This window comes from Lepidochelys olivacea, assembly GCF_965140295.1.
Source record: "Lepidochelys olivacea isolate rLepOli2 genome assembly, chromosome: 9".
NCBI lineage: Eukaryota > Metazoa > Chordata > Testudines > Cheloniidae > Lepidochelys > Lepidochelys olivacea.
The window spans coordinates 59849137-59991602 of NC_140419.1; the positions used below are offsets into that span (position 1 = coordinate 59849137).

The 142466-nt window shown below is 54.9% G+C and overlaps 1 protein-coding gene across 2 annotated transcripts; it reads right to left on the reverse strand.

Moving 5' to 3' along the window:
- Nucleotides 1–47933: 47933 nt before the first annotated feature.
- TSC22D3 (TSC22 domain family member 3) lies at nucleotides 47934–98069 on the reverse strand. Of its 2 annotated transcripts, none has more exons than XM_084638617.1 (3): nucleotides 97297–98069; nucleotides 50122–50173; nucleotides 47934–49224 (listed from the first exon to the last, which is right to left on the reverse strand). In XM_084638617.1, the coding sequence occupies exons 1-3, from the start codon at nucleotides 97608–97610 to the stop codon at nucleotides 48979–48981; spliced, it is 612 nt and encodes a 203-aa protein (XP_084494743.1). In that variant the 5' UTR covers nucleotides 97611–98069; the 3' UTR covers nucleotides 47934–48978. The 2 variants fall into 2 exon arrangements, with proteins under 2 accessions (XP_084494743.1, XP_084494744.1); XM_084638618.1 differs by lacking the exon at nucleotides 97297–98069 and adding an exon at nucleotides 50303–50760.
- Nucleotides 98070–142466: the final 44397 nt, after the last annotated feature.

The window sequence follows — 142466 nt, forward strand, 5'->3', positions numbered from 1 at the left end:
GAGGGATGGCCTGGGGCAGCTTCTCCACCTCTCTCTGATGCTGCTGAACCTTTCCTCCTCTGAGAAAAGAGTGAATCCTGCCTTGGGCTGGCCATATTCTGCTGAGGCTGGGCAGCATGATACAGCCACGGGCATTACAGTCCTGCCAGCCTCAGCCAGGGAGTGGCGCTCAGTCACTGCCAGCTGGGCCAGTGCCTGCCACCATAGCTCTGAGTGTGCAGCGCGCTGGGGTGCTGAGCCCAGGGCCACCTCTGAGTGTCGGTCGCTTGTTGGCGCATTTCCACTAAGGACTCAGCAAACGCCAAACTGCCTGTAAAACGTTCCATGCTCAGGGGACTGCGCTGTTGGCACAGAGTGAAAATAAGCCAGTGGGGTGGAAACAATATGTGTCCTTTACTCCGCTGTCCCTTGCTGGTTTGAGCCATCCCTGGCAGAGATGAGGTGTAACTCACTGCCAGCGAACCCCTTCTCCCCCAGCAACCCACATCCATTCCATCACAGTCAGATCAGCAGCAGAATGAGAAACACCGCCTTGGAGAAGCTCTCATGCTAATCAGCCATTGGGAGTAATCACCATCATTCGTCAACTCCCAGAAGAGACCTGATTATCTCTCAGACTGATAATTCCCTAATAATCTGTCCATCAGCACCAGCATCTGCCAGTCAACACTTTTTGGATATTTTCGTTGGGTGAAAAAAAAGGAATTTCTCTGGCTATAAAGCCAAATCCTACATTGACATTAACATCGCTTCCCTCTTCCTTAAAAAGTTACAGGCTGCAGAACAACAGAGCTGGAGGGATCAAGGCTGCAGAGAACTGAGCGGAGCTTGGCAGTCTTGGCAGTCCCAGGAGTGCTGTGCAGCCAGGCTGCTCCCATGGCATTGTTCAGCAGGGAGTGGAGGGACAGGGCCGGCGCATTCAGAGAAGGGCACCTAGAAAATGCTGTCCATGCCCTTTCAGCAGTATTTTTCCTCTACCAGACCCTGGGTTTTTCCAGTCCATCCCCTGGAAACACCCCATCAGTCCAGAGCCCTGTCCACTATGTACAGCAGGATGCAATCGACAGGCTCTTTGGGGATGTCTGGCTGCAGGCATGGCATCCTGGGAAACTCAGTCATGCCTGGAGGCCCCAGAAAGCATCAGTGCAGTCCAGCACATGAATGGCCCTGTCCAGTGTCACCAGGCAAATATCACATGATGTGTTTCGTGCAAAAAGAGATCCTTGGGGCTGTGAGACCCCTGGGGCTACGGTGTATCTCATTAGTCGGGGGTGCACCCTGTATCAGTTACACTGCTGCCAGCCTGCAAAGGGGGCAGCCTCTCTCCTGGGGTCATAGAGGTTAAGGCCAGAAGAACCGCTCTGGAACAGGCTTCCAAGGGAGGCTGTGGGATCCCCATCACTGGATGTTTTTAAGAGCAGGTTGGGCAAACACTGCCTGGGCTGGTCTAGGTTCACTTTGTCCTTCCCCAGTGCTGGGGCCTGGACTCAAAGACCTCTCAAGGTCCCTTCCAGCCCTACTATGGTTCTATGATCTAGTCATATCTCCTGGACATCACAGGTCACCAGTATCACCCAGCACCTGCACACTAAACCCAGCAGCCACAGTTAACCCTCTCAGCCCTCAGCACAGGGATGACATGGGATCAGGCAGTAATGAATAGAAAGGGGGTTGTTTACTGAAGCTGCTGGACACAGAGACCCTGTGGCTCCTGCTAGCTCGAGCTCCCAGCCTGTGCTAGTCACCACCCAGGACAGCTGAAGTGTTGGGTCAAACAGCCGCAGAAGAGACAGCTGCTCACAGTGCCAGAGAACCACAGCAAACATCCAACCCCTGTGTCAGAGCACTGACAATGCTGCTCTCTCAGCGTGGAGTAGCCAGGCTGTGCAGTCCCGGAGCAGCGAGCTCTGGGGAGCAGGGTCACTCTGTGTTTGCCCAGCATTCCCGGGGGCGGAAAGGGGGGCCTGGCAGCCTCTCTCAGAACTTTACCCAGCCAAATCCCCTCCATTTGCACCCAGAGGGTGGTAGGGGGAAGCTGATGTCAGAGGGGCTTTGATATGCCAGTTTGCTCTGCAGCCACATCTCCTGGGCACAGCAGTCTGGCACCAGCGGGCTGCCTGCCTAGTGTGTTCAAAGGCACCTCCGGCTCAGATCACAGCATGGCGGCAGCTTGTTTTTGTCTTACAGGGCGGGATAGTCCCTCGGTACTCCAGGCCCTGCTGCAATCTGTTCTGAGCAGGCAATCCTCAGCCAGCCAGAGCAGCAGGATAGCCAGCAGGGCTCCCCCGGGGGCATCGGGCCATGGGGTTACATAAGAAGGCAGGTGCTGCCCTGTGTGGGGGGAGCAGGGAGTCCTGAAGTGCCGCTCTCCTTCCAGCACAGAGCATGAGAACAACAAGGCGATGAGCTGGGCAGTCCTGCATCGCTGGAGCCGTCCAAGAAATTGGTTTAATTGGGAGCCTCCTAGGGAGGAAACGGCTGCTGGCTGGAAGGAGCTCTCAGCTGCCAGACTTTATAAATGTGTGCAGAAGGATGAGAGTGAGGCCCTGGCACACAGCGATCCAGGGGAAGGCCCTGCTCTCAGCTCCCGTCCCTGGGTAGACCAGGGCAGCCTCCAGCACGGACTGGGATGGCTTCACACACAGGGATCCCACCCCAGAGGCAGCCTGGGGCAGATACAGGGTGCGGGGCTCTGAGTCCACCCCAGCCTAGTGCTCCTAACTGTGGGGGTGGAGGAGCAGCACTGCAGGAGCTGTGCCAGCTCTGAGGAGGGCAGCAGCAGCCAGGTCTCTGGGGGGCCAGCAGCCCAGCCCCCTGTGCTGTGGGAGTGCGGGAGGAATCCATGGCTGGCATGGGGCGGGTGGTTCTGGCTCTGGGCACAGGGGGGACTGTCACCTGTAGCGATGCAGGTGCAGGGACCCGTTTCCTAGTGACGAAGGATGCCGGGGGAGCACCACAAACGCTTCCCACTGCGCCAGCTTCTGGCACCGAGCGGTGCCCGTGTGAAACCGCCACCAGTCAGGATCGGAGCTGCTCAATGGCGGGGATAGGAGGAAGGATGGATGTGAATGTTTGGCCACCTCTCAGCTCCATCACTGAGCTGCTCCCAGGGCTTGGGGGAGTCCCTGGAGAATTTCCAGAGCACGGCACTGCCTGCAGGGGTGTCACGGCAAGGATAAAATGGGGGACTTGGGTGACTGAGCCCATAGGCGCAGGTATAATAGGCCAGGGAAGGCTCAGCCTTCCCTAGCACAGCTGCTGCCACGGGATGCTGGGTTGCATGTTTTTACTTAGTATTGTGCGCTGGGTAGGTTCCGGGGAGCTGGGGAGGCAGTATGTGCTATTCAGCTTCCAGGGTTCATAAGTAACCTCCCTGGACTCAGGAAAGCTGAGTAGCCGATATCATCTCCTCAGCCACTGGGGAAGCTGCACAGCGCGTGCAAAAAGCTCAGTGTTCTTCTGTGGAGCAGCTGGCGGTCTCAGGAGGGGAGGTGCGCTGCATTTCTCATTCTCCGGACAGGGCTGCTTGGGCCAGCTCAGGGTTTCTCCGGCCGCGAGCAGTGGGGGCTCAGGGCTCTGGCTGTGGTGGGGGCGGTGCCCCGTGCAGAAGGGGCAGGGCCAGGGGCTAGCCCCTCTGAAGTGAGGGTCCACCCGCCACCCATGACTGGGCCTCTCCCCACCCCAAAGGCTCCAGTGCAGCTGGGCTCTGGAAACCCTGTGAACACGTGGCCTGAACACGCCTCTGAACTGTTTTGATTATCCTGTCCCCCTGCAAAAAGGTCCCAGTTCTCAGGCCCCAGACAGGGTGTGCTGGGCACAGCCAGTGCTCCCCACGTACTCCGAGTCCAGACTCTCTGTGACAAGCAAGCCTCAGATCCACACTCATGAGCATTTGCCCAGCAACCAGACCATCCTCCGATCCCAGAGCAGAAACACATCATGTGGCCCATGGGCCCATCACAGCTGCTCACGGTTCGGCCTTGTGTGCCCTCCCAAGCAGTGCCGGGACGGCTAACATGGTACAGATGCCTAGAGTGGCATCAGTCACAGTGATTTCAAGGCACCTTATCCTGGGACAGCTGTCTCCACACAGGAAGGGGAATAAGTGGTACCAGAATACAGCACCCTGACCCCAGCATCCCTGCATCCATGCTAGGGCTCGCATGGTACAATTAAATCAGTAAATACCACCCCCTTGCTGACAGACCAGTGCAAACTCTGCAGTCACTTGACTTCCAGCAGCCAACAGTCTCAAAGCCAGCGCGTTGGCCCCTGGGTGTGTAGTCCATGCAAGGGGCTCCCAGCCTGCAGTGTGCAAACCCAGAGAGAGCTGGGATCTGGGAAGTCGTTCCGGGTGTGTTATGTTGTACTTGCCCATCCTGTTCATTGCAGCTTATCCACTCTGGCTCCATCTGCCCTGGGGGCTGGACTCAGAGCATGTCCCCAGCGTCCCTTGCCATTTGCCTTAGTGAAACAGCTGGTGACGTTAAAGCCCCAACCTCCGAGCACAGGTGCATTGGCACAAGGGCTCCACGGTCCAGAGGTCTTGGCCGCTGGAGAGAGAACAAACAAGAGCTGGCAAAGGGCCACCCAAACTTCCCCCTCTGCTGTACTGATATATCTATCCCATCCCACCGTCCACATGCCACCCCCCCAGGGCTGGCAGGCAACTCACTGGGAGTTTTCCCATGGCACTGATTGACCCGCACAGCCAGGGGCAGAAACTGCGTCACACCCAAGCTAATATTTGATATAGAACATTCCTTTGGGATGTTGTTAGTGACCGGGGGCAAGGGCAGGTCCCTCCCCATCACGAGGTGGCGTGCCCCACTCTACAACCAGTGTCAGTCCTGGGCACCCACTTCCCGCTATTCCCCACTGGGCTGCTGGAGGTGTTGCTTTCAGACCAGACAGAAAGCAGCCCCACCCCCTAAGCCCCACCCCTGGGATCCCGGGTAGCTTTTCACAAGCAAATTCCATGGTGGCTAGCAATATTCAGACTCCCCGGGTTCCGCTGGAGAAATGACTCCTTGTAAAATTTATTGGGCCAAATCCACCCTGGAGGTAACTCCAGGATTATGGAGCGGCAGGAGCCTCTGCACAGTGAAGGTTGAACCCCCATGGCTCCGAAAGGAGCCAGATCCCCTGAGCCATCACACCCCAAAGCTCAGCCCAAGGTGGAATTTTTCTGGGAAGTTTGGAAAAAAATCAAAAAGTGGCGCCTGAAAGTTACAGGGTTGAAACACTTCTCCAGGTGGGGCTGGCTGTTTGGAAAGGTCATTGGTGTCCATAGCGCTTGCTAGTCCTTGGCCAGTCCTCTCCAGACGAGTTTTGTCTTGTGCAGAGGGGATTGTGTGGGAATGGAGATCAATGGAGAAATTAAGGCTCTTTCCTATCAAGAGTTTGGGGTGGGGGTGGGGGGCTATCCTCTATAAGATAAGCAGGTAGAGGGTGTCTCTCTCTCGGCCCAGTGAGGAAACGACATCAGCATGGCACTGTTCATGCTCCCTCTGCCCTGGCATGAGTGGCTCCTCATGTGAGGGGAAGGAAGGAAGAATTGGGCCTGTTACGTCGCTGCCCGTAAGGTTTTCCGTGTGGGCAAAAGCTTCCCCCTCTCCATTCCCCTCCTTTGATGTCCCACCCATGTCAGCTCCCAGCCACACCCCTGCGGTGGACCTGCTCAGGTCCGTAGAAGGGGAGGCCTGCTCCCATGGCTTCATAAGCTCTGGGAAGGCCATTTCCCATACATGCCACGCCTGTTTACACCCTCTAACAGCCGGGAAATCCTCAAAGAAAAACTGTGTGAAGAACGAACTAAGGCTGCAAGTTGTCAATGGAATCCAGCCAGCCACCAACCCCTCCCCTGCCCCCAAAATGACACCATCTTTAGCTGGGCATTGAACCATGCACATCTGAAAACAAAGATGTAAAGGAGTGATCAATCCATCACCTCCTCTGACTCCCGGCACTGTCCAATCTTAACTCTGACCCCTCACATTTGCAAACATATATATATAGATCAAAGCAACCAATGGTGGGTCATGAAAGCCCATCTCCAAGCTGTGATGGGGTGGAGCAGGTTAAATTAGGTCAATTAACCTCAGCTGCTGCACCTGGAGGAGAGTCAGGGTGCTACGCATCCCAGTGGAAGATGAGGTTCAGATGGGAAGGATCAGTGGGGCTGCGGTACGGAGAAGTAGGCTGCAGTCCCTCCCTGGGAGAAGAGAGGGGTGTTGGGACACCAGAGTCTGCCAAGAAGTCACAGAAGGGAAGTGGTCTACAGTTACTCCCCGGAGGAGAGAATTTGAGTTGGTGAACCTGGGGGCTGAACCAGCAGACGGATAAGGGGAGTAGGAAGAAGTCCAGGGAATTAGTCACAGGGTCTGGGAGCACGTGTAACACCAACAGACCCCGGTTGTCGGCAGACGGTATCGAACCTGGGATCTCTGGAGCTTAGTGCATGAGCTAAAGGTCAGCTCACTGTTAGCTAAGGCTGTAGAGCAGATTCATTTAACTTTCTCTCTAAGTGGTCTCGGTGCCATTAGATGGGACAGAACACCACACCCAGGGCGTGTGTGGGTTACACAAGCAGATTGTCACTGCTCGACATAAGGTTCCTGGGCAGGAACCTGGAGTAGTGGGCAGGCCCGGTTCCCTACCAGCTGCTGGGCAAGTGGCACAGGACCTGGCCTGGGAGCAGAAGGCTGTCTGGAGCAGCATGTGGACAGTGGATCCAGTTAGACTTGGATACCCTGGGACGGGACAACTCATTAGTGACCTGGCTGGAGCGCTGAGTCGCAAAGAGAGAGCACCATGAGTCACGGATAGCAAGTAGGGACATGGTGTGAGAAACTGTCCAGAGTGGGGAGTCGGACCTGAATGGAACTAATCCCTAGATGTGGTCACAAGGAGGCGCCCCGTTGATGACTGCACCCCATTACACCGGTCAATGGCTCCCTTTCCAATAGCACTACAACAGGTTACCGCAAGACTCACTACAAAACAACCACGGGTTTGTTGCTACACAATATTGTTAAAAGAAAATTTATTTGAGCATGAGCTTTCGTGAGCTACAGCTCACTTCATCGGATGCTCATGCTCAAATAAATTGGTTAGTCTCTAAGGTGCCACAAGTACTCCTTTTCTTTTTGCGAATACAGACTAACACGGCTGTTACTCTGAAACCTGACAATATTGTTAATAGACTTCAAAATACACGTGTGGCAGGTGTACACACACATACCCAAATCTACCCCTCAGTACATACCATAGAATCCATCACAACAAACAGATCCACCTTTCCAATGGTAGTCCTGAAACTGTTCTGCTCCACTGAGACATTACACTGTGAGAAAAGGTGTAGTGCTTGACCTGTCCCAGGGAGCAGGTTCCTTACCAAATCTTTGCTCCACGTTTCATAAACAAGCTGTCACGGAGTCCCGGGGCGATGCTCTGGAACTGCTCCCTACGAAGCCAGTCAGGACTCTGGGGAAGTCTCCTCTCTGTGAGCAGACTGTCTTCAGGGCAAAAAGCTCACACAGCTTCCACCTTCCTGGGTCTGACCTCGGAGCATTCAGCATCCTCTGCCCCTCCGTGCGCTTCCCACAGCGAGTCCGCTCAGGCGGGGTCCTGGGGAAGCCAGAGGGTCCTGCTCCCCAACTTCGCAGTCAGACGTGACTCTTAGCGAGACAGTAAAACAGAGGTTTATTAGATGACAGGAACATGGTCTAAAACAGAGCTTGTAGGTGCAGAGAACTGGACCCCTCAGCCGGGTCCATTATGGGGGGCAGTGAGCCAGAGAACCGGGTCTGCACTTCACTCCATGTCCCAGCCAGCCCAAAGTGACTCACTCTCCACCCCCTCCTCTTCTGGGCTTTGTCCCTTTTGCGGGCCAGGAGGTCACCTGATTCCTTTGTTCTCCAACCCTTTAGCTCTCACCTTGCAAGGGGGAAGGGCCCAGGCCATCAGTTGCCAGGAGACAGAGTGTCAGTCATTTATGTACACTGGCTCTTTGCTCTGCTACAATTACACTCCCTTATCCCACCACCTACAGACTTAAGAAATCCATAGGGGAAACTGATGCACTCCTACAGTCTTCAGAGGAAACATTAAGAACAGTCCCACTTCGTCACACAAGCTATGACAGCAACAGAGCGCATCTCCATTCAGAACAGAGCAGGGGTTCTGGTGGTGGTGAGGGATTCTACAGAACAGGCTGGATTCCTTAGTGCTTGGTTCCCAGAGTGCAGACGGGATGTTAACCCTCCAGTAGCAGAGTTTAAGGGGTTTAAATTAGAACGTCATGGGGAGTGGATCATCCCACAGCTGCTAGTGCTGGGTTCTCACACCGCCCTCTGCAGCACATGCTGGAGGTCTTGCTGGAGACAGAATCCGGGGCTGGATGGCCTCATGTCTGATCCAGTCTGGCAGTGCCTCTCTCCTTATGTTGCCAGTCACTGGCTCGGGGCGGGGGGGGCGCATTTTCATCTCTGGGCATTATCTGGCCTCATAACACACTTTCCGTCCTAACCTTTCTGGGCCCTGGTTTGTTGGAGCTGTCTTGCACTGCTGTGGACTGTCTCCTGTTAAACGCCCGCTGTGTCCACCTGAGGAGGGGCTGCCCCTGTTGAGGAGCAAGGTGAGGGATAGCTTTGGGTGGCCAGGCTTGGTTCCGACTGTTCTGACCGCTCATGCTGCAGCACTGTTGCGTTCCTCCCACTCGGGATTCCCAGCTGCTCCCCTCTCAGCTCCCAGGCTGGGCAGGGGGTTGGCAAACTACACCCGCCTGTGACTTGCCTTGAGCTGCTGGCCCATGACACTAATCACACCTGTTTCCAGTCATGTGACACTGTCCATACAGACCTGCTGCTAAAGGCCCTGCCGCAGCCAGTGTGGCAGGTGTGGGGGTGATACCCGTCCCACCCTCTCAGGAGCCTGCTGTGAGCTGCCTGGGCCATGCAGCCGGCTCAGTAGCAGCGCTGGCTTTCTGGCTGTGGCCATCCTCTCACCAAGGGCGGCTGGCTTTCAGAGCCCAGCGGAGTGAGCTCCAGAATCTGTGCAACTCCCAGGAGAACAGGAGAGGCCGGGACACCAGAGAGCTTGACTGCGGGCTGTAATATTACCAGGCACGGTGGGTGCCCTGGGAGGCTGGCTCCTTTACCAGGAACCAGCCTTGTTCACCTGCGACTAACAGGCTGCCTCCCAGTGAGGGTGTCCCTGGCTGTTCTCTAGTAGCTGGGAACGGAGAGGAGCTGGAGGCAGCCTGGGGAGCCAAGGGTGTTCAGGTGCTCATGGGAGAGGGAAGGCTCAGGGGATCGATCCTGGAGCCAGCTGTTGTGTCCAAGGCCAGGATTCCGGGGAAGAGCCCAGAGTGGGCTAGGGGGATAAGCCAGGAGAGTGCACCCTGAGTGCAGATATTTTGAGTTAGCTCCAGGGTGGGTGGCTACCATCTGCTTGGCTCCTTCGTCTGGGGCCGTTGAGTCCTATGAGGGGCCGTGGGGCAGCCTGGGGCGCTCCACTCTGCAGAATGAGGAGGCTGGGCTGGCAGATGAGGACAGGGAAGGGAGACTATGACACTGGACTCTAAGGCAGGGGCAGAGGGGTTGGAAGCCTGCATATTAATACATGAGCCTGCAGGAAGGATGGGTTGGCCTGCACAGCCACTGGTGAGGTGGTCTGAGGGACTTCCGAGGGGGTGAGCTGAGGTCAGCTGCCAGCGGGGCGTGTTTCTGGCACTAGGCAGTGCCCCAGGCAGGCAGGCACCATGCTAGGGGCAGAGGGACAGGCAGTTCCTGGGATGTCTCCAAGTCCCATCCTAGACCGTGTCTGGTACGTGATCACATGGTTCTAGGCAACTGTCAGTTGGGAAAATCCCAGAATGGAGCAGTGTGGGAGGGGTTCCAGATAACAGGGCATCTGCAGAGCTAGATCTGGGGAGCCCAGGACTGGGATAGCAGGGGCTGCGGGTCAGGATTAAGGAGTGTCAGCAGAATTGGTGGAGGTGACAAATGGCCAAACTGTGCCTGACCCACCCCTGCCTGGCACCTGGCACAATCATTTCCATTGGGCCCAGCAATGCAGGAAGTTCTCATCCTGGGTTGTGACGTTTTACTGCCACTGTGCCCAGGTGTAGATGACAACCCAGGGTGCTGGCCAGGCTCAGCCGGGCTCTGAGCCCTTCCCTTGACAAGCGCTGACCCCGCTTGCACACAGCCAGGTGGCTGTGCTGAGTTTGTGTGCGGTAACAGCCCCGACTGACTGCTTACCTTTTGGGTAGCACGGCAGTGGCCCTGTGCCCTCAGGCCAGAGCTGGCCAGCCAGCACGCACATGGTGAGTTGCACACCATGCTCTCTGCCTTGCTTGTGGCCAGGCCTCCACTGTCTGCAGTGCATGCTGGGAAACCATGGCCCCATGCCGGTGGGTTTCTCCGGCTTGCACTGAGCAATCCCCAGTTGTTCTGTGGCCCTGGGTTTCGCTCGAAGCCAGAGCTGCTGGGATGTCATATCCCCGTTTGCACAGCCCGTTTGTAATTGCTAAAGTCCAGTAGATGGATCTCCTCCTGCCCTAGACATAGCCCGTGCCACTCAGGACAGGTGCGCCAGGCAGGGCAGCTTAGGGAGCCTGTACTATGCCCTAGAGCCCCAACCAGGGGTATTCTATCTGCTACCCAAAATTCATAAACCTGGAAATCCTGGACACCCCATCATCTCAGGCATTGGCACCCTGACACCAGGATTGTCTGGCTATGTAGACTCCCTCCTCAGGCCCTACACTACCAGCACTCCCAGCTATCTTCGAGACACCACTGACTTCCTGAGGAAACCACAATCCTTTGGTGATCTTCCTGAAAACACCATCCTAGCCATTATGGATGTAGAAGCCCTCTACATCAACACTCCACACAAAGATGGATTACAAGCCGTCAGGAACGCTATCCCCAATAATGTCACGGCAAACCTGGTGGCTGAACTTTGTGACTTTGTCCTCACCCATAACTATTTCACATTTGGGGACAATGTATACCTTCAAGTCAGCAACACCGCTTTGGGTACCCACATGGCCCCAGAGTATGCCAACATTTTTATGGCTGACTTAGAACAACGGTTCCTCAGCTCCTGTCCCCTAACACCCTTACTCTACTTGCGCTATATTGATGACATCTTCATCATCTGGACCCATGGGAAGGAGGCCCTTGAGGAATTCCACCAGGATTTCAACAATTTCCATCCCACCATCAACCTCAGCCTGGACCAGTCCCACAAGAAATCCACTTCCTAGACACTACAGTGCTAATATGTGATGGTCACATAAACACCACCCTATACCGGAAATGTACTGACCGCTATACTTACCTACATTGCCTCCAGCTTCCATCCAGACCACACTACATGATCCATTGTCTACAGCCAAGTTCTACGATACAACCACATTTGCTCCAATCTCTCAGACAGAGACAAACACCTACAGGATCTCTATCAAGTGTTCTTAAAACTACAATACCCACCTGGTGAAGTGAAGAAACAGATTGACAGAGCCAGAAGGATACCCAGAAGTTACCTACTATAAGACAGGCCCAACAAAGAAAGTAACAGAACGCCACTAGCCACCACCTACAGCCCCCAACTAAAACCTCTCCAGCGCATCATCAAGGATCTACAACCTAAACTGAAGGACGATCCCTCACTCTCACAGACTCTGGGAGACAGGCCAGTCCTCTCACAGACAGCCCCCAACCTGAAGCAAATACTCACCAGCACCTACACACCACACAACAAAAACACTAACCAGGAACCAAACCCTGCAACAAACCCCGGTGCCAACTCTGTCCACATATCTATGCATGGGACACCATCTTAGGACTTAACCACATCAGCCAGACCATCAGGGGCTCATTCACCTGCACATCTACCAATGTAATATATGCCATCATGTGCCAGCAATGCCCCTCTGCCATGTGCATTGGCCAAACAGGACAGTGTCTATGCAAAAGAATAAACGAACAAAAATCTGACATCAGGAATTATAACATTCAAAAACCAGTAGGAGAACACTTCAATCTCCCTGGTCACTCAATAACAGACTTAAAAGTGGCCATTCTTTAACAAAAAAACCTTCAAAAGCAGACTCCAACGAGAAACTGCAGAACTGGAATTAATTTGCAAACTGGACACCATCAAATTAGGCCTGAATAAAGACTGGGAGTGGATGGGTCATTACAAAAACTAATTCCCCCCTGCTGTTACTCACACCGTCTTGTCAACTGTTTGAAATGGGCCATATTCATTACCACTACAAAAGTGATTTTTCCTCCCTTGGTATTCTACTGTTAATTGAATTGTGTCGTTAGCACCGACCCACCACTTGGTATGGCAACTCCCCTCTTTTCATGTACTGTGTATATACCTGCTCCTGTATTTTCCACTCCATGCATCTGATGAAGTGGGTTTTAGCCCACGAAAGCTTATGCCCAAATAAATTTGTTAGTCTCTAAGGTGCCACAAGGACTCCTCGTTGTTTTTGCTGATACAGGCTAACACGGATATCACTCTGAAACCTGAGCTGCCTGTGTTGTCTCTGCCCTGGGGTGAGTGGAGACCTCCAGTCCCCAGAGCTGTCAGGCCAGGCCCGACTGCCCCGAATTGTCAGACCCTGAGATCCTTCCCTACACTCCCAGGTGTCTCCACTCCCACCAGGGCTCTGGGCACGCAGCTGGCTCGCCCAGCAGAAGGACTCAGAGCAAGTCCAAAGGTCCCAGCCCTTTGCTGTGGGAGGCCAGATAACGAAGGTAAATAACCAGAGCTGGCAAAGCTCAAGCCGCCGTTCCCCTCTGCCCCCCGTGTTCCCTCTCTGTGCTGCTGGTCACCCGCAATTGGCAACCGGCCGGGGACTGATGCATTACATCCCCTCTGCTGGGGAGAGCTAACAGGACTGAGTAACCCCTGTCCCCACAGCCTGATGAGCCAGGCCCCAGGGCCGTACCTGAAATATGCCAAAGCAGCTAAAAGCCACAGCACCGGTGGGAAAACACTGACGTCCCAGCTAGTTCCATGAACACCACCCCCTCCTCGGCTGCCCAGTCACACTAGAGACAGCACTCGGAGCCCTGCCTCATGGGGAGAGGCTGTTCTGAGTCTAACTAGACCTGGGCAGGAGGGATAAAGTGAGGCACAGGGGGGATGGGACTCGTCCAAGTGTGGCCAGCAGGCAGCGGCACGGCTGGGCCTAGAGCCGGTGTGTCCTAAGGTCCACCACAGCCCCTAGCAGCTGGGCCAGGCTGCCCCTCTCAGTGGTAGCTGCCCCATTGCTGGGTCCTTTATAACGAGGCTGCGCAAAGCTTTCAGGACACTGCCCCCACCACTGAGGACAGTGGGAAGCTCAGATCCTGCTGCTGGCAGGTGGGGCACTCAGGACTAGACTGGAGGGACACGGCTCCATGAGGCTGCCGAGCTCTCGCCCAGCCCTAATCACTGTGATCTAGACAAGGCAAGTCACCCACCTGACTCCGCGGAACAGTCTCTCCCAGCCTCCTTAGGAGCAATGCCAGCCAATTCAGCTTTCTGGGCTCCCGGACAAGGATAAAGGTCGTCTTCCAGTCTGGGTTGCTGCTCGTTCCAGAGTCAGCCTGCAAGCATCTCCCATTCCCAGCCCAGGGACTCCCCGGAGGCCTCTCCCTGCATCCTGAAGCATCCCCTGCCAACAAAACGGAGCCCAGCACCTCGGGGCGCTGCGGCGTGTGGAGAGTGCTTGCCTGCTCACTGACATAGGTTACTGGGACCCTCCGTTCCCCACACCCACATCGAGCACTGCTCTGGTTTGCCCTGTCCCCAGCTCCCAGAGGGACGCCCTCCTTTCACCAGCATGGCCCCTGGGAAATGACTGAGGCTGTGGACAAACAAGGGGAGAGGCGTATCCGCAGGAGATGGGCTTTCCCGAGTGGCCAGATCCTGGGCCTGGAGTGCCCCGCTAAAGGCAGAACCCATCTCTCTGGCGTGGCTCTCCCCACTGCCCTCAAACACATACCGATAGCGCCACCACCTCCGCACAGCCCTGGAGGGGGCGGGGATCGAGCAAGGTGTGTGCTTGTTGTGGAAGCCACTCAGACACCATGTGCTGGGCAGCTTCATCAGAACCTGGGCAGACAGAGCAGGCTGGGAGTGTCTCCCTGGTGCATGGGTTTCACTCCTTGTATGGCAGTAGGTCTACACTGAAATGTGGCCCTGAGCTTCACCCAACCCTTGCCACACCTACATAAACAAACAGCCGGCAGGAATGCAGATAATGCACTAGCTAGGCACCTTGACAGTCTTCCCAGGCCCATTACACAGAGCCAGATTAGCCCCATCATGAGACTGTGTTGCCTGATCTCACAGTGAGGCAAGGAGTGCACCAACTTGGCATGGGGATTTGGTGGAAGCTCTCCAAGGTCTGCTGAGTGTGTCTACCTCTAGATGGTTCAGTCCATCACTATAAGCTGCAAAGGATAATGGGATCATTAAATACTAGAGATGAATAACAGTATGGGGAAATTAGCATGGGAAACCCTCGTAGACTTAGTTGGGGATTGGTCCTGCTTTGAGCAAGGGGTTGGACTAGATGACCTCCTGAGGTCCCTTCCAAACCTGATATTCTATGATTCTATGATTCTATGCTGTCTCCCCAGTGCTATGCCCATGTGTAGGTCCTACCGCTAACATGCCTAACTCCTTCCAAGTCATGATGCAGTCAGAGCTTTCTTGGGGGCTGGTCTGACACTGTGGAACGAACTCCCCCAGGAGCTACTGGCCATCACACGCCTCCCCAACTTCCACACACAGTGCAAAGTGTGTCTTTGCCGTGCCTCCTTGTAACGATGCTGGTCCTGGCGGGACCCAACTGAGAGTGCCAATTCAGGACAAATTGCTTCAAGCAGGGCAGTTACAGCCCAAGGCTGGGGTTTTTCCGTCTCTAAGGCAAACCCAACCAGCCAAACAGAGCAGACTTTGGTCTCACCCCACTGGCTAACCACAAGTCACACAAGCAATTCCCTTAGACACTCCAGTTTCCCAGTATCTCCACCAGTGCCACTTGTTATGGGGATAAATGGTTATGAAAACCAATACCTCAGTAAAAGAAAAAAGGTTCTCTCAATCCCAAAGGACCAGGCCCCAGACCCAGGTCAATATACAAATCAGATCTTATCCACAAATCACGCTGTTGCCAATCCTTTAGAATCTAAAATCTAAAGGTTTATTCATAAAAGGAAAAAGATATAGATGAGAGCTAGGATTGGTTAAATGGAATCAATGACATACAGTAATGGCAAAGTTCTTGGTTCAGGCTTGCAGCAGTGATGGAATAAACTGCAGGTTCAAATCAAGTCTCTGGAGTACATCCACAGCTGGGATGGGTCATTCAGTCCTTGGTTCAAAGCTTCAGTGTAGTGTTAGGTGAGAAAAGTTAAATAGGAGGCAGTTATGCCAACCAAACCAAAGTCAGGCTAAGAGAGGCTGCTGGGAAAGTCTCTGAAAGTAGAATGGAGGAATATTTGTTTAAGTTACAGAGAGTGAGAAAAAAAGAGAGGCCTGCATTTTTGTACCAGATTTGCTGGGAACAGTTTGTTGAGATAGGAGGCACTGTTTTCCACTCCCTGCTCTTGTGTTATGTCTGTTTTAACTCCTCATCTCCTGGTTGACACCCATACCGATAAGAAAGTTAGTGAAGCGCTACGATTTGCTAAAAGTTATCTACAATAAGGGGTGTAGATGTGCATGCATATAGAGAAAGAGGATTTTAACTAATATGGGGGGGGCTGCTTTATGAATAAATCTGTGACGCGACGGGACTGTCTATAAAAACCTATGAGTTTTACTTAGAGGCTGCTGGTTCTCTTTGGAGACGGGCTGCTCTCTATTGTTGTGTGCACTCTTCAGTAAAGAGCTTTGTGTTCGGACCTTGCTGGTGTTGCCTGTCTCTCTCCGGTCAGACAACGAACCGTGCCGTCTGGGGTTCGAGTCCTCGACAGTAGCAAAGTCCCTCCAGAGGTATGAAGCAGGACTGAAGACAAGATGGAGGAGCTGCAGCAGCTTTTTATAGTCTCTTGCCATGTGGTCTTTCTTTCTTTGTTCCAAAGACAAGCTGTCCAGCACATGGCCTGGAAAAACCTCAGAGTTCTCTCCATAGGAAGGTCCCTGCATACCTTGCTGAGTCGCAAGGCGTGTCTGCCTTCTCTCAGTGGGTCAGTTGTATAGCTGATCGTCTTTAATGGGCCATCAAGCAGGCTAGGCAGAGCTGACACTAACTTATCTGGGGTGTCACCCAGAAGCATAGCATACGTTTGAAATACAGACAGTATAGAGCCAATATTCATAACTTCAGCTACAAAAATGATACATATCGACAGCATAATCATAATCAGCAAACCATAACCTTGTCTTAGACACCTCATTTGACCCCCTTTATATAAGATTTGGTGCCACTACAGGACCTTGGTTGCAACGATGATCTATACGGTCCCAGATTATGTCAATAACGTCACAGTCCTCTAACATAGACACGGGAATATACAGGCTACAGAAAGCCCAAACAAAGCACTTCTCCTCCGGGGAGAGGCTAAGAGAACAAGTACATGGTCAATGATGGTCACAACAAGGTGCTCAGCTGCAGCAGGAATCAGCGCTGTACAAAAACCTCCGCAGAACAAACTCTCCCTCAGATGATGCCGTGGCTGCTGTGCTGGAGGGGTGAGTCTTCAGAGCAGGGGTCTCTAGTGCAATTGAAATGCTGATAATAAATAGTACTGACAAAAAACAAGAGCAAACGTGTGCCACCCCATGTGGGAAACACCTCCTCCAGGCCAGGGGAATTTTCCAATCCCCAGGTGAAATTCGACAGGCATTTCCATCCAAAATTCAAACAGGCACTAGGCAGCTGCCCAAAGGGGCCATTTCCCAGGAACCTGTGTACAGCAGCATCCAATAGAAGGTTCTTCTTAATGTCAAGGCTGTAATGCGCAGGCCAAATTCCTCCCTGGCATAATCATGCCAGTGCCCCTTGCAGCTTGAGTTGTATGTTGGGTTTCCATAGTTTGCAGAATCATCTTCATTTATTGCCCTTCAGCTGTGAAGAAAATGTCAAATCCTGGAAGGTACATGGTGGGGGAGTTGTAATATACCTTCCTCATGGCTCAGGCTTCTCACAAAGTCATAAAGAATCCCTAAGGCCAGCTGGAGCTGCTCCAGGGGCCAAGGCTGTTGTGTTTGCATAAGGGGAAGTTTCCTTCTGATTTGTCTTGAATCTTGATTGCGGATTAGGTAACATGTTCTCTGTTAATTATTGACTGCTTCTCGGGAAGGCTGCAGCTCATGTTTGGTATTGCAGCAATGGGGCGTGAATTCTGGGAACTGAGCTTGGGAAATTGTTATGGCGTTTGGAGGAGCCGGTTGTGATGTCAACCCATCACTCCAAAGAAGAGGGGAGGCCAGGGCTGTGAGCCCCAGAACATTCATAAGGCAAAAGCCGGGGATGGAGGGTCTTGGGAGTGAAGCACTGGACTGGCTCTGGGTCCGTTGCCCAGCTTGGGAGGCTGTTAGAACAGCTCTAACATGTGCCCATGCTGCAGAACAGCTGGGACTTTGTAGCTCCCCTACCACAGGGCATGTGTGACTCCCCTGAGGGCTCATGGGAGTGGAGAGACAGAGATGTGAACAATTCCTGGGGCAACCTGCCACATCATCCAGGCAGCCAGCTCCCAGCAGTTCAGCACAGGAACACAGGAGCTGCTAGTCTGGATCAGACCCAAGCTCCATCCAGTCCAGTCCCCCGTCTCTGCCAGAGCCCAGCACCAAATGCTTCAGAGGAAGGTATAAGAACCCTGCTTTAGCAAGTGTGGGTCATCTGCCCCTCCCTTCCCCCGATCTCACCCAGGTTTCTAATAGTCTGAGACTGGATTAAACCCTGAAGCACAAGGGTCATTCTCCCCTTCTGACATTTTTGTTGTCATCAATGTGGGTATTTCTGGGTGTTCTTGTCCATAGAAATGCCAATCCTCTTTTGAATCTTGTACGTTTTTGATCTCAGCAATATCCTGTGGCAGTGAGTTCCACAGTTTAATTACACAGTGTGGAAATGTATTTCCTCTGATCAGCTGTGTATTTCCCCCCTTGTAATTTAATTGAATGCCTCCTTGTTCTAGTGTTGGGAGCTGGGGAGAACAGATGCTTCCCACCTCCCTTCTCTAGCCCAGTCATTATTTATATACTTTTATCATGTCTCCTCTTATCCATCTCCTCTCTAAGGTAACAACCACAGTCTGTTCAATCTCTCATCATAGGAGAGTTTTTCCAGGCCCTTGATCATCACCCTTCTCTGATCCCCATCCAGTTCTGCACTATCCTGCTTAAGATTGGGTGACCCGTCCCTGCACCACTGACTCATATAAAGCATTATAATATTTCCTGTATTATTCTCCACCCCATTCCTCATGCATCCTAACGTCTTGGTTGCCTTTGTAGCTGCAGCTGGGTATAGAGCAGAGGCCTCCACTGAGCTGTTTACAGTGATGCCTGGCCAGATCCCTTTCTTGAGTCCATACAGTTAATTTAGAACCCTGATGGGCAAGCAGTTTATTTTTTCCCCTCCAATGTGCATTACTTTGCATTTGTCAACATTGAACTTCATCTGCCAGCATGTTGCCCATTCCCCAGGCACGTCTGGATCACTCTGAAGTTCTTCACGGCCCTCTCCAGTGCTGAGTAACCTAAATCACTTTGTGTCATCTGCAGATTTTGCTGCTTCACGTCTCCCCACCTTTCCAGTTCATTAATAAATACATAAAACACGCAGGAGCTCCTTTGGAACCTTGAGGCAAACCATTTAATCCTGCTCTCTGCTTTCTGTCTTCTAGCCAGGTTTTGATTTATGACAATACTTTGCCTCTCACCCCATGACAACTTAGCTTCTTTAGTAGCCTTTTGTGCCAGACCTTGAGCCTAAATAAACTACACCTCCCGGGCCTCTTTTATCCACACTTTACTGACACATTCAAAAGATTCTAGGAGATGAGTGAGACAGTTTTCCTTTGCAGAAAGCCTAGGAGATCATTATCTTCCAGGTGCTTTATTATTGTTTTTAATGGTTGATTTAACCATTTTTCCAGGTACAGATATAAGGTTTACAGATTACCCCTAGAACCTTTTTAAAGCATTAGCTACCCTTCAATCCTCCTGGAAGAGTGACAGTTTTTAGTGATGGCATATTATTGCTAGCAGCTCAGCTGTTCCATCCATAAGCTCCTTTACAACCTTTGGGTGTAGCCCCTGTGGACCTGGTGGTGATTTGTGCTTTTTAAATAATCAGTTTGCTCCAGCATCTCTTCTTCTGCCACCTCAGCTCAGAGAGAACCTCTTACCAGGAAAAAGCAGATCCAGGGTACGGATCTTTCCAACAGTGATGTCTTTGCATCAGTCTTCCCAACAGTGAAGACTGACGCAAAGAAATCATTTATCATCCCAGAAATATCCATATCCTTAGCTGGGCCCTTTGGTGAGTCTGCTCATCCCACAGACTCAGCAATTCTTTCCCAGGCTTCCTGCTTCCAAAACATGGAAAGAATCTCTTCTTCGTTTTTACACCTGTAGCTATTTGCTCTTCAGACTCTATTTGGCCCTTTTGAGTTCCATTTTACATATCATCCCCTGTTGTGTATGGCTATTTGTTGGCTTCACCGGGGTCAGATATCCATTTATGGAAAGGTTTCTCTTTGGTTTCCAAAGCCTCTGCCATCCACCACTTAGCCAGAATGGTTCCCTCCCTTTCCTCCTGGTTCCTTTTTGTTCGGCAGTACGCGTGTCTTCAGGGACTCAAGTGTTTCTCTTAGAACCCTGCAAAGATTTTACTTCCTCTGCTTTTAACACCAGGGCCTTTTTGACCCAGCTTTGACCCAAGCTGGACATGCACAAGTCTATGGGTCCAGATCTAATCCATCCAAGGGTGCTGAAGGAGTTGGCTGATGTGATTGCAGAGCCATTGGCCATTATCTTTGAAAATTTGTGGTGATCAGGGGATGTCCTGGACGACTGGAAAAAGGCAAATATGGTGCCCATATTTTAAAAAGGGAAGAAAGAGAACCTAGGAAACTACAGACCAATCAGCCTCACTTCAGTCCCCGGCAAAATCATGGAGTAGGTCCTCAAGGAGTCCATTTTGAAGCACTTGGAGGACAGGAAGGTGATCGGGAACAGTCAACATGGATTCACCAGGGGCAAGTCACGCCTGACCAACCTGATTGCCTTCTATGATGAAATAGCTGGCTCTGTGGATATGGGGAAAGTGGCGGATGTGATATATCTTGACATTAGCAAAGCTTTTGATATGATCTCCCACAGTATTCTTGCCAGCAAGTTAAAGAAGTATGGATTGGATGAATGTACTATAAGGTGGACAGAAAGCTGGCTAGATTGTCGGGCTCAATGGTTAGTGATCAATGGCTTGATGTCTAACTGGTAGTCCGTATCAAGCAGAGTGCCCCAGGGATCGGTCCTGGGGCTGGTTTGTTTCACCATCTTTATTAATGATCTGGATGATGGAATTAATTGCACCCTCAGCAAGTTCACAGATGACACTAAACTGGGGGGAGTGTTTGATACACGGGAGGGTAGGGGTAGGGTCCAGAATAACCTAAACAAATTGGAGGATTGGGCCAAAAGAAATCTGATGAGGTTCAACAAGGACAAGTGCAGAGTCCTGCACTTAGGACAGAAGAATCCCATGCACTGCTACAAGCTGGGGACTAACTGGCTAAGCAGCAGTTCTGCAGAAAAGGACATGGGGATTACAGTGGACGAGAAGCTGGATATGAGTCAGCAGTGTGCTCTTGTTGCCAAGAAATCCAACGGCATATTGGGCTGTATTAGTAGGAGCATTGCCAGCAGATTGAGGGAAGTGATTATTCCCCTCTATTCGGCATTGGTGAGGCCACACCTGGAGTATTGTGTTCAGTTTTGGTCCCCCCACTACAGAAGGGATGTGGACTAATTGGAGAGAGTCCAGCGGAGGGCAATGAAAATGATTAGGGGGCTGGGGCACATGACTTACGAGGAGAGACCTAGGGAACTGGGGTTATTTAGTCTGCAGAAGAGAAGAGTGAGGGGGGATTTGATAGCAGCCTTCAACTACCTGAAGGGGGGTTCCAAAGAGGATGGAGTTCGGCTGTTCTCATGGTGGCAGATGACAGAACAAGGAGCAATAGTCTCAAGTTGCAGTGGGAGAGGTCTAGGTTGGATATTAAGAAACACTATTTCACTATGAGGGTGGTGAACCACTGGAATGGATTACCTAGAGAGGTGGTGGAATCTCCATTCTTAGAGGTTTTTAAGGCCTGGCTTGACAAAGCCTTGGCTGGGATGATTTAGTTGGTGTTGGTCCTGCTTTGAGCAGGGGGTTGGACTAGATGACCTCCTGAGGTCTCTTCCAACCCTAATCTTCTATGATTCTATCTCCTCGTCGCATTGACATCTCCCTTCCTAAAGTTCATTGTCACCATGGCCCATGTCCTCAAAGGGGTTAGGCACCATGGGAGTTGGGTGTCTGAATACCAATGGAGTTAGGCACTGAAATACCTTTGAGTTAGCTCCTGTATGTTACTTAAGACTGAGTCCCAAGGTGCCTCTCCTCTGGGCTGTTTGAGAGTGAGTGGTCCCCAGAAGCACTCACAGACCAGATCGAGAATGTGCATCTTTCACAATTGTCTCATTGGATCAGTTTATACGTAGGGAGTTGAAGTCCCCCAACTTTACTAACCTGAATCAGTTAACCCTTGCAGCCCCATCCCCCACCACAAGGGAGGTGTTATTGGCCTGAACCTAGAGGGGTCATGCCTGGGCACAACACCCCCATTTGTTACGCAGAATTGTCTAGTGTGGGTTTTCAGAGGGGCGGGGGAGGGGAGAGGGGGCGAAGGGGAGACGACAAGGGCATGATTTCCTGAGTCCTGTACCACGCAGAGCCCCCTGACAGTGCTTAGAGGTGTCCCAGAACAGGGGATGTGGCATGACTTCAATATCCATGTGTCCTTGTCACAACATGTGTGTGGAACTTGGTGCTTGAAGGGAAGTACTGACTAGTGGCTACAGCAGGGGGCTGGGAGTCCGGACTCCTGGGTTCTATTCCTGGCTCTGGGAGGGAGCGTGGGTTAGTGGTTAGAGCAGGGGGCTGGGCTCCAGGACTCCTGGATGCTACTCCCAGCTATGCTATTGAACTGTGACCTTGCCCCCCCCCCTTCCACCACGTACAAATGGGGGACAGCAGCACCTCCCAGCAAGCTGTGTGTAGAACTCATTAAAAAATGTCCAAGAGCAGAGTTTTCCAGTGGAAAATTCTAATGCAACAAAACTAAATCAGTTGGCAGGAATGTAGCCATTTAGTTAAGTCCCCAGTGGGAAGCTGGGGAACCAAAACCTTCCCAGGAGGCTACAGCAAATATTTTATTTTGCAAAAACTTCTGAGATTTCATCTTTTCATCCTGATTCAGGAAGAAACCGGATTCCCAAATCTCAGAACTTCCACCAGGCCGGCAACCCCCTCTCCTGCCCCGCTTGCACGGTACGGTTCCGTTCCACCCCAGCTCCCGCCCCACTCGCAGGGCGAGGCTCCGTTCCACCCCAGCTCCTGCCCCACTCGCAGGGCGAGGCTCCGGTCCACCCCAGCTCCTGCCCCACTCGCAGGGCGAGGCTCAGTTCCACCCCAGCTCCTGCCCCACTCGCAGGGCGAGGCTCCGGTCCACCCCAGCTCCTGCCCCACTCGCAGGGCGAGGCTCAGTTCCACCCCAGCTCCTGCCCCACTCGCAGGGCGAGGCTCCGGTCCACCCCAGCTCCTGCCCCACTCGCAGGGCGAGGCTCAGTTCCACCCCAGCTCCTGCCCCACTCGCACGGCGAGGTTCCGTTCCACCCCAGCTCCTGCCCCACTCACAGGGCGAGGCTCCGGTCCACCCCAGCTCCTGCCCCACTCGCAGGGCGAGGCTCAGTTCCACCCCAGCTCCTGCCCCACTCGCAGAGCGAGGCTCCGGTCCACCCCAGCTCCTGCCCCACTCGCAGGGCGAGGCTCCGGTCCACCCCAGCTCCTGCCCCACTCGCAGGGCGAGGCTCAGTTCCACCCGACCTCCTGCCCCACTCGCAGGGTGAGGCTCAGTTCCACCCCAGCTCCTGCCCCACTCGCAGGGCGAGGCTCCGTTCCACCCCAGCTCCTGCCCTACTCGCAGGGCGAGGCTCAGTTCCACCCGACCTCCTGCCCCACTCGCAGGGTGAGGCTCAGTTCCACCCCAGCTCCTGCCCCACTCGCACGGCGAGGCTCCGTTCCACCCCAGCTCCTGCCCCACTCGCAGGGTGAGGCTCAGTTCCACCCCAGCTCCTGCCCCACTCGCACGGCGAGGCTCCGTTCCACCCCAGCTCCTGCCCCACTCGCAGGGCGAGGCTCCGGTCCACCCCAGCTCCTGCCCACTTGGACGGTGCAGCTCAGTTCCAGCCCAGCTCCTGCCCCACTTGCACAGCGAGGCTCAGTTCCACCCCAGCTTCTGCCCCACTCGCATGGCGAGGCTCCGTTCCACCCCAGCTCTTGCCCCACTCGCACAGTGAGGCTGTTCCACCCCAGCTCCTGCCCCACTCAGACGGTGCAGCTCAGTTCCACCCCAGCTCCTGCCCTGCTCACATGATGTGGCTCAATTCGACCTCCTCTACTGCCCTACTTGCACGGCGTGGCTCAGTTCGACTCCCTCTTGCCCTACTCACATGGCGTGGCTCAGATCCTTAATGTCCTGGAGGGGAAGAGGCTCTGGAGGTGCAATGTGAAGAGTGTTACTAAACGGTGATGCTGAAGAAGCAGCTGCTCTGGGGTGGGACCACGCAGGGCTCAGCCGAGTTCTCCTCTCCACCTGGAGAGCACAGCACATGCTGGGATGCTGGGCAAGGTCAGGACTCACTGGCAGATCTGACATGGGCCCTGCCAGAGGCTGGTACTGCATGGGAGCTGCCTCGGGCCGGCAGCAGGGAACACAGATGAATCACGGTGGTTTTTGAAAGGGACTGGGCTGGCTGCAGATAGCTTGTACCTGGGCCATTTCTAAGAGCAGCCGCCCTGCCAGGGCGTGGAGTTCTGAACTGGAACAAATGACTCTGCACAGAGCTGCAAACCCTGCTCCGGGCTGCAAAGAAACAGGGGCCATCCCTGGAGTCTGGACAGCATAGATGGAGATGGACCCCTGAGAATCCCATCTACTCCTCACCATGCCCCACTCAGCATGGGTCACTACAGGGTAACCTGAGGCAGTGCCCCAGACAGGCCCCATCAGCCGCCCCTGTTCTGTCTCCTGGGTGTCACTCCTGCAATCCCAGCGATCCCTGCCTGGGCGCTGTTGTTCCCAGCAGGGCTGAGTGATTGGGGTCCCCCCACGCTGGGAGCGCTGTCCCTCCAGCGAGGCTCAGGCTGCAGGGGCAACAGGGCTCTCACCTGGCACCAAGGAGCCACTCCCGGCCCTGCTCTGTACAGCTCTGCTCTCACACCGGCTTCCTGTCTGCCGGCAGGGAACAGCGCGAACTTCCTGCTCCCTCCAAACCTCGGCCTGGGGCCAGCTGCCAGAGCCAGGGGGAACACACAGCACACAGTACTCAGGCTGGCATGCGGGCAGTGTCACTGCCTGGCCCCTGCCACACATGGGCACCTCGCAGCTGGCTGACATGCACGAGGTCTTCAAAGGTCCCTTTGCTTTGATGCCTCCTCTTTATAGAGGCAAGTTCTCCTCCCCAGGATATAGTCAGGGCTGCACTACCTCACAGGGATGGCCTGGCCTGGTACAGGGCACCAGAGCGGGGATGGGTCCGGCCTGGCACGACTCCAGAGCAGAGATGGGCCCAGCCTGGCACAGGGCTCCAGAGCAGGGATGGGCCTGGCCTGGCACACAGTTGAACACACTTGGGATGAGAGCAAGCCCCAGAGTTCACTGCATCCCCACACAAGCCAGAGTTTGTGTGGGGCTCCGCCTTGTACGGAACCAAGAGCGTGCTGTGAACTTCTGGCCCAGATTTGGGTCCAAACATCCCTGCCCTGCTGGGGGTTGGCTCTGGGGCTCGGATTTGACTCATCCCATTGCTTATGTGTGTACAAGGTGGACCCCCGCTCCCTCCTGCCCTCCCCTGCTCCTTGTTCCCCAGGTACCCCAGGGGCTCGGCCTGCTGAGCACAGGGTGCCAGCCCAGGATCCAGGGACCAGGCAAGAGGTGGGTGGGAGGGCAGGCTGGCGTCATTCAGCCAGGACCAGTGACGCAGGCACCTGCTTCTTATCTGTTTACTAATCACTGGGCAAAACAAAGTCCTGCCAGACACATACAGGAAAAAACACCCATCCGGTCAGCCGGCATCTCACCCAGCCCTGGGCTCAAACCCAGCCCCTGCCAGTGCCTGGAGCTGAGACTTGGAGAGACCAGGAGACAAACGGCAATATACACCCTGCCCGCTGGCTCTGAATTGCTCCCGTTCCCCCTGGTGGGTTCAGTAGCCCCTGCTGGCTTGTGCCAGGCTCCTGGCCAGCAACCATTGGGGCAGGGGGTGGGGCGGTGGGGTTAGCCCTGCGGCCGGATGCTGACCTGTTTGTTTGCTTGCTTTGGAACTAGGGAAATTGATTGTGGTGTTATTAAACAAAGAGAGTGGGGGTGGGACATAGCGGGGGTGGAGACGACACAACAGGCTCCACCCCTTGCAGACCCACCTCCATGGGGCTGTGCAGCAATGGGGCCCATGGATGATTCTCAGGGGGAGGAAGCTTCTGTCTTGGAATGGACACCCCTGGGTGTGTGTGGGAGGGGAGGGGGGTCACAGAGACCTTCCATGCCTCTCCCCCGCGCATACACACACAGCATCAGGCCAGGAGGGGGCCAGCGACTGGGGGCAGAGAGCGGGGCTCCCTGTGCCTGGGAGTGATGATGCTGCAGCTGGAGCACAGAGATTCTCCCTGGGCCTGGCCCCACTGGTCTGTAGACCAGCCTGGGCCAAAATCCCAAAGATTTGTTTTGCCAAACTTGGCAGCAGTTTTTGTTGTTATTTTGGCAGCCGTCACAGATAAGGCTCCCAGACGTGTGTGATTATCGTGGGCCTCAAATGCAAAGCGGGCCCCAGAGAAGAATCTCTCTCCATGCACATCCCTCGCGGGGGCAGACGAATGCAGTGTGAGGCAGGGCTGTCTGCACAGAGGCATGCAGCCCACTGGCTTTTTTTGGCAGGGCTCTGCCTGCTCTGGGACACGGTGGAGAGCAAGAAAGAAAGAGAGTTTTAATGAAGAGAAGGAGAAAGAGAGATGGAGAGTGAAGGGTCGATGGAGGTTCCTGAGGCTGTGACTGAACGACCACTTCCGCCCCTAAGCAGCTCAGGACTTATTCCTGCGGTTTAGGGTGATATTGTCAGGAAACCTCCATTGCACTACAGCGCTGGAATCCCAGCCACCTTCTCTCTGTCCCCCGGCGGGATTATTCCTCAGACCAGCTGGATACAGTCGGTACATCCCAAGTCACGGGGCTGAGACTGGCATGTACTCAGAGCAGCCTCTTGCAGCGGGGGAACTGCTCATCCCAGAGGGGCTGCTAGGCTGCGTGTGGGCTGTGCCCAGCTGGCTGTGCCTGGGCTGTCGGATCAGAGAGATCCACTGTCCTCAGTCGGAGCCGGCATGGGCTGAAATGAAATCCTGCATCTGGGCAGGGGGTTTGCAGTGCCTTCTAACCCCATGGTTCTCCAGAGCCATGGGCCAGAGCCACTGCGATGTGACTGCACTGACTGCAGGGATGGACTCGGCTTAGCCTGGCCAAATCAGGACCTTTGTGAAACAAGCCCAACTGGAGTCAGTTTGTAGCAGCTTGGCACTGGCCAGTGTTGCACTGAGAATAACTCTTCGCCTCCCCCCCCCCGCCCCTTACTGGCACACAAACACACTCTCTGCCTCTCTGCCATGGCTAATCTCTGGGCTTCCCAGCTCTGCTGGCTCTTGCTACCCACCCTCTCTGATGAGCTGAGAGATGGCTGTTGAATGGTCTGACATTCTTACATCCCCCTCGGCCTGGGTCCTTCGCCATTCATCTCTGGGACACATAGAAACGTATCTATGCCTGCGCAGCTCTGCCAGCCCCTAACACTGGCAGGAAACAGACAGTACTCAGTGGAAGAGACAGACCCACAGATCCATGCTTCCCTGGAGCTCTTCACTCCATTGAGGATCTGAATTCATGCAGTCATCCATCTCTCCTTCTCCACCCAGAGAAGGGTGGGAAGCAGTCACCCTCTGTTGAAGGACTGGCTGGAGATGAGGATAAAGCTGCAGCAAGATCTCTGGGTGAGAGAGAGGTAGCCACCCTCCCAGCTCATTCGGGGCATAGGAGTTCCCATCTAATTCAGCCCAGTGCTCAAATGGGGGACAGAGGGATGAGCGGCCCTGATTTTTGTCCCCCGGCAGCAGTGAGAAGTGGGTGTAGAATTTAGATCTAACCAGCTGGCCCTGCCCTGGCACCGTGTGTTTTCCAAAGGCTTTGGCTCTGTATCTGCAAAGAGCCCATCATGTCCCCCTCCTGTGATCCAGGCAGCTGTGGGGATTCAGAATGCACCAGCAGGAGCAAGGCTAACAAATGAGGACATGGAGCAGAGGTGGCCAGTGTGTGGCTGATGCCCTGCAGCCTGGTCTGTCACAGGGTGGTCGACACAAGCCCTGGCACAAGGGGCAGGGCAGATTCACATCCCACAGGTCCCAGCATGCAATGCTTCCTGAGCAGGCCGGTGTATTGGGTATGAAGCAGCAACGAAAACAGTGCGACTAGTGAGATGAGAAATGTCCTCCACATGCAAAGGTCACGTCTAATGTGCCCGGGAGGGGGGAGGCATACGCTGGTAGGCAAAGCCCGGGCACAGTAGTAACCAATACTTTGGTTCTTTTGGCACAGCATCTTTATGTGCAGCCTGGTGCTATTGAAGTCAAACGGAGTTATGTGCCTAGTTACGTCTTAAGGCACCTAAATACCTTTGACCATCTGGCAGGAGGGCCCCTAGCAGGTACCTGAACCGTGAGTGCTATATCATAGAATCATAGAATATCAGGGTTGGAAGGGACCGCAGGAGGTCTTCTAGTCCAACCCCCTGCTCAAAGCAGGACCAATCCCCAACTAAATCATCCCAGCCAGGGCTTTGTCAAGCCTGACCTTAAAAACCTCTAAGGAAGGAGATTCCACCACCTCCTTAAATAACCCATTCCAGTGCTTCACCACCCTCCTAATGAAAAAGTTTTTCCTAATATCCAACTTAAACCTCCCTCACTGCAACTTGAGACCATTACTCCTCGTTCTGTCATCTGGTACCACTGAGAACAGTCTAGATCCATCATCTTTGGAACCCCCTTTCAGGTAGTTGAAAGCAGCTATCAAATCCCTCCTCATTCTTCTCTTCTGCAGACTAAACAATCCCAGTTCCCTCAGCCTCTCCTCATGTGCTCCAGCCCCCTAATCATTTTTGTTGTCCTCTGCTGGACTCTTTCCAATTTTTCCACATCCTTCTTGTAATGTGGGGCCCAAAACTGGACACAGTACTCCAGATGAGGCCTCACCAATGTCGAATTGAGGGGAATGATCATGTCCCTCGATCTGCTGGCAATGCCCCTACTTATACAGCCCAAAATGCCATTAGCCTTCTTGGCAACAAGGACACACTGCTGACTCATATCCAGCTTCTAGTCCACTGTAACTCCTAGGTCCTTTTCGGCAGAACTGCTGCCTAGCCACTCAGTCCCTAGTCTGTAGCAGCGCATGGGATTCTTCCGTCCTAAGTGCAGGACTCTGCACTTGTCCTTGTTGAACCTCATCAGATTTCTTTTGGCCCAATCCTCTAATTTGTCTAGGTTCCTCAGTATCCTATCCTTACCCTCCAGTGTATCTACCTCTCCTCCCAGTTTAGTGTCATCTGCAAACTTGCTGAGGGTGCAATCCATGCCATCCTCCAGATCATTAATGAAGATACTGAACAAAAGCTACCGACTGCCAAGTACACATGGAGCCATTGATCACTACCCGTTGAGCCTGACGATCTAGCCAGCTTTCTATCCACCTTATAGTCCATTCATCCAGTCCATACTTCTTTAACTTGCTGGCAAGAATACTGTGGGAGACCATATCAAAAGCTTTGCTAAAGTCAAGGAATAACACGTGTAGAACTGATCAATGAAATTGTTTTTAATTGTTCACTTTATTAATATAACTTCATAAGTAAAGTATTATGAATGAAACTACATTCATTCATAAAACCAGGTACCCCAATAACTGGCTAATTGAGTTTCACTTTCAATCCAACTGCTGCTTAAATCACTGAAACTTGCACTGCTTCAACATTGTAACTTCTGTTCACTGTTTGCCATTCCTTACACTTGTCCATGTTGTAACCTAAACTTCATTTTAACTTGTCCCAAACTCCATTTTAAAATGCTCACTTCATTTTTGCAAAACCCTGCTGTAATCTGATTAGTGTAGTTTAGATGTGTGAAGGAGGTATGTATGGATGATGGACTCAACCTCCAGCACCAGCCTGTCGGGATGAAATAAAGTGTAAACACCAACAGCTGAAGATGCAGACAACAGACCTGACAAAGTAAGAGGAGTCCACCCTCAAAAGAAAAGAACAAAAGTACAACTGAAGAAACATCAAAGCCAGGTCCTAGGCTGAAAGTCATGTCTGCAATTGACGGGTGATCAGTCACACCGGACCCAGAGGCAGCGTGACACAGCAAGACCTATAGACTCTGGATTCAAACTAAAGCCTACAAAAAGGATGGGTGAGATGGAAGACTTTGGAGGGTAATATTCTGCTGCCAACATAGAAGGGCATCGGTGCATGCCCAACAGAGACCCAATTCTTCCTTGTGCCCGGCTTTCTTGGCCAGTTAGCCGCCACAAGCTGCAAACCCAAGCCACAAACTCAAGCTACATTCAGGACTGCTAACTATCTAGCAGCTGCAGAACATTTGGTGTTTGTGTGTATACATAGGTATTAAATATTAGTTATTAGTTTTAAATCAAATTGTGTTATTATATAAATGTGACATCTTGTCTTGTCTCCTGAAACGATCCTGTGCAGTTTTGTCTGTATAAACATGTTCACTGCTTTCCCCTCATCCACAGAGCCAGTTATCTCGTCATAGAAGGCTATTAGGTTAGTCAGGCATGACTTGCCCTTGCTGAATCCATGCTGACTGTTCCTGATCACTTTCTTCTCCTCTAAGTGCTTCAGAATTGATTCCTTGAGGACATGCTCCATGATTTTTCCAGGGACTGAGGTAAGGCTGACTGTAGTTCCCCGGATCCTCCTTCCCTTTTTTAAAGTTGGGCACTGCATTAGCCTTTTTCCAGTCATCCGGGACCTCCCCCAATCTCCATGAGTTTTCAAAGATAATGGCCAATGGCTCTGCAATCACATCCGCCAACTCCTTTAGCACCCTTGGATGCAGCGCATCCAGCCCCATGGACTTGTGCTCGTCCAGGTTTTCTAAATAGTCCCGAACCACTTCTTTCGCCACAGAGGGCTGGTCACCTCTTCCCCATGTTGTGCTGCCCACAGTATCCTCTGTTCATTAATACAGAGGCAAAAAAAGCATTGAGTACATTAGCTCTTTTCACATTCTCTGTCACTAGGTTGCCTCCCTCATTCAGTAAGGGGCCCGCACTTTCCTTGACCTTCTTCTTGTTGCTAACATACCTGTATACACCTTTCTTGTTACTGTTAACATCCCTTGCTAACTGCAACTACAAGTGTGATTTGGCCTTCCTGATTTCACGCCTGCATGCCCGAGCAATAGTTTTATACTCTTCCCTGGTCATTTGTCCTATCTTCCACTTCTTGTAAGCTTCTTTTTTGTGTTTAAGATCAGTAAGGATTTCACTGTTAAGCCAAGCTGGTCGCCTGCCATATTTACTGTTCTTTCTACACATCGGGATGGTTTGTTCCTGCAACCTCAGTAAGGATTCTTTAAAATACAGTCAGCTCTCCTGGATTCCTTTCCCCCTCATGTTATTCTCCCAGGGGATCCTGCCCATCCGTTCCCTGAGGGAGTCAAAGTCTGCTTTCGGAAGTCCAGGGTCCATATTCTGCTGCTCTCCTTTCTTCCCTGTGTCAGGATCCTGAACTTGACCATCTCATGGTCACTGCCTCCAAGGTTCCCACCCACTTTTGCTTCCCCTACTAATTCTTCCCAGTTTGTGAGCAGCAGGTCAAGAAGAGCTCTGCCCCTAGTTGGTTCCTCCAGCACTTGCACCAGGAAATTGTCCCCTACACTTTCTAAAAACATCTTGAATTGTCTGTGCACTGCTGTATTGCTCTCCCAGCAGATATCAGGGTGATTGAAGTCCCCCATGAGAACCAGGGCCTGTAATTCTGTTAGTTGCCTGAAGAAAGCCTCATCCACCTCATCCCCCTGGTCCGGTGGTCTATAGTAGACTCCCACCATGACATCACCCTTGTTGCTCACACTTCTAAACTTAATCCAGAGACTCTCAGGTTTTTCTGCAGTTTCATACTGGAGCTCTGAGCAGTCATACTGCTCCCTTACATACAGTGCAACTCCCCCACCTTTTCTCCCCTGCCTGTCCTTCCTGAACAGTTTGTATCCATCCATGACAGTACTCCAGTCATGGGAGTTATCCCACCAAGACTCTGTTATTCCAATCACATCATAATTCCTTGACTGTGCCAAGACTTCCAGTTCTCCCTGCTTGTTTCCCAGGCTTCTTGCATTTGTGCATTTCTTGCACTTAAGATAACTCGCTGATTCTCCTGCTTTCTCAATATGAGTCAGGAGTCCTCCTCTCTTACGCTTTCCTGCTTGTGCTTCCTCCCGGTATCTCACATGTCCCCACTTACCTCAGGGCTTTGGTCTCCTTCCCCCGGTGAACCTAGTTTAAAGCCCTCCTCACTAGGTTACCCAGCCTGCTTGCGAAGATGCTCTTCCTTCTCTTCGTTAGGTGGAGCCCGTCTCTGCCTAGCACTCCTCCTCCTTGGAACACCATTCCATGGTCAAAGAATCCAAAGCCTTCTCTCCGACACCACCTGCATAGCCATTCGTTGACTTCCACGATTTGACGGTCTCTACCTGTGTCTTTTTTTTCCACAGGGAGAATGGAATCAGGCAGAGTTAGGCCCCCAAGTCCCCTTGAGAATCTAGGCTAAAGACCAACACCGGAGATCAGCCCAGCACCCAGCAGGAGAAACTGGAGCAGAGTGGGAGTTCCTAAGGAGAGAGAGAGAGGACTGCATTTAACACAGGGGTAGCGCTCTCCAGCCACAGGCACTTACCAAGGTAGGTCAGTAGCATCAGCTTCATGGTTCAGATGGAGAAACTGAGGCACAGAGCAGTGAAGGGACTTGCCAAACATCACCATCAGGACTGTCACCCAGGCCTCCTGCCTCTCAGCTTGGCACCCTGCCCACTGAAAGCTACTGCTTCTGAGAGTGAGGATGCCCTGAAACGCCTGGTCGCCGTGTTGTGATAACAGAGCTGCTGGCCACCCCTAGCTCTGTACAGTGCTGGGAGCCAGGCTCTGCCTGCGGGCGTGCTGCATAGCAACCAGGGTTTTTTTTCACTTCCTGAGGGAGGCAGACTCTGTGGCCTGGGTGTGAGGCACAACACTGGGGACCTCAAACTGCTCAGCCAGCAGGCACACAATGTATGCGGTGAATGCTCCGCCCCGGCATGGGGAGTCCCCCACCCTGCTGGAACAGGGCTCGCCCCTCCCCTCACAAGATCAGCTCTGGCTTTAGCCAAACACATCTGCAGAGGCGGGGATCCCAGCGCCAGCAGCATAGGAGCCAGGCGAGATAACAGTAAACTCAGTGACGCAGTCTGTGCTTGCAGGGGTGAGACCATTCGCATCATCCATAGCGCCCCTGCGCTCTGCCTGCGGAGAGCAGCTGGCCTGGAAACCTGACCGGACAACACATACTCTAAGCAGGGACAGAGTCACTAGTAGTTAGAGCATTGGGCTGGGAGCCAGGATGCCTCTTCCCAGCTCTGCTGCCATGTGCTCGTGAGCAAGTCCTTTCTCCCAGGCTGCCCCTTTCACAAGTACGTCTCTGGCCCCATCTGAGCACCGGCAGTCTGCAGGGTTTAATCTGGCCTATTGCACAGGTGGGGAACAGAGAGGCTAAGGCCCAGATCCACAAAGGTATTAAGGCTCCTAAAACTCCCACTGATTTCAATAGGAGCCTAAATACCTTAGGGGAGCTGAGCTTAAAGGACTTGCCCAAGCTCACTCAGGAAATTGCTGTCAGGGCAGGGATCTGAACCTGGATCTCACAAGTCCCAGGCTAGCTCCCTGACCAGCCAACAATGTGTACACCTGTCTCCTGCCTCAGTTTCCCCTGTAGTACGATGATAAGGACATGATCTAGCTCAGAGCGGGGTGGGGACGGTTGATCGATTGAGGGTGATGCTCTGCCAGGGCATTGTTCATTATGCTGCCCAGACTCCCTCTGGGAGCTCCTCATTCAGGATTAGCCCTTCTGGTGGCACGGCTGCCTGCTGGGGGCATTCTCAGCGCTCTCACTGGCAGGGCGGGCTAGGAGAAGGTTCCTGCAGTGCAGGGATGTGAGGCAGCCAGTGCACAGGCCCGGGCTGGTTACCAGCGATTATAAACCAGGGACACAAAAAGTGTTATGAAAGCAACAGCTCACTGCAAGGACTGCGTGTACCTGGCGAGCGGCACAGCTCGCGGCTCCAAACACTGGCACCTGGGAGCTGATGGAACCTGGATCAGCCGCGCATTCCAGCGCCTCAGGTGTGCAGGGGACTGGGGTAAACCCTCTCTGTGTATTGATCCTGGGGTGTTTGTGTGCCAGGTATAACCACCCCCCACCATGCATTGATCCTGGGGGCATGTCCCAGGTATAAGTGCACCCCGCCATGTACTGATCCCGGGGCCTGGAGGTCCCAGGCCCCCTGCCAGATATTGATCCTGCAGGCGTGTCCCAGGTGTAACTGCTCCCTTCTGGCGTGTCCCAGGTGTAACCGCCCCCCCCATGCTGTGTGTTAGTCCCAGGGGCGTGTCCCAGGTATAACCGCCCCCGCCGTGTATTGATCCCAGGGGGGTGTGTGATGAGTCCCCCTTGGGACTGTTACCTGGTGTGCTGAGATTACCTCTGAGCCCGTTTTCTCTGCCAGTTTGGGCCTCCAGAACCCTGCCTTGTTGAGCCAGATACACTAATCTGCTGCAACACAGACCCAGAGTCTGATCCACACGCCCTGAGCTGCAGACTTAACTGAAAACGGCTTAGCAAGTGCTCCTGTCTCCAGCACCCAGACACCCAGCTCCCAATGGGATCCAAACCCCAAATAAATCCATTTTACCCTGTATGAAGGGTAAACTCATAAATTGTCTGCCCTCTATAATACTGATAGAGAGATATGCACAGCTGTTTGCTCCCCCGGGTATTAATTACTTACTCTGGGTTAATTAATAAGCAAAAAAGGTATTTTATTAAGTATAAAAAGTAGGATTTAAGTGGTTCCAAGTAATAACAGACAGAACAAAGTAAGTTACCAAGGAAAATAAAACAAAACATGCAAGTCTAAGCCTAATACAGTAAGAAACTGAATACAGGTAAATCTCACCCTCAGAGATGTTCCAATAAGTGTCTTTCACAGACTAGACCCACTTCCTAGTCTGGGCCCAATCCTTTTTGGACCAATGTTGTGGTTTATGGCCTGGGTCCAGCAATGACTCACACCCCCGTAGTTACAGTCCTTTGTCCCAGTTTATTTCAGGCATCTCTTTGGGGTGGAGAGGCCATCTCTTGAGTCAGCTGAAGACAAAATGGAGGGACTTCCAGGGCCTTTTATATTCTCTCTCTTGTGGGTGGAAAACCCTTTGCTCTTCTGTGCAAAATCACAGCAACAAGATGGAGTTTTTAGCCACCTGCACAAGTTACATGTCCATGAATTATTCAGCTTTTTGCAAGCCGACGCCATTGTTTACATGTTAGTTTGAACATTCCCAGGAAAGCTCAGATGTGGATTGGCGTCTCCCAAAGTCCATTGTCAGTTAAGTGTTTCTTGATTGGGCACTTGCTGAGAATAGTCCTTTCCCAAGACACTGACCAAATGTTTCACTGAGGCTACTTAGTATCAAACACGTTGAGATACAAGTACCTAGCCAATAGTAATAACTTCAAATACAAAAATGATACACACATACAGTCAGCAGAATCATAACCAGCAAATTACAACTTTTCTGTAGACACCTTACTTGACATCCTTTGTACAAGATTTGGTGCAGCTATAGGACCTTGGTTGTAACAATGATCTATACGGTCACAGTTCATGTCAATAATGTCACAGTGTACCCCAGGTATAACCGCCCCCCATGCTGTGTGTTGATCCCAGGGGCGTGTCCCAGGTATAATAGCCCCCTGCCATGTATTGATCCCACAGGTATTGATCCCACAGGTGTGTCCCAGGTATAACTGTCCCCTGCCATGTATGGATCCCATTGGGCCAGGCTGCAATGCCCTGAGCGAGCCCTGCCAGGTGTATTCATGGGGCTGCATCCAGGTCCAGTCCAGGTGATGCTCAGTGCAGCAGAGACTAGAGCAGAGGCAGCTGCTGCCCCTAGGAGCACCCATCTCAGATTCACTGAGCAGCTGCAATGGCAGACCAGGACCTGGGAGCAGAGATGGGGGATAGGAGTGTGTGTGTCTCCATTAGCCCATCCCCCGGCCCTGGCAGTGGTGCCTCCCGTTCCATTGGCATGCCAGAACATATGCACTCAGAGGGCATGTCAGGTGAGCGCTGGGCCAACCAGCTGCCTCTCATATGTGCCCGCAGCTCTGAGGGGAACTAGGGGCAGATGGGGGCTGGCCCTGCAGGTCAGAACCCCTGGGCAGCAGGAGATTCGGCTCTTCTCTCTAATGGCCTAAGCCAGAGCGTTTGTGTCTGGGCTGGGTCCTATCTCAGGAGGCAGAGATGGACCGGTGCCATTCTAAGTGCTGGCGTGTTGCCAGGCAGGGGTGGCAGGTTTGTAAAAATTTTGGTGGTGCCCAGAACACCCAGAACCCAGCCCCAAAAACTTCCCCAGCACCTACCTAAGGCTCTGGGAGGGAGTTTGGGTGGAGGAGGGGGTCTGGGTTTCAGACTCTGGGACGGAGTTTGGGTAGAGGCTCTGGGCTGGGGCAGGGGATTGGGGTGCAGGAGGGGTGTAGGGTGCAGGCTCTGAGAGGGAGTTTGGGTGCAGGAGGGGTGAGAGGTCCTGACTCTGGGAGGGAGTTTGGGTGCCAGGGGCATGAGGGGTGCAGGCTCTGGGATGGAGTTTGTGTGCAGGCTCTGGGCTGGGGAAGGGGATTGGGGTGCAGGGTCTGGGACAGGGGTGGAAAAATCTTTTGGTCCGAGGGCCACATTGGGGTTGCAAAACTGTATGGAGGGCCAGGTAGGAAAGGCTGTGCCTCCCCAAACAGCCTGGCCTCTGCCCCCTATCCACCCCCTTCCACTTCCCACCACCTGACTGCCCCCCTCAGAACTCCTGACCCATCCAACCCCCCTGCTCCCTGTCCACTGACTGCCCCCTCCCAGGACCTCCACCCCATCTGTCCCCCCAGGACCCCACCCTCTGTCCAACCCCCCTGCTCCCTGTCCCCTGACTGCCCTGACCCCTGTCCACACCCCCATTCCCCTGACAGCGCCCCCCAGGACTCCCACGCCTATCCAACCCCCTCTGTTCCCTGTCCCCTGACTGCCCCCCTGCCCCAGAACCTCTGCCCCATCCAACCGCCCCCTGCTCTCTGTCCCCTGACTGCCCCCTGGAACTCCCTGTCCCTTATGCAACCCCCACCTACCCTCCCACTTGCTCACTCACTCGCTCACTCCCCCCTCACCCACTTACCAAGCCGCTCAGAGCAGCAGGAGCTCACAGCCCCGCTGCCTGTCTGGAGGCAGCCACTCTGCCATGCTTCATGGCAGGAGTGGCGGGCCAGAGCGCTGGTGGCGTGGCAAGGTGAGGCTGCAGGGCAGGGGGGGCAGCAGGGGAGGGGCCAGGGGCTAACCTCCCCGGATGGGAGCTCAAGGGCTGGGCAGGATGGTCTCGCGGACCGTAGTTTGCCCACCTCTACTCTGGGAGGTAGTTTGGGTGCTGGGTGCAGGCTCTGGGCTGGGGCAGGGGGTGGGAGTGGAAGAGGGGGTGAGGGGTGCACGCTGTGGGAGGGAGTTTGGGGGTGAGAGAAGGTGCGGGGGGTGGAGGTGCAGGAGGAAATTTGGGGGTCGGAGGGTGTGTGGGGGGAGGGGCTGTGGGTGCAGGCTCTGGAAGTGATTGGGAGTTCGGTGCTGACCTGGAGCACCCCCCAGCAGTGCTCCTGCAGGGGCGTTCAGGGTGGGGGCAGCGCGCAGCGGCACAGCCCCCCCTGGGCTGCAAGGACGTGCCGGCAATAATGTGGAACATGCATGCAGGAAGCCGCTCAGCCCCGCTGCACTGCCGGGGGGGGCGGGAACCCCCGGGCTCTTTTAAATAGCCCAGGGGTGGCAGGCAGGGCCAGGGGACGTGCGTGTGATGGGGGGGTCAGGCGGACCCCTGGGCCAGGAATATTCCTGGTGCCCGGGCACCACGGGCCCATAGAACTCGCCACCCATGCTGCCAGGGTCTCCCCCACCCTGTTAAATATCACAGTGTGCCAGGAGCAGGTTCAGGCCGAGCTGCTCCCTGCTCCTGCCACTGGTTGCTGCTGAACCTGCCCCCTGGTCCTGGGGATGTTCTGTGGGCTGCTGGGCCTCACAGCCTGGGGTACCCGGGTAGGGAAGGGGCTATATCCAGGGCCCTGGGATGGGCAGAACCCCTAGCATGTCCCAGGCCCCTCCCTGTTGTTCTCCTGCCCACACGGTACGATAGGGTCTGTAGCTGCTAGCCTGGCTGGGGTCCTGCTCTGGCTCCTGTGTTCACAAACCCCTGGGCTCTCTTCAAGCATTCCTTAGGGCGCAGCCAAGTCCTGCTCAGCACCAACGGCCCCCCCAGCTCTGTCTGTGCCCGTCCAGCCCGACCTGCAGCCTCACTGCTATTCTAGCCCTGGGCTCCCTCAGCACTGCCCCTCACTCCTGACCCACAGCTCCCCTGCTATGCCAGTCCTGGCCCCACCCCTCCCCCTACACTAGCACCTGCCCTTCCAAAGTGCCCGAGCGCTGGCCCAGGGTCCTGCCCTGGCTCCGGCTGGGGGAGTTGCGGGGGGTGGTGAGGGGCTGAGCTTGGCTACTGCCTTTCAAGAGCTCTCAGGGCATCAGTCTGTCCAAGGAGCTCTCCTCCTGCTCAGGCTGAGGGGTAGAGGAATGGGCCCCTTCCCATCATGGAGCCAACCCTGAGCCAGAATCCCCGGAGCAGGGGCAGAGCTGGGTTTGGCTGGAAACACAGCCCTTCGAGACCCCATCAAGGAAGCTGTCTGGAGAGCAGGCATGGAGCTTGTGCCAGCATTCCACCCCAAATGTGCCAACTGTGTGCCCAGCCCGCAGCCCTCCCCTAGAGGTGGCTGCATTTCACTGGTGGCAGAGGAGATGCCCTGTACATCATGGGCCTGATCCCCACTTGTCTTGACCCTTGCCCTGCCCTTTGTTGTCATTCACACCCGTGCGAGGTGGGTGTGACATGCTGGCCCTGGGGTGAGCGGGACATGCTGGCATGGGAGCACTGGGGGAGTGCCTGCAGGGAGAATCCAGCACTTGGAGCATTGTAAAGTGGCAAGACAGGGATGGATGTCTGCGAGTGCAGGGGCTGGGGGAGTGGGAGGGTGTCCCAACAACCCAACCTAGCTCCTTCCAGCTCCCTCGCCCATGCCTTGAGCCAGGCAGAGCAGCCAGCCTGGTGTTCCACGTGGGTGGCACCCTCATGGGGAGACATGTGCAGCCAGCAGGAAGGGTGGTTGATATGCCAGGCGCCACGCCTGGTGCCATGTTACGTCACGCCTGGAAAATCTCACGCCAATGCTGCGGGTATTTCTTGTTTCCACAAACAAGCCACATCAGATGCAGCTGCTTCACCCCTGGGGGCCTGGACACAGCCAGGACACTGAGCAAAGGCCGGGTCCCCAGCAGGAGCTGTGCAGCAGGGCTGGGAGCGCAGTCGCAGGCTGCACTGGCTTAGGCATCCGCCTTAGTGAACTCGTTTCCTGTTGCCAGCCCTGGTGGTGTTCCTGGGCCAGCTGCCAGCGCTAGGCTACACACAGGCGGCACCCTCATGTGGGGACATGTGCAGCCAGCAGGAGAGTGACGGGATTGCTGCGCCATGGGCCATTGGCTGGCACCGAGTCATGCCACGCCTGGAAAATAGCAACCAAGCTGCAAGTATGTGTTCTCACAAACAAGCCGTTTCTGAGAATCCAGATACGGCAGATTAACCCTTCGGGGCCTGGACGCTGCCTGGGTACTGGGAGGGACAGGTGGCTGCAGCCTGGGCTGGTGAATGACACAGGGACAGCCATTAACCCTACCTACCCTAGTGTGCCAGGACAGCACGGTCCCTTGGTAACAGGGCAGATGTCATTTTGGGGACTACAGACAGATGTCTCCAATGGCTCTGTGAATGGGACAGTGGGGGGCGGGAGCAGAACGCAAAGTCCCTGACACATGTAGGCAGTCCTGGCCCCCTGCAGGCTGGTAAGGCCAATGCCCAGAGCACGAGCTGGGAGCTGGGCAGTGCCGCCTGGGCCAGGGGGTGATGCTCAGGGCAGAGGGCACTGCCCATGGCGTGGAGGGCTGCCCTGCCTGGCCCCTGCGCTTTGGCCACTGCTCAGCTCTGAAAACCCATCCGTTTTGCCCGTGGCCTGCTGTGGTGAGCCAGAGCCGACGGCTGAGCCGGGGCTAGCTGCCATGCTCAGCTACGCACACCTGCATGTGGGCACACGTGCAGCCAGCAGAAGGGCCATCTGCTCCGTGGGCCATGCACCATTGGCTGGAGCCACATCATGCCAGGCTGGAGAACATTGCCCAGGCTCTGGGTATCTTGTGTTTTCTAAATCAAGCCACTTCTGAGCATCCCCAAGCCAGCAGGTAAACCCTTCGTGGCCTGCTGATATCCCAGCCTCTGTGGAGAGCAGCACTAAACCACCAGAGCCCAAGGTCTCCAGGGGACATTCTGGGGAGAGGGCAGAAAGGGGTGGGAAGCCGGGCTGGGCAGGCACAGGCAGGAAGAGCCTTGCAGCACTACAGAGACACACCCCCTGCAGGCTGCTCTGCTGGAGCCATCCCCTGGGGTGAGCAGATCCCCCCACAGACCCCCCCCGCCCCCGATGCTCCCCTGAGGCCACTCAAAGATAAGTGTGATCTGGGGCAGGCTGACAGCCCTGGGGCCAGCCTGGGCAGCCTTGTAGTCCATGTTGTGCCAAGCCTCTGCCCCCTCCCGCACAGCCCTGGGGCTGTGGGCTAGCGCTCCATCTGTGGAGGGCAGGGCCACGCTAGACCCTGGATCAGTGCTGCTGCCTCTGAGAGCCTGGCAGCCGCTTACCCATCTCCTGCCATGCAGTGAAGCAGCAGCCGCATTGCTGGGGCTGAGCCAGGAGCGCTGTGCAGCGGGGCTGGGCAGAGCTGCCAGCCACATGGGGGACACGCGCAGGCAGCAGCAGGGCAGGGTCAGGCAGTGTCAGGCCAGGCAGCTGGTTGGGCTCAGCTGGAAATACCAGTGAGGGCATTCCTGGGGCTGTCCTGTCCTGCCAGCACCTGCCTGGTGATGCTGCTACCCTGGGAACACCCAGCAGGGAAGGGGCTCAGGACCGGCAGTCAGAGGAACAGCTAGTGCAGAGGGCATGGAGGGTGGGAGGGACACACAGGGTGCAGGAAGGGGTTGGGGGCACAGGCAGCAGTGGGGTAAAGAAGTGAGTGCTGGGAGATGGAGAGAAGTCTGATGGGGTGAGTGTGGTGACTGAACTGATCCCCCAAACCATATGGCTTCACTGTAGGGGGCTGTATGTGAGTGGATGGACAGACAGACAGACAGCGGGGGGTGGGGGGGTGAGCAATGGACAGTTGGACAGTTGAAGAGTATGGATGGACAGATGGACAGCATGTGTGTGTGGATGGACAGATGGACAGTGTGTGTGTGTAGATGGACAGATGGACAGTGTGGGGGTGGATGGACAGACGGACAGTGTGTGGATGGACAGACGGAGAATCTCGAGGTCATGGAGACACGAGGGGGGGCTGGTTACAGTCTCAGGCTGGGAGGGCGCCACAACCCCTCCAGAACGTGCCATGTTCCCCAACCGGCCAGGCTGGCCAAGCGAGCAGCACGACTCCAGGATGCAGATCCCAGGCCTGAGCCCCAGCCCATGCTCCTGTTGGTTCAGGGGCTTTCCACAGCCCCCCCAAAACAATGCACCTCCGGCTTAGCACCCCTCTTTGTGCACAGTGCGAGTACCAGCGTGTGTGTGCTGGCAGCAGTGGGGGCGGGGATGCACCAGCCCGGGGGCAGCAGGGGAGAGGCTGCATTGGCGTGTGGCACCTGGGTGCTGCAGAGCCATGAGCAGTGGCGGGTGGGGAGTGTCCCCTCCAAATCCGCAGCGAGCGCAGCTCCCCTCCCCAATGCCCGCGGCTGGGCCTGGGTTTGTCTGTTTGCGCAGCATTGCCCAGGGAACTAATGATCTTGGAGCTCTGTGGCTCTTCTGCCACTTCCCCTCCTGGCATCACTGACTCCCCAGGGCTGGCTCTGAAACCTCCCCGGGCCCAGCTGTGCTGGATGTGGCATCAGAGCCCAACAGCAACAGGAGAGGGGATGCCAGGTGCCAGCAAGAGCCCAGCCACCTACCAGCGCCCCCAGGCCTGGGCACTGCCAGCCCCACAGGTGAATCCCCAGCCAGCCTCGGAAATGCAGCCTCTGTTTATAACAATGGATGTAATTCTAACTCCTAGTGCCCACCCAGCCCTGGGCACCCCCGAGCTCTGCCGATGCCCCTCAACCTCTCTGCTATCCCCGCGCTGGGCTCCACACAGCTCTAGCCTCTGCTGGTGCCCCTCAGTCCTGGCCCACAGCCCACCCCTAGTCTAGCCTTGGGCCTTGCCCAAGCTATGACTGACACCCTCTGCACCCCCACTGTGCTGTGTTTTTGCATTAGAAACTGTCTGCAAGGGACTCTCTAGGCCCACTTGCTCCTGTGCTGCATTGCGCTCAGCCCTCAGGCAGTGCCCAGCATGCATGACTGGCATTCATGAGCCAGGGGCTCTACGGTTCCCTGCCATTGGACTCCTCACCTTTGGGGCATCTGTAAATTGCCTGACCTGGGGCTGGGCTGTCAGCCTCCAGCCTGAGCAGGGCTGTGCTGGCTCCTGCACCTCGGGATGGGGGGTGACAGCACTCAGGCATGAACAGGGAAAGGGGAACATGGGATTGGCTGGAAGGCAAAGCCACCTCTGTCCCGCAGCGTGAGTGGAAGGGGAGCCTGCCCGGACATGCAGGGCTGGCTGCTCACCAGCTGCTTGGGGAGCACCATCCCCACTGTGTTGGGTCCTCCATTTGCAGCTGCATTGTCCAGCACCTCCTGCCAGGTGCAGGGCTGAGCATGTGCTGCCTCCCAGCGCCATGCACTTCGAGGGGCTGCAGGCCTGGAGCCAGGGGACTGGGAAGCTGGGAGCCAGGAGAGTTTAGCTGGGGGGCTCAGCCTGGCTATGGGCCCTGGTGACAAAGCCAGCTGGAGCCGGGGACGCTCTGAGCCGTGGGAGCTAGTGTGGCCTGCCACCATCACTACATGCAGGCTGGCCGGGAATCAGGAGTGACACACCCACCTGGGATGTCTGTGAGACCCCCCCTGGGGCACCTGCAAACCCAGCTCCAGCAGGCACAGCCTGTCTCGCCCATGTGCTGAGCCCAAGGGCAGGAGGACGCATGAGCCACATGCCTGCAACTCTTCATCAGCCACTCGCTAGGGCGAGCACAACCAGGGTTCAAGCCTCGTGGGGCATTTCAGGGGGTGTTTCCCATGGGGCTGCAACTCCCACCTGCGTTACGCCTCCCACCCTTACAGTCACTCTGTTGTGGAGGGGACATCAGACCCGGGCAAAATCATGGCAAAGCTGATATAGGATTCAATCGAAAAAGCCTTAAGGCTGGACCAGGGTTTTGCGGCGACTTGTCAAACCAACCTGCTGTCTGTCTAGGGTGCATTCGGACCATGTAGCTGGACTAGACCTTTGTAATGCATTTGATTTAGTACTGCACAATGGTCAGCTTACAAAACGATCATTGCAAGTTTGCCCTAAACCCATGTGGGGTAGTGATTAAGAACTAGGGACCTGACAGATCTCACCATGTAGTTCTTGCTGCAGAGCCATCATGAACTAGGGTGTTGAAGTGGGGCACATAGGGCTCCATTCTGTGTTCGGTGTGTTCAGTGCCAACATGGGCCATTTGCAGCTGAAATGAAGCTGGGCAGCGCAGTAATGAGCACTGAGTCACATAGCAGGTGCAGGATCACTGGGAAGCTGGGCCCAGTCAAACAAAATGCAACGCCAAGTCATGCACCAAGGAGCGCAGGCTGCACCCCTAGGCTGGGGACCAGGAGAGCAGTGACGGGGAAGGATTTAGGGGACCTAGTGGACAAGCACCCGCACACAAACTCCTAATGCAACACTGTGGCAGGAAAAGGGCTCGCGCCCTGAGGGCCTAGGGGAGTAGCGCATAGGCGTTGGGAGGTGACCCCCCCGGGGAGCAGCAGAGCACCCCCTGGTTCTTTCTGCTTGTCATTCCCTGGGAAGCTCGCCCTCTACCCCAACCCAGCCTCACCACCCCATGCCTTGCCTCTTTCCATGACCCATCGCTCCAGGTGTCCCCGCAGCCAAGCCCCACTGAGCACAGAGGTGGCCGTGCCTGCATTTGTTACCCTGGAGCCGCTCTCCTGAAGGTGCCCAAAGCATTCCCTCCAGCCCTGCGGGGACGGCTGCCACTGGCTGCACAGACAGCTGCAGCCTCTGGGCACCACGTGCGGCTGCAGCCTGGCAGGTCCCCGTGTGCATGGCGCAGGGGGCTTGGCTCAGCATGGACGGGGGTAGAGTGCAGAAGGGGGCAACTGGGTGACAGTCTGGCAGGATGCTGCAGCCCAGTCCTGCCCTGGAGTGATGCCAGTGCGGAGTCCCAGGCCTCTAAGCAGGAGTGAGGGTGGGTGGGGATGGGATCGAACAGACCTGGCAAAGCAGAGCCGTCTTGACCCTGAAGCTGAGAGCAGCTGTGGGGGAAGGTGGCTGGGGCTGGAAAGCCCCTTTCTGGGCAGCTCCCTGGGCAGCGTGGTAGGTGCCAGCTGGTCATGGGCTGGGAAGTTGGGCAGCGGGTGGAGGGGGAGTGGTGGGCACCACACTGCTAAGCCAGCCCACTGCAGGGCCTGGGGCACTGTCGCCCCAGGTAGGTCAGAGGCTGCACTGGAGGCTGAGGTGCTGGGAACAGAAGAAGTGGGGTCAGCATCTTTGCCAGGTGCCCTTCCCCCGCTGGGGACTGAAGGGAAGGGGTGCTTTGGCTGTTGGGGGGTGGGCTCTGGAAATGGCAAAGCCCTGGCTGCTCATTTGGCACCCAGGGGCCAGGACAGGGTTGTTCCCTGGCGGATAGGATCCCTCAGAGCTTGCCCAGGGGTGCGCCTCCCAATCAGCCTGAGTCGCAGTGCATCCTGATCCCTGCACCCCCTTGTATCCCCAGATTGCTGCCCTCCCTGGGCTCCTGGCTCCAGCACAGGGACAGTCCAGCCCTTTCCAACCTGCACACAATGGTCTTTTTGCTTTCTTCCCAGCAGGACCCATCCTGGCATGGCTCCCCCAGGTTCATCCCAGCAACATCCACTGATGATCACAGCTAGAGAGGAGCACCGATAAGGGATGATAGGGGGACATTCTTCACCCCATAAGAACAGCCATCCTGGGTCAGATCAAAGGTCCATCAAGCCCAGTATCCTGTCCTCTGACAGTGGAAGGTGCCCCAAAGGGAATAAACCGACAGGTTATCATCAAGCGATCCATGTCCTGTCACCCAATCCCAGCTTCTGGCAAACAGGCTAGGGACACCATTCCTGCCCATCCTGACTAATAGCCATTGATGGACCTATCTTCCATGAATCTATCTAGCTCCCTTTTGAACCCCGTTATAATATTGGCCTTCACAACACCCTCTGGCAAGGAGTTCCAGAGGTTGACAGTGCATTGCATGAAAAAATACTTTCTTGTGTTTGTTTTAAACCTGCTACCTACTAATTTCATTTGGTGGCCCCTTGTTCTTGTATTATGAGAAAGCGTAAATAACACTTCCTTTTTTACTTTCTCTATATCACTCATGATTTTATAGACGTCTATCATATTCCCCCTTAGTCGCCTCTTTTCCAGGCTGAAAAGTCCCAGTCTTATTAATCTCTCCTCATACGGAAGCCGATCTATACCCCTAATAATTTCTGTTGCCCTTTTCTGAACCTTTTCCAATTCCAATATATCTTTTTTGAGATGGGGTGACCACATCTGCACGCAGTCTTCAAGGGGTGGGCGTACCATGGATTTATACAGAGGCAACATATTTACTGTCTTATTATCTATCCCTTTCTTAATGATTCCCAACATTCTGTTTGCTTTTTTGACTGCCGCTGCACATTGAGTGGATGTTTTCAGAGAACTATCCGCAATGACTCCAAGATCTCTTTACTGAATGGTAACAGCTAATTTAGACCCCATCATTTTCTATGTATAGTTGGGATTATGTTTTCCAATGTGCATTACTTTGCATTTATCAACATTGAATTTCATCTGCCATTTTGTTGCCCAGTCACCCAGTTTTGAGAGATCCTTTTGTAGCTCTTCTCAGTCTGCTTTGGACTTAACTATCTTGAGTAGTTTTGTATCATCTGCAAATTTTGTTTACCCCTTTTTCCAGATCCTTTATGAATGTTAAATAGGACTGGGCCCAGTACAGATTCCTGGGGGACACCACTATTTACCTCTCTCCATTCTGAAAACTGACCATTTATTCCTACCCTTTGTTTCCTATCTTTTAACTAGTTACTGATCCATGAGAGGACCTTCTCTCTTATCCCATGACTGCTTATTTTGCTTAAGAGCCTTTGGTGAGGGACCTTGTCAAAGGTTTTCTGAAAATCTAAGTACACTATACCCACTGGATCTCCTTTGTTCACATGCTTGTTGACCCCCACAAAGAATTCTAGTAGATTGGTGAGGCATGATTTCCCTTTACAAAAACTATGTTGACTACATCCCAACAAATTGTGTTCATCTATGTATCTGACAATTTTGTTCTTTACAATAGTTTCAACCAATTTGCCCAGTACTGAAGTGAGGCTTACTGGCCTGTAATTGTCGGGATCACCTCTGGAGCCCTTTTTTAAAAATTGGTGTCACATTAGCTATCCTCCAGTCATTTGGTACAGAAGCTGATTTAAATGATAGGTTAGAGACTACAGTCAGTAGTCCTGCAATTTCACATTTGAGTTCCCTCAGAACTCTTGGGTGAATACCATCAGGTCCTGGAGACTTATTACTGTTTAGTTTATCAATTTGTTCCAAAACCTCCTCTAATGACACCTCAATTTGGGACAGTTCCTCAGATCTATCACCCCAAAAGAATGGCTCAGGTTTGGGAATCTCTCTCACATCCTCAACAGTGAAGACCGATGCAAAGAATTAACTTAGTTTCTCCGCAATGGCCTTATCGTCTCCTTTAGCATCTCAATCATCCAGTTGCCCAACTTGCTGTTTAGCAGGCTTTCTGCTTCTGATGTATTTAAAATAAATTTTGCTATTACTTTTGGAGTCTTTGGCTAGCTGTTCTTCAAATTCTTTTTTTGTCTTTCCAATTATATTTTTACACTTCATTTGCCAATGTTTATGTTCTTTTCTATTTTCCTCATTAGGACTTATCTTCCACTTTTTAAAGGGTCCCTTTTTGCCTCTCACTGCTTCTTTTACTTCGTTGTTTTACCCCAGGAGCTGTGACCCTCTCATTGCGCCCTCATACAGCCCCCCTCTCCTCTCCCCAACGCCAGCTCCATGCAGCGCCTGCAGCCCAGCCCAGTGCTCGTCTGGCTTCTGACCGCACCATCTGAAGGATCTTCCTCCAGGGGCACCAGTCCCCTTCTGTGGGCTTGAAAATCCCTCTCAAACTGGATTTGAGCTGTTTGGGAGCCCAGGCCTGGGACAGCAGGGGCTGCGGGTCAGGACTGAGGGGCACTGATAAAGCTGTGTGGGAGCCCAGGGCTGGGACACTAGAGGGTGCAGGTCAGGATTGAGGGGCACCAGCAGAGCTATGAATGAGGACTCCAATGCATCCGTGCTCGTCTCTCACTTTCAGTCCCTTTCCAGGCCCCCGTATCTCCCTTTTGTAACAGCCCAGCACCCAATGCCCCTGCACACCTGTCCCCTCCCCCACCACACACTCCAGGCCCCCTCGGCTCACCCCTGCTCTCATCTCGCAGGCTGCAGTGAGGATGGGGCCCCCCTACAAGGCTCTAAGCCTTAGCCCATTAGGCTGAAATGCAGAGGGGGCTGGGATCACTGACTCCCCCACTCACCCCCCCCCATCCCCCGACTCAGGGGCTTCACGTTGGAAGCCAGCAGCATCCAGCGCTAAAGGGTTTCCAGTGACCGGCTGAAGGCACTGCATCCCATGCTGCATCCCACTGGAGAGCAGCCCAGGAATGTGTGGGTGTGGGCAGGGGGAGCTCCCTGACAGAACCACACCACAAATGTCACCAGCTGGCCTGTATCTGGTCACTGCACACAGGGGCCAGGGAGTCCCTCCCTGCGCAGCCTGAACCTCAGCCCACATCCCACCAAAGCTTTTGGAGTCCCCCCCCCCCCATCCATTCCCCTTCCCCACGGGGCACTGATCCTCTCCCATCAACACTGTTCCACCCCCACCCTTCCCACTACCCAGCCCCTCCCCCATTACAAAGACACGCCTCTCTGCATGTATTATCAAAAGTAGAGTTTATTGCCATTTCTAGTTAGATTCACACAGTCATGTTAATGCTCTGACAGTCTAAATCGAGAGTGACGCCCTGTCCCCTCCGCGAGAGCCGTCTCGAGGGGGGGGACGCTCACGGAGCAAATAACCTCGGCTCTCGGCCCCCGAGGGGCCGGGCCATCCTGTCCACGGCAGGCGGGTCTCATTGGCATGTTTCATTATAAAATCTCTGCTGTGGGTGTCCTGTGGCCCTGCTCTGGGCGGACTGGGGGACGGGGAATCTCCCTCCTGGAGGGGTCTGTACACAGACCGAGCTATGTATAAAAATCTATCCCACAGCGAGACAGCTCCAGTCACCCATTTCCAAACACCATCCAAGCGGCCCGCCTCCACACTCGGCTGGAATCCCCAGCGGGCCCCAGGCATATAGCTATGGGCAGCAGCATCCATAGAGCCCCCCACGAGCCCCAGGCTTCGGTAGCCATCCCCAGCAGTGGTTGTGTGTATACGTTCCTTAGATGCAGCTAAGGATATAAAGATCCCTGCACTAACGAAACAAAGCTTTCCTTGTAATCCCCAACCTGTGGTGTGCACAAGCCATGCACTGTCCACAGCCGCCAACACAAAGGTGCTGACGAGGTCAGTTTTTGGTTCCTACCCCAGGCCCATTCCAGGGTGGCAGGAGGGGCAGATTTGTATCTCTCCTCAGCAACAACTGGCTTCCTCCAAGGATCAGTCTTTGTCAAGTGCAGCAGGAGCCCTGCTGAACGGTGCAGCAAGGGCACATGACCGGATGTGCAGCCCCTTGCACTCTCACGGACGTGCAAAGAGGCCCCCCATGGGGGTCGTCTGGCTGTGCAGTGTCCCAACATGACACCTCGCTCCTTCAGAGCCAGTCAGTGTCCCAGCAGCTGGGGCAGCGCCCCTGGCACATCTCGTAGCTCTCGCTAGCTTGGGAAGTTCTCCACATGAGATGAGGGAGGAAACAACTTTTAAGGAGATTAAGTAGAAAGAGTTCAGTGGCTCTGCCCACTCCGAGGACAGAGCCACCTTACACCGCAGAGCCCCCGGTGTGCTGGGCCGGGGCAGCTGCCCCGCCCGTCTGCTCCTCTGCAGACAGCCCCTCTGCCGGCAGCCGGGACTGGAATTTCTCCAGCTGCTCAGGGCTGGCCAGGGTTTTCAAGAGGCTGTTCTCTCGCTCCAGCTGGGAGTTCTTCTCCACCAGTTCTTTGATCTGCTCCTTGAGGATCTCCACCTCCTCCCTCACGGCATACATCAGGTGGTTTTTCACTAGATCCTAGGAGACAACCAAAGGCAGGGTTACCAAACTATTCCGCCCCAACTCCCAAGCTCAGCCATGGACTCCGGCTGCAGTCCAGGACCAGCTGGGCTCTGTGCTGCCGTCACCAATGCTCAGAGCTAGCCTGAGCTCCCAGCTAAGCCGGCTGAATCCAGCTGTCTGGCTGCAGCAGGGTCAGTGGTTATGGGGCTCTGGCTAAAGGTCTCTCATCAGGCAGGAAGCAGGAGATGCTATTAGCACAGTTTAGCAAGGGGCATGTCTACCAGGGACGCTGCACACCGTTCAACATGCAGCAGATTTTGTAACAACTCCCTGGCGCCTTCTGCAGGTCTCTGAGCCCAGCTCTCTGCCCTTCTCAGTAGGGCTCGGCGGCCACACGGGGGCTGGGATCTGCTACCAAGCACACCGTCCCTCTAGCCCAGGGCAAGATCACTGCGCTCTTTCCCCCGCAAGAGGAAAAACAATTTTAGAGTCTGATGTGCCACAGCCCTTGGCATGGCTGGAGTGAAGCCACGGCGCTGGGATAAGAACCTTGTTGCTTTTCCAGCAAGGCCCCTGCCAGCTCCCAGGCACTCTAGGGGAAAGGGGGGTAGGGTGCCGTGTCCTGCCTCTCTGGCTACAGGGCGCGGGCCTGGGGCTCCGGGACGCCGCCGGGGGTCCCGCCTGCGCTTTGGGATCCCCGACCCGCCTGGCGTGCTGAAGAGGTCAGCGAGCTTCGCTAGCGGCAGACAAAGGCGGGCGTGCGCCCCGCAGCGATCCCGGGGAAGGGGGCAGGCGGGAGCCCTATTGCATCAGCCCAGGGAGCCCTGCCCCTGCCCCGCGGGGTGACCACGTATTGCGTCAGCCCAGGGGGCCCTGCCCCTGCGCCGCGGGGTGACCCCAGCCCGTGCTCACCATCGCCTGCTCGATCTTGTTGTCAATCGCCACCACGCTGGCTCCGGAGGCGCTGAAAGACACAAGGCGGCGGCGGCCAGTTAGCAGCGAGCCCGATCCGCAGAGCCCGATCCGCAGCGAGCCCCGCTGCACCCCCCCAGCCCGGCACCCCCCGCGCGGAGCCCCCCAGCCCGGCCCCTACCTGTTGTCCAGCTTGACGGAGACCACGTCCCCGCCGAGGAGCGAGGAGAAGAAGGAGATGGAGAAGTTATGCAGCTGGTACACGGCCACCTCCATGGCGGACTGGTAGAGCTCGGTGCTCATGGCCACGGCGCACAGGGGCAGGGCTAGCGGGCTCTCGCCGCTCGGGATCGGCAGGGCGCTCGGGGGCTGACGGAGCCGACCGCGGGTGGGCGCAGGGCAAGGGGCGGGCAGGGGCCGGGCAGGGGCCGGACGAGCGCACAACGACGAGCGCGAGCCGGGCTGAAGCCACCAGTGGGGGCTCTCCGAGCGCCACCACCTTATATAGGAGGCTCCTGCTGGCGTCACATGGTGTCAGGCTGCGGCTGGGTGGGGCGAGGCTGCGGCTCTGCCATGTCCCCGCCCTGAACCCTGGGGCGAGCTCAGGGAGCTTTCCGCGCCCCCCCCCCTTGCAAACAGTGCGTCGGGAGAGGGTATGCGGGGAAGGGGGGTTAACTCCGCCGTGCAGAATTTTCCCTACACACAAGCTCTGGAGAGCTCCGCCCGCCGCAAGGGCTTTGCTAGCAGTCTCGTTCTCTGCTTGAAGCTGCTGTGTGTAGACCCCCGGCGCTATTAACCACCCCCCCCGAGGGTTTTACCCCCAATACACACGGATGTTGAGGGTCGTTTTGCACGTTGCAAAACCATTGCATCATTGGACACGCAAGTGTCCGGGATTCCAATACCTGCCCCCCTCCCAGAGATTTCTGCAGCTTCCAATATTTCAGTCAGACCCGGTTCAAGGGGCCCGCTGCAAAGCACACGAACCCGGCCCCGACCCGTCCTCTTGTTGATCGGGAAAATAAAACAGCTTTTCGCCTTTCCCCCCGGGCTTGCAAGCGCGCCAAACCCGGCGGCCAAAGCGAGTGTAAAAATGTGCATGCGAAACAAACCAATTCCCGCTAATAACGCCCGAAGAATGGCAGGCTCGAGGCTGCGCCCAGGAGCTACTACACCCCAGAAGTAGGTCGCTTCTTAACCAGAGTTACATAAGCTTCCACCAAAACATGTTTTGACTTTCGAGTCCAACAGCTTCCAACGGCGCCTGCTGGTGATTCCCTCCCTTCCTCGCGGGCGCAAAGCGACCCCCGGCGGTTGGTAGCTGCATGGGCAGGCCGAAGATGCCTAAGAGGACGAGCCTTAGGAAGATGCTGCTCCCCCAAGGGGATGCAACAGGAGTTATTGCTCCTGTGGGCAGCAGCTTTTGTGCCAGGCTGCTCTGGGCCATACGAGCCAGCGGCGCAGGCTCTGGGCTGCATAAACGGACGAGAGCCTTGGTGGCCACAGTGTGCTCTTGTCACCAGCGTGTTTTCCCCAGGAGCCCCTGAACTGCACATGCAAGAGGGCTGGGTGGGTACCATGACCAGATGGGTACCATGAGTGCCAGAGGAGAGATAGGGTCACTCCTCCTGCAGAACAGACACTTGCATCATGGTGGTGAATCATGGGCTGCACCTGTGTATTGAACACAGGTGTAGGGCTACTAAACCCTGAGCTCCTCCATCTGCCATGCTAAAGTGGGGGACCCACAGGGTAGCATGCTCTGTGCAGATATAGTGTGTAATGTCCTGGCTTTGTGGGTCTGTGTCTGAGAGCACGATGCTGCTATCTAGTGCAGTGGGCCCACACCCAGGATAAGAGGCCTACTACTGCTACTACCACCTGCGTGTCAGCTGGCATGGCTGTGGAGTCGGAGAAGCAGGGTTACGGCTCAGCGGTGTGCGTGTGCATGACATTTACACAGTCTGTCAGCAGCCCCGGGGCTCCTTACACTGCAGGCGCCAATCGGAGCTCTCACTGGAGAGGGGGATATTTATAACACATGTTGCATCCCAGTGTCCTTGCGGGACCCTACCCTCCCAGCAATGCTGAGCAATGGGCTGACTGGGCTCAGAGATGCCAAGCAAGGTACGGTCCCTGCCCCAAGGTACTCGGCCTCTCACCAGACAGCCAGCAATTCTCTGTGAGGTCCCTCGAGCTGGGCCTGCTGGCTGTTTCCAGCCCAGCTTTCGCTAGGAGAGAGGGCTGCTTTTGGCTCAGACCTTTGCATACTTGGATGTGTTTGCTCATGTACTCCATAGTGCTGTGTTAGCTCCCTTCTCTCTGCTCTCTGGCACCCAGCGGCACCGAGTGACCTGAGCAGCAATGGACGAATGCAGCAGCCCATCCTTCCGGGAACGTGCACTCTGCTCCTGGATCTCTGCCCTCCTGGCGCCGAGGGATGCTCCTCTGCTTTCCCTGTTCCACAGCATGCCCAGCCAACAGGAACCGGCCTCCTCGGGCACTCCAGCAAGGCCTCTGTGTGCTAGCACATGGGTGCGTTTTCCTAGAGCGGTTCTGAGTGGCTGATGTCTGAGTGGCTGGGGTATCTGCAGTTCAGAGGAGGGCTGTGCCTCTATCCCCATGTCTGTGGGATCCCCCTAATATAGGGTGACAAGATGTCCCGATTTTATAGGGACAGTCCCAATTTTTGGGTCTTTTTCTTATATAGGCCCCTAATACCCCCCACCCCCTGTCCCAATTTTTCACACTTGCTGTCTGGTCACTCTACCCTAATAGCTCAGAGCAGACCCCGCGGAGCCAGGCGCTTCACAGACACCCAGGGAGCCAGGGCCAGCCTTCTACTAATAAACTAGAGCTGCCAGCAAGCCTGAGCTGCTCAAGAGCCTGTCCCTACCACAGCCACCAGAGGCCCCCCACAGCCACAGCAGGTCACGAGGAGCGGGAAAGGCAGCAGGGCCGGGGCCACATCTCATGGGTTCAGTAGAGCACCAGACACCCCAGCAGCAGTGCAGTACAGCCCCCACCCCAGTTCACACTCACGTGGGCAGAGGTGGGTGCTGCTGGCTCCCTGGGGAGATAAGCGTCCCCATGGGCAGTGCATGGAGAACCCGGGCGCTATCTCCCTCGTGCGGAGGGGCAACCCTGCAGCTCCTGGACATGGGGACTCCTTATCTGGGTGGCTCAGCCGGTGAGCACAGCCTGCTGGGCCGGTGCGGGTGCTGGCCACTGTTTGGATTCCAGAGGGTGGGGCAGTTATCGGGGTGAAGGCAGCAGGTGTGGACACTGATCTCGGACCCTGCTTGGAGTGGGCCAGGGAGACCAGGCTGTGATTGGGGGCACGGTGCCCTCAGCACCGTGTGGGGTTTGGCAGCCGTCCTCTGCAGAGCTGGGGCAAAAACCAGCTGGCTCTGGCAAAGCCTGGAGACCAGGCCTGATGCAGCTTCCCCACGGCCCAGAGAGCAGACCCTATACTGCTCCAAGGAGAACCCGGCATTCCCCTGACACTCATGCAGCTCTGCCATGGCCCAGAGAGCCACCCCTAACGCTGCCCCCCACCAGCTGACATACAGCCAGAGCATCAGCAAATAGTATGCTCAGAGGGCCTTTGACTCTGCTCTCTGTGCAGCTGCCCTCCAGGGCAGAGCCCTGTGTAAGCTGGGAAGGTGCCTATGGGTCAGCTAAGCCTGGGCCAGGGGGTGTGGGAGCCCAGGCCCAGCACAGGGCTCTCTGCAGTGTGGGTGTGGCTAGGCTGGAAAGCTCTGACAGGCAGCAGGCTGCACGGCAGACGGACTGCCCTGCCCCAGCCTAATCCTCCCTGGAGCAGCCCTGCTGCCGCTGACTGGATTTTTAGTGCCTCCTGGCAGAGCACTGAGACCGCCTGGTCTGCCATTCCCCATGAAAGGTATTAACCTCAGGGCACCCACAGCCGGAGAGCTAGGGATTATTCCCAGCTTCTGTGCCCTGCCTCCCTCCACAGGCCAGCACCTGCCATTGGCGCCTCCAGACCCAGCGCTTGGTCGCAGTCATTCCCAGATGAACTTGAAAGCTTCAAAGGCAGCCAGGGAAGAGCAGCGAGGCTCCAGGAGCCCAGGTCTCTGCCTCTGAATGAGCTGAGCTGAGGGCACCCAGTGGCTGGTCATGGTGCATTCAAGATGCAGCCTTTCTGGAGGGCAGTCTGGGATGCAGCAGGCTCCAGGATCTGTCTCACTGGCCCCTTCTCCTCCCTGGGGAGCTGCGCACTGACACGGGATGGAATAATCACTTGAACACCTTCCACCCAAGGGTCATGCTACACCTTACGAAGTGGAACTGGGACCATAATCCCAACATTATAAATGGGGAAACTGAGGCACAGAGCAGGGGAGCGATCAAGCAGCAAAGCTGAGAATAGAGCCTGAGTGCCCTGCTCTAAGCAGTGGCAAACACTGCCTCCCAGGACAGGGAATAGAAGCCAGATTTCCAAAGGTCAACCCTTTCTCTCATCACCCAACCACACACCCCTCCCAGAGCTAGGAAAAGAACCCAGGAGTCCTGACTCACAGCACCCTGCTCTAACCATTAGATCCAAGTCAATTCCCAAAGCTAAGAATGGAACCCAGGCCACCTAGACCCCCCTGCTCTTACCACTAGACCACTCTGTCCCTCTCAGATGGACTCCCGTATGCTAATGCATTACCAGGCCATTCAGACAAATGTGAGCACTAATTCTGTCCCTACTAACCCCCAGTGGACACCTTGAACCTGGGGCTGCCTGGATCTAGCCCTTGGACCCCAGCCCCAGGAACGTCCTGGCAGGTCCCGAGCAGCAGAGACATATCATGGCAGGAGAGAGTGGAAGGGATCGTCTGGCCTCCCTGTCACAGATCCCTCCACCACCCTGACAGCACACGTGGGGTCCCATGGCTTTGCTCAGTCTGCACCTGTAAAAGCTCTTGACCCTTGCCAGGTGACCCTGACCCACAGCAGGGGCCTGGGGCCAGGAGATCAAGCTCAGTCCCTTCCCAGCATTCCTGGGTTTCAGCCCTTTGTTACTGAATCTCTGGTCACCCTGGAAGGGATCCTGGCAAGGAAAGGCAGCTGCAAGCCTGGACCTCCCTGGAAGCCAGTGGCACTGCGGAAAACCTGAAGGAGATGGCATTCTCTGTGCTGGGGCTGGCCAGTGGCAGGGGCATCCAAAGAACTGACTGAAATGCCCCATGATGAGAAGAAAAGGCTGGCTCCGGATCTGTTGGGAGCAGCTTCTGGAATCTGTGCATGGGCAGAAATGGCTCAAGGTAAAATCAGAGTGGTCCTGGGGTCAGCAGCCCTCCGAGGGGGGTCAGGGCCGAGCTGCCGCCCTGGATCCTGGGGTAACAGATTGGCCCAGAAGAAACCTGTCCCCTACACACAGGCTGCCCAAGCTCAGTCAAGAAGGACCCCTGGAAGAAGCGGCCTCTGAGGAGAAGGGGCAGGAGGGGCCACCCTGGAGTGAGAGTGGTCCCAGGAGTAGGCCAGGGAAAGGAACTAGGAGGTTCCCAAGAGAAGGAACATGTGACGGAACCAAGAATATCCTGAAAGGAGGAAACAGAGGCTGTTCATCAGGGGAAGGGAGTGGAGCAGCCTAGGGGTCCTGGCCCTCGACGTGGGGCTTGGCCTGGAGTACCCATGGCTGAAGCACCACACAGTATTGGATTGCCCCTGAGATGGGCCTGAACACGGACTGCCTCTGGATATGTTAATCTTGTCATCAATACGTGAGGTCCTGCAGGGTGCTCTAACGCTCAGGTGGGCTGGTTTACACCTGTCTAGACCTGGGTGAGGGGAAACAAGGCAGGGTTTGCATACAGTATCAGGCCTAAACACTAGGTGGCAGGGAGGTGGAGCCGGTGTGCCCACAAGATCCTAAACCTTTAGACGCCGGGACACGGAAACTATTGTGCAAAACTCAGACAGTGCTCATTGGACCATGTGAAATACTGGCCCAGCAAGGAGCTTCTCACGGTGACATGCTTCACATGCATCTAGAAACGCTGACTTGGCTCAAGTGCGATCCATTCCCCAAGCTAAATATGACATGCTCAAAGAAGAAACACAAAATGCTCCATCCTGCCGACAGCTCGAGAGAGAAATTCTGGATGGACCAGGACGATCCGGGTCAGCAGAAGAAACCCAGACACTTGGATCTTCCTGGGACTATCCAGCAGAAATGACCGTATGTGACGAGGTTCTCCACAGAGGTCTCTGTGTCAGACTAGCACACAGAAATGCCGATCAGAGTCCACAACGTTTAATTGGGAAGTGGAAGAACAGACCCAAGATGTCCTATGCTGGCCCGGCAAGAATGCCGCTATTGAAGATAAGGTATCCAAGTGTGAAAGCCATACTCAAGGCAGGAAGCCAAATGCAAAAGAACCAGTGAAACCGCATACAATTTCTGATCACCCTTGGTGCCGAGCTGACGCATATCTATGCACATTAAACAGGAATGATTGCCACTTATTAGAGGACTTCTCTACAGGGATATTTTCATCAACTAGCACCATAAATGGTAAATTCTAACAGATAATGGCTCTCAATCACAGCATATCCTTTTGCTATATCAGTTCTCATCTCTCTTATCCCTCTTCCCCCGCCGCCGCCCAATCAAGCCCTAACCACGCACAGTCAAATAGGTTAGCTGAAAAGGCATGACCAATGTTAACAAAATATTGTTAGGAGTCTCAAGTGACCCGCCCTTAGCACTGTCAGGGGATCGCAGCATGCTGTTCAGAGATGTACAGGCAGAGGAGCACAAATTCAATGTCCACGTTGCATGTGCTCCTTGAATCAAAGACAATGGCAGGAGTTACCGTGGAGCTCTAGGACAAGAAACCAAGAGAGAAGAAATCCCAAGACAAGAATGCCAGGAAGGAGTGCTGGATTCCAGATACAGGGATGGGCCACCTGCCCATGCACCAGCAAAACTGGCTGTCCCAGGGTCACCTCAATTCTAGGGCCAGGTGGGAGCACTGTGATCACTAACTGAGCTCCTGTATAGCACAGTCAGAGGATGTGCCATAAGTACCCGAGGATGAGCCCTGCAGCAGGAACAGAGATAGCTAACCCAAGCCAAGCAGGACTCTGGCTCTCTGCTCCTTGAGATGCCCAGGGTGTTCCTGGTAGCATCCCTGTGCTGGCAGAAATAACCCAGTGACGAGCAGCAAAGAGACTGCAGGCAGCCAATCCCCCTCCACAGGAGATGGTCAGGGATCAGAGGGGGCCTTGGGATCAGAGGCCACTGGGGTTCAGAGATGGGAATCACTGCCAGATGCCCAGAATCCCCCTCTAATCAGTGGGGATCAGCTCATCTCTCCTGCCCTCCACCCTCGTCGGCTCTACTGTGGCATGTTAATAATTGGCTCCATTAGCTCCTGGAGGGCGGGCCGGGTAGGGTCCCCAACTTTCTAGTCACACAAAACTAGGGTTAGGCCTGCCCCTTCCCCAAGGCCCCACCCTGGCCCCAGCCCTTCCCTGAGCCCCACCCCCCACTCACTACATTCCCCATCCCTCAGTGGCTCACTGTCCCCGACCCTCACTCACTTTCACTGGGCTGGGGAGGGGGTTGGGGTGCGGGAAAGGATGAGGCCTCTGGGCTGGGGGTGTTGGCTCTGGGGTAGGGCCAGAAATGAGGGGTTCAGGGTGTGGTAGGGGGCTCCGGGCTGGGGCAGGGAGTTGGGGTGTGGGAGGAGGTGAGGGCTCTGGCTGGAGGTGTAGGCTCTGGGCTGGGGCTGGGAATGAGGGGTTTTGGGTGCAGGAGGGGGCTCTAGGCTGGGGGGTGGTGCCGAGTGATTTGGAGTGCAGGAGGGGGCTGCGTGTTGAGGCAGGGGGTTGGGGTGCAAGAGGGGGTACGAGCTCTGGACTGGGGGTGAGGGCTCTGGGGTGCAGGAGGGTGCTCTGGGTTGTGGGGGGCTCGGCTCAGGACTGGGGCAGGGGATTGGGGCTCGGGGTTGGAGCATGGGCTTATCTCAGGCAGCTCCTGGTCAGCGGCACAGCGTGGGGGCTAAGGAAGGCTGCCTGCCTATCCTGCGCACGCCACGGAAGCTGCCAGCAGGTCTGGGTCCTAGGTGGGGGGGCCCAGGAGGCTCCAGGTGCCGCTCTCACCCGGAGGCACCACCCGCAGGTTAGAGCTGGTGCTTGGGGTGGGGGCAGCGTGTGGAGCCCCGTGGCTAGGAGTTGGAGCTGCTGGCTACTTCGGGGACAGGTAGGGACTAGCCTGCCTTAGCGCCCCAGCACCACTGACCAGACTTTTAACAGCCCAGTCGGCGGTGCTGACCGGAGCCGCCAAGGTCCCTTTTTGACATGGTGTTCCAGTCGAAAACCGGACACCTGGACACCCTAGTTCAGGCTGATGTTCTGGTTTGGTTGTATGTGATCTGAAAGCAGAAGGGAAGAAGTAAAGCTGCTGGAGCCTGTGCACTGCCCTTGCCCCTCACAGGGGACTGACCTCTGAAACCCCGGCCTGCACTGTCTCCTCCAGTATTCCTGGGGTCCAGGCCTCTTCTATGATCCCTCCTTAGCCTTGCTTTGGTGTGGGGGCAGGGCCCACCACAGCACCTGGGGGGTGAGGCAAGGAGAATGCATGGGCATTTATAGGTCTATCTACACTGCAATGTGAGCCTTGGGTTAGTAGAACTTGAGTTGACAGACCCTGGGTTTGGTAACCTAAGGCTTGAGCGTCTACACTCATTTGTAACCCCAGGTTAGGAATTGTTGCACCGTGGGTACCAACAGCATCTGCACTGCATTATGTGGGCCTGAGTGCCCCCCGCACACACACACACAAATCCCAGACTGCCTAGCCAAAATATAGCCACTGTAGCCCTCTGTCTGTGGGGGAACAGGCAGAGTTTGGGGGAGCTCAGAGCTGCTTTGGGGGCCAGGCTGGGTTCAGAGGGAGCAGAATAAGTTTGGGGGAGCCCCTGTAAGTATGGCTGACATTCTTTGTTCCCAGACATACACATGTACATTTAGCCCTATTAAAATGTGGACTGTTTGCTGGCACCCAGTTTACCAAGCTGTCATGCACCAGCCATGTTTCTTGGCTTTCCCCTGTCACAAGATCATTCGGCACCCAAGAAAAAGAAAAACATCCCCAGCATGAGAGAAAGCAGCCAGGAAACCAAGCAAAAGCAGCTTTGCCGGCGGGAGGGCAAGGCACGGGCAGATGTCACCTCTGACATACACCGGCGCAACTCCACTGCCACTGCCCTATCACTCTGGGCCACGCGGCCCTCTGCCATCACATCCCCCCTCCCAGTGCAGTGAGCCACCTGCCCAGCCGGGCCAGCACCAATACCACAGGCCGCCTCCACACTGGCTCAGGGAGAAGACACTCTCTGTCTGCAGCAGCCCGCTGTAGTGACCAGGCCTGGGCATCACAGGGAGGCAGGGTCTTACGTGCCGCCCCAGAGCCTTTTCCACCCCCCCCCCCAAGAATATTTGATCCTTTTCTGCTCCTGGCTTCCACGCTTCGTAGCCAACCTAAGCTGGCTCCTCTGTCAGCCGATCGACATCAGCAGTGGAAGACAGGCCGGCCTCCCGGGTTCTGTTAACACCCGAGGGGTTAGGGAGGCTGCAGTCAGCCTGTCAGAACCAATCCCGGGCCAGAGCTGGGGAGCACAGGGTCCTGGGTGGTGGAAAAGCCAGCCCCAGCCGGGGATCAGAGTCACGTCCATCATGATGCCCTCCCAGATCTAAGCACCCTGTCCACTGCCTACCCTTTTTGTCCCCAGTGTTGGAGTCACCATCCTGCTGTCTTTTACCCCCGTATCCAGATGTCACACGTGGTGCAATGTTCCTTGGTAGGCACCATCGTCGATGTACCATCGCCAGCTCGACTAGCCCACCCCCTCGGTGGCAAACAGCAAGTACCTCATGGGCACATCCCTTCTGGGATCTGCACCCCACCCTTCCCTGGCGGCACACCCTGATCGTGACATTGGCTGTGGCTGAGAAGAATCCAATCAACGTCCATTTCAGGAGCCCACTGCGGCCTATGCTCTGAAGTCAGGAGGGGTCTGTTTCACAGCTGTCTCTGCTACAGGTCTCTGGGCCCCATGCTCTTGGACACAGCGAACTGCCCTGCTCCTGGGAGAGCCTCACGCTCAGAAAGCTGCTGCTTCACTTGCCCCATTGGTTTTATGCTCATTGGAAGGCTCAGGCCAGAGAACCAGCCACACCAGGCAGGAGGGCAAAGTGTCCCAGGCCCGGTCCGCACGCTGCGCTTCCCTAACAGTGAGACTGATTTAACAAAACCAGAGCAAAGCCCTGTGTGGCTGCTCCAATGTTGCGTTAAACCTGGCTCATAGCAGTTCAGCTTGTGCGAGTGAGTGTGTGTTAACTGCAACCACACCGCTAGTTAAACGGGGCACCCCTAGGTGCTACAGGCTGGGAACCCAGCACTGCTAGGTGTGCTAGGTGTTCAATTTGCTTTCCCCATCCCCAGATTGGAGCCTCCCCACAGCTTGGGGTTTGGTTTATGCTCGTCTCTGCTGTAACCCAGTGATTTGGGAAGTTCATGAGATCTGGTTAGAGATGTGCCCCCCATCTGGCTTCTCTAGCTGAGACCTGGCCCCCTTCCTGGAATAAGTTCTCAGTGGGTTTCCTGGCCGCCTGCTCCTGCTCCAGCCAGATGCCTCAGAGGACACTGGTGGCCTCTGGACATCCCAGCCCCGCTGCAGGAACATGCAGTTCAGACTCATGTCTGGGGCATGGGTTTGGGTGGGGTGATGCCCAGCACCAACTGCTGGCCAGGCTTCTCGCTGGACCATCAGCTCCTCCGTGAGCAGCACTAAGGGCATGGCTGCCTCGCTGGGTTCGTCCCAGAGCACTGCTTGCAGCTCGCTTTCCATGGCACAGCACATGCGGGCAGCTAGGGGACAAGGAGGTCGATGCTGCCCGGAACCCAGAACTCGGGCTCACTGCAGTCCTGGCATTTATTCCGGGATCACCCATCTGGCACAGCCAGCCTCCCTCTGCTTTTGTCTGCACCAGGGCATAATTCCTCCTGGGCCGCTTGAAAACGGTGTAAACCTGAAACATTCTGACAGCAGAGGAGCAGGAGAGTCCAGACAATAATGTCCTGCTGCAACAGTGCTTAGGAAGAGCCAGATGGGGCCCCCAGACCATCATCATGCCCTGTGCGTGGCTGAGCACAGCAGCAGGGGCGCCGCTCCTGGAGCAGGGAGAGGGGAGAAAGATTTCCAGCGTTGAAAGCAATTTTCCCTGTAATTCACTTTATACCTTAACAAACCCCAGCACTGCACCAGGATTTTCTCCTCCGTTCCTTCCCAGCTCTGCCGCTCAGCCATGCACTCAGAAGTGTCTAGACTTCAGGCTATGAGTCCTTAGCCAGCATTGCTCCATAAGAGAGAGGTGGGCATGGGTTGTGCAGCGGATAGAGCACTAGGCTGGCAGAGGGGCTTTGTTCCTGACCCTGGCTCTCTGTGCCTCAATTTCCTCACTGATACCTTGGGGTAATGAGAGCCACCTTTGTAAAGCACTCAGGGACCAGTATCGAGGGCTCTTCTCTCCCTTTCTTTATTATTCCTCATGTCTCCGTTTCTAAGCCCCCTTGTTCAATCAACAAAGGAAACAGGGCTCCTATTAATTAAACTCACAGCTGGCCCCTGTGCTGCCTGCCAGTCCCAGCAGAGAGGTCCAGGGCTGAATAGGCCCCAGGGACTCAATTCCCTTCCCACCAGGCCAGGGTGGAGACACATGGGCAGCGGGCAGTGTTGGGGAGGGGGGGTACTGCACAAAGCAAAGGGCTCTGGCAGGCTCAGGGGAGATTACCCGATTCCCCCTCTGCTGAGGAGTTTCCTGCTCTGCTGTGATATGGCCTGTTTCCAGCAAACTACCCGAGAGCCCAGAGACCATGGCTGCTTCTGCCTGAGACAAACCACCAGCATTAGCTCCACCCCTGAGCACCCCTCACTGTCCAGATAGAGTCTGCTGGGCGCGACGCTTCGCCCAGATGAGCAGCGTGGCTGGCGACGGACACCACTGGACTCACAAGCAGTGCTGCTGCGACAGGCCGGGCTGGTGGCCCAAACACAGTAACAAGCAAGACGCTTGGACACAAGGCGCTAAGGACGGATGACACTGTTTGGCCACAGTAAGAACAGACCAGAACCTTTGCTTCCTGATAGTGCGTTTGGCGCTGCTGGGAACTAGGACACCTGGGTTCTATTCCTGACTCCGCCACTGACCTTAGCCAGTCCCTTCCTTTCTCTGTCTCGCTGTTCCCACCTGTAACGTGGGGGATAGTGATCCTGAGCTACCTTCTAAAGCAGGTGGGGAGCGGGGCAGGTGGGGAGGGGAGCTGCAGAGGTTACTCAGTCTCCTGTAGACAAGCCATGTGCCTTTTCCTACCCTGAGCACCTCTCGTGCAGGTCTCCCCGGCTCTGGGATTTGGGCCATGCCGCAGGTCTGGCGGCTTGTTTGCTTGGCCACGTGGAAGGAACGTGAACAAGCTGCCTGTGGAAGCAGGGAGGTGAGCGGCCTGTCGTTTCCCACGCAGCCAGCACAGACGGGGCAGAGCAGGGAGGCTGGTGCAGAACGCAGATGAGCGCTGCCCCCTCAAATGCTTTCCCCAGCAGCCTGGAGCTTTGTGACAACAGTTCCATAAATAGATCCCTGCAGCCCTTCCTGTTCCCTAGGTGCCCAGGCTGTCTGCCCAGCCCTGGGCTGCTCAGGAGGCCATGATGTGTGCTGGGAGCTGGGCTTCCAGTCCAGTCTCATGAGGCCACGCTAGCAAAAATGTCAATAACATTTGTGTTAATTTAAAACGAGCTTTATTGGGCCTTTGGCTGGGGCCGCCCTGCAGGCTAGTGGCGTGATCCTTGGCCTGTCGGCTCAGCTATCCAGGCCAAACACAACATGGCGGCCGGGTTTGGAGCCAATACACTCAGCAGCTAGCACCAGGAGGCCAGGTGGAGTGTGTGTGTGTTGGGGGGTGGGGGGTGGGGAAGGGTGTCAGGGAGCTGCCAAAGGGCGGGGGGGGGGGAGGTGGTGTTCTTTCACCCACTAGACAGGGAGAGCTCCTGGCCTACAGGCTGCACTGATGTATGCACCAGGCTGCTGTGTGCGCACAAGGACATCGGGGTCACTGCTCCTGGGTGTGGGGTACCTGGGGTGGGGTGTCACTGCTCCTGTCTACATGGGTGTCTGGGGCTTTTGCTATTTGGAGCAGTGGAAAGGGTTGTGCTTTGTATGAGAGTGGTTACAAACGCAAATCCTGTCTACTCTACTAGTGGCAGCGCGTAGTGCCTAGAGCACCATACGGGGAGTCCGAAGACCTGGGTTCTATTCCCGGCCCTGCTGCTGGCCTGTTGGGTGACCTTGGTCCAGTTGCAGCCCCTTGCCGTGCCTCAGTTTCCCCATCTGGAACATGGAGATAATGATCCTGAGATTCCCACCTGAGCAATGGGCTTTTCCCACCTGATCCAAAGGGAGCTACGATCCATCTACCTACAGCCTGTCTCCCCCACACCTGGACGATGTAAACACCAGCCCATCGTGCCAGTGGTCCAACCCAAATGAGGGCTGGGGAACCCCACCCCTCCACCTGTGGAGACTCCCTCTGGATCCAGCCTGGAGCAGCTGCTGACTGCGCCCCACACCTGGCCATCACAGAGGGACAGGACCTGCAAGCCAGACTGGGAGCTCCTTTGTGGCTGAGTATGGGGCAGTGCTGCTGGGCTCAGGGGGACCCACAAAGGGACCCTTGAGAAACAGAGAGCCCCCTGCAGGGAGGTTCTGCTTGCCCTGTCCTGACCCTCTCCTGGCGCTTGGGGAAGGATGGGGGAATTCAGCAGCAAATGTTTTAAACTGCCCATTCCTCCCGCATGCTTATTAACAGGAGGAATCTCATGTGGCCCCGCTCTGTGGGGTATAGCTAAATAGCTGCTCGGCTGCTGCTGTCCACAGCCCGGGCACCCTGGGAAGGAGCATGTGATGCTGTTTGATTAGCTGCTTATTCATGGCTGGATAATAGAGCCATTCCACTTTGCTGAGTGCTGCCCAGCTGGTCTCTCCCTGTGGTCTGCGCGGTTTCCCTGTGCTGTGGTCAGGGCAGAGAACAGGAGGGGAGCCCGAGGTAGCAGCTTCCTCACACAGGAAGCTTCAGGCCGGGAGCAAGTACCACTGCCAGCCCTGGACTCCCTGCCTGCCACAGTGGGACCAGAGCAAGCAGTGGGAGTCAATGTCACCGACCCAGATAGACCCCCTCACCCAGACCCATCCACAGTGCCCACAAGGACACTGCACCTGTAATCATCAGCCCTGGCATCAGGAGATCTCAACACACTTTACAAAGGAGGCCAGGATCATTATCCCCATGTGGCAGATGGGGAAACTGAGGCACCGTCTGAGCCCCTGGGTGAGGCAAAGCGACTCACTCCAAGTGGCAGAGCTGAAATAGAATCCACGCTTCTTGGGTCCACTGCTCTATCCACTAGGCCCTGCTGCTGAGGGGACTGAAACAGCACATCAGCTGAGAAGCAGTCTGGGAAGTGAAACTTGGGGCTCAGGGGGCCCCGGCACTGAGATGTGTTACCAAGCCCAGGGGCTTGTCCAGTCGCACATTTCTTTCCTTCCCGGCTACTGCCCGGAGAATGAGCCACGTGCTCCACTGGCCCAAGAAATCTGACTGTTTCAGGCCTGCCCCAGTGGGAGGCAGGCGTTGTGGCTGGTGCCCTTGGGGTGCCCAGCCCAGCCTGACACTGGGGGCCTGGATGGGGGGAACCAACCCCAGTCTCAGCCCTCTCTCATCTCCAAATCCCAGCCCTCTCCAAGGGCTTGATTAAGACGTCTCCCCGACCCCCCGCTTCAACCACAGGTCCCTCCTCCCTCCCCTAGCTCCTAGGAGCCACCATCTCCCCCCTGCCTCCCCGCTGCTAGGCCGAGACCCCGCTCCCAGGCTGTGCAGGAAAAGCAGGCCAGCAATTCTTGCAGAGGACTGCAGCTGTCTCATAGGCGCTCATAGGCATAGGCGCCAGGAGTCACAGAAGCCCAGCCTGGCCACTGCTGGGTATGGTCTCCCCTGTCCTATGCCCCCAGCTCCAGTAGGAGCTGACACCAGTGGGCTGGTCACCTGGCCAGCTCCATTCCCCTCTTATTTGCCCTGCTCCTGTTGTGTGTAAAGGTGTTGCTGTCAGGGACAGGGTCAGTGTAAACACCTCAGTATCAGTGCCAGTCACTGTAGTGAAATGAATCACCGTTAATGAGCACTGGCCTGATGCCATTGGGAGCAGGGCCATCCCGGACCAGCTATCCATCAAGCCGTGACACAGGCAGGGGCTATGACTGATGAGCCAACAAGGGAGTGATCACTGCACAGAAACCTGCCTCCCGCACACCAGACAAACCCAGGGCACCCGTGCCCCCCCTCCCTGAGCCAGGCAAACCCCAGACACCACTGCCCCCCACACCAGGCAAACCCGGGCACCGCTGCCCCCCCCCCACGCCAGGCAAACCGGGTACCGCTGCCCTGCAAATAGTGCTGGTGGAGGAGAGAGATATTCCCCTGCCCCAGCTGTTGCAGGAAAGGGTCCCTGCACTGCGGAAGGTGAGATTGGCCCTGGAGAGAGGGATCAGGCAGAACAAGCCTCTGTTACTAACGGGGATACAGTTTTGAATAGGGAGCCAGCAACTCCCAGGATCCACTGCTGCCCACAGGGGTCAACCAATGAGATTAACAGGCAGCAGGCTTCAAACAAGTGAGAGGAAGTGCTTTATCCCATGCACAGTCACCCCGTGGAACTCACTGTCAGGGGACATTGTGAGGCCAAAACTATAACTGGGTTAAAAAAAAAAAACAGATAAATTCCTGGAGGATGGGGCCAACAATGGCTATTAGCCAGGATTGGCAGGGATCCAGCCTCATGCTCTGGTTGTCCCTAGCCTCTGACTGCCAGAAGCTGGGAGTGGAGGACGGGGATGGATCACTTGATTGCCTGTTGCATTCATTTGTCCTAAAGCACCTGGAACTGGCTGCTGTAGGGAGACAGGATACTGGGCTAGATGGACCTTTGGTCTGACCCAGTATGGCCGTTCTTGTGTTCAGGGATGGACAGTAACAAGAGGGTCTGGCTTTGGCTTGGGCTAGTGAGAGCATGGCATGCTGGGATAATACCAGCCGGGGGCTGGGGGAGTCCATCCCCCACAGCACCCCCACACCTCTGAGCCACATTCATCGAGTGCCGCATGTGGGAGACTCTGCCTCTGCCAGCTGCAGCCTCTCCTCTGCGGATTGTGTGGCCAGCCCTGCTGCTGGGCCGGAGCCGCCGTCGCAGGGAATGCAGCGCTCCTGGTTACACACTCCCAAGACACAGCTGCTTGGAGCACATCGGAGTCCTCAGCCATGGAGGATTACATCCTGGAGGTTACATAAAATGCCCTTGTGGGGCCACCAGCTTCACACCCACGCTCGGTGACCTCGCCCTCAACCGGGCTGCCCTGCTTTCTGTGAATGCCCCTCCGCAGGGATCTCAATGGGGCTGGCTTGATGCCTGGCCCAGGGAGCGACTCCTGGACTGTGGGGAGATCTCTTGGATTCCCCACCCAGGACCGAGCGTTCTCAGCTCCCCTGGAGCCAATGGCAGAAGCTCTCAGCACCCAGCCACCCAGCACACTGAGACAGCAGTGCAGAGTATTAGGTTCCCTGGCACCTCCCAACATGACCCTTGGCTTTCAGCAGCTTGTAGCTCTGCCAGCAACTGGCGGGGTAGGCAGGTCAATGCCTGGCTGTTCCCCCCAGGCAGGATCTTGTATGGGGCACAATTTGCATTTTTATTTTTAACCTCAAACCCAGCCCAAGGAAACTACTTTCAAAAAACAACTCCCAAGAGCTGCCCCCGGCTGGCAGAATATCACAGAGCAGGCTGCAAGGCCAGGCACTTCGCAGCTAGGTCATGCCAGGGGAACACTTCAAAGCGCTATGGTACAGACCCGGCCACGCAGCCTGTGCCTCTCACCCTAAGGGGCCCCCCCACTCTAGATTCTGACCACTCTGGCTCAGGGGAGGGCAGGGAGGCTGTGATGATCAGCGATGGTCTGCCTGCTCCTGTGGGAGCACGCAGCACCTGCCCCCTCCCAAGAGGGCCTGGCGTTGCAGGGCAGCGAGGCTGATCTCACAGAGTTCGGGATGGCTGGGAACCCTCCCTGGCCTGTGATGAAACAAAAGCACAAAGCCAGGCAGATCCCGCAACAAGAACAACCATATCCCATTCTGAGTCTCACAGCACCCACTCTATGTCGTTCTGCCCAGATCCATCCTATTGCAGCTCCCAGAGACCCCCGGCCCCGCCAGCCCCTAGCAGAGTCTCCCTGTATGAGTGCAGAAACAATACTGCAAAGGGGGTTCGTCTCTAGCTACATGTTACTGAGGCACGGACAGGGGCTGTGACCTCCTCGAGGTCACACAGATTCAGTGGCAGAGCCAGAAATAGAAGCCAGGAGTTCTGACTTCCAGGCCTGCCTGCTCTAACCCACTACACCCCACTCCCTCCTAGATCTGGGAGTAGAACCCAGAAGCCTTGGCACCCACCCCCCGGCTCTAACAACTAGACCCTACTCCCCTCCCAGAGCCAGGGATAGAACCCAGGAGTCCTGACTACAAGCCTCCAGTCTAACTGCCATGACACTGTGCCCCGCATAGGCACTGTCTCTGTGGGTGCTCTGCGGCTGGAGCACCCACCGGCAAAAAATAGTGGGTGCTTAGCACCCACCGGCAGCCCTGCGGATCAGCTCCTCCCCCTCCCCCCAGCCCTTCCATCCACCACGATCAGCTGTTCAGTGGCGTGCGTGCAGGAGATGGCGTGCAGGAGATGCTGCGGGGCAGGAGCAGGAAGAGGCAATGGGGGGAGGCAGGGCGGGGCCAGGAAGAGGTTGGGTGGGGCCTGGGGCCTAGCAGGGGTTGAGCTTTCCCTGGGAATGCAGGGAGTTGACGTCTTGTGTCTAGCTTGGCTGCAGTTGGATGGGTAACCCCTGGCCATATTTGCAGGAATGACACTATACATTGTATTTGATTCACTCTCCCCTAGGGGTGGCAGCAGCATAGAACCACAGAAGTGTAGGGCTGGAAGGGACGTCGATCGGTCATCTAGTCCAGGCCCCTGAACTGAGACAGGGCTAAGTATTATCTAGCGTCTAGGTTCTAGACCATTAATGGGTGTTTGTCTAACCTGCTCTTAACAACCTCCAGTGACAGAAATTCACAACCTCCCTAGGCAATATGTTCTAGTGTTTAACCACCCTGACAATTAGGAAGTTTTAACTAATGGCCAACCTAAACCTCCTTCCCTGCAATTTAAGCCCATTGCTTCTTGTCCGGTCCAAAGGTTAAGGAGAACAATTTATCACCCTCCTCTCTATAATAACTTTTCACTGACTTGAAGACTGTTATGTCCCCCCTCAGTCTTCTATTCTCCAGGCAAAACAAACACAGTTTTTCAAGCTTTCTTCAGAGGCCATGTTTTCTAGATCTTTCGTCATTTTTGTTGTTCTGCTCTGCACTTTCTCCAATTTGTCCACATCTTTCCTGAAGCGCAGTGCCCAGAACTGGACACAATACTCTATTTGTGGCCTAATCATTGCGGAGTAAGGTGGAAGAATTACTTCCCCTGTCTTGCTTACAACACTCCTACTACTACATCCCAGAGTGGATTGCCCCCTTTTTTTTTTTTTTTTTGCAAGTGTTGCACTGTTGACTCATATTTAGTTTGCGATCTTCTCTGACCCCCAGATCCCTTTCTGCAGTACTCCTTCCTATGCAGTCATTTCCCATGTTGTATGTGTGCAACTGATTATTTCTTCCTATGTGGGGTACTTTCATATTCACCAATAAGGATAAATACAATCTTCCATAAGACAGAGAAGGCTTTGAGGCAGGAGGGATGAGAAAGGCAGGACCGTACTACCGTAGACTGAGGGAAGAGCTCCTCATTCTTCCCCTTGACCTTCCCCATCCCCAGAAGCCTTCTGGGGTAGTCAATGGGGAGGTTTCCCAGTCCCAGCTTCCCTCTCATGGAGCCTACAGGGTGATACCTGGGGGGTGGGAGATATCTGAGAACTGACAAATGCAGTGTGCTCGCGAGCCCTGCCGGGACAGCCTGGCCCATGACCCGCACAGGGCAGCAAAGGCACGGGGAGAGGGTACAGAATGACATGTGTCAGGCTGCATTTGTGCAGCAAGGTACGAGCAGAGAGAGGCAGGTGAGGTCAGCTGCTCCCCGACACAGGTCATGTGGAGACCCTGCCTGGCAGTGGGCACAGCATCTGCTGCTGCCAGGTAGGACTGTGCAGTCCCAGGGAGAGGGGCCAGATTGCACTAGCTAGGAGCTGGCTCAGCTAGCCCAGCCCCTGGCGGTGCCGGTTGCTTCAGAAGAGGGTGTGCAACACCCAGAAACCCTCAACTGTGCCCCCCACATAGGGGAAGCCCTTCCTGGCCCTCAGCTTCCGCCCTGGGGCAAGAGAACAGTCGCCTTCTCTCTTGCTTTCCAACTGCTTCTTCCCAGTGTTCCTGGCCTGGGGCCCTGCGATCAGAGAGAACGGAACCAGGGCTTGGATCAGAGCTGAGGCGCTGCTGGGTCCTCGTGCCCAGGGGGAGGTGTGGCCCTGAGTGGGTAGCCCTGATGCTAGGAGAACTCCCATCCCAGCACAGCAGCTGATGCCTCAAGAGGGCAAAGACGGAGAAAGGAGAGCAAGGAGGCTAGGGGCCCTTCCTCACCCCCCTTGAGAGTCTCTACTCTGCACCCTGGAAGCGCCTTCCTCCCAGGACACAGCTGGGATCAAACCCTGCTGCTCCTAAGACAGCCAAAGGCTGGTTCCCACTCTCCTCTGGCCTTCTCCTGTCAGCTTCTCAGACAGCACCAGGGGCATCAGTAAAGGAGAAGAGCAAAGGGAAGCTGGGGCTGGAGGCTGCTCTCTGAACACAGCCCCCTGCGTGCTGGAGGAGCTGCACAGGGCCCTTTGGAGCCTCCATTCACTGGCAACCAAGCCTGGCTCAGCCCTGGTGGCCCCCTGGCTAGGGCTGGAGCCCGGCTCAGCACGCAGCATTGGATGCTTGCTGGGTGCACCGCGCAGGCAGAGTGCTCAGCCCCTGGGGAGAAGGGCCCCTCTGTGGCTAGGCTCAGAGAAGGAGCCCTGGGCAGGACTTGGGGAGGGGAGTTTGCACTGGGGACCAGAAAAGAAAACATCCAGCATGGACCAAGAGGTCTGATCTTAGTGGAGAGGGCCACTGCCCGAGCCCCCTGTGGGCTGCGCAAACGTCGTGCTCCTCTCCCATCACTCCAACCCCCCACGGGCCCCTTGCTGGCTCCCTTTTGCTTAGAACAACTCTGATCCAGTCCCTCATCTTTCCCACCCACAGCTCTGCACTCGCTGCACCCCACTGCTGCTTACACCCCCACATTCTGCCCAGCAGATGGGCACACAGGGCCAGCACCATCATCCCACTGTGTGCTCCAGCACACTCGCCCTCCCCCTGCCTGCTGGGCTTCTTAGCACACAGCAGCATGGTTGCTTTAAAGGACACACACATCTTGGCTTCAGCCCATCATTCGCTGCTCCTGGAACTGTCCCCACTCCTAGGCCTCTCTCCTCCTTCCGACCTGCTGCTCTGGAGGCCTCCTGCCCGGATCCCCTGGCCAACACCACACACTGCCTGGCCCCTGGCTGCCGTCTCAGCCCTTTGGGGCAGCTGAGCAGTCAAAGCTTCCATCTCTGGCTCCAGGAGTCACCCCATGGACATCCCAGGTGTATCATCCTGAAAAAAGTCCCATCTCCCAGCATGGGGCTCAGGCTGCATGTGCTCAGATGCAAAAGTTTCCAGCACAGGCAAATACCAGAGACAGAGGCAGCGCTGTGATGTGTTACTGATCTCAGCCAGAGGGAATCAGAATGGTTTGAGTGTGTGTCATAGCACCTGTACTGCCGAGAGCTAATAGCGATTTTCCTTGCGCTCCAGGGCAAGCAGGCCATCCCGTGGGAGCAGCAGCGCCTGAGTTGTGCCCTGGCTGGAGCTGTGACATTTTGGGAGAGGAACCATGCCATTCCTAAGCATCACTCATTTGTTAGGACAAGTCCAATGGACACCCTGCTGTAGTTACGCTGTATGGTGAGTCTGATGCATCAGTGCTGTATGGCTCCGTGCAAAGAGGCCCCTCGGGGAAATACCCCCAGGGCAAAGTCCTTGCCTTGAGGCACAGATGTCTCCTTCCTGCCACAGACAAGGGGACAGCTGGCCACGCGTGCCCCATGCTGCCCACTGTCCCTGAGAGTCTGTCCCTCTCTCTTCCCCCATAGGGAAACAGCTTTCCCAGCAAAGACCTCATGTTCCTGGGCTACAGCAATCGCTGGCCGGGGGGCACTGCCCCTGTGCACAGGTTATGGGGACCCCTTGCTTTCCTCTCCCTAAAAAGTGAGTGGCTGTGGAATTGGTTCTGTCTGGTGAGCAGCAGGTTGCCGGTGTGCCTCCCACAGAGCGCACCCGGCCTGCGTTATCAGCACCGAGGTGCCATGGTGACAGATTAGATGAGGCAGGACAGACAGACGAGCTAGAAGTCACTTTGCAAATGCTTTGTGAAGCAAACACAAATTCACGCCCACGTCTGCAGTGTCAAACCTGACTGGGTTTGTCAGCCGAGGCCCGTTCACGCTCATTTGGGGCACTTTGTAGTTATTCTGGGAACAATAACACCAGCTGAGATGGAATAGAACGCAAGCCTGACGCCCGCCAGAAAAGGCCTCCCTAATGAGCCAGATCTCAGAGGCGGCTGCAGAGACCATGCGCTTCACTTGTAAGAGAAAATAATACAGATAAAACCCAAACCTCAGGCCAAGTTAGTTAACCAACACAGGTGCACGCACAGGCATGTACATAGATACGCGCACGTACACGCACGCATGCCTCTAATGCAGCAAGTGCAGGAGCACTTCTCTGCCCTCCATGGAAAAGGCCAAGGGCTCCATGCCCTAGCCCTGCAGCTCCCCCAAGATCCATGGGTATTTTGGGGGATCTGCTGGGAGACATGGTAACTTTCCACAGGGTGAAGGATGCACTAAGCAGGATCCTCACTGCCTTGAGGCCCTTTTAAATGCTTCATGGTAGCAGCTCTGGGTTGTTCTCCTCCTAGGGCTCGGTTCAATGGCAGGAAGGTCCTCTGGAGGGGCCAAGGCATGGGAAATGTTTATTGCATTTCCTCTGAGCCACTGGAGAGCAATAAAGGAAAGAATTTAAGCCAAGCAAATGCTGGCTGCTCAGTGAGGCAAAATCTTCAGCTTAAAAGGGTCACAGAGGAGGGGAGTGGAAAGCCACCAAAGAAAACTTCCCCTTTAATGGCCTGAAATGGTGCAGCCTGTAGCCTGGCTGGCCAGAGTGGGTTGGAGAGCTCACGGCAGGCAGAGAACGAGATGGCAGTGGAGGGTGGGGGTCAATGAAGATGGTGAGATCTGGGCACTGGGGTGGGACCCACGAGTCCTAGGTTCAGGCCCTCCCTCTGGGGCAGATTTCCTTTATGGCCCTGGGGAAGTCACTTGAGCTCCCTGGGCTGTAAAACGGGACCAGTAAACCTTCCTCCATCTCATTATTAGATTGGAAGCTCCCTGTGTAGAGAGTGGCTCTCCCCAGACCTATGCAGCACCCAGCATGATGCCCCCCGCCTTAGGGGCTGTGGGTAACCGTAACACACCCCGTAAGCGGGCTTGCTGCCAGCAAGTTGCTGGAGCATGACCAGCTCAGCCCAGCAGTGAGTCACGGAGGGGACAAGGTGATATTATTAGCTAGTAATGAATGAAGATTGCAGCAGCCAGAACATGCTGGGTACGAGCCAGGCCCAGAGAAGGACCAGAAGGGCTGCAGGAAAGTGGGCGAGCCAGTGGTGGCTGGAATTCAGTGCTGATGAGGGGACAACTCAGCTCCTAGCCCTGCAGGGCAGGGGGGAAGCCCAAAGAGGGCCGTTCAGAGCGATCTGTGGGGATGGAACTATGGAGCAATGGGACAAGATGGAGCTAAGGAACATTGCTGCTGAATCCTAGAAAGCGTGTAGGAGCGGACTGGAGTGGGTCCACCCGCTGGCCTGCCTTCTCTGGTCCCTGGCCCCAGCACAGGCTGTACCAGCAGCTGGAGGAGGAGAAAATCGCCACAAATGCACACAGAACCCTGACCCAGCCGTAACTAGCCTACGCCCTGCAGCGGCTGGGGCAGGGGGGCGAGGGCCCTGCCTTACCATGGTTAAAACACCTGACTGGTCATGCCATTATCCCATCCCCCGAGCATCGAGGGGAACATCAGCACTGCCACAGCCCTGGGGAATGCACTGCGGGGAAGGATCCCTCCATGTGACAGGATCCCCCCCTGGCTGCACGGGCCATGCTGCACTCCCCTGCTCTCTTTGCAGGGTGCTATGACCCAGAAAGTCCTGCAACAATTCAAACCAGGACGGGGAGCACGTTGAAAGAGTGGGATTTCGGCCTGTCATTGATGCCCCCCTGGGAACCCCCATGAGAGGCAGAGGGGATGGGGGAGGGGAGGCATGCAGGCTGCCTGGGGAATCTAATGGAGCCCAGGGGAGACGACGTTGGATCCGTAACACGTGGGAGGCTCCAGAGTGCATCTGACCCCTTCTGCCAGCTGCTTTTGCTGCTTCACCGTCCCCTCCAGCCCCCCATGCAAACATCACACCTTCTGCCTCCCTCGCACTTAGACCCATGTGCAGGCACCGCTGACCTGGGCTGAATTCATGACTCGCCCAAGGCTCCACACTGAGGCAGCAGCAGAGCATGAAATGGAACCCAGGAGTCCTGACTCCCAGCCCCCTGTTATAACCACTAGACAATTCTTCCATCCCCACCTCAAGGGTGTCCTGAGAGAGCTGGTCAGTGGATGGGACTGAGCAGGGCCAAGCAAGCAGGAGCTCCCCTGGCCCAAGCTGGGCAGAGCAGCCCCCAGGGTCCCAGGACACATGATCCGGAAGGGCAGGGATTCCAAACGGCGAATCTGCTCACCGTTCCGAGGCCACGACATCCCACCCAGATACAAGCCTCCTGTCCCACAGCTTCCCAGACATCTGACCCCCACAGGCCCAGACTGCAAGGGGGAGCCCCCCCACCGGCAGTATCAGCACTCCCAACCCTGCACGAGGCTGGGCCTCCATCAGCAGCCAGCAGGACAGGGCCCAGGTTTGGTGCCAGTGTGAAGGAGAGCTCACCCCAAGCACAACAGCAGCCTGGCTTCCCCTACAGTGCAGGTGTGGGCTGTGTGCCCAGTGCCCAGGCCCGAGCAGAGGAGCATGGCGCATGGCCTCATGGCGCCGGATGCTGGGAGAACACCGGGATGCCAGCTGCAAGCCAGCTGGCTGTCGTTTCCTCATCTGAAGGGCCAGTGTGTCCTGGAGGGGCTGTTTACCGATGATTTGGCACTGCTTGGTGCTCAGCCTGTTGCGACTGCTTCCCAGCAGGTATCTGAGGGGCTGGTGCAGGAGCCAAGCCAGGCCTGGTATCTCCACTCATCAGCCATGTGTTACCCACTGCCAATGGGCCTCAGGGCTCCCCAGCCACAGCCGCAAGCACCAACCTGAGGCTGGCTCCTGCTCACCTGCCCGCAGTGGGGCTGCCTGCAACAGGAAGGATTCCAGCAACAAGAGCCAGGGGAGGGATCAAATTGTCCTGCCTCAAGACAGACAGACACATCCCCACAGGGGTCCAGAGGGAACTTGGCCTGGGGCAACTTCTCCCACAATGGCCTGATGCCGGGCATCAGGTACCTTCCTCTGAAGCAGCTGGAGATGGGCACTGTCAGAACAGGACACTAGGCTAGAGATCCAGCTGACAATTCCCGTGTGAGACTCAGGGTTCGTCTACACTTACCCACCACTGTAGATATTCCACCTCTCCAAGAGGCGGTACTCAGGTTGATGGAATAATTATTCCATTGCCCTAGCACTGTTTACACCGGGGGGAAGAATCATAGAATATCAGGGTTGGAAGAGACCTCAGGAGTTCATCTAGTCTAACCCCCTGCTCAAAGCAGGACCAATCCCCAACTAAATCATCCCAGCCAGGGCTTTGTCAAGCCTGACCTTGAAAACCTCTGAGGAAGGAGTAGCATCCGTGTTAGTCTGTATCCGCACAAATACTCCTTTTCTTTTTTCTAAGGAAGGAGATTCCACCACCTCCCTAGGTAACGCATTCCAGTGTTTCACCACCCTCCTAGTGAAATAGTGTTCGTAATATCCAACCTAAACCTCCCCTTACTGCAACCTGAGACCATTACTCCTCCTTCTGTCATCTGCTACCACTGAAAACAGTCTAGATCCATCCTCTTCGGAACCCCCTTTCAGGTAGTTGAAAGCAGCTATCAAATCCCCGCTCATTCTTCTCTTCCGCAGACTAAACAATCCCAGTTCCCTCAGCCTCTCCTCATAAGCCATGTGTTCCAGTCCCCTAATCATTTTTGTTGCCCTCCGCTGGACTCTTTCCAATTTTTCCATATCCTTCTTGTAATGTGGGGCCCAAAACTGGACACACTACTCCAGGTGAGGCTTCATCAAGGCCGAATAGAGGGGAACAATCACGTCCCTCGATCTGCTGGCAATGCCCCTACTTATACAGCCCAAAATGCCATTGGCCTTCTTGGCAACAAGGGCACACTGTTGACTCATATCCAGCTTCTCCTCCACTGTAACCCCTAGGTCCTTTTTGGCAGAACTGCTGCCTAGTCATTTGGTCCCTAGTCTGTAGAGGTGCATGGGATTCTTCTGTCCTAACTGCAGGATTCTGCACTTGTCCTTGTTGAACCTCGTCAGATTTCTTTTGGCCCAATCCTCTAATTTGTCTAGGTCCCCCTGTATCCTATCCCAACCCTCCAGCGTATCTACCAATCCTCCCAGTTTAGTGTCATCTGCAAATCTGCTGACGGTGCAATCCACACCATCCTCCAGATCATTAATGAAGATATTGAACAAAACCGGCACCACGACCGACCCTTGGGGCACTCCGCTTGATACTGGCTGCCAACTAGACATGGAGCCATTGATCACTACCCATTGAGCCTGACGATCTAGCCAACTTTCTATCCACCTTATAGTCCATTCATCCAGCCCATACTTCTTTAACTTGCTGGCAAGAATACTGTGGGAGACCATATCAAAAGCTTTGCTAAAGTCAAGGAATAGCACATCCACTGCTTTCCCCTCATCCACAGGGCCAGTTATCTCATCATAGAAGGCAATTAGGTTAGTCAGGCATGACTTGTCCTTGGAGGGCAAGTGGGTACAGCCTGTTTCTAGGTGGGTGGGGGAGGGTGGATTTTTCACTCCCCTGAGAGTCGTAGGTACACTGATGTAAATTCCTAGTGTATACCATGGCTGAGTCCCTCACGCCTCTGCCAAATTCAGGGCCTGATCCTGATCCTCCTGCAAGTCCAGCCAGGAGCTGAATTCCAGAGGTGTTCCTATCCCTGCAGTGGGGCACAGCCCGACCATGTCCAAACCCCACTTCCAGCCCAGAGCCCCTGCTAACGAAAACCTCTGGCAGTGCTGCAGCTGGACCTGCGGCTCTGTGCTAATGCCTGAGAGTAGGGAAGTGAAACTGCCTAGACACGCAGGCCAGGCGGGGTGCGGCGTCCATGCGGTGCGGTTAACACAAGGCACTTAGGGCCACACTTCTAAAGAGATATACGCACCTGAAGCTGCAGATAGGTCTGGGCCAGATAGGTGTGGGATTTTCAAAAATGCCTCCAACTCTTTGTGTCCACACAACCCCTGGAGACTGGCATCAACCCTGGAGCCTGCAGCAGCCGGGTGAGATGCAAGGGGGCGCTTTGCATTTGCCACAGGCCCGCAGCACCCCATCTGCTCCGGTGATTGGGAAGACTCCGGGCTGCGACTTGGGTCAGCAATCTGTCCAAGTCTCACCAGACCCTGGAAACTGCTCCTGGCCCCTCTGCAAATCCCAGGTCGACAGCCTTCCCCATGGCTGTGCTGCACAGCTGCCTCCGGAAGCTCAGTGGGAATATAGGCAAAGGGGCAGGGCTGGGGAATCTGAGCCCCCTACTCCCCAGCACTCCTGCTGAGAGTTGCAGTGGGGCCAGGAGCCTCTCCAACCCAGAGCAGTCATGGGGAGAGCTAGTGCCCGTAACCCAGGTTGTGATGTTCTCTTGTCCCCCCGGGATTCAAGAAACAAATTGAAATTAATTAACTAATTACCCAACATCTCTTACAGCTGTGATGAAGCAGCTGTGGCACACACAAACCAGCAAACCCATCCAGCTAAGGAGCTCTAAGTAGCTCTTCGTACAGGCCTGGGGGAGGAGAAATGACACCCCCTCCCCACCCATGCAATGGCTGAAGCGACAGGCACCGCTGCAGGCAAGGGGAGTCTAGCAACTCCCTGGAGAGCATCCATGCACTTCGGGAGGCTGCCAAGGGCCCACGCCTGCCCGGCGGAACAGAGGCAGCTCTGTGGCAGGCAAGGCTGGCGGGGGCTGCTAGTCTGGCAGCCTCGCTCTCACCAACGGCCTCAGCGGATCGCAAGGGGCTGGCACCAACCGCAGACCCAGGGCTTCTCCAACCTGTTGTGTTTGAAAGGCTGTGGGAGGGGGAGCGAGACAGCTGGCAGGCTCCCCTCTCCAGCTGTTGGGCAGGCTGCTTCCTTTGATAAAGCACTTGGCAGTACTCCCAGTTCTGTGTTTTCTGGCATGTGCGCGCAGAACAGGCCTGCACAGAGCTGCGGCTTTGCTCTCTTGCTTTCCACTTTCCCAGTGGCCCCCCTGGCCCCCCCATGCACGCGCTGCCCCCTGCTGGGCAGGGGGGGTCCCTGCTTCCCCTGTGGCTGGGAGAGGTGGCAGGTTCCAGGACTAGGTCTCCAGAGGGTGTGGGTGAGTGGCTGTGCCAGCCAGAGCCCTCCCCCCACAGCACCCCCCCTCCCCTCCCCAGCTCTTTCCCTTTTCTTGGTGCTGTAACTAGGAAGCCCCCCATACCTCAGCCTCCTTCCCCCCCCTTCCCCCGACAGCATCCTGGTGGGGACGGAAGGGCATGCTGTGCATGTTAATGGCCCTGTTAGCACACAGCCGTTTCACGCCCGCCTGCCAGCCTGAGCCTGCATCTACTGGACTCCCAAGGCAACTGACTGGATCCTGTCCTGCCATGTGAGAGCCGGTCCTAGGATCGGGGATCCCACATGGGAGGAGGCTGCTGGGTCCCATGGCAGAGGGTTTGTCCTGGGCATGGACCACAGGGTGAGGGGTGTGGCATCTAGGCCCAGATCCTCCAAGGCTCGACACCTAGGCCCTGACTCCTACTGTGGCCCTAGCGACAGGCCGACTGGCCCGGCCAGAAGATGAGCCTGCAGCAGAGCGCCGGACCCCAGCCCCCAGGGCGGCTCAGATCCGGGTCACAACTTGATACCAAAATCTCTATACTGGCCGCAGTGGGACCCCAGACCAGAACATCGCAAACCCCTGGGGCTCTGATCAGAACCAACCCGATCCTTTGGCCCAAACTCAGACAGAATCAGAATCTCATCCCAGGGCCTCAAGAAAGGGCCTGGCACTGCCTAGGAGGGCAAAGTGGGACAGAGTCAGGAGCTTTGGGAAAGGGTCCCTGTTGCTGGGGCCTCTCCAGGGCCCTGGGGACTAAGGTAGGCCACGGGTGAGGGGACCAGGGGTCAGGCACACGCTCTGCCAGTGAGCCCTACTCAGCAGGTCCCTGATGTCTCATGCGGGCGGCCCCCTCCAGGCACTGCAGCGCTGGTTGATGGTGCCAGAGCACAATGGGGCATGTCCCCCCGAGCCACAGTCAACAGTGGGGCTCCCAGCCCTGCTGGCAGCATGGCCACAACCCATGGGATCCCACGGCCAAGACTGTTCAGCCAGGCACCCCCAGCATGCCCTGCCCCCCCTCACTGCCTGCCACAATGCCCAGCTGCCTGTTGGAACACGGCAAGCCCTAGATTCCTGGGATCACCCTGCCCAGAACCCTCCTCGCCACTCCGGGTATCTCACTCTTGGAACAGAACAGGCTGCTTTCGAAGGTCAGTGTCCTGGAGAGCGGCGCACCGGACCCGGGTCATCTCATGTAACGAGAACAGGGAAGGTCAGAGCTGCTCCACACAACAGTGTCACACACTGAGATGGGGGCTTTCCCCAGCCCTCCCCCTCTGCCTCCTATATTCCGATCTGGAGGTCCCAGGTTCAATCCCCACTGGCCACGACCCACCAGGGACAGGGCCTTATGCAAATAACAGCTGGTCAGCAACATGGGGAGGAAATTAAATTAAGCTAAGCCTGGGTTAAAGAGCTTGGTGGGCAATTCCCTGGAGGATGTCCCAGGCCTGAGCTCCCTGCAGCCCAAGGGGGTCACGGAAAGCCTAGGATCCAAGGGGTAACTGGGTGTTTGCTTGTTCCCAGTGGGATGCTGGAGCACGAATGGGAGCAGATGCTCAGCGAGTCACTCGCCCGCACTGGCAGGGCCCTTCTCCTGGAGCACTGAGCAGGGGTTCTCAGATGGGGCAGTGGCAGGGGAGCCAAGGTGGGGGGCTGGTCCAACCCGCCTCCCCCTGGCCTGGTCAGATCCAGAGAGGCAGTGGCGTGTTAGGAGAGGCTTGGATGAAGAACGAGCACTGCCCCCTGCTGTTACTCAGATCAAATCCAAACTCCCAGCACTGTCCATGCTGCTCACGCCCTAGGCTACAGGCCCAGTGATTCCTAGGTAGGTTCCTGCCCCGCATGGTGATGGGGAAACGCCCGTGTTGCCCCCGGGCTAGGACAGAGCAGACGCTAGCCAAGCAGCCCGAGGGCCGGTTCTCAGGCAGAGGGCCGGTTCTCAGCTGTTTGGTTTGCCCCAGAGGGAAGACATGCCCCAGAGGAAGCCATTCCCCAGGCAGGGCCCTTGGTGCCCCAGGAAGGAACCACCAAGCAATTTGCACTAGTAAGCCAAAGGCACAGAGCCACGCTTAGCGCCGGCAGCTGCTGTTCTGCAGCGTGCGGGGAGCAGTCGTGCCATTAATTGAGGGGTAGCATGTTATATAATGAGAAGAGAGAGGCCAGGAAGCTGCCAGCACGGGGAGAGAACAGGGAACTGAAACCCACTGATCAAACCCAGGTTGCTGCGTTCCCAGCCCACGCCAGCCAGCTTTCAAGCAAACCCTTAAATTCCATCTCTTTTCTTTCCTCTAAAATGAAAAGGAGTACTAGTGGCACCTTAGAGACTAACCAATTTATTTGAGCATAAGCTTTCATGAGCTACAGCTCACTTCATCGGATGCATTGGATGTAGCTCACGAAAGCTTATGCGCAAATAAATTGGTTAGTCTCTAAGGTGCCACTAGTACTCCTTTTCTTTTTGCGAATACAGACTAACACGGCTGCTACTCTGAAACCTTTCTTTCCTCTGTTGATGCTTCAAAGGTTATGGCCAAGCACAAAGCACCAGCAACAGCTTCGTGCGGCTCTGGGGTTCTTAGTCAGTCTGGCAAAGATCGGTGCCTGTGAGATAGGAGCAGTAGTGCCAGGCTGTACAAAGAAAGGGACGGAAAAGCAGACAGCTCTGCTGGTTCCCCTCAATCCCGATCCACAGCCCCTGCTCCTCCAGACTTGGGCTCCCCCACTGTTCTGCTGACACTCTCAATCCCAACCTGCAGTTCCCACCCCTGGGTACCCATACACACAACTCTGTCACTGTTCCTGAACCCCACAGCTCCCCCTCTGGCCCCACTATTTCATCCTTGGATCCCCACACCCACTGATGCCCCTGAATCCCAGCCTGGGCCTCTAATTTGGGAACTGCCCCCTGCACCCAGTGGCAGGCTCTCCAGAACCAGCAGACACTCATTCGGACCAGGACATCAGCCCAGTACCAGACGTGTTTCACTAGGGCCCTCACAGGCTGCACACCAAGCAGAGAGAGTGCTAATCAGGGGCACTCAGGATTGCCTCCCTGCGCCCGCCGCCATGCCCACTGCTCTCGCTGGTCAGAGGCCTGCTGGAAGAGACTCTCCCCCTGGGTGGCTAAGCACACTGATTCCAAATCCTGGAGGCTCTCCAGGCATCAGGTGGTGCATCTTGGCACCTAGTGGCCAGCAGGATGGAAGGGCTCACGGCAGGTGTGAGGGCGGAGCATGCCGCTTCATAAGTGGTGTATTTCCAGTGGTGTGTTGTTAACGAGTCCTCCCGTTGCATAACGTCTGGCTCACTGCTTCCTGGGCCGCTGCCAGCATGGGGATGAGTCACCCAGCGTGGCCAGCAATCCCCTTTGTGCAGGGAGAAGCGGGGACAAATAAGGAATGAAGCATGCAAGAGGCTCAGCTCTGGCTCCCCCCATGCAGCAGTGCATGCAGGACATGGCGACTCCACACTGGCTGGAGACAGTCTGATTCAATATGGCAGCTACCAGCCACTGGGCAGCATCAAAGCCTCACTTGTTGTCTGAAAGCCTGTTCCCAGAACCTCTCCAGCCCAATCTGAGCCAGGCTAAGAGATTCATCCCAGCACCTGAGGGCTCCATCAGGCTGAGCCTCTGGAGGCACTTCAGCGAGCTTGGCCAGAATTGGAGGTGGCTCTGTGATCTATCGACAGAGCCTCAGGCCATTGTCCTGGCCCGCTCAGCTGAGTCTCCTTGCAAGAGGTCGGCCAAGGATACGCACAAACTTCCCTTTTGCATGCACCAGGGCTGAGCCGGTTATTAATATCCTGCTTGGCCTTTGCAAAGAATCCTGGGTATTTTAAGCTGGGACACTGAGTTAAAACTCTTCCCTTGCTGACATTTAACAACACAACACAACAAGCCATCTGCTGGGCTTGTACCTGTAGTGTCTGTTGGAAAGCCCCAAGCTTGGCAAAGAGCCACGGTCCAGCCCACATGGGGCGGGCTGCTGGCCCCCGCTGCCTTGCACTGCGTCTAGCCGCTCGGCATCGTGTTCCCAGATGTCACCCAGCGAGGCGCATTTCTTCCCTTAAATGGTCAACTGTATTGGACAAGGGTGTGTGCACCGCTGCCCTCTGCTGGGTACAATCGGTTCTGCACAACCATGTGTCAAGCCCTGGCTGCAAATGGGGAGTCTCTCCTTGCTCAAGCTTCTGGAGTGAGAGGATTGCAGCTCTATCCCTGCTGCCTCATAAAGCTCCAGTCCCCAACCCGGGCAATGTCCTAAACAGCTCTAAAGCACTTGCTGCCGGGTTATCACACTAACGGGTTTAACGAGCGCTGGCATTTCTAAGCCTCCTGCCACTGGTGAACATCCAGCTGCCAAGAGACCCCTGGGTGTCCCGGTGTCAGAGCACCCCACGAACAGCTTCCCCTCCACTCACAAGGTTGCAGGGCGAACGCTACACTTAACACTGAAACCACGGAGCATGACATAGACGCCCCCTCACGCCAGCACGAATGCAGGAGGGAAACCGGCTTTCCAGGCTCCCACTAGACAGCAAGACGGACTCTGGTCAGGTCAGGGCTGCCAGTCGAAGGCGAGTGTTTTAAACGGCTGGGGGACCCGCAAACAAAGGGCAAATGTTGTATCCCGCCTCAGGTTCAAGCACTCACTGAATGCAGTGGGAGTCTGCCCAGAGCAAAAAAATGAGCGAGGGGCTCAGCATGCGGCCCCAGGATTTGTGCTGTTCAGAGCTGCCTGTGGAGTAATTTCCCTCAACTGCCCCACCCTGGGTCATCATTTACCGGGACAGCAAAATCCCCTGAAATATATTTAGAGAGAGAGAATGACAAACTTCTGTCCTGCGTCCAGCAATGTGCTACTCTGCACAAATATACCTCCGTGCCGACCAGCGAGCTACGGCCCGGGGACAGCGTGCAGCCTTTTAATAACTCTTGCGCGTGTACACACACACGGTGAGTGTCCTGTGGGGCGGCAGCCCAGGAGGTATGCAGCTCTGGGCCATGCCGCAGGCTCCAGGATGGGTGATGACCCAGACAGATCACAAGCTGTATAAAGGCAGGATTAAAGGGTAATCCTGCCAAAAGAGGACTTGCTCCAGAAACCCGAGCCCCCACGGCTCCAATGAAAGGCAATCAGATGTACTAGCACAGCAGCTTGAGATGCAGGGGCACAGGGCGGAAAGAGATCGGCTTTTGGTTTTCTACCCATGGCTCCTCCTTGGGGCTGGATTTGTGAATGCGGGAAGTTGTCAGATTTGCAATTTTCCGAGCGCCTGCTTGGACATGGAACAATGACTAATGAACAAACACTGTGGAGGCGCCTCTGATCTCCAGAATAGAACACACTCATAAAGGAAGGTCTTATTTCTTCTCTAGACAGCTGCCTGTTCTCCTGGGCCTTTTATTACCTACTATGCCCCTCAGGGAGAGCAACACTTCTGCAGGAGCAGCACCAGAACGATACACATGTGCCCTGCACACCCATCTCCGTCATACACACCCACCATTCACATGGCATGTACATAAACACACCCGCACCAGCACAACTACAATGACACATGCACACACCATGCACCCTGCATACAGGTATCTCTCACACTAGAGCCAGGAGCAGGCAGCACAAAGTATCCGTGAATTGCCAAGTGAGGAACCTTGCCAGTTTCCCTCGCTGTTGTCCATAATCTCTGGTGTTTGTTCATTCACAAACACTCACATGAAGACAGTGAGATTTCCCCAGAGCAGGGCAGAGAAGTTTGCAGGCGACCCCATCAGAAGCCCTCACACAATGATTTATCTACAACAGGTTTATCAATGGGCTAGGAGCAGGTATATCACAAAGAGAGAAAGGGAGCTTCTTAGTCCACACCAGCGGCCCTAAGCAACAACCTATGGCCAAACACGACCAGCAGCCTCATCACAGAAATGCCACTAGCTGCAGTTCCCCACCCAGCCTGTTCCTCTCCTAGCCAGGAGAGAGGAGAAACTTACAAACCATGCAACCTGCTTGCAGATAACTCAGCAGAGCAAAGGGGGGGCCTTCAGCCTGTCAACTGTTCACGGAGAACGGTTCCCCCAGTCCCTCCACAGACTCCACCTGCAGGTGTGAGCACTAGCGAGTGCAAGCACGCATACATACACCCACACCCCCCAAAAGTCAAAGGCTCTTTGCACAGCCATGCTCAGAGCCCAGGCAGGAAAGCTGGTGCCCTAAGGCGCTTTGCGGCCATGGTCACAACAGGGGCCGGCACTTTCAGCAGCGTTCATGGACCTTACAGAGCTGCTTAGAGAAGGCACTGTACTGACTAGCACCCCCGCTGCTGACTAGTCAGGGGGAACCCCAACAAACATGGAAGGGTTTCTTATAGGCACATAGGGTTTGCCAAAGTGTTCAGATCTCTGGTGCGTCCTGCCAGAGCAGCCTCCAGTGACCTGACGTGTCTGGGACCGAGCAGGTGCAGTCACGCCTGCTACTGGCTGGGTGGGAAAGCTCGGACCACAGGCTGCATGCTGTCCTTTGGGGAGCAGGCCCCTGGGCGTGCCTACGTGTGACCATGTGTCCAGGGCTGCGTGCGTGCGCAGCTGGGGGAGAGCACATTTGCACACACGTGTACTGCCACTGACAGAAAGTGCTCCTTGAAAACGGGGAAGTGAGAGTCGCTCCCAGCCTGGACACCTTAGGCGTGCAAGTCCTGGGCCTCCCTTGAAGGACCTGAGCAGGGACAGGATTCGAGCCGTTGGAGGACACTTGATGCCCATGGGAGACTTTCCCAGTCACCCAGCCCCGGGCATTGGAAGCCGCATTCTCCCCCTTGCACAGATGGGACTGGGGCCCAGAGCAACACAGGTAATGGGCTCAAGATCACACAGGGAGCCTGGAGGCAGAGCTAGGAATCAACCCCAAGTCTCCAGAGCCCCCAGCCAACGCCCTCCCCCCACCCTTCCCCTCCTGTGCCTGACAGGGTTTGCCCTGCCCACGCTGCTCTCCAGAACACCCTGGGCTCCCTGTCTAGGCCCTGACATTTGCCAGCCTGTCTCAGTTTCTCTATCTCCCTCCCCCACCTCGTCCCCATCCTTGGTTCATGGCCCATGCTGTTCAAATGGTCCTTTGTTGTTCTCAGGGCCGGGCAGCTGCTTGCCCCTGCATAGTGGGCCCCAGATCCAGGGAGTGCAGCCAGCTCTCCTCCATGGTGACCAGGGCGTTCCCGGGGTGCACGTGCAGGGAGGGGATCCCCAGAGGGGAGAGGCAAAGATGCTGTCTGGGACCTTCCCTGCCCCGTACCAGGTGGGAGTCAACACCAGGGCAGCTTGTGCCTATCTAGCAGCAACCCCCACCCCCACGCAGAAGGGACTGAGCCAATGCCTAGACCCAGAAGGCAGCTCTGTACCCAATCCACAGCCCAGCTCCACTGTGCGGGGCCTGCCTCCAACACAGGCCAAACCAAACAGTTGCAAAGTCCCCGGAAAGTCAGAGAGATGAACTGTTCTCGGCACGCCCAGCACCCGCTGCCCTCCTGGGCAGAGTCCTCTCCCCTTGCCAAGCGAGCCTGTGGCCTGGTTCTTTCACAGGATAACAGATGAGCACCAGGGGCGGTGGCAGTGGCTATCATGGGTGACAAGCTGCGCTAACACACGACCACTCATTTATTAGCTAGCACTCGCCTGTACCAGCCACATCCATCCCAAATGGGGCGGCACTTTCCCACTCCTCAGCACAAGGTGATCCATCTATAGCCACATCCCCCGCCCGGCTGCTGCCACGGCTCACTCGCTGCTCACGCTAGACCCTATTCATAGCCTCAGTGACACTGCAATTCCTAATCCCCCGGAAGCTGGCCTGCCGCTGAGGGGTCTCAGCTGTGCGGGTGGGCAACATGTTGCGATTTCCAAGCTGCGCCATAGGGGCAGCAGGGTGGTTCTTGCAGCACCACAGTAAAAGTTTTCCAGGCATGGTCTAGGAGTTAAAGCACAGGGCTGGCAGCCGGCTTTGCTTGGCTCTGTTCCTGGCTCCACCACTGATCTGCAACCTTCCATGTGTTCCTTTGCCCACCCCATACCTCAGTTTCCCCCTCTGTAAGAGGCAGCGACCTGTAGTAGACTCCCACCTATGGAGGGGATGTGCTGAGTGGTGGTGTTGTTCTAGACCCATCGGGGCGGAGGTGGAGCTGTGGGTTGGCACACCCTCCTAGGAAGCTCTCACAGCACCACCAGTCCCAGACAGTGCAGGGCTCTAACATGCTGCAGGCCCTGTTGGCAGGACACAGGATGACAGACTTGGGAGGAGTGGCAGCTCTCTGGGGAGCAGCATGGAAATCCAGTACTAATAGCAACACTTAGCACGGCCGCAGCCTCTGCAAACGCTGACGAATGTCATCCCATTCGCCCGAGTTTACAACTGCCAGTTTGTCCACATGCTTGAGCAGGGGCAGCAATCTCTGCTGAGGACTGGCATGGGCCAGGGGTGGGTGGGAACTGGGACTGAGGAGCATCAGCAGAGCTCCATGGGGGAGCCCAGCACTGTAGTAGCAGGGGATGCAGAAGATCAGGATTGAGGGTTGTAAGCCAAGCTGTATGTGGGGAGCCAGGGCTGGAATAGTGGGGGGCGGGAGCTGCAGGTGAGGATTTAGGGACATCAGCAGAGCTGGGCGGAACACCTAGGACAGCATGGAAGCTACAGGTCAGAGCTGGGGTCGGGGGCACCCGGACAGGGAGCGTACCTGCCAAGTCCTGTGGTGTATTGCCAGGTCTCAGAGATGCTGACACTACCGGCATCTACATTGTGCCTGGCTCTAGCCCACCCACCCCTGACTTGCCAAGGGACTGCATAGACAAAGAAGTGTTAAAGCAAGAGGGTCCCTGTAAGTGAAGTCCCTTCTGGCTGTGAACCTGATGCATAAGGCCTGGGCAGTGCCGTTTTCCTCCGGGATATTTTCAGTAGAGCTAAAGCAAACTGGCCGGAGCTTGACTTTATACAAATGTCTCCCCAAAAATCACATAGGCTTGTCCTAAATCTGCACCGTCCATGCAAATCTGGGGGAGGGGCAGATCTCCTTTTACACCAGTGTCACCTGGATTTGCATCCCAGAGCCATTTTCTTTAAGTGCAACAAGCAACCCTGTAAACTAGACAGAGAAAGGCCAAAGGAACAATGGGCCAGGGTGAGAATTTGGCTCTGCATGCTCTCTGGTGGACCTCTGCAGTGTCTTTGCCAGAACTTCATCTGTGTTTGTACGGTGCCTGGCACATAGGGTCCCAATTCTGAGAGGGAGCACCAGACCCTACCGGAATGGAAAGGTGAAATACTAGTTCTTATTAATCTTCGCTGAGTCTGAGAGCCAGGGGGGCCTAGATGTACTGAACCGGATTTCCCAGTGCCCTGCACCATCGTAAAATGGAAGCGAAGCCCTGTGCAGCACTGACACCCACCTGGCATTACACACGAGATGCAAGCAGTGGAGAATTAGGCCCATGATGTCTCCAGCACAGACAGACAGACTTGGGGGGCTCTTTCCTCCGGCGTGTTCCGGGCACAGCTGAAGGGGACCTGTGGCTCCCCAGGAGCTCAGTTCAGGACCTCTCATTGCTCAGGGGTGGGTTGGGGCAGCAGAGACAACTCCCCCACTCTGCACGGTGCTCCCTGCAGTTCCTTAGCATGCTGCTGTCTCGGGGTGCAAGTCCTGGCAAAGCTCCATTCCCCTCTTCCATGGGTCCTTGCAGCTGTAGGGGCAGCCTGCAGAGACCATGGCAATGGGCAAACAGCAGTAGTTTTGTGATGGGATTTCTGCCGCAGCTGATAAGGAAACAGAACTGTATGCCCCCATACACATCGTAGTCACTTCCTCTCTGGGTCTCCATTTCCTTGTGTGAAACCTGAGTAGAATGATGTCCCCCTCCACACACACAACACCTGTCCACTTAGGGATCTCAAAGCACCCTTACCCTGGGGTGCCCACGGCGCAGGAGCTGAATGTGACTCAGCCATGGCCTCACAGCAAGTGAGCGACAAAGACAGCTGTCGGCCTGGGACCTCCGGACACCGAATGTCAGCCACAGCAAGGCAAGGTTCATTAGTGCGGGCAAAGTGCCTGGAGAGGATACAACCAGAATCCATAGCACTGCCCCCCACAGAAGGGCTCAGCTTCATCACCTCCCAAGCTCCCACAGAGCAGCATGAGCCTCTAGGCATTTCTGCGACCCCCCATGGCTCTATGACCGAACTCTCCACAGACATCACTGACCAGCCCGCAGCACCCACCACCAGGGGAAGCAGCTTCTTCTCATGTCCAACACATGGGGCGCTGAGCACAGAGTGGGAAGGGACTCACTGGGGAAGTCAGTGGCAGAGCCACAGTTGCACCTGGGGCTCTTGAATGGCAGCCCAGTGCTTTAGCCCCAAGGCCAGCCTTCCAGCTGCAGGGCATGGGCACAGTAGGGCCCAAGTTTGCAGCCAGGTGGAGTCTGGTGCCAGGCTCTCCTTCCACCCGTCACTAGGTTACCCATGCAATGTGGTGCAGGGAGGGGCTATTAGTTTAGTTCAATGTATTTCCTCCATGTGCTGGGCCCACACACTGGGTGTACTCATCCCTTCCCCCTCCGCCCCCCATACACATCTAAATACACAATGACCAACTGCACACAAGGAACCCAGCATGGGAGAGGCAGGGTGGCCACCTGAGAACAAGGCTGTCCCTGTGGCTAAAGTGCCAGCACAGGCTGTGAGGTGATCATTCCTGGCTCCTTGGGGGACCTTGGGCGAGCTGCGTGGGTGGTGTGGTGATAAGTTAGTTAATGGCTGTGTGTGCTCAGGTACAGTCTTGATAGGGGTAGTATAAATAGACAGGGTGACTTTAGCCAGCATGGCTTGCTCACAGCTCCTCCAGGTGATCTGGGCCAATAAAAGCTTTATAGCAGCCCCCTTGTCCCCCTGGATGGTGTGCAAAGGTCGTTTTTTTGCTCAAGTGCAGAGGGGCACACAGCTGCATCACTCCTCCCCCCTAGGTGTCCGTGCCGCTCTGCCTTCTGGCTGCACGCCCTGGGTCTCACCTTCGCAGAGGGATCCACAGTGGTTACGGCTCTAGGTGCCCACTATCATGCCTGGGGTTGGTGGGGTTCTCTGGTGGAGCTGTTGCGTGGATCCCCAGGCACCACACCCCCAGTGGTTGGGGTTACGCTGGGAGGAGTGCAGCATTCTAACCAGCTGAATCCTGGCAGAGGAAAATGCCAGGCTGGGGTGGGAGACAAATGGCCTTTGTAAGGTTTCCAAGTATAAAACAAATACAGTGCTGGCCCTTTAACACTCCTCCCGTCCTGCTAGGATGGGGGTTCCTTACAGGAAGTTGGGTTATTCCGGGGAACTCCCCCTCACAGCACGATGGGTTCAGTGCCCCAGGAAGGCATACGGACATGAGGTGTCAGGGGGCTGTGCACACAGCGTGCCGTTAGCATACAGCCTGCAGTTTGGGGGTGTATGCCAGCCCTAGGGTGAATCACGCATTGTTAGAACCATCTAAGCAAAGGGACAGGGAGTCGTCTGACTATAATGGGCCAGATCAGAACCCAGATCTGGGGAACAGCCGGGCTCAGTGCACACCTCTAGGTAACCAGGATCAGCTGTTCACCGTTACCCAGGGGCCTGGCTCTTAGCCCCAACTCTGCCAGCTATGAGGGGCATCTCCATCCGGAGAGCACTGGCCAGGAAAATGGGACTATGGAGCAGAGCACTAGGTGCCCCCTGCAGCAGCCCGGGCAATTTAAAGGACAAGTGGCAGATTCCCCAGCCAGGTGTCTCACACGCCCGCTGTGCCTTGGGCCATCATTGCTTTAGTGAGCATTGTGACAGGGTGTTCACCCCACGCAAGGCCTGAAGGGGCTAAGATGGCTACGGGGGCCAATTAACTGCCCAGACTGCACATGGGGAAGGAGTCAGGGAGCAGGGATTGAAGAACAGGCTCAGCTGGGCAGGAACAGGCAGGGCCTATACAAGCCAGGAAGCTGGCAACAGAAGGGGCTGGAGGGAAGGAGTCTCCAGTCACTCCCTGGGAGAAGGGAGGGGTGCCTGGGGCTAGAGGCAAGTATCCTACAATCCCTGGGAGGAGGGAGTGTGGCTTGCCAAGTCCAGAGAAGGAGGAGAGCCAGAGTAGTAGGCAAGGCTCAGGGGAAAAGCAGCAAGGTCTGGAGTAGCTCAAATCTGGCTGCCAATGAGAGGGCCCCTGAGCCGGGACCGGGGGTAGAGGACGGGTCTGGGTCCCCCTACCAGCTGCTGATGAAAGGGCACTGATGGGGTGGTGAGCAGAAAGACTGCCTGAGCCTGTTTGTCAAGATACCCTGGAAGGAGGGAACACGTATGGTGACCCAACCAGAGTGAGCAGCGTCACAAAGAGGAGGCTGCGGTTCCTGGAGTGAGAGGGGCTGCAGCGTCGCCAGAGGAGGGCGCAATGCCTGACCAGAGCTTGGCCAGGAAGAGGTGCCACCAGCGATGAGCCCCATGAGATGCGTACGTATGGAATCGCTGCAATGACAGGGCTATTGACTGCTGGTGGAATGCCGGCCTGGTTTTGGTCTGTTGTACAGAGTGCGATGTGTGTACTGAAATCCTGGGTGTGTGCACGCATGTCTCTACAGTCATGTCCAGTGTTTCGTGTTGCCTGGTGGGTGCAGAATGTGGTATGTGTAGTTTTTACACTGTGCAGTGTGTTGTTTGGCATACCCTGAGTTGTTCCTGTACCTTGGTGCAGTGTGGTATGGTTGAATGGGCAGAGTGGGTTGTGCTGGGTGTGCACTGGGGTCTGCACGTTGTGGCACACTGTGTAGCACAGAATGTGCAGTTTTGTGCAACGTGGCACATGTAATGGACAGCATGTGTAATGTATGTAACTGTGTGTGCGTAGGGTGCAGTGTTGAATGGGCAGTGCATGATGCTATACAATGTGTTGGGTGGAGGGGTGTTTGCCCTGTGGTTTGCGTTATGTGTGCCATGGGCGTGGCGTGTGCTGCTCATGTTCGGTGTGCTCTGCTCCCTGCAGCGGGTGGAGGCGCGTGCACAGCATGCACACGGTGCTGCTAGGTGCAGCGGGCTGTAGAGGGGTCTGCACAGCGCTAACCACGGTTGACATCCCCCCCCAGCACCAGCTGCCTGTCACTGGCCGGCCCCGCCCCTCAGCGCTCCCCTCCCCCGCCCCCGCATGCTGTACACGTGCCGCCCTCCCCGGCCGGCGGCCCGACCTCCACCAATCAGCGCCTGGCTCCAGCAGGGGCCGCCCTGTTGAATAAGAAGCCTCCGCGCCTGGCGCCCCACGTGCCCGAAGCCCCGCCCAGCCCCAGCAGCCGGGCCGTACCGAAGAGGCCCCTGCACGAGCCGGGGGGGCGGGGCTGGCATCTCTGGAGTCTGGAAGCCCGGCCTGGCACCGCCCCGAACCAGCCCTGCCCGCGCTGCACACGGGCTGGGCACGGCCCCAGCCAGACCCGCTCCCCGCGATCCCCTCCGCGCTGCCGCTGCCAGCGGGCGCTGAGCCGGATCAGAGGCGGGAGTGGGCTGGCTGTGCCGGGCTACTGGGAGCGCAGCAGTGGCGGGGCTGGGGTTAGGGAGCAGGGTAGGGAGGCGCAGGGTCTTTCCAAGGCCGGGAGAGACTCCTGCCGTTCGGTAGCAAACAGGAACAGCCGCCGCTCACTGAACGCAGCAGACTCCAGCTCATCCCCACACACGTGTTCGCCAACCCCCCGATGCCTTCCTGGAATGTGCTTGCTGTAGCTGTCCCAGTCCTAACAGCTCTATGCTGCCCTTTAAACGCTGCTACCCCTGCCCATCTCCTCCTGCATCCTTCCCTCAGTAGGACCCAAGGTGCAGAAAAGCGATGGGAGCAAGTGGTGCAGCTGGCCACCCAGTGAGCACATCAGGGGAGCACCTGATGCCCCAGCCCACTGGCACCCCATGTGCTGCTGCATGAATGGACAGTTCAGCCCTTTGGAGACTGCGGATGTGCACTGAATGCGCCCTAATCTAGCACAGGGCTGGCGGGCTGGAAAACGCCAGTGACCTAAGGGCTAATGGCTCCACACAATGATTATATCTTAGCTGCAAGCTAGGCTCAGGAGATGTCAACGCCCTGTTATGTCTCTCCTGCAGTCTATCATCCAGACTCTGTTCAGGGCAGAGTGTATGGTCTCGGGAGACAGTTCCACAATCTAACTCTGGCCCCCGCCACAATTTCTTTTGCACAGCTTTATCCTATTACAGCCCCATGGATTCACCAGGCAGCACCTCTACCTTCACATGCTCCGCTTCTCTGAAGACACTCACCTACACCTGCTCATGCTCCCTGGCTGATTTGACATGTTTGAGGCATTTAGCTCTTTTCAGGTTTCTGCTCCAGTCCCTCTGTCCCCTGGATCATTCTTGTTGCTCCTCTCTCAATTCCCTCACATTTCTCATTATCCTTCGGGTTCCATATTGCCTAGAGCCGATCACACAATCCTGCTGGGATGGGCGTCTCCCCAAGGACTCCCCTCCCTGCACCAGGACAGGAGGACTGTGTGCACGCAGCCCCCAAACTGGCATCCACTTGCTTCTTGCTGCATTGCAACCCCTTAGCTCCTTACAAAAGGCCCAGGTGGCATTAATTACTCTAAGGAGCTGGAGCGAGAACAGGGTGTCGCAACAGCTCTGAGCAGATCCAGGGCCCTCAGAGAGCCAAGCCCAGAGCCTGGCTCTGGGGTGGGAGCCAGAAGCCAAGACAGTGGAGCCAGCCACAGCATATCCAGGCCTCTGCGAGAGCCAGGGGAAGCCAATCAGGCCTGCCAGAGTCCTTGAGCTCTAGAGGTGCAGAGCTGGTGGGGGCAGGCGCTGGGCCAAAGGCAGTCTCAGGTCACTTGCCCACCCCGGTAAAAAGGGCACAGCAGCCCAATGCTGTGCGGAGGGGCTGGGGGAAGAAGTGCTAAACACTAGCTTGGCTTGTGACAAGAGCGGGTGGGGCTTAGGGCTGGTCTGGGGACCCCATTTCCAGCTCCATGCCGCCACCCAGGCTCCAGCTTAAACCCTTCACCCCAAAACACCTGAAACAACTCACAGAGAACCAATGGTCAGAGCTGGGCCAAGACTCCACTGTCCACTGCCAGTCACGTGGTCATAAGTGTCTCAAGGGGTGATGCTGCCCCTCCACTCCTCCATGCTGCTGCCTACGCAGTCAGACTCAGCTGGGTCTGGGATGGGTGATCCTGGGGTGAGCCACACAACCAGGGAAGCGACTGGCTGCTGAGCTCCCTTCTCCTGCATTCTCAGAGCCACAGGCCAGGGAACAGCCTCGTGCCCTCACTGACACACCTGTGCACATGGGCGTGAAACATATCAGGGCTCCCTGCTTACTTTCCAGGCAGGAGGGTTTCCCCATCTGCTTGGCGGAGGTGTGAAGGCCTGCCTTTCCCTGCTTCCTCTGGAAGCAACACCCCCAGGACAGAGCGATGAGGCCTGGCCAGTACCTCCCAGGCTGGTAGGCCCCGATGCTCAAAGAGATTTCATTGAGGCCCTAACTTCCACTGAAATCAATGCCAGAAGAAGCCAGACTCCCTTTGAGAATCTGGGCTGAGAGGCCTGCGCAGAGCCATCCCAGTGCCAGGCTCGGAGCGCTGTACAAAGCGGGGTGGGGTGTGTGTGTCCTGAGCATGGATGGGGGCAGACACTTAGAACTGAACTGCCCCACTCCAGACACAGTTGCAGGGGCTCTCTCCATCCCAAGCTGATCCAACCCCTCCCCCACGGTCTGGATCCCAGCTCCACTGCTCAAGCCCCTCCACTCCACTTCAACTGACTCCTGTGTCTGTGGCAAGCACCACCCACCTTGTCTCCTGCCCGAGTTTACCCAAGGGTGGGCGTCGTGTATCCATAAACCTTACTGATCATCCTGGATATTCTGCTGCTGACAGGCCTTCTTGTCCCCTGCCAGGATGGGAATTAATCCTCATTACCAAAGGCCATAAACCCATCCAGTGCTTCTAGGGAGCAAAGGTGCCACGGAGGTGGGCCTCAACTCTAGTGTGTCCCTAGCAGGTGGTTTATCAACGCGCCCTCAGCCAGCACCCCCGAGGCAGCCCTGCCACGCTACTGGCTCTCAGTTCTCTGGGCTCATTAGCCAGGAGGAGAAAGTTCAGGCTGAAGCAGAACAGCCACAAACAAAGGTATTGGGCCTCTGCACAGTTCTAGATGCCCAAGGGTGATGCACCGGGCACTGGGCCTCAACTCCATGCAGGCAGTTCCCGTCCTGTTCAAGCACATCACCCCCAGGTGCCCACAGAACAACGGGGTGGCGTGCAGCAGGGAGCCCTCTTGGCTCAGATGATGCAGGGGCATGTTAGCGGCATGTTAGCCTGGTCAGAGAGGCAGTGCACACTAGGAATGCTTTGTCCTGCCATCCACATGCTGCACACAGGAACAAACTGAGCCTCGCAGCCCCCTGGGAGAGGAGTCAAGATCATCATCCCAGTGTTAGAGAAGAGGAAGCTGAGGTATTGTGAGGATAAGGGACTGGACCAAGGCTGCTGGTAAGTGAGCAGCAATGGAACCCAGGAGTCCTGCTCCTAGGCATGTCCTGTAGTAACCACCAACCATCCTCCCATCTAAACAGCAGTGAGCATGAAGCAGAGTGAGTAGAAGCAATATTCAGTGTGAGGAAGGTGATGCCAGGAGCTGCTGGCACTGCCCAGACCCTGCTTCTTACATGGTGGGGCTACACTGAGCCCCGCCAGGACCAAGGGCCCAGGCAGTGTCTCATTTCCCTTCCCCAGCCAGAATGCCCACAGGTTTATGGGATGGCGGTTTCCCCCGAGAGAGAACTCACTCTTCTCCCTGCCGTTTTCCTCTTGATTGGTTTTGTGATGGAGGAGAGGCAGCTCCTGCCTCCCGCAGGCATGGTCATTAGGGCGTGGGCAGGAATGCCTCTCGCCTTGGCTCCCAGCCCAGCTCCTGCCTTTGCCACCTGAGTGCTAGCCCCACTTATGTAAGCCCCAGGAAGAGGGACTCCACTAGGGTGGCTCTGAACAAGCAGCCTGCCTCAGTCTCTGACTGGCTGCCAACCCCGTCAACTCCACCAGGCAGCAGCGAGATGTTGGTCCTGCACTGGCGCAGGCATGAGGAGCCACGTGCACACTGGTTTGAGGTGGAAACATGCATGTGCACGTGCAGCTTGGCACATGGCTGCTTGCGTGTGTTGTGCAGGCACGTGTGTCCCAGTGCACCCGTATGTACATTGACATGTGCATATGAAGATACAAGCTTACACAAGTGTTTGTGTAAGCATGTAACCCTGCATGCCGGGTTGCGTGTGTGTGTACCTGTAAGTGTACATGCAGGAATGCATATGCATGCAGATGTAAGCAGGCGTGAGAGGGAGGTTGCTGCAGAGGCAGGGAGAGGTGCTACCCAGATGCTGGTGTGCGGGAGCACAGATGTGCATATTGCCCAACTCTGACTTACCCACAACAGGTTGCTGTGGGAGGGGAACATCCCCCAGACCTTATAATGAACACAAAGCCAGGCCCCCCTTAACACAGCTGCTAATGAAGGTGTGATCAGGCCTGTCGGGTTCCAGGGGAAGCTGTAACACCCCACACACGCCACCATGTCACACACTTGCACCCCCAGTCCACCCCTAAACACCCCCTGGGGACACAGCAAAGCAGGTGGTTCAGCCCTGATTCCTTTTTCCTTCAGGTGAGATCCCCAGGAATGTTACAGAAGCCTGGCCTGATGGAGCCAGCCCAGCTCTGTCTCCAGCTGGGACCTCGGACAAATACCGGCCCTACCTGTGCCTCAGACTGTATAAAGGAAACCAACTCTGGCACAGGAGGGTTAAATAGCTAATGCTCCGCGAGGGAAGTGCTGAGTCAGGGCAGATAGCTCTCCCCCCGCCCCTGGCAGAGAGAGATGGCAGGGAATGCTGCCCCCCACCTCCCCACGACAGATCACCTTCCCTAGGGCTTCAGACACAGCCTGCAAAACAGCCACAGCCCGCCCAGTGTCGCCCCCGGCCCCCAGCTATTTTCCTCTCTCACACCAGTCTCTGAGGATCATCTCGGCCAGAGGTGCCACCCAGTTCTCGGGTGAATGGGACCAGATGAAACTCCTAGGGTTGTGACGTGACTGCGCTGGTGCGGCAGTGATGCGGTTGTGCAGGGCACCCATACGCATACAGGGAGGGGACTTGGTCAGCCCCATCTCTGCGCAGCCAAGGAGCCCTGATCACAGACCAACAGGCCGGTGCCCCGGAGCGCACAGGCTGGCCGTAAAACACCTTTGCTCAGGGTTGACACAGTTACTACAGCTGGATCCACAGCCGCCTGGGAATTCGCCTTTCAAACCCCAGAAACATCACTCTGGCCAAGGCGGTTTGATCAGGGAGCACAGAGAAAACAAGGAGGAGTCCTTGTAGCACCTTAAGACTAACACATTTATTTGGGCATAAGCTTTCCTGGGATATAACCCACTTCAGAAGAGAACAGAGAGAGCACAGAGACAGGCTGCAGGCGAGCTACCAGAGCAGGCCAGGGATAGCCTGGGCTCCTGGGTTCTCCCCTCAACTCTGCCACTCACTCTCGCGGTCGCCCCGTGTGCCTCAGTTCCCCCTCCCCCAGCAGGTGATGAGGCGCGGCGCAGGGGAGGTTTAGGAAAGGGCTAGCGGCGGCCTGCATGGAGCGGCGGGTCCGAGAGCCAAGCCCAGCTCAGAGGAGCAGGGTGGGCCTGGCAGCATGACTGGAGGCAGGCGCACCATGTCCTGGGAATCACACAGGTGGCCAGTGCGTAGGGGGGAGCCGGACAGTAACCTCAACCCGAGGCTGCATACACGCAATGCCCCAGCGCTCCCAGCCGCCAGGCTGCCGGGCATCCGCCCCAGGGACCGACTAACAACACGGAGTGAACAACTCACACCCCTGGGCCCAGATCCGCCACTCTCAGCCCCCACCCGGGCTCGCCAGGACAGCGGCCTCCCCACTGCTGGGCGGTTCCCCCCGCCCGAAGTGATTTCCACAGTGCTAAGCCCAGGCTGGGGGCGCTGGATCAGCTCCTGCCCCCGATCCGAGACAGCTCAGCGGACACCGGCCACGGAGAGGCACTTTCTGAAAGGTATGCAGGTGCCTAACGAGGCAGGCCGTGCCCTGGAGATGTACCAAAGCCCGCGGTCCCCAATCTCTGTGGGCCCAGGGCTTCCTTGGGCCCCACCCCGGGAGGAGCGGTGCGTCCTGGCCAGCCAAAGAAGGGACCCCGGCGCGCCCCGCCCGGCCTCACCTGTGGAAGAGGAGCAGGATGGAGAGCAGGGTCTGGTCGATGTTGCTGTTGCAGATGCCCTGGTTGAGCAGGTAGCAGGGGTCCCGCACCACGGGCTCCAGCGAGTCCTGCCGCATGATGCTGCTCAGCTTGTCGGCGTTCAGGTTCTCGCACACTAGCTGCGCCCGCAGCTGCCGGAAGTTGCTCACCGTGGGGCTGCCCAGGTTGTTGTTCTCGCCCCCGGCCCCCTCCTCCAGGCCGCTGCGGTTGGCCAGGTCCAGGCAGCAGCTGCAGCAGTCCAGCCCCACGGGCGAGCGGCACTCCTCTGAGGCCATCGCGGGCACCCAGCCGGCCGCGGCCGTCCACCCACCGCCCGGAGCGGCTTCCTGGGCGCCCGAGCCCGCTGCGCTTCCCCAGTGGCCCTGCGCCGCCCCGCTGCTGCCCCGAGCGCCACGGGAGGAAAATAGCCACCGCTGCTGATCAGCGCCCGGCTCCAGTCAGCCCAGTGCACACGCCCAGCCCCGCCGCGGGAGCGGCTCCCCCGCCCGGGCAGCTGATTGGCGAAGGCACCTCCACCCGGAGAGCCCTCCCCCCGCACACCCCGCCGGGAGTCCCGCTGGCCGGGCGCCCGGGAGCAGGGAAGGACAGCTCCGCCGGGGCACAGGGCAACCCCTGCGCCGAGCCCCCACGCCCTGCCCTGCCGGCGGAGCGGGGCAGCGGCCCCACGAGGGGTGGGCAGCAGGCAGGGCGGTTCCGGGCTTCCTCGGCACACAGCGCATCTATGGGGCTGAGCTCTGCCGTCTGCCCGCCTCCCCTTGGCCGGGGCAGCCCCTCCCTCCAGGCAAACACCCCCCCGCCCTTGCCCGCCAGCCTCTGCCGCCCCAGGCTGCGTGCTAGACATTCCGGGTGCTGCCGGAAGACACGGTCCCTCCTGCTCTGCATGGAGCCAGGTTGGCATGGCAGCAGGGAGGGGGTTCTGGGACCCCCCCCCCCCGTGCCTGGCACCGACAGGCTCCCAGCGGCGGCGAATGCCACCCTGGTCCCTGTGCAGGGAAGTGACTGTAACAGCGCGGAGCGGGGTGTCTCGCCTTCCCGGTACAGAGGGGGAATTCACACTTCACATACAAACAGGCACACCCTCCCTGCCCGCTTGTAATCACCAGAGGAAAGAGAACTTGGCTACAAGTGTGAAATCACCGCCACACAGCGACCGAGAATGAAGAACTGCGGGGCTCAGAGGGCAGCTACTTCTGTTATACCACAAGGATGCCCAAGAGAGGTCCTGGAACCCCCTAGGCAGACAGGCAATCCTTGGGGACCGTGTTAAGAAGAATGACAGAGAATTCAGCAAGAGACACAAGGACAGCAGAAGGGTGTGATGTTCCCTGGAGTAAAGACACAAGAGTCACTGTAAGATTGGGTGCGTTTCTGCAAGTGACTGGCAAGTCTCCACCAGGGTGATGCACATTGGAACCAGTAAGAGGGCATCACAGGGAACTCCACAGATACCAGAGACTTCAGGGATCTCAAAGGGGAGCTGAAGAAGAGGAAAGTCCAAGTGATCTCGGTCATTCTTCCGGTCCCAGGAGCAGAAGGCAGAACATGCTGGAGGTGAACCACTGGCCAAGAGGCTGGTGTGAAGGTGAAAGTTCTGGTTTGGTGGAACACTGGGGCATATTCCAGTGGGACAGGATTGAACGAACAGGACTGCCCGCATCTCAGAATGCGGGGTTGGTAATCTGGCTGGAGAAACCAGGAGGGGGTTAAACTAATGGTGTAATAGAAGGAGGCTAAGGGGGCAAATGTGGAACAAATGGAACCAAACTCAGGGTGTTGTGAATATACTGAACCAAGGTGGCAAAGGTGAAGAATAGACATCTTTTAATTCCTTATATACAGTGATAAGAGTCTAGGTAACAGGAAAGAATAATTGGAAATTATCCTTGCTGAGGGAATATAGCTATAATTGGCATTATTGAAAAGCCAGGATTGGAATGACCACTGAATCTAACTAAAGGAGAGGATGTGTTGTTCCTTAAGCACCAATCTGTAATGTGTGGGCCTGAAATTTTGTGATCATGGACGACTCCAGTCTGAGAGACATGCTGGAGGTTTCTTGGCTGGTAGTAAAACATAATTGGAGTTTCTAAAAATTAGAGATGAGTTTCTAACACCAAACTCATTGCACCCAGCATGGAGTAACTCAATAGGATCTCACCATGAGGGATAAGCATGAACTGATCACTGAACTGCAAGTTACTGGTGGTTACTTAGGGACCATTGATCATGATGTGATTAGATTTCTTATGTGAAAATAGAAGACAGTCCTAACCACTATAAGCACTTGGTGCTTATTAAGGGCTAATTTCCCAATGCTGAGGAAAATTTGGAGCAAAATTGATTGAGGGGAAATATTTAGACAGAAAAATATGAAAATGGGAGGGCAAATTGTTTAAGAGGAGCTTATTAGATGGCCAAAAAGCCATAATTTCATAATCATGAAAGAAGATGACCTTTTGTTTCAAAGCCCATCCTGGTTAAGGGGGGAAGTGAAGGCAGCAATTAGGAATATAAAACTATATACAACAAATAGAAAAAAAAAGTAGATGGCAATCAATATAAGCTGAAAGTTATGCAGTATAGAAAATTGATAAGGGAAGCTACAGATATCAGGGAAAAATCCATGGCTGTCAGGGTTAAGGACAATAAGAGGGATTTTTAAAAGAATATCACGAACAAAAGAAATCCTAGAAATGGTATAGGCCAATTATTAGATCATTATGGTAAAATTGTTAATAATAAACAAATTATTTGTATTACCATAGTGGCTAGGAGTCCTGGTTGTGGGACAGGATGCCATTGTGCTAGGACCTGTACAAATGATAAAGAAAAGGCAGAAGTGTTCAATAAATATTTCTGTTCTGCATTTGGAAAGAGGGAGGACAATGTACTGATATCACATGAGGATGATGATATACTTTCCAGTCCATTAGTAACTAAGGAGGATGTTAAACAATATCTGCTAGGGATAAGCAGTCCTCACAGGGTTGCCAGAGGGGACCTCTGGTCTCTGATGTTAATTTTTAATAAAACTTAGAATATGGGGGAAATTCTGACTTGGGAAAGTGCTTACATTGTGTCAATATTTAAAAAGGAGCATGCAGGAGGACCCAGGTAACTATAGGACACTTAGCCTGTAGCCTGACATCAGCCCCAGGCAAAATAATGGCAGAGCTGATATGGGACCCAATCAATAAAGAATTGAAGGATGGGACTATAATTAATGCCACTTAGCATGGTTTCATGGAGAATACATCTTGTCAGACAAACCTGATTTCATTCTGTGATGAGATAACAAGTCTGGATGATAGAGGTAACCCAGTAGATGTAATGAACTTAGACTTTTGCAAGGTATTTGACTTAGTACTTCATGACATTTTGATGAAAAAACTAGCAATAAAACACATGTAAAATTGATTAAGAGCTGGCTAATGGACAGATCTCAAAAAGTAGCTATCAATAAGGAATCATCATCAAATGAGGGTGCTTCTATGGGGTTGCAGGGAGAGGTATAGGCCCAAGACTATTCTGGAAGTAAACTGTACAATCTCTGCTAATAACATTTGTGACTGACCCAGAGATTGGCAGAGCAGGGAACAATGATGAGGACATGGCAGTTGCACAGAGCGTTCTGGATAACTAGGGCCTATTCAAACATAATATCTCTTAATACAGCCTAATGCAAGGTCAAATCTCCAGGACCAAAGAATGGAAACCATTCCTACAGGATGAGTGGTTGTGTGCTGGAAAGCAGGATTTAGGAGTCATACAGGACAAGAAACTGAACACAAGTTCCCAGTGTGATGCTGTGGCACAGAGTCCTAAAGTGATCTTGGGATATACAAATAGGGGAGTAGGAGCAGGGAGGTGATTTTACCTCTGTATGTGGCACTGGTGCAACTGAAACTGGAATGCTGTGTCCAGTTTTGGTATGCGGAGAAGAGCCACAAAAATTATTCAAGGGGTTGGAGAAAATGCTGGATAGTGAGAGACTTAAAGACTCAATCTATTAGCATTCTAAAAAGATCAAGATCACTTGACTATGGTGTATAAAGAACTTTGTCAGGCGAATACACTGGATGCTAAAGGGGTCTTTAAGCGAGTGGAAAAACGTAGAACAAGAACCAATGGCTAAAATTCAAAGCCGGACAAATTCAAATTAGAAACAAGACACTACTTTTTAACAGTGAAGGTAATTAACATTGCAACAAACTCCTCAGGGAAGTGGTGCTTTCTCCAGCTCCTGCTGTCTTCAGAGCCAGCCTGGAGGCTTTTCTGCAGGATCTCCTTTAGCCAAACACAAGTTATGGGGAGCCTCACAGGAACAATTGGGTTCAATTCTCTGGCCTGTGTGATGCTGGAGGTCAAACTAGATGATCTAACGGTCCTTTTGGCCTTGAAATCCATTAATCTACACCCAGAGCCAGCCATGTACCCTATACAGCTATTCATATGCATTGCCATACATTTACCATATATACCCACTTAAATACATGGCCATACATGCACCCTACATACCCATTCACACACACGGCCCCCTCATATACTCACAGCAATATCCAACCCCATCCACATTAAGTAGCATAGAAATATTCAGTCTTTCAACCCCCCACCCCCCCAATATATACACAGTACAAAGACCCATTCACATGCACAGCCACACATTTGTCTAGGGGCGCGTACAGACTCATTCTTGCATGCAGTCCCTCCCCCACCTCCTGTGGTGACTCCCAGTACAGCAAGTACACTCTGCTTGTGGTGTCTGCCTGCCATGTTCCTCAGATGCACTGTTTGGGGGACACAGAGAGAGAAAAGCACTAGTAAATGAAAGTTTAACCCTGCCTGATCGTCTTCCCTGCTCTGCAGGCTGGGGTGTGTGGGGGAACAGGTGTTCTCAAACCTGGCCGGAATGGGTAGGAGAACCCTGGCATGCATGGCCTTAGCTGTCTACACCCACCCACACAAAGTAATCAATCTATATATGTTTAGTGGGAACAGAGCTCAGCTGAGAAGGAACAGGCAGGGCAAACACTGTCAGGGATGGTCTAGATAATACCTAGTCCTGCCATGAGCATAGGGGACTGGACTAGATGACTTCTCGAGGTTGCTGCCAGCTCTATGATTCTATATATTCCCATACACACACAGGGTCAGGCACCTGTGGAACACACACACCCACATCCCTGGGTCTGTCTTGTCTATTTAGATTCAGATCCCAGTGTCCCATTCCCCCTGCTGGGCTGTTCAGGTGCTATGGAGCTCAGGGAATAGCAATGGGAGGCTGGAATCTCAGGCTGGACTAAACATGAATTTGCATCTGCAAAAAATAAAGCCCACTGCTCCACAAATTCCCATCTGTGCTTCGGCTCCATGAGAGGCAACGTCATGTCATCACTCACACTCAGGATGTGACAGCTTGGTCCCACTAGATAAAGTGAAGCTGGTGGCTGTCTCTGCAGAGGTCCTGATGCTGGAGGAACTCAGGGTCACCTCCCCTGCTCTCTCCCACCTGGGCCTATTCTGCATGTGGAGCGTGGCGCTGGGGTGTGCTGAGAACACATTGTCCAGTCTGCTGCTGGCAAACTGGGCCTTCCAAGCAGAACAAGCAGCCGAGTGGTTTTATCTTAATTCCCATTGGAAAGCAGTTCCTGTAACCAGGGGAAATGGCCTGTGAGAGTCATGCAGGGGGAACAGGGGAGAGAGGTGCTGATTTACTGCCCCTGGCTAGGGCTGTGCGCTGCTCAGGTCACTTGCTCTGGGATGTCCTATGTATATAGCCTGGCATGGTTCCCTCTGGCCACAGGGAGCACCTTGTTCTTACCAGTGTCGGACAGAGGCAAATTCCCTGCAGAAGTTCTGGGAGGCTGCTGCCACCTTGGGGAGAGAGTTGATATGACATTGTCCTGGATCTGAGGGTAGGACAGGTTCGAGTGGCAATGGGGAGGGTTTGTAACCGTGCGGCTGCTCTCAGGTGGATGGGGCTTACTGAGAGTGGCCAGTGTGTTCCCCTTTCTTTTCTGTCTCTATTGTTCTCCACTCCCCTTAAGAAATGCCTCAAACCCCATCACCTCCCCAGTGCAACCCCACATCCATGGCTCCCTTGGCAGCTCCCCAGGACTGCCCCTCACCTTGAGTTACGTGGGAGACTCCTGATTTTGATGGGATGATCCTGGAGCCTCCAGGGCATGGCAAGCGGCACAGAATATCTGCAGGGTGGGAACGACGCGGTCAAGTCCCCCACTGGGACTGGGCATAGCAGGAACGTTCAGCATACCTGGAACATGGGGCTATCGCCTCCAGGCACAGCATGTTCTGCCTTCTGCTGTCATGACACCATGTTGCCACATCATTGTGATGATGGTGCAGACTTGGGACATTATGCTGGCCTGGAGGGGAAGCTGGGCTAGGCTCTCCCAACGCTGTGTCTGGCAGGCCAACAGGAGTCCCTTGCTGGAGCCGTGGAGTTAGTGTCACAAATAGGCCAGTAAGAACCTAGTTTGGATGCTTCAGCAAAATGTGAGGACACTTACATATAATGACCTGAGGCTCCAGCAATAGCAGGGATGAGCCTGTCTACACTGCCTCAGAGGGGTGACTGCAGCACCCGTGGATATTCCTGAGCTAGCTTTCACCTCATTAGCTCCAAGAAGAGAAGTGAAGCTAAAGCCACAGGCTGTCCCAGGCTTTCTGGGATCCTGAGTATGTACTTGGGTGGCTAGCCCATGCTGCCATGACTTCATTGCTAGTGTTACTGGTGCTACCTAGATCCAAGGTAGCTTGGGTCTATCTACACATGCTGCAGTCACATATCTGATGGTAGTGTAGACAGACCCTCACTCAGACATGAGGCAGAAGAGACAGGAGCCGCCATTACTGCCCAGGCACTCACACTGCATCTGCAGCCCTGGAGCTGATGGGGTGGCAAGCACAGAGCCGCTCGAGGTGTAGCACCATTTTGCTCTGACAGCTGATCTTGGGCAGCAAGTCAGAGTGCACTGCCAGCAACTTCTGCATCCTCAGCCTCTGCTGTTCCCTTATGAATGCAGCCCTGGCCACATCACTGCACTGTACCACCACCATACACCAGTAATTGCTCCATAGATTATAGGTCCAGAAGGGACTATTGTGGTCTTCTACTCTTACCTCCTTATCTGAAACATGGACTTGCAAGCAGAGCTGATCGAAAACCAGGAAAATAGTTCAGATACCCCCTTCCACACCCCCAGCTCAGAAAGTATACTGTTTTTTTGTTGTTGTTGTTGCTGTTGTTTTTTAACATTTTGATTTTTTTTTTTTCAAAACTTGAAATTTTCCCACCAGCTCTACAGGGTATCAAAACCCCATAGAAACTGGTGAAATTTTTAATTGAAAGTTATTTTGGGGGGAGATCAATAAACATTTTATTTTTAATGAAAAAAATTAATAGAAAAACTGAAATTCAAAAAATCCCAATCATAAGGTCTAGATTCTGCTCCATCATCAGACATTAATCCTGAGGGACACGCAGAGCAGAGTTTATGGTGATTTACAATAGCTGAACATCTGGCCCTAAATCATCAGTGAATTTGCTGTCATGTCACCCTCCCAGCCTGGCGCAGGGAGGTATAGCTCTATGTGAAACAAGCTGGAGAAAACATAGCTATGCTCCCCCCAAGTAACTGTGTGGCTCTGTTGGAATAACTTCAGTGATGTGTCCTAGGACTTGAATAGCCTGGAAGGGGGAAACTTGCACCCATGGTCTGCTTGTTCCCAAGTCCTATTTCTATTTCCCTATGCGCCTTCAAATTTTTCTCCTACCGAGTATGCCATTCCCTCAGGCGCAGGGTCCCACAGCTTCTCCTCTCTCCCAGGGTTTCTTCCATTCTCTCTCTAAAGCCCAGAAAGTAAGCCCAAGCCCACCATCTGCTGCCAATACCCTGGCTTTATTATAACCCTGCCTGCTCCTTCTCAGCTGGGCTCTATTCCCAATCGGGGGCTGCTTAGCCAGTTTAATTCCCCTCAGGTGTGGCCTATTAGATTAATTGGCCCCCCCCCCCTTCTAAGCATTGTTAACTCTTCGCAGGCTCATGTGCGGGAAATAAAGAATTCACCAACACCCACAAAGAATTCACCAACAACCAATAGTCTGAGAATTGTTAGTCCAAACACTTTGGTGACTCTCACCATCACATCTGGTGGGGATTTCCAATCAGACTAATGGGCTCAATTGCAAAGAAATAATAGGATCCGGTCCAGTGCCGCGTTAGAAGCCCCTTGCATGTGTGTTCTGTGAGATACAGTGTTGGAGGTGTGATACCAGGTAGAGGTAGCATGGTTCAGTGGCTACAGCAATGGCCTGGGTCCTGGCACTGATTTCTTGTGTGAGTGGGTAAGAGAGAGTGAGGCCTGCATGAGAGCTTTGTTCCTGCAGCCGCGGCCCTGCTCTGCCATGCCTGGAGTTCAGGAGTCCCTGCTTTCCCTGCAGTGATGGAGACACGACGTCTGATGTCTGGAGTAGCCTGAGAGACTCGGTGCCCTGCTCTGGCCTAGGTGGCAGTGCAGTGATGAGCTGCCAAAATCTTAACAACCAGTTCCCTCCTCACCCCACGAGGGGGTCCTGCCCTGCCCCCCGGGACTCCTGCCACATCCAACCCCTGTGTTCCTTGACACCCCCCCGGGACCCTTGCCCCATCAACCCCCCTCCCCTGTCCTCTGACTGCCCCGAGAACCAGACAGGAGGGTCTCGTGGGCAACCGTAGTGGGTGCCCACTGCGCCCCTAAGAGCCAGAGGGACCTGCCGGGGGGCAAGGTGGGGAGTCCCGGCGGTGCTTACCTGGGGCAGCTCCCAGGAAGCATCCGGCAGGTCCCTCTGGCTCCTAGGGGCAGGGGAGCGTAGCTGGGGGGGAGCAGGGGGAGCAGCCGTTCCCCCCACCAATCACATCAAAAGTGGCACCTTAGGCACCGACTCCCTGGGTGCTCCGGGGCTGGAGCCCCCATGGGGAGAATTTGGTGGGTGCAGAGCCCCCACCGGCAGCTCCCCGCCCCGCGCCTGGCCTCAACTCACCTCCGCTCCGCCTCCGCCTCCTCCCCTGAATGTGCCGCCCCCGCTCTGCTTCTCCACCCCCCTCCGCCCCCGGCTTCCCGCGAATCAGCTGTTCCCGCGGGAAGCCGGGGAGGGCTGAGAAGCAGGCGGTGGCTTCGCACTCAGGTCCAGGGAGGTGGAGGTGAGCTGGGGCGGGGAGTGGTTCCCCTGTGCGCCCCCCAGGTTACCTGCTGCGGCGCGGGCGGCCCTCCTTGCGCCCGCCCCAGCTCACCTCCACTCCGCCTCTGCCTCCCTGGGCCTGAGCGCAAAGCCACCTCCTGCTTCTCAGCCCTCCCAGGCTTCCTGCGCGAACAGCTGATTCATGGGAAGCCAGGACTGGGGGGGGCAGAGAAGCAGAGCGGGGCGGTGCATTCAGGGGAGGAGACGGAGGCAGAGTGGAGGTGAAGTGAACTGGGGCCGGGCACGGGGGGGCGCTGCCGGTGTGTGCTCTGCACCCACCAAATTTTCCCTGTGGGTGCTTCAGCCCCGGAGCACCCACGGAGATGGCACCTAAGGAGCCACTTTTGGCTGGTTGTTCAATTTAGAAGCCCTTTTAGAACCGGTTGTCCCGCGAGGGACAACCGGTTCTAAAAGGGCTTCTAAATTTAAGAACCGGTTCCAGCTCACCACTGTGGCAGTGGGATGAGGATGCAGGTGAAAGGCTGATGAGCTTGTCAGGGGGGGAGGAAGTAAGAGCCAGATCCAAAAAGGTATTTAGGTGCCTCACCCAATGGGAGTTAGGCACCTAAATATCTTTGAGGATCTGGGCCTGACTCACAGAGACTCTGGGTCTGGCTGTGTTTACGCTGCTGTAGCTGCACCCACACACGCCCTGTGTGCAGATGCCCTGCACCACTGTCAGTGTGACACTTTTTCGGCCTGAAATCTGAGGTCTCGTGCTGGTGCAAGTCACTTTGGCTAGAGGGGCCACCGCCCCCACCAGCGACAGGAGTGCAGCCCCAGTGCACAGGGCCGAGCTGTGGTGGGGGTGCAGTTGGAGTGGCAGAGGCCATACAGCACAATGTCTGTGTCTCTGTTGTGGGGCCTGGGTCCATTCTGGTTCAGCAGCTCCTGAGACCCTGCCCTTCACAGGCTTTGCTCCCTGACTGCCTGGATCCACTGCCCCTCTAGAAGCCCCTTTATGCCAGTGGGCAAAGGGCACACCCAGCACACTGCTGTCAGAATACGTAGCCAGACAGTGCCTGGTAAGGTATCATATGAACGGGTCACACGCCGGTCATGAATAGCATGGCATGGTGTATGTACAGGGGGTGTACAAAGAGTTATGTATGTGTGGAAATATCTTCTTACAACAGTCGATCAACAAGCCTGGCCTAGACAAAGGTCTATGGATTTACTTGCCTGCCTGGCTTGAGCTGACAGGCGGATGAGACAACAGCAGGGCTTGATCACAAGCAAAGGACTGTGAAGGGACATTTGCATTTAAGATAAACAAAGTGATCAAGCCAATTGACGAGATGCTGAAGAAGGGGTTTGACGCCTGCACTGCAAAGAACAAGCTGTAGGGGAGAGTAGCTCTGTATGGGGTTACTTTTCAAAGGATCTATTTCAAAGGTTTGCTGGGCAATACAAGGGCAGGATGGGGCCTCCTTGGGTCCATCGCTGATGGGACAAAGGGATCAGCACCCCCTGGGTCTGGGAATGGTGGATCCTCCCACCTGAGGGGCTGGAATTGCTGGTAGCTGGATGAGTGAGAATGCTGCTGAGGCAAACTGTAGCTTGCTGGAGTTAAGGGTCAGTTGCTAAAAAATGAGCTGTGTTGCTTTTGTTTGTAACCAGCCCAGTATCACTGACATCTCTGCCCTTGGTTAATAAATGTGTTCTTAGTTTTACTATAAATAGTCACAGTGCTGTATATTAAAGTACCACGGGGGTTCGCAGCTAGACTAAGAGGCTGTGCAGTGGCCATAGGAATTCCTGTGAGTGTCCAGTGATGGGGCTGGCGCTGCAGAGAGACAGACGTCTTGGAGGAGCTCGGGCACTGGGCTTTGCTGACTGGTCCCTGCAAGGCATGGTGAAGCCTGGCAGAGTCTCAAGGAGTTTGCTGGGGAGGTGGAGAGACAGGCGTGGCAGGGATCTGACACACAGGTTAAGCTCCAGCAAAGCTCTCTCTTGCTGAGGCAAGGGGGTAACATTGGCTCAGGGTTCTGGGCGCCTTGAGAGTTTCACCCCCACCCCACAGAAGTGAGCTCTAGGCCTGGCCCCAAGCATTCAGCCCAGGGCTGTTTGGTTCGGGTTGGTAGCATTAGGCCCCAGCGCGCTCCGGACCTGCTGAGTGTGGTGATGCCAGGCTGGGAGCTGGGTGCTGGAGGAATGACAGGGCCTGTGTGTGTTCAGCAGTCTCAGGACACAGCCCCTTTCTATGCATCACAGCTCAGTCCTGGCTCTTCTTTATGGTGAAGGGCACTACACAGGGCTCATCCCATTCACTGTGGGTCACCCATCAGTAGGGAGCCCTCTCTGGAATGGCAGGGCAAGGTGTTGTGAGGACAAGGGGGGTGTTTAAGGCATCCCCTTTGAACCAGATCCTTCTTTCAACTTCCTCAGTGTAAATCCAGAGTGATCCCCCACACACACCCAGCAGCTCCCTGGGCCGGGCTGGGATTGGGACTGGCCTGAGGAGTTGACCCCCACCCACCCCACATCTGCAATGAGTGTACAAGGATCCGGCAGCCCCAGGCATCAAGAGGGAGCTGCATTTCTGGCCCATCCCCACTGCATGGCTCTCCCCTTAAAGTGGGCGTCTGTTGTGTGGTTTGTGTAATGGTGCCATCTGCTCTGGGGGAGCCCATCCTAGCAATGCTGCGAAGCAGGAAAACCCCCTCTTTGCCTGCACTGGCTGCTAATATTAACTGGAGCCGTCAGTAGCGTGATATTTAGAGGCACCTGTCTCTGCTGCCTACTCCTCCAGCCTTCTGGGCACAGGAGGCATCTGACGTCATCCATCAGCCCCCGCCAGGAGCGGGCGGGATAACTGCCCAGGCCTTGTGTGCTGCCAGAAATGGCAGAATGGGAGAGCTCTCTCCCCTGCACTGGAATTATGCCAGGGCCTGCAGCCTTGGCAAGACGAGTTCACCTCTCCTGAGCCTTTGTGCCATTCATGCCCAGGGCCTGTTGATGCCCCAGCACCCGCAGTGGCTCTGGCTGTCCTCCCAGGCAGCTCCATTGGCCCCTGGGAGTAGGGGCATATTGGGGGATCAGCAACAGGGAGAGTGGAGCCCGTCAAAGCCATAGAAGTTTAGGGCCAAAGGCTGCACTCAGGGGCACTCCAGGGCCATGCCACTGACCTGGGGTGCTCCATTCTGGATTTATCCCAGGAGCATGTCATCAGGATCAGCCCTCAAATGTCCCTGCCCAATGGGCCCAATTCTGATTGTGGTGATGCCAGTGGGCCAAGGCATTGCACAGGGGGGAGCAGGACAGAGTCAGGTCAGCGACAGAGGTGGGATGGGGCTCTGCTGTCCCGAGACATTGGAGCACCGGAGCTGGGTACCCGGCACTTCCTGCCACCGAAACACTCCCACGGCGCTGACTGCTCCCTGCCACCTCCCCCAGCAAGCTGCTCACTCCTCTCCTAAGTCAGTTCCACAGGCCCAGCCATCGGCAACGGGGTCTCACTTGGGGTGAGTGGTACGGGGATGAGCCCAGCCCACCAAGTGCCCCCAGGTCCTCCCCCAGGAGCCTCCCACCTGTGGGTCCATCACAGCCCCTCAGCCTCCTGCCGCTCTCACTCAGGGCCATCCCAGCCAGTGTGGCACAGAGCGCTCAGCCCTGTGCCTGAGCCCACCCAGGTGCATGGCTGGGACCTGCCTGAGTGGTACCAGGCCTGCAGGGTCTTTGGGAGAGTGGGCTCCTTCTTCCCCATCCCTGGAGATCTCTGATATTTATGGCAAGGTCCCAGAGATCTTGTGTTCGTGTGTCACTTCGCGGCAGCAGCCCTGTCCCCAGCCTCGCACCTGAGGGCAATATAGCTGTCAAGCCAGCAGACAGGGGCACTGGGCAGGGGTCCACCCACCTCCAGGGGAGGCAGTGACCTTGGGGAACTGCTGGGCAGCCCATGGGGGAGGAGCTGGGGTGCCCTCCCACAGGCAATAGCTGCTGGCAGCCTCAGCAGGGACGCATGCACCAAGTGGCCCTGGGGAGTGAGTGACCCTTCTTGCCCACCCAGGCAGCAGGGGAGGCTGCACGCAGGGCTAGCCCCAGGTTCCAGGGGGCCCTGGGTAAGGTGAGCCCAGGGCAGGCATGGGTGACCTCCGGGAAGCTTTGGCAGAGGCAGGAGATGAGGAGGAGCGGCTGGGAGCACTCGGTATGGGGGAACCAGTAGCTGTGTGAATCAGAGTCCTCCATGCTCATCTCAGGGGGAAGGGCCCACCTGGCTCTTCCAGGGCCCAGCTCCTGCTTCCCCCAGCCCCCCAGCTCACTGCACTGATGCCTGCCTTGCCCTGGCCCCGGGCTGCAGCCAGGAGAGACTGCCAGTGCTCACAGCAATAAGGGCAGTGTTTTACCCTGCGTGCCCCACACCCCAGGCTTGGCAATGGAGCGAGATGCACACAGTGGCTGGGGGTGCTCATGTAAAGGGCAGCACTGGCCCTGGCCCAGCCATGCCTCAGGAAATACCCTGGCTCAGGTCTCGTAGGGCCTTACTTCCCATCAGCAGCTCTGGATGCAGCTGTCACCTCTTCCCCCATTGCAGAGATGGAGAGGGTGGGCAGGGCAAGCTGGGGACCCTGCTCATGTTCATCCCCCGCAGCAACTGCCCCTGCTCCGCCATCTCCAGTGGAAGAGGGGGTTCAGGGGTCCCTGCCATTGAGGCCCTTGAAGCTCAGTGCAGGGACCTTGCATGTGACCTGATGTTGGGCAGGGAGCTCGTGTAGTGATCAGCAGCCTGGGGAAATGGACATGGGGAACCAGAGGGAGCACCCCACCCACCTGCTTCTGCCACCTCCCCCGCCCCCCGGTCACCCTCTTCAGCGCCTGGGAGCAAAGCTATCTAAGAGCCACTATAAATCTGGGTCCCTGCATGCTCTAGCATGTGGCCTACTGCCTCCTACAGGCCAATGTGGGTACTACACATAAGGTGACAGTATCTCTATCACTCCACACCGCAGGAGGCAGTGAGCGACCAGGGGCTGGAATGGTACCAGGCTTGGCTCGGTAGTTCTGTGGGCAGACTCTGGGTATGTCTACACTACGGAATAAGGTCGAATTTATAGAAGTCGGTTTTTTAGAAATCGGTTTTATATATTCGAGTGTGTGTGTCCCCACAGAAAATGCTCTAAGTGCATTAAGTGCATTAACTCGGCGGAGCGCTTCCACAGTACCGAGGCTAGAGTCGACTTCCAGAGCGTTGCACTGTGGGTAGCTATCCCACAGTTCCCGCAGTCTCCGCTGCCCATTGGAATTCTGGGTTGAGATCCCAATGCCTGATGGGGCTAAAACATTGTCGCGGGTGGCTCTGGGTACATATCGTCAGGCCCCCGTTCCCTCCCTCCCTCCGTGAAAGCAAGGGCAGACAATCGTTTTGCGCCTTTTTTCCTGAGTTACCTGTGCAGACGCCATACCACGGCAAGCATGGAGCCCCCTCAGGTAACCGTCACCCTATGACTCCTGGGTGCTGGCAGACGCGGTATGGCATTGCTACACAGTAGCAGCAACCCCTTGCCTTGTGGCAGCAGACGGTGCAGTACGACTGGTAGCCGTCATCGTCATGTCCGAGGTGCTCCTGGCCACGTCGGCTGGGAGCGCCTGGACAGACATGGGCGCAGGGACTAAATTTGGAGTGACTTGACCAGGTCATTCTCTTTAGTCCTGCAGTCAGTCCTATTGAACCGTCTTATGGTGAGCGGGCAGGTGATACGGACTGCTAGCAGTCGTACTGTACCATCTTCTGCCAGGCAGGCAGGAGATGAGGATTGCTAGCAGTCGTATTGTACCATCTTCTGCCAGGTACGCAAGAGATGAAGATGGCTAGCAGTTGTACTGTACCATCTTCTGCCGAGCAGCCATGAGATGTGGATGGCATGCAGTCCTTCTGCACCGTCTGCTGCCAGCCAAAGATGTAAAAGATAGATGGAGTGGATCAAAACAAGAAATAGACCAGATTTGTTCTGTATTCATTTGTTTCCCCCCCTCCCCCGTCTAGGGGACTCATTCTTCTAGGTCACACTGCAGTCACTCACAAAGTGCAGCGAGATAAATCTAGCCATGTATCAATCAGAGGCCAGGCTAACCTTCCTGTTCCAATAAGAACGATAACTTAGGTGCACCATTTCCTATTGGAACCCTCCGTGAAGTCCTGCCTGAAATACTCCTTGATGTAAAGACACCCCCTTTGTTGATTTTAGCTCCCTGTAGCCAACCCTGTAAGCCGTGTCCTCAATCGCCCCTCCCTGCATCAGAGCAACGGCAAACAATTGGGCATCTGAGAGTGCTGTCCAGAGCAGTCATAATGGAGCACTCTGATGGGGCTAAAACATTGTCACGGGTGGTTCTGGGTACGTATCGTCAGGCTCCCGTTCCCTCCCTCCCTCCGTGAAAGCAAGGGCAGACAATTGTTTCGCGCCTTTTTTCCTGAGTTACCTGTGCAGACGCCATACCACGGCAAGCATGGAGCCCGCTCAGGTAACCGTCACCCTATGTCTCCTGGGTGCTGGCAGATGCGGTACGGCTTTGCTACACAGTAGCAGCAACCCATTGCCTTCTGACAGCAGACGGTGCAATACGACTGGTAGTCGTCCTCGTCGTGTCCGAGGTGCTCCTGGCCACGTCGGCTGGGAGCGCCTGAGCAGACATAGGTGCAGGGACTAAATTTGGAGTGACTTGACCAGGTCATTCTCTTTAGTCCTGCAGTCAGTCCTATTGAACCGTCTTATGGTGAGCAGGCAGGCGATACAGACTGCTAGCAGTCGTACTGTACCATCTTCTGCCAGGCAGGCAAGAGATGAGGATTGCTAGTAGTCATATTGTACCATCTTCTGCCAGGCAGGCAAGAGATGAGGATGGCTAGCAGTCGTACTGTACCATCTTCTGCCGAGCAGCCATGAGATGTGGATGGCATGCAGTCCTTCTGCACCGTCTGCTGCCAGCCAAAGATGTAAAAGATAGATGGAGTGGGTCAAAACAAGAAATAGACCAGATTTGTTTTGTACTCATTTGCCTCCTCCCCTGTCTAGGGGACTCATTCCTCTAGGTCACACTGCAGTCACTCACAGAGAAGGTGCAGCGAGGTAAATCTAGCCATGTATCAATCAGAGGCCAGGCTAACCTCCTTGTTCCAATAAGAACGATAACTTAGGTGCACCATTTCTTATTGGAACAATAAGAAATGTTCCCCTCCGTGAAGTCCTGTCTGAAATACTCCTTGATGTAAAGACACCCCCTTTGTTGATTTTAGCTCCCTGAAGCCAACCCTGTAAGCCGTGTCGTCAGTCGCCCCTCCCTCCGTCAGAGCAACGGCAGACAATCGTTCCGCGCCTTTTTTCTGTGCGGACGCCATACCAAGGCAAGCATGGAGGCCACTCAGCTCACTTTGGCAATTAGGAGCACATTAAACACCACACGCATTATCAAGCAGTATATGCAGCACCGGAACCTGGCAAAGCGATACCGGGCGAGGAGGCGACGTCAGCGCGGTCACGTGAGTGATCAGGACGTGGACACAGATTTCTCTGAAAGCATGGGCCCTGCCAATGCATGCATCATGGTGCTAATGGGGCAGGTTCATGCTGTGGAACGCCGATTCTGGGCTCGGGAAACAAGCACAGACTGGTGGGACCGCATAGTGTTGCAGGTCTGGGACGATTCCCAGTGGCTGCAAAACTTTCGCATGTGTAAGGGCACTTTCATGGAACTTTGTGACTTGCTTTCCCCTGCCCTGAGGCACATGAATACCAAGATGAGAGCAGCCCTCACAGTTGAGAAGTGAGTGGCGATAGCCCTGTGGAAGCTTGCAACTCCAGACAGCTACCGGTCAGTTGGGAATCAATTTGGAGTGGGCAAATCTACTGTGGGGGCTGCTGTGATGCAAGTAGCCCACGCAATCAAAGATCTGCTGATATCAAGGGTAGTGACCCTGGGAAATGTGCAGGTCATAGTGGATGGCTTTGCTGCAATGGGATTCCCTAACTGTGGTGGGGCCATAGACGGAACCCATATCCCTATCTTGGCACCGGAGCACCAAGCCGCCGAGTACATAAACCGCAAGGGGTACTTTTCGATAGTGCTGCAAGCTCTGGTGGATCACAAGGGACGTTTCACCAACATCAACGTGGGATGGCCGGGAAAGGTGCATGACGCTCGCATCTTCAGGAACTCTGGTCTGTTTCAAAAGCTGCAGGAAGGGACTTTATTCCCAGACCAGAAAATAACTGTTGGGGATGTTGAAATGCCTATATGTATCCTTGGGGACCCAGCCTACCCCTTAATGCCATGGCTCATGAAGCCGTACACAGGCAGCCTGGACAGTAGTCAGGAGCTGTTCAACTACAGGCTGAGCAAGTGCAGAATGGTGGTAGAATGTGCATTTGGACGTTTAAAGGCGCGCTGGCGCAGTTTACTGACTCGCTTAGACCTCAGTGAAACCAATATTCCCACTGTTATTACTGCTTGCTGTGTGCTCCACAATATCTGTGAGAGTAAGGGGGAGACGTTTATGGCGGGGTGGGAGGTTGAGGCAAATCGCCTGGCTGCTGGTTACGCGCAGCCAGACACCAGGGCGGTTAGAAGAGCACAGGAGGGCGCGGTACGCATCAGAGAAGCTTTGAAAACCAGTTTCATGACTGGCCAGGCTACGGTGTGAAAGTTCTGTTTGTTTCTCCTTGATGAAACCCCCCGCCCCTTGGTTCACTCTACTTCCCTGTAAGCTAACCACCCGCCCCTCCTCCCTTCAATCACCTCTTGCAGAGGCAATAAAGTCATTGTTGCTTCACATTCATGCATTCTTTATTCATTCATCACACAAATAGGGGGATGACTACCAAGGTAGCCCAGGAGGGGTGGTGGAGGAGGGAAGGAAAATGCCACACAGCACTTTAAGCACAGCACTTTAAAAGTTTACAACTTTAAAATTTATTGAATGACAGCCTTCTTTTTTTGGGGCAATCCTCTGTGGTGGAGTGGCTGGTTGGCCGGAGGCCCCCCCACCGCGTTCTTGGGCGTCTGGGTGTGGAGGCTATGGAACTTGGGGAGGAGGGCGGTTGGTTACAGAGGGGCTGCAGTGGCAGTCTGTGCTCCAGCTGCCTTTGCTGCAGCTCAACCATACACTGGAGCATACTGGTTTGGTCCTGCAGCAGCCTCAGCATTGAATCCTGCCTCCTCTCATCACGCTGCCGCCACATTTGAGCTTCAGCCCTGTCTTCAGCCCGCCACTTACTCTCTTCAGCCCGCCACTTACTCTCTTCAGGCCGCCACCTCTCCTCCTGGTCATTTTGTGCTTTCCTGCACTCTGACATTATTTGCCTCCACGCATTCGTCTGTGCTTTGTCAGTGTGGGAGTTCAGCATGAGCTCGGAGAAGATTTCATCGCGAGTACGTTTTTTTTTCTTTCTAAGCTTCACTAGCCTCTGGGAAGGAGAAGATCCTGTGATCATTGAAACACATGCAGCTGGTGGAGAAAAAAAAAGGGACAGCGGTATTTAAAAAGACACATTTTATAAAACAGTGGCTACACTCTTTCAGGGTAAACCTTGCTGTTAACATTACATACATAGCACATGTGCTTTCGTTACAAGGTCGCATTTTGCCTCCCCCCACCACGTGACTACCCCCTCAACCTTCCCGCCTCCCTGTGGCTAACAGCAGGGAACATTTCTGTTTAGCCACAGGCAAACAGCCCAGCAGGAATGGGCTCCTCTGAGTGTCCCCTGAAGAAAAGCACTCTATTTCAACCAGGTGACCATGAATTATATCTCACTCTCCTGAGGATAACACAGAGAGATAAAGAACGGATGTTGTTTGAATGCCAGCAAACATACACTGCAATGCTTTGTTCTACAATGATTCCCGAGTACGTGTTACTGGCCTGGAGTGGTAAAGTGTCCTACCATGAAGGACGCAATAAGGCTGCCCTCCCCAGAAACCTTTTGCAAAGGCTTTAGGACTACATCTAGGAGAACCGCGAATGCCAGGGCAAAGTAATCCTTTCACATGCTTGCTTTTAAACCATGTATAGTATTTTAAAAGGTACACTCACCAGAGGTCCCTTCTCCACCTGCTGGGTCCAGGAGGCAGCCTTGGGTGGGTTCGGGGGGTACTGGCTCCAGGTCCAGGGTGAGAAACAGTTCCTGGCTGTCGGGAAAACCGGTTTCTCCGCTTGCTTGCTGTGAGCTATCTACAACCTCCTCATCATCATCATCTTCTTCGTCCCCAAAACCTGCTTCCGTATTGCCTCCATCGCCATTGAAAGAGTCAAACAACACGGCTGGGGTAGTGGTGGCTGAACCCCCTAAAATGGCATACAGCTCATCATAGAAGCGGCATGTTTGGGGCTCTGACCCGGAGCGGCTGTTCACCTCTCTGGTTTTTTGGTAGGCTTGCCTCGGCTCCTTCAGTTTCACACGGCACTGCTTCGGGTCCCTGTTATGGCCTCTGTCCTTCATGCCCTGGGAGATTTTGACAAAGGTTTTGGCATTTTGAAAACTAGAACGGAGTTCTGATAGCACGGATTCCTCTCCCCAAACAGCGATTAGATCCCGTACCTCCCGTTCGGTCCATGCTGGAGCTCTTTTGCGATTCTGGGACTCCATCATGGTCACCTGTGTTGATGAGCACCTGCAGCTTGCCACACTGGCCAAACAGGAAATGAGATTCAAAAGTTCGCAGTTCTTTTCCTGTCTACCTGGCCAGTGCATCTGAGTTGAGAGTGCTGTCCAGAGCGGTCACAATGGAGCACTCTGGGATAGCTCTCGGAGGCCAATACCATCGAATTGTGTCCACAGTACCCCAAATTCGAGCCGGCAACGTCGATTTAAGCGCTAATCCACTTGTCAGGGGTGGAGTAAGGAAATCGATTTTAAGAGCCCTTTAAGTCGAAATAAAGGGCTTCATTGTGTGGACGGGTGCAGGTTTACATCTATTTAACGCTGCTAAATTCGACCTAAAGTCCTAGTGTAGACCAGGGCTCTGACTGAGAGTGATCCCAGGCTGGGAGAACAGCGGGCTCAGTGAAGGCAAATTTTCTTTTCCTGGGAAATGGAGCAGGTCTGGGGTAGGGGCCTGAGCCAGCCTCAAGCCCCACAATAGTTTCTGCTCAGACAGCAGCACTTTGAGGCAACCAACCAGCTGCTTGTGAGTGACCGGAACCCCCCTGGGGTGGAGCATTGCAAAGAGGAGGGTCCATCAGAGCCCGACACTCCTGCCCACTCCTCTCTGGGGAAATCACTCAGGCAAGCTGGAAACCAGGCACAGATAGCCAGGCTCTCAAAGGTATTTAGGCCCCTAATGTCCACCTGGTTCAAGTTACGAGCCTAAATAACTTTGAAGGTCTGGGCCAACCCTGCACTGAGCCCTTAGCTGCTGCTTTTGTATGCTCCATAACGTGGCGTAGCAATGCCTTGGCACAGAGGCCTGTGAGGAGCAGGCCCCCAAGGCGGCAAAAATAGAAACAGAGCAGGAACAAACTATTCATAATAAATGTATTAATTCCGTGTAGGAACCCTCGAGCCAAGGAAGCCCTGCCACTGACTCTCTGTGCAGCCCTGGCACCTCACTTCGGTAACAGATACCCTTGCAAAGGGCACTGAGCTCCAGGCAAGGGAAGTGCTAGAGAAGTGCTTAGTTTAGGGGTACAGTGGGGCTGTGCCACCTTGATACGGGAGCGTGGGGAAACCAGCACCACGCTCGCAGTCGTGCCTGGCTCTGTGTGCATCTCAGCCACAGCTGCTTCACTATGCTCAGTGTGCGACTTGACCGGTCTCAGCCCTGAGGAGCCAGCACCGCCAGGGGAGAACCTACTAGCCTCCAAGGCACTGGATCTCCCCACTTGCTGGAGACACTGCTCCTGAGAAGGCAGAGAGGTCAATACATTTGCTTGATCCTGTTTCAAATCAAACAAACGGTGAGTTGCAGCAGATTGAGGATTAGCCCAGCTTTCTGCGGGTGACGTGTGACTATGAGGGGCCCGAGCCAGCCCTGGGGAAACTGCACAGAAAATCACACAGAGCTGAGCTGAGTCACTGTTCCCCTCCCCTCCCTGCAGAGCCAGAAGCCCGGAGAGGAGAGAAGAGAAGACACTGCCTACTGTTACCTACACAAAATTCTCTGTAATACTCACACTCTAGGGGCACCCACCTTTACCCAGTTCCCACAGGCGCTGACTCTGTGGGTGCTCTGGGGCTGGAGCACCCCCGGGGAAAAATTAGTGGGTGCTCTACACCCACCGGCAGCCAAGCTCCCCACCCCACCTCCCCTCCGCCTCCGCCTCCTCACCCTCCCCTGAGCACGCTGTGTCCCCGCTCCTCCGCCTACCTCCCAGGGCTTGCCACCGCCAAAACAGCTGTAGCAAGCTCCGGGAGGGATGGGGGAGGAGCAGGAATGTGACATGCTCAGGGGAAGAGGCAGGGCCGGGGATTTGGGGAAGGAGTCGGAATAGGGGCAGGGAGGGGGCGCAGTTGGGGCAGGGACTTTGGGGAAGGGGTTGGAATGGAGGCAGGAGGGGCAGGGCAGGGGTGGAGTCGGGGAGGGGCTGGGAGCATACGGGGGTCAAGCACCCACTAGCACCAGTAGAAGTCGGTGTCTATGCCAGTTCCTAGAGCTCAGGCATAACCTTACACTCTAGGGCACACACACTTACCCTGTTCCCAGGGCTCAAGCGTAACCTTCTGCGGGTTTGCAAGACCTTTACCAGTGAAAGAGCCTTACACAGTAATAGCCTTATCCTCTATTTATTAACAGTTACCAAAACAGACTGCACATGTTACACATACAGTGCTCACTACTCCCAATAAGAGAGATGAACTTTTCCATGCTGGCCAGTGAGGATCAGGTCCATCTGGGGGACTCCAATTTCTGCACGTTGTCATTGGCAGAGTGTTGAGGTCTGGCAGCTCTGATCTTTGGGGCTGTGTCCTGGACTTAGTTCCCAAAGAACTTCCTTTTGGACCCCAGTTTATATAGTCAAACTTGAGTCCTGCTTAGCTATACGTTAACCAATCATTTTACTAAAATTTTACTAACCAATCCTAACACAGTGTAACAAAACTCTCTAACCAATCCTACCCCACCACCTTAATTAATTTACACCTAGCAAAATTAATATGTAACAGACAGAAACCATCAAAGAACCAGACAGAGACCATACAGATAAACAATAGGGAAGTGGGGACCATAATGACAAAACAATAAAGAAATGAGGATTTCACAACCACCACTATTGATAAGTGATTTCTTGCCAGACAGGATGCTATCAAACTACATTTTCTTTAACCATCTTAAGATCTGTTTCTTTATCCGGTGATAGTGGGTGCCATTAGGATGGGGTCTCCTTCTTAACAGCCTGATATTACATTGTTTTAATGTAGTTTAGACGGAATGTGAGGATTTGATGTCCTGCTTCTCAGCTAATGGCTGCTGCACTTTTAATCTGGCTGCAGACAAAGGTCTTAGGTTTTAGGCCTCACAATATAGCTACAAGCCTTACAATATGGCTGCACACAAAGGCCTTATCCTTACACTACTAGTAGCTGGGTGACACTTTGGCTCATTAGATAGGTGTGAAATGCTGAACCCCCAAACAGGAGCAGAACCCAGCACCCTCCTTTCCCCAGCAGCAGGAGGGCTGGAGCTGGACTTCTTGCCTGGGCAATGTTCTCAGGCAAAGCTGATTATTGAGGTCCAGTCTCCTGTCCCACAGCTAGTCTGGGCGAGATGGGGCTGGAATGTTTGTGACGATCTGGATAATGTTGTCTGCGACCCTGGAAATTGTCCAGGAACACTAACTTCCCCCACCACTGGCACTACCTACTCCCTGGGAGCCTGAAATCCTGTACTCATACATCACTCACACACAGCACAGGCACTGGCAGGGCCAGCTTCCCCTGGCCCATCGCCCGCCACTGAGCCGCAGGCCTGCCCCAGAGGGGTAGCTGCAGGGCGGAGAAGGGAGTTCCGTCTCTGTGACCCATTTAGCTCTTGGCCTCTCTGCTGGGACAGCCCAAGTGGGGGCCATTTGGTGATGGATTTGGGCAAACACTTGTGTCTAGGGTCTGGCCTGAGACCCCCCAACTCATCTCATTGAGTGATCACCTTTGATTAATAGGCACTCCCACGAAAGCAGGCCTGGCCCCCCAGCTGGGAGAATGACACTGCAAAGCCCTGGGTCACTCACACATGCACAGGGCCCCCGGGATGTTCAGCCTCAGGAGGGTTTCAGCAGAGGCAGGGCAGAGCTCGGGGCCCAAATCTCACTGTGATTCACAGGGCACGGAGTGCCTTCGCCCTGAGGCTGTGTGGAGCTGTCATGCCCCGTGCAGGCTGAGCTCTTCGGGCTTTAATCGGTGTCTCCCTGCAGCTGGTTGGGGGTCCCTGTCCCTATCTGGCGCTGAAAACTCCTGGGGCGATGACGGGCCACAGGGAATGAGAGGAGGAAGCCTGGCAGCTGAGCCCCAGTCCCTGGGCACTGCCCCGAACGAGCCCATCTCTCTCCTCCGGGAAAGGAGCTTTCCAGCGCTGGGCACTGTGGCATTGCCATGGCAACTGAGCCCTTTCCGCCCTCTGTGGGAAAGCAGAACGTGGGGCTGGAGGGGGTGCCCACCCCTGGTACTGCCCCACGGAGGTCGTGACAGCTGGGGCAGCGTAGCCACCGCCTCAACATGGTGCTTGCTGCCCAGCCCATGGGCATGGGGTTTCCTGACCCACCGCACAGCACCTGCACCCAGCACACTGTGCCAGGCCCTTGTGCCATTGTTGCATCTCCCCCTGCAAGCCTGGCACACCCTGCCTGAAACACTGCTCCCGCACCCCCCAGAGCCGTCCCAGGGGAGGTGGCTGTGTAGCATGTGAAGTGCTGTGCTAGTCGTGAGCTGAATGGCACTGATGCACACATGGGGCTGCAGCAGGAGGGATGGCCAGCAGGGGCAGGGCAGATGGCACCGGGTCCTGTCTTCCTCAGCCCAGGCTCCAGCTCCCGGCTAGGTGAGAAAGAGGAATTCCCTATTGCCTGTGAAACCCTCTGGAGAGGAAATGGCTGTGTGTGCAGCTGGAGGTCTCAGTTCCTGGTGCCCATCACACACCCGCAGTCAAGGGGGGGTACCTCTGGGGGGAAGCTGCTAAGCACAAGGCCAGCAGGTCAGGAATGAGGAGGGATTAGCAGGCCTGTAGGGTGCAGGGGAGTCCTGGCGTGAGATAGCAGGTTGGGTTTGAGGAGCATCAGCAGAGCTGGCATGGGAGCATGTGACACTTCCCAGGGCGGTTGGGCACCTGGCTACACCTGCCCTTATAAGAGGGAGCCTTGTCTGTACCTGCCATGGGTCAGCTCCCCACTCCACTGGCCACGGCAACACATGCCCTCCTCTCTCGGTCTCGCAGGCCCAACTCCCTCCCGCAGGCATCTGCCTGGAGCATCCAGCCCCCAGTCACAGATTTGCTGCTCGTAAGGAAGGAGCACACTCTAATACCAGTTACACCTCGGATCATTGCTCCGCTTAACTCACAACACTTTCATTCCTCTCTAGCCAAAGCAAGTATACGATCATCTAATAGATCAGAGAGTTCAAGGCGAAGTATTGGACATAAATGGATACAGGTAAAATAAAATCATAATATGGATTCTCCAGCCTAGACTAAACTACCAAGCCTCCCTCATGTCTAGCAGAGTATTGTTCACCCAACCCCCATCAGTGCTTTACAGCCAGGCTGGCTGTGACCCTACTTTTGTGAGATGTGCACACGCTCCGTTTCTCTCTCAGGGTTTATGCTGGTGCCCATCCCCACCTGATCCTAACCACCCATGTTAATGAGGTTGGCGTAATGAGATCCCTAGCAGAATTCATTGATGTATCCCCTTTGCCTGAAGCTCCCACAGGGATCTCCCCTCTCCCAACTGGTGTGATGGGAATGACATCCAATGTAGAGCTGGGGAAACTGACACACAAAGAGGCATCAGTGGTTTTCCCAGGCTGCAGGGGGTCAGTGGCAGGGTTAGCAATGGACCACAGCAGAGCTCTCAGTCTATGCTTGTAGAGGCAGCAGGAGCTTGAGGGGAGTCTGACTGCGTTGCCTCCCCTGGTGCTCTCAGCTGGGAGAAGGATTTATCCATGCTGTAGGAAGGCAAGCTCTGTAGGGAAAGGAATCAGCTTTGGCTGGTTTCAGCTTTGGCTGGTGCCCCTGGGAAGGCGTGAGAGCAGATGACATTCCTGCCCTTCTCCAAATAGAGTACACAGCTGCTGTGTAAGTGCATGCTCAGTCCTGTGTTGGGTCGGGTGGGGCTTTATTGGTCACACTAATAATAGGAAATGAACATGGCCCTCAATCTGAGCTTTCTCCTCAGTCCCGGCTGGTCTTAGGGTTCCCTGCAGGCCCTCCCTGCCTCTAGTTCCTGGCACCAGAGAGTCACACCCACCTCTAATACCCTGCTGGGGATAACAAACTGCCCCTGCCCCAGGGAGTCAGCAGAACTCGCTCAGCAGCTTTGGTTCTGCAGGGTTCTGCTAAGAGGCTGGGTCATCCCTCCAGCCAGCCAGGGTTAAACCCTGCTCCCTGTTACAGACTGAGAGACATAATAACAAACACTTCATAGAAGAGTCCATCGCATAACTTCCTGGCTTTCTTCCAGCTAGACATTGTGGGAGCGAGCTTCATGTCTGATGTTTTGGCCAGAAAAGCAGTGCGGAGGCCCGTGTCCTTGCTGGCTCAGAGCCACTCCCCAGGAAAGGAGCTGACCTGTCTGAGCTACTCGTTCCCATTAGCCAGGTGTGGAGATGCTCCGCTATCACAGGGTGACTTTGGCCCATTAGGGTTCCCAAAAGTTATTTTCAGAGCTGTTTGGAGAACAGATTTTTCATCTCACAAAAAATGTTACGATTTCATAAATAAATAAATAAATAAATAAAAACCTCCTCCCATCTCGAATTGGGATGAAAAGCCGAGTGTCACACTCCCTCTCCCACACAACAGGAGACATGGGAAATAACCATCTTCTGGGAAAGAGGCCTGGCTATTTATTTCAGAGAGCCAATCCCTCCAACTGGCGTTTGGCTGCATAACCCAACAGTTCACAACAACAGCTAGCAGGGCCCTGTATCTGTCACTTATTGCAGGGACCTGAGCTGTGCCTTCAGCAGATATTGGCCTCTCTTCACATCCTTCTGGCAATAGGGTGGGGCTGCCCTGCTTTCCTCTCTTGAGATCCTGGGCAAACTCCCAATACCCAGCCAGACATTGTCGTCTTCTGATAGGGAAACAGGGACATGGAGGGCAGCATGATCCTGAGGCCCCTTTTAGTCCACAGAGTTTGCAATATCCCTCCGATGCTATCTCTCTGTGCAGAAGGACTGAGCAGTGGAGATAGCCAGTTCTCAGTTGCATCTCCATGTGCAGCTTGTCACGGAGTCCCTGGGCGATGCTCTGGAACTACTCCCTATGAAGCCAGTCAGGACTCTGGTGAAGTCTCCTTTCTGTGAGCAGATTGTCTTCAGGGCAAAAAGCTCACACGGCTTCCACCTTCCTGGGTCTGACCTCGGAGCATTCAGCATCCTCTGCCCCTCCGTGCGCTTCCCACAGCGAGTCCACCCAGGTGGGCTCCTGGGGAAGCCAGTGGATCCTGCACCCCAATTCCGCAGTCAGACGTGACTCTCAGCCAGCCAGTAAAACAGAGGTTTATTAGACGACAGGAACATGGTCTAAAACAGAGCTTGTAGGTACAGAGAACAGGACCCCTCAGCCGGGTCCATTTTGGGGGGCAGTGAGCCAGAGAACCGCGTCTGCACTTCACTCCTCGTCCCCAGCCAGCCCCAACTGAAACTTTTTCCAGCCCCTCCTCCTCTTTGTCCCTTTCCCGGGCCAGCAGGTCACCTGATTCTTTTGTTCTCCAACCCTTTAGCTCTCACCTTGCAGGGGGGAAAGGCCCAGGCCATCAGTTGCCAGGAAACAGGGTGTTGGCTATTCTCAGTGTCCAGACCCCTGCACACACCTGCCTTCTAGGGCTCTGCAATGATCATACACCCTTATCCTACCACCTAGATATTTAAGAACTGCATAGGGGAAACTGAGGCACCCCCACACTATTCAGAGAAAAGATTAAGAATAGTCCCACTTCGTCACAGAACAAGTGCAGAACAAGTTCTAGGCATCTCCTGTGAAGGGAAATGAAGGATGACAACGTCCAGGAGGAGATGAGCTGTCCCCAGCACCTTTCTTCGCTCTCATAGGGGAGCCCTCCTTGTCTCCCCTTGTTTTTCAGGGATGTGAACTGTCCCTGTTCCTCTGAAGAGTGTTTCTCCAGTGGGCTCATCTGAAGATGCTCCACAACCTGTATGGGCACAATGGGCAGTGCTTGCAGCACGTCTGGCCATGCCTTGTGCATGAGTTGGGTGTACCTGGCTAGCACTGCATCGCGACTGCAGGGCTGATGGGTGTTGTCATCCATCCCCATCCCAGACCACCTTTCTAAGCCCACACACTGAGCACCCAGGGGACATGCTTTGTCCCCATTTGGTCACTGCCTGTTCGCCTTGTTCATTTCACCCAGCACTACCAGGTAACCTCTGCTTTGGCTATAGAACGTCTTGGGGACTGTCTTTCCCCCATGTAACTTCACTGACATTGGTGGAGCTACCTCTGGGGTGAACATGGCTTGTTGTCTCCTCCTGTTTATTCTGTCTTTCAGAGGCCTGATTCCCCAACCCAGGCTGTCTTTTTAGAGATTCTATTGTATTCTATTCTCTGTAGGTTCTTATACCGCTCTCACCGCCACAATATCCAAGCACCTTCCAATTATGCAGTATGAGTAAGTAGTGTGACTAGCATCTGTCACATGTTGTTTGTTCTCTCATCCTCTCCCCAAGAGAAGTGTGTGCAGTGGAGAGTCTTCTTTTGGTAGTTTTTTTTAAAAAAAATATGCATAGAATCATAGAAGTCTAGGACTGCAAATGACCTTGAGAGGTCATCTAGACCAGTCCCTTGCACTCAAGGCAGGACTACATAATACGGATGATGCTCTGTATTTACGTTAGAGAAGGCAGGTCAAAGAAATGCCCCAGGTACTAGGAGCCGAAGGTGGGGAGGTTTGGGGTGGTCCTTCATTCCTAGGGGAATTCATTCCATGGTCTTGGACCAAATCCAAAGAAAGTTCTGTCTCCTGCACAGACAAACTTTACCGTTATTGCAGAGAGTTCCACTTTATTGACCACAGTCTCATCCCGGATCTTTAGACTCTTTTAGACACCCTAGGGCCCAGGCCGTGGAGCACCTTGAAGATAAAGACCAAGACCTTGAACTTGATTCTGTATTCTATTGGAAGCCAGGATAGTGAGTGGACGACAGGCGTGATGTGCTCGCAGTAGCCTGTGTTGCTGAGGAGACACGCTGCAGTGTTCTCACTAGCTGGAGTTTCTTAACTGCAAAAGGCTTCATGGACAAATATATCATGCTGCTGAAGTCCAGCCAAGAGGTGATAAAGGCATGAAAATCTGAGGCCAGGTCATCCTCTGCCAGAATGGGATGGAGTCTCCTAGCCAGCCAGAGGCAGGAGGAAGTGTAGGTTGAGGTTGCTGAGACGGGAGAGCTCACTGTCAGCCAGGAATCCAGGAGCCTCTTGAACTCAGACCGATTGACCAAATGTGGGTGTGAGTCTACCACCAAAGGAGACAGGAGTGCAGCTGCAAACTCTTCAAAATGTTTTCCTCTGCCCACGAGCATCACCTGTCTTACTCCACATCAGCCCCAGCCAGCTGCTCTTCATGAGCTGACCTCAGGGTATAAGAACTGTGCTGTCCTTTACAGGACTATTATAATACCCCACAGTAAATAGATGGGCCACGGTCAGGGGCAGAGTGGGGGGAGGTGGTCGGACCCTTCCACGCTCCGCCCACAAATAGGTGCCACCCAAGTGAATTGCCAAAATGAATTGCTGCTTCCAGTAGCTTGTGCCGCTATTCGTAATATGGTAGCATGGGCTGCTTGGTCTGCCAAGGAGAGGCCCTGGGCTCTGCTAGGCTCCTGGGAGTTTGGCCTCTGCTAGAGTGAGGGGAAAATAAGTGATGGTATCTTCCGGACGCCACCCGCTTCTGGCATAGAAATGAGACAGGGCTCACTGCAAATTGTGGAGATCTGAGATTTCTGCTTCCCTTTCTACACATGACCAGTGAAACAGGGACATGGCTGATGTTTAAATGATCATCTCTAGGCATGTGGACTCACCCCTCGTGGAGAGGAATGGGGCAGTTCACATCTCACAGAGCTGTTTTTCCAGGCTGTTTGCTGGCTCGTTTCTGTGTCAGTTACACTCAGATTGGGTTTTTAAGCTTTTTCTCCACAACCATAAGACCTGAAGACTTTTTTAAAAAAATGAAAGTTGAGACTGTGGGGAACAAGGCAGTAACCTCAGAGAGGTGCCGGTACCACATGTGGGCACGTACTGGGTGTTTCCAAGCCCTGGCCATGTGCTTTCATTTTCCTGGACCCTTGCCTGTGGAAGGGGCATGTGCCGTGTCATTCATATTGTGCATTTCTTCCCTCTTCTTTTCCTAGATACAAAATAACCACCAGATCATCCACAAATTCCTGTCCCAGGCTCTCAGGTACCTTCAGGCACTGGAGATCAACACACACCTGCAGCTGCACTCTTTGGTAAGCACAGCCAGTTAATTGTATTTGTTTTAGATGCTTACTTTCAAGCCCTTTTCTAGTTGCTTGCTCTGTTCCCTCTGACAGCACCGCTAAACTCTGGGGTCCCAGGACCTAGGGCTGTAGCACGGTGGAGTCAGAACTGACATGTTTTTCAAAATGGAGGGCGCAACTTATCCATCTCAACCCCACCAAGTGCCCATCCCACAGGTCTCCAGCTGCACCCAGGGGATCCCCTGCAGTGTCTTGTAAATACCATCTCCTTTGGAAATCAGCCCCCCAAGAACATCCTGGGCACTGTTGCTTTATCTCTGGGCTCATGAATGTGTCTATTTTGGAAGGGTTAATTTGCTGAGGTCGGGGGGGGGGGGAGAAGGGTTTGGGGAATATCAACAGCTTTAGCAGAAGAATTTGAAAAGTAATGAGAGATTTGTTGTTTTAGTTGCCTTTCTCAGGCCCCCTATCCATCATTAGAAGGTTGTAGAAGGTTGAATCAAGATGACATCTGCTTGTCTGGAGGTAAAGAATTACGTGTGTGTGTGTGTACGCGTGCATGAAAGCGTGGGAGTGCAGCACTGTGCTAGAATACGGGTGTGCGTGTCTCCCATGGCTCAGGAGGATTTTTAGGGGAGAAGGGTGGGGTTGTTGTTGGGGAGACACAGGAGATTTGTGTGACCATGCCCAGTCAGTGGCTCTTGGTGCCTTGGATTCTCCAGCTGCAAAATGGGAATATGCGGTGTGTAGAGAGGTTCTCTCCATAAATGAGGAGTTTCCATAAAGGCAGGACAGAAATGCAAATTGTTGTTATTATAATTGGCCTCTAAAATCTTCTGTGACGGGTTCGGTCACAGAGATTCCCTTGGGACTGTCATCTGACGTGCTGAAATTACCTCTGAGTCTGTTTTCCCTGCCAGCCTGGGACTTTCAGAACCCTGCTTTGTTGAGCCAGACACGCTAGTCTGCTGCAGCACAGACCCAAGGTCGGGTCCACACCCCCAAAGCTGCAGACTTATCTGAAAACAGCTCAGCAGGTTACTTGTCTCCAGCACCCAGACACCCAGTTCCCAACGGGATCCAAACTCCAAATAAATTCGGTTAATCATTTATTCTGGGTTTATTAATAAATAAAAGTGATTTTATTAATTCTAAAAAGTAGGATTTAAGTGGTTTCAAGTAATAACAGACAGAACAAAGTAAGTCACCAAGCAAAATAAAGCAAAAGCATGCAAGTCTAAGCCTCGTAAATTAAGAAAGTGATTACAGGTAATATCTCACCCTCAGAGATGTTCCAATAAGCTTCTTTCACAGACTGAAAAAAAACAACGAGGAGTCCTTGTGGCACCTTGGAGACTAACAAATTTATTTGGGCATAAGTTTTCGTGGGCTAAAACCCACTTCATCAGATGCATGGAGTGGAAAATACAGTAGCCTGTATAAATACACAGCACATGAAAAGATGGGAGTTGCCTTACCAAGTGGGAGATCAGTCTAATGAGACCATTCAATTAACAGTAGGATACCAAGGGAGGAAAAATCACTTTTGTAGTGGTAATGAGAGTGCCCATTTCAAACAGTTGACAAGAAGATGTGAGTAACAGTAGGGGGAAATTACTATGGGGGAGATTAGGTCTTTTCAAAGGTAGGCCAGATCTTTGGCTGCCACCCAAAATCCCTTCTTTCCATCTGGACTGCAACAGGCTCATTCTCATGCCAGGCACTGAACCACTCTGGCTGGCTCTTAGTTGTTCAACTTAACCCAGCAGCATGGTGCCAGCTACGCATCACTCATCTCCCAGAAAGCCAGCTCCTCTTCTAAGATGGACCTGCAGGTGTTTACAGGGCAGTGGGAGTGTTGGTCCTATAATAGCTCACCTCCTAGACAAAGAGCTGGGCGCTCCTGTGAAGGAATTCTTTGGTGCTAAGGCTGTAATTGTACAGGGTGAAAGTGTGGGGGTTAGAGCTGCACAGTTTGGCCCCCAGGTGGGCTTGGAGGGTCCTGCAGTACATCTCATCTCTGACTCCTCCAGTGTTCAGGATGATCTTGTCTTTTGAGCCTTCCATCAGTCCAGAGTCAGTTGGCTTCTGTTATCTCAGACGGTCTGCAAGGATGAGGCAGGAGTAGTACGCAAATAAAAACCAACCCCCAAAGCTGCAAATCTGGAGCAAGAGAGTTTTCTGTGGTGCATCACCCAACTTTGATAGAGCTCCTGTGGCAGATTATGTATAGTGGTCCAGCCATCAGAGTTTATTGACTCTGCATACTGGTGTAACTGCTACAAGAAATAGATGAAGGAGTAAACATGAAGCCAATGGTTCAAACGGAGGACCCTTCAACCTGGCAAGGACCACACTGAAATCCCCTGATAGAGGAGGTTTTTGAATTAGAGGAAAAACTGATAAATTCCTTTAAAACCTTGCTCATCAGCAGATGAGAATAAAATGGTGTAGTCTTGTAGTGGTGTGGATGATGCATCGAATTAGCAGGCAGGTGAACCTACAGTGAATGTATTGGCAGGCCAGAGGTTTGCAAAAAATGCCAATATTCAAGGATGTCAGGAATCGAAGCCTTTTGCTCGAGAAAGATTGTGCTGAGATGACCACACAGGAACATGCTTCCATTTCACAGCATACCTGGGCAGTGTTTTCTAATTTGAACTCAAATCTTCTGCACACCTATGGAACAAAATCTTCCCAAGACTGTTAACCAGACAGTCACCTCACTGTGAGATGTAATGATGGGTGAAGGATGGACCTGTTCCTCTGATTGATGAGGTCCAGAAGCAGAAGTGAAATGATTGGAGGGGACACAGATAGGCTCCTAAGAGCTAGGTAACAATACTGTGTGGGCCAAGCTGGAGCACCAGAATGACATGAGCTTTGTCCTGCTTGATTTTCCTTAATACTTTTAGGATCAAGGGGATTGGTGAATAAATTTAGAATAGGGCAAGGAATTAGGAAAGTGTTCCCTTGAGAACTGGAACACTGGGACTCTGACCTCCCTGGAACAGAAGGTCTTGCATTTCTTGTTGGACTTCTTTGCCAACAAATCAGGGGGGCACCCCATCAGTGCAGTACAGATCTGATGACTGAGTCCTTTATGGACCATTGGTGGTTGTGTGAGAAATGCAAGCTCAGATGATCTGTTTGGTGCATTCCAAAGACATAGCAAGTAAATGGTAGCCAGAATAGGTACATGAGTCCTTTGGCATGTGTGACACTATCAGTCTTTGAAGAAAAAAGCTCAAAGGGAAGATCTTCTATAGCATTTTCAACCTCTTTTGGCAGTCTGGAGGATAGCTATACATTTCAATAGAGCATCTGCAGCAGCATGTGGGAGGTCTTAGCTGTTAACTGACCTTTTGTAACTAAAGACTTGAAATCAAGACTAGAGCTGGGTGGTAGAACAGCGTGTGGTCTGGAACCTGGGTCTGTGATAGCTGCTGCTCCCACAGTGCCACTAGGAGATCAACAAAGCTATAGCCAGGGAGCACTGTGAAGAGTAGGTGCTGCAGAAAGTACCATGCCAGAGAGCGAGAGTGACAGTACTCTTCAGCCCTCTGATTGGCCTAGCATCCTACATAACTCCAGGGGTTGTCCAGGAAGGTGTCTGGGCAACCACAAAGATTTTGGTCTGCTGTGACTCCAGAATTTGCCTGGTCTCCAGTCCCAGCCTGACTCTGACCCTGACTCTTGCCTCCACCCTGTGCTACCTCCCAACGCCTGCCTAGATTAGGCTTAGTCTTTGATGGGTTGGTGGCTGGTTTAAAACAAAATAGCAAAATAAACAAACAGGGGTGTTCGTATAAAGTACCCACACCAAGGCTGGTCCCATTGTCCTTGTGGCTCTGTGGTCTGGATTCCATGTGCAAGTTAGGCTGGCTCGAGGTAACCAGACCATGAATCTCTCCTCCGCCTCTTGGGTTTCTGCTTTCTGTTGGGATGACACTGTCCAATGTTCCTGAAATCCCAAAAGGACTCAAAGTCTCCCCTTGGGTAGGAATGTGGAGTGAAAAAGGGTTTGGCTGTGATGCTTCTCTCTCTGCTCCACTCCAAACACAGCCAAAATTGAAACCTTTTGTGTCTGAGTGCGGGTAGTGTTCCTAGCCAGGACCTCTCTCTGCCCTGGTTTTTAACTGAGTCCTGAACCTTTGCCACCCTAGTCCAGAGCGAGTCCCCTTGACACTCGGGGACTTGGGCTCCCATGTCACTTAGGCACTTACATCACCCACAGCCTCTCTTCACCCCATCTCTTCCCAGCAGCCTTCCAGGCCCAACCAAAGCTCTCCCGTTTTATCCATGAGAGAGCTTGTGGCTAAAGAAAGTGATATCGGGACAGGAGACAAAATGGTGACAGGACACTTGCTTTCAAGTGAAAGGCTGTCCCCTGGGTTGTTCCTCTCCTTGGGCCACAGCGCTTTACCGGTAAGGCACAGCAGGGGTTCCAGAGCTAAGGTTGCACCGACCTGTTCACTTGAATCTGTTGTTCACAGCTGAGTGACTGAATTGAGGCATCATGTTCTACATTCTGCTTTGGACTCCAACTGAATCTTCTAACATTGGAAAAGTCACCTGGGAACAGCACGGACTGACTGGGTAGAAGCAACATTTAAAAATGCTCCTTTTTAAAACACTTGAGTGGCAGCATCACACCTTTTTTCAAATGCCTCTAGCTACACAACCACAGCCACTGTGGGCCCCAACTGCCCAAACCACCATGTACCCACAATGCAGCTGGCACATTTCTCCAGGCCATGGGACAGATCCTCAGCTAATGTAATCAGCTATTAGTTATTCCCACATATGTGGACAATCACTGAGAATTCATGGAAGCATTTAAGAATGGAACCCTTTCACAGATTTTAGCATGAATTATTATTAGTTTGAACATTCAGACTAGAAGAGAGTTATACAGTAGGAGTTATTCTTATATTATAAAATATTTCTCCTTTCCTCCAGGAGTTGAAACCAGGCCATGTGACTTCAATGACATTCCACCCACAACGTGACTACACTAATCAGCGTGAACACATCTCAGACAACTGTGGCAAATTGCTGGCACTACTATGATGGGTCTCACGCTTTCTCTTCTGGAGGGGGGGGTTCAGGGCACCGTTTCTTGCCTCTGAACTGGGGTATTAACTGCCCCACTAGCGTCCTAGAGGAGGGGAGTGGAGAGGGAGGGACCCAGGCTCGCCCTCTACTCCGGGGTCCAGCCCAGGGGCCCTAGGAATAGCGGTAAACCACTTGAACTAGCGATTTCTTCCCCTGGGCTACTTCCCTCTCCTGCCCTTCAGCTTGTGGGGCTTCCTGCCCTCCCTCTGCACAAACTAGGTGTCCCTTTACCTAGGGTCGTGGTCTTCTTAGCCCACTGCAGCACTTCTCCAAACTCTCCTCTGCTTCAACTCCTCCAAACTGCTCTCTGCTCCAACACCAATCCACTCTGCTTCAACTCCTCCAAACTGCTCTCTGCTCCAACACCAATCCACTCTGCTTCAACTCCTCCAAACTGCTCTCTGCTCCAACACCAATCCACTCTGCTTCAACTCCTCCAACCTGCTCTCTGCTCCAACACCAATCCACTCTGCTTCAACTCCTCCAACCTGCTCTCTGCTCCAACACCAATCCACTCTGCTTCAACTCCTCCAACCTGCTCTCTGCTCCAACACCGATCCACTCTGCTTCAACTCCTCCAACCTGCTCTCTGCTCCAACACCGATCCACTCTGCTTCAACTCCTCCAACCTGCTCTCTGCTCCAACACCGATCCACTCTGCTTCAACTCCTCCAACCTGCTCTCTGCTCCAACACCGATCCACTCTGCTTCAACTCCTCCAACCTGCTCTCTGCTCCAACACCGATCCACTCTGCTTCAACTCCTCCAACCTGCTCTCTGCTCCAACACCGATCCACTCTGCTTCAACTCCTCCAACCTGCTCTCTGCTCCAACACCGATCCACTCTGCTTCAACTCCTCCAACCTGCTCTCTGCTCCAACACCGATCCACTCTGCTTCAACTCCTCCAACCTGCTCTCTGCTCCAACACCGATCCACTCTGCTTCAACTCCTCCAACCTGCTCTCTGCTCCAACACCGATCCACTCTGCTTCAACTCCTCCAACCTGCTCTCTGCTCCAACACCGATCCACTCTGCTTCAACTCCTCCAACCTGCTCTCTGCTCCAACACCGATCCACTCTGCTTCAACTCCTCCAACCTGCTCTCTGCTCCAACACCGATCCACTCTGCTTCAACTCCTCCAACCTGCTCTCTGCTCCAACACCGATCCACTCTGCTTCAACTCCTCCAACCTGCTCTCTGCTCCAACACCGATCCACTCTGCTTCAACTCCTCCAACCTGCTCTCTGCTCCAACACCGATCCACTCTGCTTCAACTCCTCCAACCTGCTCTCTGCTCCAACACCGATCCACTCTGCTTCAACTCCTCCAACCTGCTCTCTGCTCCAACACCGATCCACTCTGCTTCAACTCCTCCAACCTGCTCTCTGCTCCAACACCGATCCACTCTGCTTCAACTCCTCCAACCTGCTCTCTGCTCCAACACCGATCCACTCTGCTTCAACTCCTCCAACCTGCTCTCTGCTCCAACACCGATCCACTCTGCTTCAACTCCTCCAACCTGCTCTCTGCTCCAACACCGATCCACTCTGCTTCAACTCCTCCAACCTGCTCTCTGCTCCAACACCGATCCACTCTGCTTCAACTCCTCCAACCTGCTCTCTGCTCCAACACCGATCCACTCTGCTTCAACTCCTCCAACCTGCTCTCTGCTCCAACACCGATCCACTCTGCTTCAACTCCTCCAACCTGCTCTCTGCTCCAACACCGATCCACTCTGCTTCAACTCCTCCAACCTGCTCTCTGCTCCAACACCGATCCACTCTGCTTCAACTCCTCCAACCTGCTCTCTGCTCCAACACCGATCCACTCTGCTTCAACTCCTCCAACCTGCTCTCTGCTCCAACACCGATCCACTCTGCTTCAACTCCTCCAACCTGCTCTCTGCTCCAACACCGATCCACTCTGCTTCAACTCCTCCAACCTGCTCTCTGCTCCAACACCGATCCACTCTGCTTCAACTCCTCCAACCTGCTCTCTGCTCCAACACCGATCCACTCTGCTTCAACTCCTCCAACCTGCTCTCTGCTCCAACACCGATCCACTCTGCTTCAACTCCTCCAACCTGCTCTCTGCTCCAACACCGATCCACTCTGCTTCAACTCCTCCAACCTGCTCTCTGCTCCAACACCGATCCACTCTGCTTCAACTCCTCCAACCTGCTCTCTGCTCCAACACCGATCCACTCTGCTTCAACTCCTCCAACCTGCTCTCTGCTCCAACACCGATCCACTCTGCTTCAACTCCTCCAACCTGCTCTCTGCTCCAACACCGATCCACTCTGCTTCAACTCCTCCAACCTGCTCTCTGCTCCAACACCGATCCACTCTGCTTCAACTCCTCCAACCTGCTCTCTGCTCCAACACCGATCCACTCTGCTTCAACTCCTCCAACCTGCTCTCTGCTCCAACACCGATCCACTCTGCTTCAACTCCTCCAACCTGCTCTCTGCTCCAACACCGATCCACTCTGCTTCAACTCCTCCAACCTGCTCTCTGCTCCAACACCGATCCACTCTGCTTCAACTCCTCCAACCTGCTCTCTGCTCCAACACCGATCCACTCTGCTTCAACTCCTCCAACCTGCTCTCTGCTCCAACACCGATCCACTCTGCTTCAACTCCTCCAACCTGCTCTCTGCTCCAACACCGATCCACTCTGCTTCAACTCCTCCAACCTGCTCTCTGCTCCAACACCGATCCACTCTGCTTCAACTCCTCCAACCTGCTCTCTGCTCCAACACCGATCCACTCTGCTTCAACTCCTCCAACCTGCTCTCTGCTCCAACACCGATCCACTCTGCTTCAACTCCTCCAACCTGCTCTCTGCTCCAACACCGATCCACTCTGCTTCAACTCCTCCAACCTGCTCTCTGCTCCAACACCGATCCACTCTGCTTCAACTCCTCCAACCTGCTCTCTGCTCCAACACCGATCCACTCTGCTTCAACTCCTCCAACCTGCTCTCTGCTCCAACACCGATCCACTCTGCTTCAACTCCTCCAACCTGCTCTCTGCTCCAACACCGATCCACTCTGCTTCAACTCCTCCAACCTGCTCTCTGCTCCAACACCGATCCACTCTGCTTCAACTCCTGCAACCTGCTCTCTGCTCCAACACCGATCCACTCTGCTTCAACTCCTCCAACCTGCTCTCTGCTCCAACACCGATCCACTCTGCTTCAACTCCTCCAACCTGCTCTCTGCTCCAACACCGATCCACTCTGCTTCAACTCCTCCAACCTGCTCTCTGCTCCAACACCGATCCACTCTGCTTCAACTCCTCCAACCTGCTCTCTGCTCCAACACCGATCCACTCTGCTTCAACTCCTCCAACCTGCTCTCTGCTCCAACACCGATCCACTCTGCTTCAACTCCTCCAACCTGCTCTCTGCTCCAACACCGATCCACTCTGCTTCAACTCCTCCAACCTGCTCTCTGCTCCAACACCGATCCACTCTGCTTCAACTCCTCCAACCTGCTCTCTGCTCCAACACCGATCCACTCTGCTTCAACTCCTCCAACCTGCTCTCTGCTCCAACACCGATCCACTCTGCTTCAACTCCTCCAACCTGCTCTCTGCTCCAACACCGATCCACTCTGCTTCAACTCCTCCAACCTGCTCTCTGCTCCAACACCGATCCACTCTGCTTCAACTCCTCCAACCTGCTCTCTGCTCCAACACCGATCCACTCTGCTTCAACTCCTGCAACCTGCTCTCTGCTCCAACACCGATCCACTCTGCTTCAACTCCTCCAACCTGCTCTCTGCTCCAACACCGATCCACTCTGCTTCAACTCCTGCAACCTGCTCTCTGCTCCAACACCGATCCACTCTGCTTCAACTCCTCCAACCTGCTCTCTGCTCCAACACCGATCCACTCTGCTTCAACTCCTCCAACCTGCTCTCTGCTCCAACACCGATCCACTCTGCTTCAACTCCTCCAACCTGCTCTCTGCTCCAACACCGATCCACTCTGCTTCAACTCCTCCAACCTGCTCTCTGCTCCAACACCGATCCACTCTGCTTCAACTCCTCCAACCTGCTCTCTGCTCCAACACCGATCCACTCTGCTTCAACTCCTCCAACCTGCTCTCTGCTCCAACACCGATCCACTCTGCTTCAACTCCTCCAACCTGCTCTCTGCTCCAACACCGATCCACTCTGCTTCAACTCCTCCAACCTGCTCTCTGCTCCAACACCGATCCACTCTGCTTCAACTCCTCCAACCTGCTCTCTGCTCCAACACCGATCCACTCTGCTTCAACTCCTCCAACCTGCTCTCTGCTCCAACACCGATCCACTCTGCTTCAACTCCTCCAACCTGCTCTCTGCTCCAACACCGATCCACTCTGCTTCAACTCCTCCAACCTGCTCTCTGCTCCAACACCGATCCACTCTGCTTCAACTCCTCCAACCTGCTCTCTGCTCCAACACCGATCCACTCTGCTTCAACTCCTCCAACCTGCTCTCTGCTCCAACACCGATCCACTCTGCTTCAACTCCTCCAACCTGCTCTCTGCTCCAACACCGATCCACTCTGCTTCAACTCCTCCAACCTGCTCTCTGCTCCAACACCGATCCACTCTGCTTCAACTCCTCCAACCTGCTCTCTGCTCCAACACCGATCCACTCTGCTTCAACTCCTCCAACCTGCTCTCTGCTCCAACACCGATCCACTCTGCTTCAACTCCTCCAACCTGCTCTCTGCTCCAACACCGATCCACTCTGCTTCAACTCCTCCAACCTGCTCTCTGCTCCAACACCGATCCACTCTGCTTCAACTCCTCCAACCTGCTCTCTGCTCCAACACCGATCCACTCTGCTTCAACTCCTCCAACCTGCTCTCTGCTCCAACACCGATCCACTCTGCTTCAACTCCTCCAACCTGCTCTCTGCTCCAACACCGATCCACTCTGCTTCAACTCCTCCAACCTGCTCTCTGCTCCAACACCGATCCACTCTGCTTCAACTCCTCCAACCTGCTCTCTGCTCCAACACCGATCCACTCTGCTTCAACTCCTCCAACCTGCTCTCTGCTCCAACACCGATCCACTCTGCTTCAACTCCTCCAACCTGCTCTCTGCTCCAACACCGATCCACTCTGCTTCAACTCCTCCAACCTGCTCTCTGCTCCAACACCGATCCACTCTGCTTCAACTCCTCCAACCTGCTCTCTGCTCCAACACCGATCCACTCTGCTTCAACTCCTCCAACCTGCTCTCTGCTCCAACACCGATCCACTCTGCTTCAACTCCTCCAACCTGCTCTCTGCTCCAACACCGATCCACTCTGCTTCAACTCCTCCAACCTGCTCTCTGCTCCAACACCGATCCACTCTGCTTCAACTCCTCCAACCTGCTCTCTGCTCCAACACCGATCCACTCTGCTTCAACTGCTCCTCTCGTCTGATTGAAGCAGGGGGGTTTTATCATGTGACTGGCTTCAGGTGCTCTAATTAATCTATAGCAAACTTCCTTCCCTCTCCAGGGAATAAGGCTCCCTTCTAGCCCTCTCCTGCTGCCCTCTGGCCATGCTGTATCACACATCATACAGGCTCTGAGTGACTGGTGCGCACTGCTCAGCAAGTATTTACAAGCGTCAGGCCCCGTCCCTGAGAGGTTCTCAGACCTAAAGATGGGCCACACTTGTATTGATTTTATGGTCTGCTTCTGCCTTCATCCCAGATTTGACACTAATGTTACTCCATTAACTTCAGTAATGTTACTCCTGATTTACACCAGTGTACATGAGTGGAGACTCAGGCCTGCTATCTGTAAAGGAGACTTTGACCAACTCTAGACCTGCTACCGACCAGGTATTAAACATTACACAGCACATCATTTGGGAGCCCTGAGTCAGTTAAGTTAATCTGGGGCTGGAGCAGTGCAAATTCAGATGTTCTTCTTTAAGTGTGTTCTCTCCCAGACCACCTGCTTTTCCAGATCTTAGATCAGAGGTTAACCAAGGTAATGGTTAGACTAATGCTAAACAGGTATGCTAGAGCCTCAAGAGCATACAGGCAATTTCTGTGTTGGGAGTCAATTCCCCGGCTCGCTTTATTTGCTGTCACTGCAATGCTCTTATTTCTGTCTGCTAGTGCTGTGTTCTGCTCACTATTGGTATGCCCATTTGCTGTCCCCCACTGTGCTAGGGCTTGGGCTGCGTATTTCCTACTCTGCTGAGTATAGGGTGACCAGACAGCAAATGTGAAAAACTGGGACAGGGGGTCGGGGGTTATAGGAGCCTATATAAGAAAAAGACCCAAAAATCAGGACTGTCCCTATAAAATCGGGACATCTGGTCACCCTAGCTGAGTATAGTCAAGTTGTTACTTAGTGCACTACAAAAATTCCTCTCCTCTCTTCACACACGCCCTGTCATTTCTCCCTGCCCCTCCCTAAGCCTGTTCTCTGCACAAAGTGCTTGTCACCTCTAGAATCCAGCAGAGAGATATGGTGGCTACAGACAAAATTCTCTCAAACTCCCTCAAGGCCGTGACTTGGCCAATTGGGAAACTCAGTGCGACACTTCTTCAACCATCAGCAAATTAATTATTTTTCTCCAATTCTGTGTCTTAAAGAGAGGGGTAGTAAAATCAAAAGTCACTACTGGAAAAGTTTCTGACCTGCTGGGGTGTTGTTCTTCTGGAGAGTGTCCCTGCAGCTAGGAGGCATCTGACCAGCATTTGTGGATTGATAATATACTCAGGGCTTGATTTGTGTTTTAATGAAATGGACTCCTGGTTTGTGCCCACACATTTGTGGGTGTAGCTGACATCACTTAGGCCAGGTTTGCACTCAAAACTTAAGTGCACCCAGCTACGCTGCTCTGGGTGTGAAAAATTCACAAGGCACCCACCTCTCCCCGGCCTAGGGGACGGCTGACAGAAGGGCACAGGGCATCCACCTCCCCCCAGGACTAGGGGATGGCTGACAGGAGGGCACATGATACCCACCTCTCCCTGGCCCAGGTAACGGGTAATAGAAGGGCACAGGGCACCCACCTCCCTCCGGCGCAGGGACGGGTGACAGGAGGGCACAAGCTCCCTCCTCTCCCCAGCCCAGGGGATGGGCGACAGAAGGTCAAAGGGCTTCCACTCCCCCCTGGCACAGGGGACGGGTGTCAGGAAGGCACAGGACTCCCACCTCTCCCTGGGCCCAGGAGACAGTTGACAGAAAGGCACCTCTGCCCAGCCCAGGGACGGCTGACAGGAGGGCACAGGGCACCCACCTCTCCCTGGCCCAGGGGATGGGTGACGGGGGACACAGGGCACCCACCTCTCCCTGGCCCAGGGGACAGGTGATAGAAGGGTACAGGGCACTCACCTCTCCCCGGGTCCAGGGGATGGCTGACAGAGGGGAAAGGGGCACCGACTAGGTAACAGTTTTCAGCTCTCAAAACGGTACATCATCCTGCCAGCTGCCTTCATCATTGCCCTCTGAAAGGCCACGGGGTACTGCCATTCCCTTCTCCCCTGCCCCTTCGGAGGGGTCATTCTGAGTCTCTTCATCCCTGTTTTCCTCTTCACCACCTGAGTCCTGGATCCCCCTTTCCCTCCAAAACCCTGCTCTGTGTTCCCTGCACCCAGTGCAGTGCTGCTGCCCCCACCCAGGCCTCTCCTTCCCCTTTGGCAGAGTAACCCTCTTCAGTACCCATCCCCAGGTTCCCCTCCCCGTGCTGCCGCCTCCAGGCACGGACATGCCAATCACTTCCCCCGGCAGGGATCTCCCTGCTGGGCTCTTGGGGGCTGCCTCCTCAGCACTGCCAGCACCCCCATTCCTTGGGGTACATCTGTGCTGGAGCTGGAGGTATGATTCCCAGCTCTAGGAGACAGACCCATTCAAGCTCTCAGTGAGCTCGCGCGCTAAAAGTAGACACGTAGCTGCGTGGCACGGGCGGCTGCTTGGGTAGTTCTCTGGGTGTGTCCCTAGGGGCTCACAGGAGATCTACTTGGGGTGGTGAGCCCATCCAGCCGTGTGAGCTCATGTAGGCACATCTCCTCGAGTGGCAAACACATCTCCCCGCTCCAGCATAGGCATATCTTGGGCACTGAGTGGAGCAGGCACCAGCAGAGCCTGGAGCAATAGCCCCACCTGGTGCAATGCTGAGAACACAGCAGCCACTGGCCAATGCAAGAATGCAATGCATCCAGACTCCCAGATGTTGCCAGACGCAGGCAGGGTGTGTGCATGCATATAGGGCCCTCACCTTGTCCCCAGGCAGCTAGCCAGGGCAGTTCCCTCTGGTCCAATCACAACAAGGGTTCACCATCCAAATTGGGATGTTCATCTTATGGAGAACCACCGGAGCAGTTACTACATACATTCAATCATAGCCACATGGGCCGGCTGCCCAGGCGGGCAAGTGGCTGCCCAGGCACCACTAGGAGGCAGAGCTCAGAGGAGAGCCAACCCCTTTTCCAGCCTGGGACACCCTCATCTGCAGCTCTGGCTGCCCAGGACAGCCTTTCTGATACCTCTGCCTCATCCACTCTTCTGGTTGTGCTGAGTCCCAGCAGAGAAAACCTCTTTTCCCGTGCCTTCACCCCAGGGCTTTCCTCTCCCTCTCCTTGTTTTATGGTAACTCTAATGAGATGCCCTCAGCTTGGACCTGAACTCCAGTCAATGAGTTAGAAACAGTTTTGGGTCATAGGGACCAGCCCCTAGTGCCAGTGTGTGGTTTTGTGTTCATTTGTAAGGGGTTTTCCTCTCCCCTAATACAGGGCTAGAGATCCAGCTGTGGGCAGGGCACCCCAGATCTGGTTCTATGGTTCCCAAATCCCAAGTCATAGGCCTGCGAAAATCCTGCTGGGGTTCCCTTCTACCATGGAGGGGCCTTGGTTTCAGGGCACCTACACCTGTATTTCCCCACAGTGGCCCAGCAAAGGAACCCAGTCTCAGTTTTTCTGATGCCCGCATCTTTCCCCCCTCTGAGCAGAGTATTTCCAGGCTGCACCATCCCCTGCCTAGACTGGGTTATTCCTGCAGAGACAGTCCACCCAAGCATACCTGCTGGTTCCCATCAGAGACCGCTACCAGTGTGACTGCCTGCAGTTACAGACACCACACAGCTCTTCCTACGCAAGCCTATTTTATTCCTAAGGTTAAAGCACTACATAGAGAGAAAACATGTTAGAAACAATCAAAACCAACACGCATGCTAATAAGCTTCCCAGCGTCCACCCCAGCCCTAACATGGGCTCTGGGAGGAGCGGTCCAGCACCCCACCAAAGAGGTGTCCTTGTGGTTCAGAACAAGCACCCAGTTGTTTGGGGCTTCTGTTGGCCAAAGACCTTCCAACTCATCCCGGGGCCCCTCCATGGACTGGGGTTCTCTCTATTTGCTATATCAGAAAGAAGACCCTGAGTCAGTTTAAACTCACACTATTTCTCCCAAATCCTCTTTGTGTGTTGGCCCCTGGAGAATCCAGTGTGAACTAGAGTATGGGAACTTCTCCGGGCCTGGCTGATAACCAGAGGAATTACATTAGTAACCCCCCACTCAGGGTCAGATTTACACTTTACACGCCCCTAGGCACAGCATCTTCAGCGCCTCCCCTACCTACAGCTGACCTTCATGTTGCACACGGTTTTAGAGAGGTAAGGTGCCCCTAGAATGCCAGTGCCCCTAAGTACGTGCCTACTGTGCCTAACTGGAAATCCAGCCCTGCGCCTCCTCCTAGAGGAATTACACACAATTCCACCATAACATTCACAACTGCATTTTGAATACAATGGACCCCAAAGGTATTAAACCCAATTCAAGAAGACGGAACTTAATTCAATACATTTCATTATGATATTGCAGGAAATTGTCCAGCTGTCACAGTCCCCAGTGCCCAGTGCCTAGGCCTATAGGCTAATGTTCTCTAGACTGCTTAAGAGACCATACAGCCTCCTACCCTGGTCTCTCAGTATCAAACAGGCCACCTCTTGCCCCTGGTGCTGTCACTAGTGCTTGTGCTAGGTGCAAGGTCAGCCTGCTGCACCCTGGGCTTTGCTAACCTGACTGGTATCTGTTCTGGTGGTCACTGAGCTGGTCATAGCCCCTCTGCTTCTCTTCTTTTCCCCATGGAAACCCCAGAGCACCTGCAGAGTCGGCACCTATGACCCTACCCACTCTTTGCAATCCCCTTTGGGAGG

Excerpts from the sequence above, each read along its gene's own strand:
- TSC22D3 (XM_084638617.1), bottom strand. The coding sequence starts at position 97,610 with ATGGCCTCAGAGGAGTGCCGCTCGCCCGTGGGGCTGGACTGCTGCAGC. Across the intron at positions 50,174-97,296 it reads ATCCTGCTCCTCTTCCACAG|CGCCTCCGGAGCCAGCGTGG; the intron begins GTGAGGCCGGGC and ends TGTGTCTTTCAG. Across the intron at positions 49,225-50,121 it reads ACAAGATCGAGCAGGCGATG|GATCTAGTGAAAAACCACCT; the intron begins GTGAGCACGGGC and ends GTTGTCTCCTAG.